A 144,179-nucleotide genomic window follows, 5' to 3' on the forward strand; every position below is an offset into this window, starting at 1 on the left:
CCCAGCAGGGTCACAGATCTGGGTCCCGGACTGCGGACAGCCTCAAGCACTGCCCCCCACCCGGCAGGGTCACAGATCTGGGTCCAGACCACAGACAGCCTTGCCCGCTGCCGCCCGCCTTCAGTATGCAAATTAGCCACCATCTTGTTGCTTCAGGGTGGGGGTCCCCACTGGGGTGCCTGGCCAGTCTGGATGAGGGGATGATGGCTGTTTGCAGCTGGTCACACCCCCTTCAGGGTGGGGGTCCCCACTGGGGTGTCTGGCCAATCTGGGTGAGGGGCTGAGGGCTGTTTTCAGGCTGGCAGGCGACTGAAGCTCCCAGTCTCTCCTTTTTTTCTTTTTTTTTTATTCTGGGATTTATTTACCCTCTATGGCTTTCACTGGAGCTGAGAGCCAGCTTTAGCTCTGAGGCTTGGCTCCAGCTCTGAGACCTCGGCTGCTGAAAGCAGGTACTGGGTTTGTTTGGGTTCTATAATTGAAACACTGTTGCAGTCCTGCTGGCTGAAGCCTGGGTGGCTGAAAGCAGGTTTCTGGAGTTTGTTTAGGTTCTATAATTGCAACATAGTTGCTTAGACTGAAGCTCAGAGGCCAGCAGCGGCAGGCTGGGAACCTTGGCTTCCTCCATCACTGGAGCAAGCAAACCTCCTGTTCGCTTCAGCTGCCTGGCTGCTGGCTGCTGGCCGCCATTTTGGTTGGCAGTTAATTTGCATATCCTGCTGATTAGCCAATGGGAAGGGTGTCGGGGTTATGGTCAATTTGCATGTTTCTCTTTTATTAGATAGGATACCAATTCCCACTGGACAAATATGGCCAGAATCGTACAAAGAAGGAGTGGGGAATGTTTCTTAATTATATCCCATTATGCTTCCGGAGAGTGGCTCAATATTCCATTGTTCTTCATGGCTCATAACTGTACTCTCTAAAATATTATTCTCTTTGTTATTCTGCTTGGTCATTTCTGAAGAAGGCATTGGAAAATATGATTTATGAGCAACGTTTTATCCTGAAGCCTGCTTAAAGAATATTGAAGGCCCAGTGCTTTTCTGAGTTTTATACAATCTCATTTTCTTTTAATCCAGGCTTATAGTACCATAAAACTTCCTTAAAACTATTTTGCTTGAAGATCTTTTAATGAGGCCAGCATTACCCTAATCCCAAAACCAAATAAAGACACTAAAATGAAAGAGAATTACAGACCAACATCCCTGATAAACATAGATGCTAAAATCCTCAACAAAATATTAGCAAATTGGATCCAGAATTATATTAGAAAGATCATACACCATGATCCAGTGGGATTTATTTCAGGAGGCAAGGCTGGCACAATATTTACAAATCGATAAGCATGATATACTATGTAAACAAACTGAAAAACAAAAATCACATGACCATATCAATAGACGTAGAAAAAGCATTCAACAAAATCCAACACTCATTTTTTGATAAAGACTCTGAGCAAAGTAGGAATAGAGGGATCATATCTCAACATAATAAAGACCATATATGACAAACCTGCAGTCAGCATCATAGTTAATGGGCAACAAATAAAACCATTTCCCCCGAAAATAGGAATAAGACAGAGATGTCCATTTTCACCACTCTTATTCAACATAGCACTGGAAGTCCTAACCACAGTGATCAGACAAAAGGAAACAATAAAAGGCAAACAGCCCAGTCTGTGTGGCTCAGTTGTTGAGGGTCGACCTATGAACCCGCATGTCATGATTTGATTCCTGGTCAGGGCACATGCCTGGGTTGCGGGCTCAATCTGAAGTCGGGGGTGTGCAGGAGGCAGCTGGTCAATGATTCTCTCTCATCTTTAATGTTTCTTTCTCTCCCTTCCCTTCCTCTCTGAAATCAATAAAAATATATTTTTTAAAACAAAACAAAAAATGACAAACAAACGTAAAGGCTTTAGTAGCTATCTCATACTTTGGTATGCTGAAGAAAGATACTTTACAAATCAGTGAGATTTGTTGGACTTGAACTAAAAGATAGTAATGTTCTTTTGGCAATCCTTTGGACATGTGTCTCAGATAATACTAACTTTTGTTCCATTTGTTCCATTTTAATGAGATAAATCTGATTAGTTTTAATAAAAAATGATAATCCCCTTTTCATTTCCAGAATTTGGTTTAGAGTGGTGATAGGTCCAAATTCTAGACACATAAACTGAGGAGATGTCTAACAGGCTATTTCTGGAAAAAGTTTCCTCAAAGATTCAAGCAATCATGCAGGATGAAGTGAAATTGTCTGTGGAACATTTTCTTATCTGGATATGATGCCTGGCTATGTTGTTCAACAATGAATTATAATTTAGCATGGCAGAGCAGAAAGATTAGAAGAACCTGTGACTTGGACAATGTTATTGAGCTACTGAACCAAACAGCTGTCACTCTACCTCTGGACTCTTTTTTTTGTGAAAGAGACTAAATTTATTTTTAAGCCAGTTGATCTGAGTTACTTAATGATAACAGAAGATAAAAAGCTATGCATTTGTAGTAGTTATGCAATTGAAAGGTGAATTTTAGGTAAATCATTTATATTGAGGTGTTGATATGTAGATTTATCTTATTTTCTGTAAATTTTGATATAAATAGTTGGAACATTAGAAATCAGCTTGAAACAATTAAGTGTGATATTTCCTTGAACTGTTATATCACTGACCTAAGGACCTTTGGAACCTAATATAATGTCAGGTATACCTTCCTTTTTATAATGCATGATATAAATTTTTTTTAGGTTAATTTATATTATTCATGGATCATTGTTATAATGTTAGTTGACAATATATGATATGAGGTAAGGCTCTACTTTTATTTGTTTTCCAATAATTATCCTGATAACCTAAATTATTTGAATAATTTACCCCTTACCACTGGAGATGAAATGACATATTTTTTAACACTGTTTCTCCATATTCTTCTAGATAGTTGTGAGTATGCTACATAACAGGAATTAAGAGTCTGGTAGATTACATAATTATAACCACTAAGATTCCCTATGTTAGTGTGTTACTATAGCTTAAATACATAGTATGCATTCTAAGTTAAATATTTTGAAAATTTTAAATGGTTTACCGTATTCTTTTTCTCTTACAGAATGCCTGCACATAAAAAGACCTGATGTATATATGTAGTCTTAAACTGCCTCTTTGATAATGTAGTGATATAATTTGTTCAGTTTCCAAGATGTCAACATTTTCATATTATTACGTCTCTAAATTAGGATCATAGCATGTCCTAATTTAGTTTGCATTGCTTTTCTTCTTTCTTAAAGATACTTAAAATAATACTTTGCATTATATTTTATGGAATACAATATTTGAAAATTTTTAACTATTTTTGGCAAGTGTTTAAGACACACAGGCCTAAGTTAGTGAAAGAAAGCCCTATAGGGGACTGGTTGTGTTCACCTATCCTGCATAAGAACTGAAAATGGAATTGGAAAGAACATGAGTACTTGTGGGAAGCCACCCATTGTCTTCACTAGCAGAGAGGTGTGGACAAGGAGCCCAGAATGCTGGTGAACCTTGAGCCCTGGCAAAGGTCAGAGCTATGCACCCACTGTTTAGTCCAGACAATGGTAGCTGAAGCAACTCTCCCACCAGATAGTCATGTAAATCTTTACTGGTAAGATAGTCTGTCTGTTACTGGAAATTGCCTGCCTAAGGGCTATAGGTGTATCCCAAACTGAATAAAAGGATGTCAAGGCCTGAGCAGAAGCAGAATCCTCCTGGGCTCCCACCTGCCTCCCCCCACCCCGCAATTTCCAAATTATTATTTCTTGTGTCATCTCTGTCATTTGCAGCCCTTCTTCCAGAGCCTGAACCCTGAACCATGTGGGACGTGGGTTTTCACAAGTACTTACTTTTTATACATAATCACCTCATAATGTGGGGTGTGAGATTAGGAACTCTGACCAGGGATTTTCAAGGGCACAGTAGGAAATGTATCCTTCCTGGCAGGTGAAGGTGGAATTCCCTCCATTAAAAAAAATCACCCTAGGGTTAGTGGTAGTTCAGTTGTTGCTTCCTTGGCCTCTCAAATAAGTCAAAACAAAGACATGATGTTAACACCAATGCCATATCCTAGTTGAAGCTTCAGAGTCACCCTCTCTTCTTTATTCCATCTCAATATGCCTGGCTGGGCTGTCTAGTCAAGCTCCCAAAAGAAGGTTGTATAATAAGCCACATGATTGCAGTCCAAATAACTGCCAGCTTTATAGAATGCCTCCAATTAAACAAAACAAGAACATACATTTAAAAAATTATGTTGCTTTTTTCCTCATCACAGAGACAACTACATTACAAATAAATTGCTTTTCCCTTCTTTGAAAAAAATTATTCTGTGGTGAGATGCATTATGTCTACTTCTGAGTATTGCATTAGAAAAGAGTAGCACTACATTAGATTATGTTCAGAGTGACTAGGGTAGAGAGAAAACTAAAGTGACCCATGTCCCCGTTTGCTGGAAATGGAGGGAGTTTCCAGGATGTGGGACTTTCAGTGCTAAAAGAGGAAAACCAACTAAGACAGGTTGGTCATCCTGGAAAAATCCAAATCTTTGTTGTTCAAAGAAATGCTAAAGGATTTCAGCACATTTATCCTGGTTAAGATTTTGGAGGAGGCATGATAAATTCATATATATATAAAGACTGCTGTCATTTTCTTTTGTATAGCCCCAAGAGGTTACAAGGATCCATAGGCAAAGTTACAAAGTTACATATTTTGGTTCAGTGTAAATAAAAACTAGTCACAATAGTACTAGCCTAAAGATGAAATGGGATATATCAAGAAGTAAACTTTGATGAAAATCCTTAAGTAATTGGAAGTATTCAGTGTAAAGACATATCAGGAATGTTATAGAGGAATTCACATTTTTGAAAGAGTGGGGTTTTGGATTATATGGCCTTTAGTAACCCTTCCAATTTTGTTTTTAAAGTCTGTGTTTCTATTAGGATCACAGGATATTTTGATTTAAGTAAGAAACCAATATAAGTTTGAAAATCTCCCAGTCATTATCAAAAAAGTAATAGAAGAATTTTTAAATAGCAAAATAAGGAGAACCATATGGCAGAAGAGAAACCTAAATTAATCTGAGGGTAGTGTAACAAGTGATGTAAGCTATAAAGTCACTTTTAAAGCAGCCTCGGATAAGAGATCAGCCATGGATGAAGAAAGACCATTTTAGGAGAGAATGAGAAATAGTCACTGAGGATGGTAAAGTAATTCAAGCATTAAATTAATTCTTACATGTTTACCAAAGGGATGTCAAAAAACATGCCTACTCTTCTGTCTCAAGAAAAGCATTTAAATCACCAAGGTAGCTGAAATGCCAAGTATCCAAATAAGAACAGTGCCAAATATTAACCTTAAGTTTGCCTGAACCAAATTTCTATATTACCCAAGAGAGAAACTTTAAGCCTGTCCTTGGCTCCTTGAATTTGGGTTAAATAGCACCAGGGACCAGCAAAAATGGAAGTCATGCCCAAAGTACTTCCATCTGTCTGGGACCAAACAGTTTTAGTGCCCACAGGGCAGAACAGCCCTTCAAAAGATTGAATGAAAAAGAGCTGGTCCAACTCCAGATCCTGAGACACTAATACAAACCTGAATTTCATTTTCAAAAACTTGTTTTCATAACACATTAATTATCAAAAAAGTAATAGAAGAAAGTTTTCTAATTTGCATATATATATAAAGTTTTGACTTTAAAATAATTGAGGCATGAAAATAAATTGCAGTCTGCTCCAAATGAAGTTACAAAGACAGAATAAAAGTTACACTTTCTGGATTTCTTTTAAATGCATAGTCATGTACTAATTATTGTGGGGCTACAAAGAAAAAAAAATAGGTGCATTCCCTAATTTCAATAAGCTTACAGATCCTGAAGCAAAACAAAACAAAAAAGTTTCAGTTTGACAAACACTAATTGAGCACTCATTAATGGCTTAGGTACTTTCACACAGTTGTCTTAAATTGGATAGTGTCTACATTTTACAGGCAAAGCGATGTGAATTGCCTACATAGTAACCACATGTGTCTTTTTGCTCTGGCCAGTCCAAGTTTACATATGTTGCCTTGGTGTAATTTTTAACAGTATCCTTTTCACTTTCTGAGTTCCTCAGTTTTAATTATAAATTATATGGTCACCTCAATTATCACAGTAGTAGATGGCACACCTGAGATTAAAATAATGGTCTTCTGGTTTCTTATGCTCTTTTGAAAATGGTCTTAAACTGGATGTCCCATACTAAGAATATGGCAGAAATCAATTGTTATCTTATGAAAGTCCAATGCTAATACTACCACTTCCAGATAATTAATTATTCATTTATCTTCATGTGAACATCCTTGTCCTTTTGTGGCCTATGATACCTACTCAGTCATCTCATCTACTCTTTCCTACCTGTATCACAGCCACTACCACACATTTCAATTTACGACTGTAGGACCTCAATATTTGCATTGTTCATGCATCCAAAACCCTAGCCTCAGGCTTTTTTGACTCTAAAACCACAATCAACCCAGATGGGACATTCATGTCCATGACCATTTTTTGAATACCAAATGATTAACTATTCCACCTCTTAAAAAACTAAAACCCCAATACCTCTTATATACTAAAAAAACAAAACAAAAAACAAAACAAACAAACAAACAAACAAAAAAACACCTTTAATTCCATTGTGCCTGCTGTTATTCCTTCCCAACCAATTTCTTTCCATCTCATTCATAGTTACTTTTTATTGGTTGATGCCCAGTTTTCTGCCAGATAATTAAACTATTTCTGCCCTCATTATCTTTTCTATTCAACCTGGATTTATCTATGAAAATCTCATCTGTTTCTATGATATTTTTATATATTAAATAACATGAAAATAGAGTCATATGTTTTAGCTATAGCATCTCGCATAAAAACCTGAGTTATACTGTGTACTTAATACGTACATGTTGAATAAGGGAATTATGACAAGGGGATTGTCTGTTACAGATTAAATTTTCCCCTTCTACTTCTCATAATGGAGTTATATATAGCATATCTGAAGGGCTAACTGCCATAGCACGGGTCTAATGAGGTTGTAGTAATTTGTCAGTTCCTCAGGTGAACCCACTTGATTCAAACTACAATATGAAAACAAAACAATATCCTAATATTTGATCAGCTATGCCACTTACTATTACTTTTATGATTGCCTTTTATAATATTAGTGCTTGTAAATGTGTTTATTCCCTCCTAGGTACTTAGCAAAGTATTTTAATTATCAGCCAGTAGGTATGCTGGGCTCCTGGCCTTTGAGCTCATACCTGAAACAGCAGGATGTCCTATAGGAATAGTTTATTGCCACAGTTAACATTATATGTTGCATATAAGAGATGCTCCATAATTTAGTGATGGATACACATATTTTCTCATGCACACATACACAGAAAACATAAAAATGTAAATATATAAAAAGAGCCCAATAGGAACATTTTAAAAATTGTGTTTTTCTTAAAATACATACCGTTCATCAACCAATATTTTCAAACTATAAATACCTTTATATAATGAATTACCTTATTTATAAATATTTGATTATTTTAAATAGTTCTATAATATATAAGTAGGCCTTTGTGAAATTTATTTTTTTTTACTCACCCTGAAATTTTCTTGAAGTCCAGGTTTCTTTATAAGTTCTGCAACCTCTATCCAGCTTTACTTCAATAGTTCTTGGTAGGCTTATGTTTCTGACAATGGTAGACTAGATATTTTCAGATCAATCCATCTATTGAAGATACTAAGATCTGGATAAAACATAAAAATAACACTTTGACAAAAAATAATGTAATATAAATTATACACACAGAGTATATAATTTATATATTATATGTGTGTATAGTAAGTCCTAAATTAGCATCATCGATAGGTTTTCAGAACTAAATACAACATAAAATGAAACAACATAAAACAAAACCAATTTTACAATATGTTAATTGATATAAACAAGAGTTAAGTTTCTATGGCATCTCACCAATCTATATATTTAAAAGTTTAAGTGACCAAACGACCGGTCGACCAGTCACTATGATGTGCACTGACCACCAGGGGGCAGACGCTCAATGAAGGAGCTGCCCTCTGGTGGTCAGTGAGCTCTCACAGTGAGAGTGCTGCTCAGCTGACCAACGCATCCCTGTGGCCCACCAGCCTGGTGGCAGCCACTCACTCCCTCAGTAGTCCTGTAGGTCCAATCTCCAGAGAATGGGCCAGGCACCAACAGACCAGCGCCACTGGCTCGATTCTGACAGCGCCACCAACCTCCTGGAAGTCGGCCTTGGGCACCGCCACTTCCCCTCCCTAGAAACTCTGAAAGGAAGAAACAATATAAAGGTGGCCGCCAGGTGGCTCCCGACAACCGGTGTGAACCTCAGTGGGATGGATCCAGATCCCAGGCCAGCAAGGGCATTCCACTGCCCACCTGGAGGGCTGATTCTGTTCTGGGTCCCCCACCTGCCTCAGGACAGGCACCAGATGCAGAGCTCACAGCTGTCCAGTGCTGCTGGGGCTGTGTAAGCCTTTCCTGATCAGGACTGACAGGGTGCAAGCCTGTGGCAGGCGCAGTGGGGCTGGGATGAGCAGGAGTGGCAGGCAGGAGCAGCAGGTGGTGTTGGGCTGCTGGTTTTGGCCCAATCTCTGCAGGCCACCCTGAGGGACCCCACCCATGCACGAATTCGTGCACCGGGCCTATAGTGTTATAATAAAATGGCATTGAGTTAAACAATATTATTTGAAGACCTGCTATGTGTATGTATGTAGTTACAGGTTTATAAAAGAAGAGAATTTCTATTAATTGTCTAGGGTTTTCAGTTGGAAATTTAAAGTGCTACACTCCAGAGTAAGGGCAGGCAAACCCTCACAAAGCCACTCATGGATTAAGGAAATCTGGGGTTGCTAACACTTTTACCTAGCTATTTGCCAGAATGAAAATTAAAACATCTCTTGAGAAAGATAACATCACCTAGAACCTCAAATTTATCTACAATTTTGTGCACAATTATTTGGATTTAAATAAAATGTAGCCAACTACACACAAATAAAGGATTTGACACATTAAAGAAAAATATATATGTATACCCCATGGACACAGACAATAGTGTGGTGAAGGCCTGGAGGTGTGGGTATGGGGTGGAGTGGGTCAATGGGGGGGAAAGGGGGACATCTGTAATACTTTCAATAATAAAGATAAATTTATATATATATATATATATATATATATATATATATATACATATATATATATATATATATATATATATATATATATACCACAAATAGACAAATAGGAGACATATATTGGAATTATCAGATAATAACATTAGAATAATTATGACTAACTATAGTTAAAGAATTAAAGAAAATTTGATAGAAAGCTAGAAACTAAAAATTACTTATAGATATAACAGTATGATGATTACCAGAGGGAAAGGGAGCTGGGGGATGTAGAAGAGGGTAAAGGAGGGATAAATGGTGATGGAAGAAGACTCGACTTGGGGTTGTGACCACACAATACAATACACAGATGATGTATTATAGAATTGTAAACTTGAAACCAATATACTTTTATTAACCAGTTTCACCCCAATTTAAAAGTAAAGAAAAATGAATCATATGGAAATTCTAAAATTTAGAAATTTACTATTTGAAAGTACGAACTAAAAAAATAGGTACAGCTCTAGCCAGATAACTCAGTTGGTTAGAGCTTACTTCAGATAAACCAAGGTTGCAGGTTCAATCTCTGATCTGGGCACATGCAAGAAGCAACCAATGAATGCATAAATAAGTGGAACAACAAGTCGATGTTTCTTCTCTCTCCCTCTCTTTTTCTCCTCTCTCCCTCTTTCCCTCTCTCCCTCTCTCCCTCTCTTTCTGTCTCAAAATCAATTTAAAAATTATAAAAAATAAGTAAAACTTTTGAAAATAAAAGATAAAAGATGATGTTGAAATCAAAGGCAGTTTTTAAAAAGTCCCATTACCTTCCAAAGAGCACCAATAAGATTAATAGCTGATTTTAAAAAACATATTTTATTGATTTCAGAGAGAGGAAAGGAGAGGGATAGAAACAGCAGTGATGAGAGAAATAATTGATTGGCTGCCTCCTGCACGCCCCACACTGGGTATCTAGCCTGAAACCCTGGCATGTGCTCTGACCAGGAATCAAACCATGATGTCCTGGTTCATGGATTGACACCGGACTACTGAGCAACACCAGCCAGGCTAATAGCTGATTTTTTTTTTTTTAAAGAAAAGACTAAAGGGAGAATAAAACAGGAGTTCTTTAGAGTACTGAGAGCAAAAATCTTCAAGGACAGCATATAATTTACAGTGGGGGAAAAGAGAACATATGTAATACTTTCAATAATAAATAATTAAAAACAACAACTACAAAAGAAAATATCTTAATACAGGAAAAATAAAACATCTTCAGATTTAAAAAAAAAAAAAAGTTGAAAGCCTTAATTACTAGCAGATCCGCACTAAAAAAGAAATATTTATGAAAGGGAAATGACCCAAGGTAGAGGTACAGTAAAATAGAATAATGAACTCCTTAAAGAGTAAACTTAAATAGATATTGACCACTTAAATGAATAATGATCCTAAATTGTGTGGCTTTAAATATGTATAGAATCAAAACTCTGGGCAATAATGTCACAAAATATAAGGGGAGCTTGAATAGACATCAGGTAGTAAACGGTTCTGCATGTTTGGGAAGTAATAAAAGCACTAACTTTTATATTAAACTTTAATGGGATAAGGATGCATGTTGTAATTTCTAGGTTAAACATTAAACAATATAAAATGATTAATTACTAACATGTTAATAAAATAAATAACAGAATAGAAAGGAAATAATAGAAAAAACTAACTTGGTCAATTAAAAAAACAAACAAACAAAAAAACCCCCAAAACAAAAAACTAAGGAAGGAGAAAGAGAAGAACATAGCCAAGATCAGCCAAAAAGAAAATACATATTCACCATCAAACCAGTGTTACAAGAAATGTTAAATGGTCTTCATTAAGAAGAAGAAAAGATTTAAAATATGAATAATAAAATGGAAATATATGTGTGTGTATATATATATGAACAATTATTTTAAATGCAAATTAATTAAATGCTCTAATCAAAAGACATATGGCGGCTGAATGGATTATAATACTAGTCCCTTACATAAGCTGTCTACAAGAGACTCACCAAATGGAAAGACACACACAGACTGAAAGTAAAGGGATGGAAAAATATATTTCCTGAAAACAGAAATAAATAGGATCTCTTACCATTTGAGACAGCATGGAGAGACCTGGAGAGTATTATGCTAAGTGAAATAAGCCACTCAGAGAAGGACAAATATGTGGAATTTAATGAACAAAATAAACTGATGAATAAAATAGAACCAGAGGCATAGAAACATAGAACAGACTGATGAATCTCTGGGGGAAGTGGGGAGAGGTGGCAGGAAGAGATTAACCAAAGAACTTATATGCATACTAGAGGTTTGGTGCACGAATTCATGCACCAGTGAAGTGCCTCGGCCTGGCCTGAGGGATTGGGCCAAAACCAGCTCTCCAACATCCCCTGAGGGGTCCTGGATTGCTAGAGAGTGCAGGCCAGGCTGAGGGACCCCACCAGTGCATAATTGGAGCCAGAGAGGGAAACAGAAGGTTGGCCAGTCGGGGAGGGGCTGTGGGAGGACTCCAGGGCATGTTTGGCCTGTTTCGCCCAGCAGCGAGCTAATTGGAGTGTCTGCCCCCTGATGGTCAGTGCACATCATAGCAAGCAGTTGAGCAGCTTTGGCATATCATAAGCATATTATGCTTTGATTGGTTGAATGGATAACCAGACTACTAGAGACTTAGCATATTAGGCTTTTATTATATAGGACTAGAGGCCCGGTGCATGAAATTTGTGCACGAGGGGGTCCTCTCAGCCCAGCCTGCACCCACTTTAATCCAGGACTCCTTGGGGGCTATCTGACTGCCCTAAGATCAGGTCTAAACCGGCAGTCGGACATCCCTCTCACAATCCGAGACCACTGGCTCCTAACTGCTCACCTGCCTACCTGCCTGATCGCCACTAACTGTCCCCTCTGCTGGCCTGGTCACCCCCAACTGCCTCCCACCGCCATCCTGGTTGCCCTGAACTTCCCCCCCTTGCTGGCCTGGTCGCCCCTTGCTGCCCCTCGTGCCAGACTGGTCACCCCCAACAGCCCTCCACACCAGCCTGGTCACCCCTAACTGCCATCCCACTGACCTGGTTGTCCCATACTGCCCCCATCCTGGCCTGGTCACCCCCAACTGCCCCGCCTGCCGGCCTGGTCACCCCTGACTGCCCCCCCCACCAGCCTGGTCACTCACAACTGCCCCCCCTATGGTCACCCCACACAGTCTGTTGCTCGGTTATTTGGTCATCCCTCACTAACCCACCACCACTGCTTGCATGGTCGCCCCATGCAGCCTGCTGCTCAGTCGTTTGGTCGCCCCTCAGTAACCCCCTGCTGGCCTAGTCGCCCCATACAGTCTGTTCGGTTGTCTGTTCAGTTGTGATGGTCACTTAGGCTTTTATATATATAAACTAGAGGCCCAGTGCACTTGGGAGGGTCCCTCAGCCTGGCCTGTACCCTCTCGCAGTCTGGGACCCCTCGGGGGATGTCCACCTGCTGGCTTAGGCCCATGTCCCGGGGGATTGGGACTAAGCTGGCAGTCAGAAATCCTTCTGCCAGCGTGGGAGCCCTCAGAGGATATCCACTTGCCAGTGGGAGCAGACCTAAGCTGCAGTCGGACATCCTTAGCGCTGCTGAGGAGGCAGGAGAGGCTCCCACCACCACCGCTGTGCTGGCAGCCATTAGCCTTGCTTGTGGCTGAGCAGAGCACCCCCTGTGGGAGTGCACTGAACACCAGGGGCCAGGTCCTGCATTGAGTGTCTGCCCCCTGGTGGTCAGTGTGTGTCATAGTGACCAGTCTTTCCCAGTTATTCTGCTTTTAGGGTCAATTTGCATATTACCCTTTTATTATATAGGATAGCAGCCTGATGCATGGGTGGGGGCCAGCTGGTTTTCCCTGAAGGGTGTCCTGGATCAGGGTGGGAGTGCTGCTGGGGTGCCTGGCCAGCCTGGGTGAGGGTCTGAGGGCTATTTTCAGGCTGGCCACACCCCCTTCAGGTTGGAGGTCCCTGCTGGGGTACCTGGACAGCCTGGGTGAGGGTCTGATGGCTATTTACAGGCTGGCCACCCCCCCTTCATGGTGGGGGTCCCCACTGGGGTACCTAGCCAGTCTGGGTGAGGGGCTGATGGCTGTTTTCAGGCTGACCACACCCAAAAGAGAGGGAGAGAGAAGAAACATCAACTTGTTGTTCCACTTATTTATGCATTCATTGGTTGCTTCTTGCATGTGCCCAGATCAGAGATTGAACCTGCAACCCAAGCTCTAAGCCTCTCCTATTTTTTTTCCCCTGGTATTTCCTTGAGTGGAGGCCACGGCAAGCTGGAAGCAGTTGTCTGGGATTTATTTATCTTCTATAATTGACACTTTGTAACCTTGAGCAGAGCTGAGGACCAGCCAGGGCAGGTGAGAAGCTTGGCTTCCTCCATCGCCGGGTCAACCCAAGCCTCCTGCTTGCTCCAGCTCAGCAGCCACTGCCATCTTAGTTGGGTTAATTTGCATACTTGCTTCTGATTGGCTTGTGGATGTGGCTTGTGGGTGTGGCTTGAATGTAGTGGGGGATGGTTCATTTGCATGTTTCTCTTTTATTATACAGGACTAGAGGCCCGGTGCACAAAAATTTGTGCACTCGTGGGGGGAAGGGGGGGTCCCTCAGCCCGGCCTGTGCCCTCTCGCAGTCTGGGACCCCTCGGGAGATAACGACCTGCTGTCTTAGGCCTGCTCCTGGGTGGCAGAGGACAGGCCCAATCCCTAGGTGCAGCCCCTGGTCGGGCTCAGAGCAGGGCCGATTGGGGAGTTGGGGCACCGCCCCCTGTCATACACAGAGAAGGGCAGATCTGGAGGTTGCGATGCCACCCTCAGTCACGCTCAGGGTAGGGCCGATTGGGGGGTTGGGGCCATGCCCCCTGTCACACTCAAGGCAGGGTCGATGGGGAGGTTGCAGTGCCACCCCCTGTCATGCACAGAGCAGGGCCCATCAAGGGGTTGGGGAGCTCCCAGCTGTCATGCACAGAGCAGGGCAGAACAGGGGGTTGGGGAACCGCCCTCTATCACCCACAGAGCAGGGCCGATCAGGGGGTTGGGGGGCCACCACTGTCACACTCAGGGCAGGGCCGATGGGGAGGTTATGGCTCTACCCCATCACACACAGAGCAGGGCCTGTGGAGGGGGGGTTGGGGCGCCAGCCTCTATCACCCACAGAGCAGGGCCGATCAGGGGGTTGGGGCACCGCCACTCTCACACTCAGGGCAGGGCCTATAGGGAGGTTATGGCTCTACCCAGTCACACACAGAGCAGGGCTGATTGGGGGGTTGGGGCGCCGCACCCTGTCACACACAGAGCTGCAGGGCAATCAGGGGGTTGGAGAGCTCCCCCATATCAGGCACAGAGCAGGGCTGATCAGGGGGTTGGGGCGCCTTCCCATGTCACAAACAGAGAAGGGCGGATAGGAAGGTTGTGGCCCTGCCCCCTGTCACACACAGAACCGCAGGGCAAACAAGGGGTTTGGGAGCTGCCCCCTGTCACACTGATCCTGGTGCCAGGAGGCCTCTCAGCTCCGCTGATCCCAGTGCTTGGAGGCATATTACTCATTTACTATAAAGGATAGAAGCCTGGTGGACGGGTCGGGGCCAGCTGGTTTGCCCTGAAGGGTGTCCTGGATCAGGGTGGGGGTCCCCACTGGGGTGCTTGGCCAGCCTGGGTGAGGGGATGATGACTGTTTGCAGCTGGTCACACACCCTTCAGGATGGGGGTCCCAACTGGGGTGCCTGGCCAGTCTGGGTGAGGGGCCGAGGGCTGTTTTCAGGCTGGCGGGTGACTGAAGCTCCCAACTGCTCCTTTTTTTCTTTTTTTTTTATTCTGGGCCAGCTTTAGCTCTGGCTCCATCTCTGAGGCCTCCGCTGCTGAAAGCAGGTATCTGGTTTGTTTCAGTTCTATAATCGAAACTCTATCAACTCCAGCTCTGAGATCCCGGCTCAATGAAAGCAGGTTTCTGGGGTTTTGTTTAGCTTCTATATTTGTAACAATGTCTCAAACTGCAAGCTCAGAGGCTGGCAAGGCAGGCGGGGAACGTTGGTTTCATCCGTCACTGAAGCAAGCAAGCCTCAAGTTAGTTTCAAGCTGCTTGGCTGCTGGCCGCCATCTTGGCAGGCAGTTAATTTGCATATCTCGCTGATTAGCCAATGGGAAGGGTAGCAGATGTACGCTAATTACCATGTTTCTCTTTTATTAGATAGGACTAGAGGCCCGGTGCACAAAAATTTGTGCACTCGGTGGGGGGGGTGGTCCTCAGCCCGGCCTGTGCCCTCTCGCAGTCTGGGACCCCTCGGGAGATAACGACCTGCTGGCTTAGGCCTGCTCCCAGGTGGCAGAGGGCAGGCCCAATCCCTAGATGCAGCCCCTGGTCAGGCCCAGAGCAGGGCCAATTGGGGAGTTGGGGTGCTGCCCCTGTCATGCACAGAGCAGGGCGGGTTGGGAGGTTGCAATGCCACCCTCAGTCACGCTCAGGGTAGGGCTGATTGGGGGTTTGGGGCACCGCCCCCTGTCACACTCAAGGCAGGGTCGATGGGCAGGTTGCGGCGCCACCCCCTGTCATCGACAGAGCAGCGACAACCGGTGTTGGGGTGCTGCCCCCTGTCACTCACAGAGCAGGGCCCATCAGGGGTGTTGGGGCTCTTTACCCTGTCACCCATAGAGCAGGGCCCATCAGGGGTTTGGGGAGCTCCACCCTGTCACTCCCAGAGTAGGTCCGATAGGGGAGTTGGGGCACCGCCCCATCACACACAGAGCAGGGCGGATAAGGGGGTTGGGGCGCCGCACCCTGTCACACTCAGGGCAGGGCCGATGGGGAGGTTATGGCTCTACCCCTTCACACACAGAGCAGGGCCCGTGGGGGCGGGGGGTTGGGGCGCCGCACCCTGTCACATACAGAGCAGAGCCGATCAGGGGGTTGGGGCACCGCAGCCTGTCACACACAGAGCCGCAGGGAGATCAGGGGGTTGGGGAGCTCCCCCATATCAGGCACAGAGCAGGGCTGATCAGGCGGTTGTGGCGCCTTCCCCTGTCATGAACAGAGCAGGGCGGATAGGGAGGTTGTGGCCCCGCCCCCTGTCACACACAGAGCCGCAGGGCGATCAGAGGTTTTGGGCACTGCCCCCTGTCAAGCTGATCCCGGTGATGGGAGGCATATTACCCTTTTACTATATAGAGGACTGGTGCACGGGTTGGGGCTGGCTGGTTTGCCCTGAAGTGTATCCTGGATCAGGGTGGGGGTCCCCACTGGGGTGCCTGGCCAGTCTGGGTGAGGGGCTGAGGGCTGTTTTCAGGCTGGCGGGTGACTGAAGCTCCCAACTGCTCCTTTTTTTCTTTTTTTTTTATTCTGGGCCAGCTTTAGCTCTGAGGCTCCAGCTCTTAGGCCTCCGCTGCTGAAAGCAGGTTTCTGGCCTTTGTTTACCTTCTGTATTTGAAACAATGTTGCGATCCTGCTAGCTGAAGCCCAGCGACTAATGCAGGTTTCTGGGGGGTTTTGTTTAGCTTCTATATTTTTAACAATGTTTCTTAGAGCACAGCTCAGAGCCCAGCAGGCAGGCGGGGAACCTGGCTTCCTCAGTCACTGGAGCAAGGAAGCCTCCATGTTCGCATCAGCTGCCTGGTTGCCGGCCGCCATCTTGGTTGGCAGTTAATGTGCATATCTCGCTGATTAGCCAATGGGAAGGGTAGTGAAGTTACAGCTAATTACCATGTTTCTCTTTTATTAGATAGGATATGCATTGTCTATGGACACAGACAATGGGTGTTGAAGACCAGAGGTGGGGCAGGAACTGGGTTGAGGGTTGCAATGGAGGATTAGAAGGGGGGACACCTGTAATATTCTCAAAAATAAAGATAGTAAAAGAAAATGGAAACAAACAAACAAACAAAAGCTGGGCTAGCAATACTTACACCAGACAAAATAGATCTAAAAAATGAAATAAACAAACAAATAGAACAGAAGTAGACTCATAGATACGGAGAACATTTTGATGGTTGCCAGATGAGGAGGGCATTGGAGGATTGGTGACAAAGGTGAAGGGATTAAGAAGTACAAATTGGTAGTTACAGCATAGGAAATACAGTCAATAATATTATAATACCTATGACTGGTGTCAGATGGGTACTAAATTTATTGAGGTGGTCACTTAGTAAGTAATATAATGTCTAATCACTGGGTTGTACACCTGAAACTAATATAATATTGTATGACAAATGTAATTGAAAAGTAAAAGATATTTAGAGTAAAAAAAAGGAAGTACATAGAAAATTCATAGCTATGAATCCACATACACCAGTAACTACATTTAAAGTAATGAGTGTAGACTAAAAATACAAGAAAAATATTTTCAGACTAAAATTGAAAATAAAACCCAAACATATTCTGTTCACAGGGCTCCTGGACTGTGATAGGGGGCAGGTCGGGCTGACGGACCCTCCCCCAGTGCACAAATTTTCGTGCACCGGGCCTCTAGTAAGAAAATATAATACCTGAAAGTAAAGGGTGAAAAATTAGATCATGCATACAACTAACCCAAAGGAAGCTACTGTAACTATATTAATATTAAAAATTTTAAGGTAGAAAATAGAGAGGGGAGGAGATGAAGAGGCAAATTTTATAATAATAAAATTTCAACTCAACAGGAAAGAATAATTCCAAATCTTCATGTACCCAATAATATAGTTTAAAACTATAAAAAGCACACATTAACAAAGGGGAAAATGTACAAACCCACAATCAGATTAACACACCTCTCTTGCTAAGTGACAAAGCAACCAGATTAAAAAAAAATTGTGAGGATATAGAAGATATTAAAAATTGGGCTTAGTTTGGGCTTCCCCAGAAGCAAATCTGGAGACAAAGATTTAAGTGCTAGTAATGGATTGGGATGGTCCAGGAAATATTGGTAGTAGACAAGGGAATTGTTGAAGAAAAGGAAAGCCGGCTACTGCTGAGGATAATGGAGCTTATTCTTCTGAGTTATCTCTGGGAAAAAGTGTTAAAAAAGATTTCTTTAGTATTTTCCCAAACAAGGGGTAATAGACCTGGATTATTTATGCACTTACTCCCAAGATTCTTCAGTGAATGGGTACTGTCTGGGGGTATAAATTTTCGAGCACTTCTGATCTACAACATGCCCATGGCAGCATGAACTTCCACTTTTCTGGAAAAAGCACTTGGTCACGGAGTAGTAAGTACCTGGCACTTTGAAGTAAGCCAGAGCACATGGTAGTGTCCTAAGGATATGAGTGAGGCACTGACAGCATCTGTTATAACAATTAACAAAAATGACCTAATTGACATTTATAGAATACTGAACTGAAAAACTGTAGCATACACATTATTTACAAGTGCACATGGAACACTTATCTAAATAGACCATATGCTGGGCCATAAAGAAAGTCTCAACAAATTTTAAATGATTAAAATCATACTGAATATGATCAATGACTACAGTAAAATTAAACTGGAATTTAATAACAGAATGATAGCTGGAGAAATCCACAAATGTTTGTATATTAAATATTATATTCTAAATAACCCATAGCTCCACTTTTAAGAAAAACTGATGTTGTTCATTGGAGCAGAAAAGGCCTTCCTGAGATAGAAAATGTATGCCAAGATATAAAAATTAGTCAGAGAGGAAGGGCAGTAAAAAACTATGTTCCATCTAGAGGGAATAATACTAGTATATGTAAAGGCTAGAGAAGTCAGGGAAGGCTTCTTGGAGAAAGCATCTTGAAATGGGCCTTAAAAGATTACTAAGCTTTGACTGGGCAGAAGGAAAGAAAATAAAGGATACTACAGGCAGAAAGATCAATATAAATAAAAATAGGAGTAAGCACAACATGGTGGTGTGAATGAACATTAATGAAATCTAGATTCATCATTGGGTAGCCATGGGGAATTAAATTGGAGAAGTAGGGTGGGATCAAATAATGGAATGTAGGGCCAAGATTTTATTTATGATCCAATACACAATAGATTCCTGTGTATGTACTTATGGAGGAAGCTTCTTTTTACAAGGGAAGCTTCAGTAGAACATTAAAAAACTAAATTTACCCACAGAGATATTAAAAGCCACTGAGTAAATATATCCTTTTAATAGCACATGTAAAAGTGTTCCACCTTCTGTTCCAGGGAAGGAATTCTTATGTTTAGTATGTATTGTAACAGCAGGTTTCTATCAAGACCAATATGATTTAGTAACAGATTGTTACAGTAGAACAATCTAAGTCAGCCCATTCTTGGTCTTTCAGCAGTCCAGCAGTTTTGGTTATTTGAATATTCTGTACATTTTCCACGCAAACACAAAAGGTTTAGCAACATTTACAAAATTTGAGCATAACTCAAGTCACTTAATGCAGATTAAGAACTCAAAATGTATGTGCTTAAATTCTCTTTCAGTTCCTATCAGATTATTTTTCTTTGATGATTCAGAAAAGTTCTTTAGGCTGTTACAGGTAGGGCCTCAGAGTCACCTATGAAAACACTAGATTGTTTTCAGAAATGCCAAGACTAGAAGTACCCAGTCAGGGGTTGCTGAAGAAAATGATATTTTATACTCTAAACCACTAAGGGAAAAGAGTATTGGGGTATTGGGAAAACCTTGAAGAAAATCCTGTCAAGAGTTGTACAGGTTTGGAAAAGGAGAATATCTCCTGTGATGGCCATGGATGGATATAGGACTGTGTATTCCCCCATTATAATCCCCACAGAAGATACTGTTTCAGTCCTAAATTATAGTGGATACATTCTATAGCTCTGTTTATTTACAATGATTCCCTTCTATGTCCTTAGTCTAGCCTCTAATTTCAATATGAGTGGATCACCATCCTTAGATTCTGTTCCCTTAAGTTCCAGGTCTCCAGAGTTCTGTAATGCAGACACTGTAAATGGAGAAATTAAGGTAGGGCATTATAGTAGGAATCCACAGGGACAAGGAGGCATTGTAATATGTGCAGGATGAATTAGAGAACTCATAAAAGAAGAAAATATATTCTACCATTTAAATTTTTTGAGGCCTAAAGAATGGTTTGGAGAGAATTAACATTTAGTAAGATTGAATATTCACAACAATTATTATTATTATTATTTATAATGTATTATATTTATGAAATTATGCCCATTTTTCAGACAAGGAAACTGAATTTCAGTGATATTAACTAAACTAACATATGTAATGTAACCTAATACTCATACAGCTAATAAGTTTTTGAATCAGTATTTAAACTCATTTGTCTGATTCCCTCACTGTTATTTTTAAATTCCACACACTCTCACATTCATTTTGGCAATAGCACAGAAAGGTAAAGAGGAAAATAATAATAGTTCTTATGGTGAGTGCTATTTGTGAGCACTTTTCACAGGTCATCTTATCTTTAAAAATTTGAGAAATCAAGGTCCAGAGAACTTAAATAACATATCCAAAGTCACATAGTAAGTGGGGGAACCAGGATTTAAACCTTGGCTCTGAGATTTCAGATTCTACTTTGTTAAGCACTGTTATATTTGATAAGAAGTGATACTAGGCTGATCTCTGGCACTCAAAATCAGGATTTCCAGATTTCTTCACCCAACTAGGATATAAATACCCAATTAGGAAGTTGTAGCAATGTTTTAAATTTGTTGTATTGTTTTGCTCCTAATATTCCATGAGAAGATACTGCAGTGCTTAACAAAGAGGAATAGAGAGGGTTTTATTTATGGATAATGCTGCTTGGCAAAAGGCTTTCTCCTGAAGCATCCAGTGCCTATTTTGAAAGGGAAACAACTATCTCTGAGCCCAAGTGATATTGTGGACTCAAATATATCAGCTTATGTCACATGGCCCCAGATAAACTCCCCAGATCCTTCTAAACTGGTTGTTCTTCTTTAATCTTCCCTAGCTTGCTTTTTCATTCCTCATAGAGCTCCCTCATAATTAAACAATGTCATATCCTTTCTTCTCATCTTGGATTCTTCAGGAAAGAAATGCAGTATTAAATTGCATATATTTGTTCTCAAACTTGTGATATGCCTGAGGGGTTTAAGTACTGTTTTGTTCTGTATAAATCCAATTCACACAAAATAGATATAGAAAAGATCACATCCCTTGCTATATTAATGGAGTACCATTTTACCATAAGTACATGATCTGTAGAAAAGTCAGGGTTTGGAATGATACAAATAGATTAAGCACTCCTCGTACTCATACATTATTCATTTATAATAGTGGTATCCTAAGAGAAGAAAGAACTGACAGCTGTGTTCTAAGTGTCCTTTGTTACATCAGAACTTTCCACTGAGGAATTCTTCCACCAGGAATACTCTCTTATCTGAGGAGTATCCAAATCAGGTACCAAGTGATGAGGGAAGGCCACTTCCTCCAGTTAAAAGCCCTCTGGATGCAGAAGTGGATAAACTACAGCCTGTGGGTCGGTTTTCATAAATAAAGTTTTATTGAAACACAGACACACCTACTTATTTAGCTATTAGCATGACTGCTTTGCTATTACAAAAGTAGAATTGAACAAACAACCCAATTAAAAAATGGACAGAGGATCTGACCAGACATTTCTCCCAAGAAGACACACAAACAGCCAATAGATATATGAAAAGACATCAACTTCTCACTGCAGGTGAGAATGTAGACTGGTACAGCCACTATGAAAAACAGTCTGGAGATTCCTCAAAAAATTAAGAATAGAGCTACCATATGACCCAGAAATACCTATCCTGGGTATATACCTGAAAAATTAAAAGAACAAAAACCAAAAAACATGTATTCACAAAGATATATGCACCCCTAGGTTCATTGCACATTATAAAGGGTGGCCATGACATGGAGACAACCAAAGTGACCTTCAATAGAGAATTGGATAAAGACGATATGGTACATGTACACCATGGAATACTAGTAACACAAAATACTGCCATTGGAGACGTGGATGGACCTTAAGAATATTATGCTAAGTGAAATAAGCCAGGCAGTAAAATCTAAGAAGATAAGAACTCATCCCATATGTGAGATATAAAAACTGAAAGTCGTGGACACAAACAGCAGTGTGGTGTTTGCCAAAGGAAAGGGGTAGGGGTGGGCGGTGAAAAGAGCCTAATATATGGTGATGAAAGATTATTTGATTTTGGGGTGGTGGAAACACAGTGCAATATACAGAATTTGTATCATAGAATCCACCCCTGAAACCTAAAAGATACTATTAACCAATGCCAACCCAATAGATTTAGTAAAAACATTTTTTTTAAAAAAGTAGAATTGAGTAGTTGTATCAGAGAATGCATAGTCCACCATGGTCAAAATGTTTACTATCTGGGTCTTTACAGAAATATTTTTCAACCCATGGTCTATGTTAATACTTGACATATGTTAATACTTGAAAACTACTGATGAACACAAAATCAACCCATACAAACAAATTCCCCTCAGGTATCTTCTGTTCCCCCTCTACCCTCCTATTTTGCTCTCTCCATCTTCACTGGGGATTCCCAAAAAAGGAAGTCTTAGACAAACTAATGAGCTTTTTAAGGACCTTATGATATCAGTAAGTAGAAAAAAAAGAGAACAGAATGAAAAAAATCATTCAGAATATAGAACACTTAAATGGTAGTGTTTAACTGCAAACAAGACAAATTTAGGAGGGTTTAAGTTAGCGTGAGGGTACTTAGGACATTGAGAGGGCTTTTTTGGAGTATGACAGGCTTCCTTGTGCCTAATTATTTGAAAAATTTTATTAGAAACTTCCTGACTCATACACAGAAAACAGGAAGTAAATAACTCTTCTCAAGTCCCTATATTAATTCATTCATTATAAGTTTTTGAGGTACTAGAATAGATTCTGAGCATGCAATGGTGAATTATCAGAGCTTGGTTAATCTTCTCATACAGCCCACAGAGTAGTAGGGAAAACAGGAATTAAAGGCACTCACAAGAAGTTATAATTCTGAGTACCACAAAGGAAACTGCAGGATTCTATATCCTATATAATAAAAGGCTAATATGCAAATAGACTGAAAGGTGGAACAATCGGGACAAGTGAACAACCGAACAACTGGTCGCTATGATGTGTGCCAACCACCAGGGGGCATGTGTGCAATATGGCGAGCTTCAGGCCGCAGCGGATGGTGGAGCAGGTAAGCGGGGGCGCCAGACCAAGTTGGGGTGCTGGTCACTGTCATCGGGGAAAGCCCCTGCTGGTTACTGAAAATTCTTTGCTCCCACATGCTGCAGTCCACCTGGCCAGTGCTGGCCCCACTCGCACCCACTGCTGGTGCCGGAGCCACTGCTCACACCCACTGCCAGTGCCTGATGCTGGCCCCAATCTTTTGGCACCGTCAGCAGGTGTGAGCAGTGGCTACTGGCCCCAATCACCCCTCAGGGCTTCTCCATCTCCCCCTGCTCCTGAGGGGTGATCAGGGCAGCAGTTGCTGCCCATACCCACTGAGGGCACCACCCTGCTCATACCCACTGCTGGTGCTGGCCCAAATCTCTCCACACCTTTAGCAGGTGGGAGGGGGGACGGCACCGTCAACATGTGGGAGCGAGGCTCCTGCTGCTGGCAAACAGGGGACTGGGGGCCATGGTGGGAGGGGCCAGGCGGGGAAGCGGAGGATGGGCTGAGACCCACCCCTGTGCCTACCAGCAACCTCACGGCCCACAGTTCCTTGAAAGGTGCATGAATTTGTGCACTGGTCCCCTAGTCCAGTGGTCGGCAAACTCAGTCAACAGAGCCAAATATCAACAGTACAATGATTGAAATTTCTTTTGAGAGGCAAATTTTTTAAACTTAAACTATATAGGTAGGTACATTGTTATTAACTTAATTAGGGTACTGCTAAGCTGGCCTTTGCTAAAAACGTCCTCAATCTGATTGAGGTACGTTTGCTGAGGTCGACCCCTTCCAACTCTCCCATCCACACTCGTCTTGTATACTTGTTTCAGATAGATGAGTGTGGATGGGAGAGTTGGAAGGGGTCGGCCTCAGCGAACATACCTCAAAACAATGTACCTCCCCCGCGTTGCGAATCCCGGGGCACAGGACCATGTCTCCTGCATCCCCCATCGCCTGGCCGAGCGACACCCCCCACTTCTTCTAAGGCCACTTCTTCAAAATAGACTCGCCCAGGCCGAAAACCGACTTCTGTGCATGGGCCAGGAAGTTTCAATCGCACTATACGTGCGCACCCGCACGTGGTATTTTGTGGAAGAGCCACATTCAAGGGGGCAAAGAGCTGTATGTGTCTCGTGAGCCACGGTTTGCCGGCCACTGTCCTAGTGTGTATATAATAATTCCTACTCTAGATTGGAATGGTCAGGAGTAGAGGATCAATAATGGCAACACTGATAAAGAACATTTAAGCTATGATCTGAAGAGTGGATAACAATTTGTATGAATACCTCTTTTTCCCATTCCTAATTTTGCCTGGAGTAGGAACTTGACTTTGCCTTTCTCTCTTCTATGCTAAATGGCCCACTGCTCTTGAATTTCAGCTCTCAAGCTTATACTATTAGTTTTACTACTTAGCAATCAAATCCATTCTTGCGGGCTGGCCTGAAAAGCCAGACACCACTTAAAATGTTGGAATATAGGTTGTGTTCCAGGTGGAGGTATGTCTGTAAAGGCAAATGCCTTGTGCTTGGAAGTTAGAAAACATTTTTACCATAGGTCTTGGCTCAGTGTATGCCCAAAGCTTATTTACTGATAGATTACAGTGAACTCTGTATAGACATACAAATGGAATAATAGCATATAAGTCAAGAGATGAAAATTGTACATGAGCATGTGTGTTTGTGCACATGCACACCCTAGGCCATGGTCTTCTTCCTAAATAACTTGTAATATTCAATCCCTTTTCTGTGAATGAACACCCACACCCTGGGTTCTCTGACTTTCACCTCCCCTACTTCTTTTCTTTCTTTCTTGTTAATTCATTTCATAGAGTGTATCTCATTAAGGAAGATGTTTTATCTCCAGCTAAAGGATTGTGTCATGAGCAGGCAAATGGAAAAAACATATTTTGGTACAAGTGTCTTTCCAAGCACAGCTGCAAGCTTGCCATATTTGTAACTGACTACTTAGGCTACATGGAAATCTGACCTTTTGCAGACTAAAAGACCAGAGCCTACTGTGATTCAATTATAGTTGCCCATATAACCCATACATCAATGCTGCCCATCACCATAAAGTGTAGCTATTAGAGCTCTTGTGTCACCGTAACCACAGCTTGACTAATATTGTGGTAGAAATGTCTTTTTTTAGTCTTACCTGAGGATATGCTTATTTATTTTAGAGTGAGAGGAAGGAGGGAGGGATAGAGAGAGGGGGAGAAAGGGGGAGAGGGAGAGGGGGAGGGGGAGGGGAAGGGGGGAGGGAGAGGGAGAAAAATCAACGTGAGAGAGAAACATCCATCCATTGTTTCCCATATGTGTCCTGACCAGGAATCAAATTGTACCCACAACCAACCAACTTTATTGGTGTACAAGATGATGCTCCAAGCAACTGAGCCAGAGTTGGAAATTTCTTTTTAACAAAGATTTCCAAGCCTTGAGTGATGGCCCACTATTTAAAGCAATTTATATTTATATAACTCATTTTCTGCCACCTAGAAACCAAAAGCCAGGGTATGAGGACTTATCTATCCATATTTCTGACCTGGTATTTCTTACATTATCAGACCTTTTTCCTCTTCTTTGCTCTGATGTCTGATGATAAGCCCCATTGTGACAGTGAGAAGGAAATGAATATACAATCACAGAACAACCTCTTCCTTGTCCTGGAGTTTCTGAGGGATGTACAGTTGAGGTAGTCAAATTTCAGTTGACATACCTAGGTGCCCCTCAAGGAAGAAGAGCCTGCACTTGCTCTGGGTAACTTTATATAGCTCTGTCCTTATCCTGCCTGTGTTCTGGTCTAACATGGACCTGGAGCTGATGATAATTCTACTTCTATAACCATGGCACTGCAGTTACCACTTTCAGAAATGAAGCCTACACTACTCTTCTCTGGTGTTGCTTCTCAATTTGTTTTGTTCCAGCTTCTTTCTCCATTACAGTGGGGCCTTGACTTATGATTGTCCCGACTAACGAGTTTTTCGAGATACAAGCCGTCTCTCGGCCGATTTTTTGCTTTGAGTTGCGAGCTAAAATTCGGGTTACAAGCCAGCTTCAGATACCCCACCGCTAGTTGGCACAGCAAATGTCACAGTGAACGCCACAACATCAGCCCAGCATCACGTGTCTCACTCGTTCACTTTTGATTTGACATAAGAGTAATTTGAGTTACGAGCTCTGTCACGGAACGAAACTCGTAAGTCAAGGCCCCACTGTATTACTTTCCTTCAGGTGTTGCTTATTTTATTAATCAGTCTCTTGCCCTTTTACTCTTCCATAGATTCAGTTTATTCCATTGAAGATTGGTGTCTCCTTAAAGGTTAAGACAACCTATCATAGGCATTGAGAACAGTGCTTATCAAACTTTAATGTGCATAAGTATCACCTGGGAACCTTCTTAGTATGCAGATTCTAATACAATACATCTGGGTCGGGGGATGAGTGTCTGCATTTCTAATATACTCCTAGATAATGCTGATGATCTTGGCCCACAGGCAGATTAATACATAACATACAGGACTGTATATAAAATAAACCCACCAAGTAAAAGTGCCTGGCAAGAAAATGAAGAGAATCAACACATTTTTGAGTCCTTACTTTGGGAACTGCTATGAGATTTCCATATATGATCTAATTTAAACCTCATAAGAACATTATTAGGAAGCTACTATTAGCTACTATTAGCACCATTTTCATGATACAGACACAAAATTAATAGAGTATAGGTCAGGGTCCTCAAACTTTTTAAGCAGGTGGCCAGTTCACTGTCCCTCAGACCATTGGAGGGCCGGTCTATAGTTAAAAAAAAAACAAACTATGAACAAATTCCTATGCACACTGCACATATCTTATTTTGAAGTAAAAAAACAAAATGGGAACAAATACAATATTTGTATTTGCATGTGGCCCGAGGGCCGTAGTTTGAGGACCCCTGGTATAGGTAATCTGTCTAAGGTTCCAAAGTTAGAAATGTGTCTAATACAATATTTAGGTTCTTAAACCTTACATTATACTACACCTACATTTATTAAGAAAGCAGGCCAAAGGAAGAAATACCTGGCAAGGTAAAACTAATCATTTAGATCAGCGGTTCTCAACCTGTGGGTCGCAACCCCTTTGGGGGTCAAATGACCCTTTCACAGGGGTCGCCTAAGACCATCGGAAAACACATATATAATTACATATTGTTTTTGTGATTAATCACTATGCTTTAATTATGTTCAATTTGTAACAATGAAATTGGGAATCACCACAACATGAGGAACTATATTAAAGGGTCGCGGCACTAGGAAGGTTGAGAACCACTGATTTAGGTCCAAGATATAGCAAATAATTAACATGTTCAAAGGTGGCTAGATAGTAACTTGTGTATGGTGTACAGACACTTGAGTATTAAATAACTAGAGGCCCGATGCATGAAATTCCTGCCAGGGGCTTGGCCCTCACAGCCCAGCCCATGTCCCTGCCCACTGGTCGTTCTGGAAGGTCATTCCAGAAGGTCATTCTAGAAGGTCATTCTGCCATCTGGTCTAATTAGCATATTAGCTCTTTATTATATAGGATTGGATCGATAAGACAAGAATAAGGATGCTTCTCAATAACTAAAACTTGATGATGCTGTATTAGATAATGGTGACATTTCAGATGACAAAATATTTATTATTCTTCTGGATTGAGAATGGGTGCAAGAAGCCAAATGGGATTCAAATCGTCAGCTTTATCTATGGTAAATCTAGACTTGAAAACTGGATTCAGTTCTAAAGCTAAAATTGGGCTTCCCACTCTCTTAACACCTCCAATTTTAAGATAATGGACCCCAATTAATGGCAGGCATGTTTTAGCAATCCAGGTGAATAAATTAGAAAAAAAGGGAGCAAAACAGTGGTTGGTAGCCACTAAAACTGTCTGCACATCCCATAAAGCAGTGGTTCTCAACCCTCCTAATGCGGTGACCCTTTAATACAGTTCCTCATGTTGTGGTGACCCCCAATTTCATTGTTACATATTGGACATAATTAAAGCATAGTGATTAATCACAAAAACAATATGTAATTATATATGTGTTTTCTGATGGTTAGGCGACCATCACAGGGTTAGGCGACCCCTGTGAAAGGGTCGTTCGATCCCCAAAGGGGTCGCGACCCACAGGTTGAGAACCTCTGCCATAAATACATGTAAATGGTTTAAACTCCCATCAAAAGATAAATATTAGGAAAATTAAAAAAAAAAAACATGATCCAATCATATACTGTTTATAAGAGATCCAAAGACATAAATATCTTAAAAGTGAAAGTGAAAAATGAAAAAATACTTTCCATGTAAATAGTAACCAAAGGAGAGCAAGGGTGCTACACTAATATCAGACAAATAGCTTCATGTCCAAAATTGTTACAATAGACAAAGGACATTATACATTTATAAAAGGATCAATTAATCTAGAATATATAACAATTATAACCATGTATATACCAAACAAAACCCTTCAAATATATGAAGCAAACATTGATAGATTAAAGAGAGAAATAGTTCTACAATAACACTTTAAGACTTCAATATACAACATACAATAATGGATAGAATGACTACAGAGAGATCATTAAGGAAAGAGAGGAAATTCAATGAGGTATTACCTCACACATGTCAATGAGGTATTTCTTCACACCTGTCAGTATGGCTACCATCAATAAATCAACAAACAACACATGTTGGCCAAGATGTGGAGAAAAGGGAACCCTAGTGCACTGCTGGTGCAAATGTAGACTGGTGCAACCACTGTGGAAAACAGTATGGAGTTTCCTCAAAAAAATTAAAAATGGAACTCCCATTTGACCCAGTGATCCCACTTCTAGGAATCAGAAACACCGACCAGAAAGAATATATGCACCGCTATGTTCATAGCTACACAATTTACAATAGCTAAGATTTGGAAACAGTCCAAGTGCGCATCAGCAGATGAGTGGATATAAAATCTGTAGCATATTTACACCATGGAATACTATGCAGCAATAAAAAAGAAGGATCTCTTACCCTTTGAGACAGCATGGATGGACCTGGAGAGTATTATGCTAAGTGAAATAAGCCAATCAGAGAAAGACAAGTATCACATGATGTCGCTCATATGTGGAATCTAAAGAACAAAATAAACTGAAGAAAGAAATAGACCCAGAGACATAGAAGTATGGAATAGTCTGATGAATCACAGAGGAAAGTTGGGGGCTGGTGAGAAGAGATTAACCAAAGGACTTATATGCATATATGCAAAAGCCATGGATACAGATAATAGTGTGGTGAATGCCTTGGGTAGAGGGTAGGGGCAGGCTAGAAAGGGTCAATGTAGAAAAAATTGGACATCTGTAATACTTTCAACAATAAAGATAAATTTTTTAAAAAGGACAATCTCAATAGGTAAACTAACTTTATACCTTAAGAAACTAACTGACTAACTAACTAAATAAATAAATAAAACCACACAAAGTAATTTAAAACTGTAAAGCTAGCAGAATAAAGGGAATAATAAAAATCAGAGCAGATATAAGATAGGTAAAATAGTGGTGGTTGGCAGTAGAGGGGGTCCTAATATAAGGTGACAAGAGAAGAATTGATTTTGGGTGGTGGGCACACAGTGCAATATACAGATCTTGTAACATAGAAACCCACACCTGAAACCTATATGATAATGTTGACCAATCTCAACCCAATAAATTTAATTTTAAAATAATGCAAGTTGAAAGGGGGGCTGAAATAGAGATAGGAGAATGACCTGACAAAATAAAAGTTAACCAACTTAAAAAAAAACAAAACACACACAAACAAAAAAAACTTATTCAGCTTTATCTAAAGATTCCATCTGGATAATATGTGGTTGTAAATTTGAATTTTTTTTCTGACAGGTTTTCATTATTATTTGAAAGAGGGTTAAAATGAAAACATACTGTCACTCAATCACTTTATACTAATTTGTTTCACTTCCCAATAAATTTTTTTGTTAAAAATAATAAATAAATAAAATAAGAAAACATCAGTTGGTTCTTTGAAAGATCAATTAAATTGACATAGAAAGAGAAAAGAGAGATGACACAAATAATCGAAATCAGAAATGAAAATAAATGGAATATTGTTTCCAACCATACAAAATAAAAATAATTGTAAGAGAATCCTATGAACATTGTACACTAAAATGAAATATCCTGGATGAAATGGATAAATATCTAAAAACACAAAAATTACCTAAGCTGATTCAAGAAGAAATAGAAAAATCAACAGTTCTTTAATAAGAGATTAAATCAGTATTCAAACATCTCCCAACAAAGAAAATAACTGGACCACATGGCCTATAGGTAATTTCCGCCAAATAAAGAAGAAATAACCCAAATTCTCCTCAAACCCTTCCAAAATAGAAAATAGAAGGGACCACTTGCTGGTTCATTTTATGATGCCAAAGCCAGAAAAAAAATCACACTAAAAAAAATTAGACCTTAGATTCCATATATGAGTGTGATCACATGATACTTGTCTTTCTCTGACAAACAAACTAAACTGATGAACAAAATTGATCCAGAGACATAGAAGCATGGAACAGACTGTTGAATCTCAGAGGGAAGGCAGGGGTGGATGGGTGGGTGGGAAAAGATCAACCAAAGAACTTGTATGCATAACCCATGGACACAGACAATAGGGTGGTGAAGACCTGGGGCGGGGGCGGGGGCGTGTAGCGGGGAGGGAGGGGAGAAGGCTAGAAGGGTCAATGGGGGAAAAAAGGGGACACATGTAATACTTTCAACAATAAAGATTTTTAAAAAATTTAAAGTTACAGATCAATCTTCTTTATGAGTATAGATGCATAAATCCTCAACAAAATTTTAGCAAACTGATTGCAACAGCATATTGAAAATATTACACACCATTAGCAAATAGATTTCTCACAGGACTACAAGAATGGTTTAACATTAGAAAATCAAGGTAATATACTACATTATATAACAAACCATAATTTTCTCAATTGATGATAAAAAGGCTTTTGACACAATTCAAAACTGTCATGATAAAAATCCACATAAAACTAGAACATGGATAGTGGTGTTTGTTACAAAGTATTGTGAATATAATGCCACTGTACACTAAAAATACTTAAAATTCTAAATCTTATGCGATGTACAAATGTTAATTAAAATTGCAAAAATATGACAATGGCTTAAAATCTATTAAATATGTTAAATACTTGAATACATAATGACCTTAAAAATAAATGAATTATTCACATTTGGAGATTTACTTTTCTTTATAAACAGGTAAATAGAATGAAAGATGAAGCACTTATTCCTTCTTCTTCTAGGTGAATTTTACCCCTCACTAATAAATTGGTAAATGAGAAGATACATCTATTTATAAGGAACTATCTATAGAATAGTTCTATATAGAACTAAAATTTTTACCATTTTCAGTCCCTAATTAGTCACTTGATCTAGGCAGTGAACATTAACAGCTACTAACACCACCAAGGAGTATATTGAACAAACATTTGTGTGCCCCATAATTAAAGAACACTGCCTATAGTTTTACTAAAGAGAACAAACTTTGGTCTTATGTAGGCTTCAGGTGCAAGTGCCAATTCCCAGAAAATAGTAAGGAGAGGGGAACATGCATTACACTATGCCTGTACAACATATTCTTTGGATTCTTTGTTGAGTAAATCTTAATAAAATAATGGGTAGAATGGGAAATCTATAGATAAAAAGAAATTTAAAAAACAACAAATTTCATAAAAGTGGACAGAACTGAAAATAAACACAAATAAGTGATTACTATAAAACTAAGATAGAAGTTATTTTAGAGGGGAAAGGGAGAGTTTTTTGACTAGCCAGGGAAAATGGAAGGGCTTCTGGAGTCGCTGGTGAAATATAATAACAACATTTTTTAAATGACAATAAAGTAGTACCATCTTAAGTAGGAGATTTTAAGAGTTAAGTGAAAGGTAGATGTAAAGCACTTAGATATGCCTGGCATGTCTTTAGTTATATTATTATTTTTATTATTATTGGAGATTTTTTATTTTTGGTTTTAAAACTAGTTTTTTAAATCTACATAGATATAATACCAATTTAAACACATTTGTTATCATTATCACAATCATAGCTAGAGGTGAAGTATTCATTCTTTGAGGGATGCAACTTGCCTTTGCTCTAATAAGTAGGGGTTAAAGTATCTGTTTTGCAATAATGATGGTGAGTTGGAAAATTAATTTAATTATGAAGCAATTGAATTTGAATAAGGTACAGATTGCCATTTACAAGCTGTGCTAAATTTTGTGTGCAAGAAATACTACTACACTACTGCCTGGCCAGGGTGGCTCAGTTGGGTGAGCATTGTCCTGTGAACCCAAAAGTTGACAGTTCAGTTCTGGGTCAGGGCACATACATGGGTTGAAGGTTTGATACCCAGTCCTAGGGTAAGGATTAAAAAAAAATACACTCCTGTTAAGTCTTGAGCTTTGGGGATACTTATTAATATTATAGCAGCTAGAATTGTCTTAATTAAGGCATTTGGGCACATTAGTTAACATCAGTTTACTCCTCTGTAAAACCTCATAGGGTTCTTGTGAGGATTAAAAAAAATCATTTTGATGAGTTTTGAACAATGCCTGGCATATAAGATTCTTACTAATATTAATGATTTTCTGGATGCTTCTGTCAGAACTGACTCAAGGACTAGGAACTGCTGATCCTGTTGTTGGAAAATTCTCAGGACTGCAGTTGACAGGGATAGAGGCAGCAAATACTGCTACATATGGGCCTTTGGCTATCTTTTTTATTCCTTAATTTACCTCTGTGCTGACCACACATTCAGAACACCTCAAACCTTTTCTTTCCCAGCTCCGCTCTTTAATCATGTGTGCTGCTTGGTAATTTATTGGTTTCTCTTTCCACTTAACCACAGGGGTCTTGTCATGTACAAAGTAGCTCCTCCTAGCAGCAATTCAGAAGTTAATAATTCCAATAATATTAACCTGAGAGAGCACACTGTTTGACTGAGGCTGCGTGGCTATTCCCTTAAGTGTCACTTGCTGCTTGCAATATGCTGGGAACAATGCCTTGTTATAACTTGGCCTGCTTTCTACTCTTTCTTTGTGGTCCCTCTGGTGATATAGGTAATACTCTCAAAGTAATTAATTATGGCTAAAATGAAGAGCAGTATTTTCCCAGCCTAAACTCCTAGAGAATGGGAATATGAGGACATTGTCCTCCCTGGATGAATTTGCTTATGTTTACACATTTTTAAAACTGCTTATCCCTGAAGAAGAGAAATTAAGTCTCACAGTTATGTATTAGAGAGTCATGAGGCATTTCTATTTTGAAAATAAACAAAGGTTAAGAAGAGTGGCTAGCAATAAATGCCCCAAATTATCTTACCACTGCAGTTTTCAGAGGACATGACTGATATTCACTTAAATAGCCATCTAGGGTTAAGCAGGCTTTTGCTGTATAGCATAATGTTCTAGGGATTCAAAATTTGACTTTTATGTGCTGCTAGAAACATAGGTTGCAGGCATAAAATGAGGATTCTAATCCAGTCTTCTCCATTACTACCTATGTATTCTTGAGGATGTCACTTACAATTCTCAGTATAAAATTGCTGCACAAACATGTATTGAACACCATGTGTTCAAGTGACAAAGATTAAGACACGGTCCTTTTTTTCTTATTGCACAAACTAGAGGCCCGGTGCATGAGATTTGTGCATTGGGGGGAGAGGTCCCCTCAGCCTGGCCTGCGCCCTCTCACAGTCCAGGAGCCCTCAGGGTATGTCAGTGGGACATCCTTAGCGCTGCTGTGGAGGTGAGAGAGGCTCCTGCCACAGCTGCTATGCTCACCAGGCCAGCCATGAGCCTGGCTTCTAGCTGAGTGGTGCTCCCCCTGTGGGAGCGCACTGACCACTAGGGGGCAGCTTCTGTGTTGAGCGCCTGCTCCGTGGTGGTCAGTGCGTGTCATAGCGAGTGGTCATTTTGTCATTCAGTCGATTTGCATATTAGCCTTTTATTATATAGCACAGTGGTTCTCAACCTTGGTTGCACATTAGAATCATCTGGGAATCTTTTTAAAATCCTGATTTCTGGGCCTCATCCTCAGGAAATTCTGTTTCTTTGTTACTAATGTTGTGGCCCCACCCCATAACAAAGAAACAGAATTTCCAGAGGATGAAGCCCAGAAATCAGGATTTTAAAACGATTCCCAGGTGATTCTAATGTGCAGCTAAGGTTGAGAACCACTGATATAGGATAAAGAAATTGGAGCCATTGTACTATGTGATCTCTAAGGGTCTTTTCAAAATAGAAAATCTTTATTCAACCAGGCCCTATGTTTCATATATTTTAATTATTATATGTTACAAAGGTATTGGTGTTGCAACAGTTTGGACCAGTTTTCTTATGATTGCCAATGATCTGTCACTTCTTAAATGTAATGGGAAAGGCAGCAGAGTTAGCCTTTTCCCAAATTTCAGCTCCTGTAGGCACCTCCCCAGTGCTGTACTATTTCAGCTGAGATACAGTATGAATAGTTTACCTCAGTTCCAAATCTGAAAGATCATCTTCTACCTTACTATGAGCATTGATGTTAGTAGGGTTCAACTACCTCCTTAAAAGCCATGAGAATTATCTAAGGAAGGGCTAATTGCTAAGATGACAGTTTGAGATGTGCCGGGTAGAAAAACAAGTTACTATACAGTGAAATATACCTTAACCTAGGTGCTTCAATGTGCAAAGATGTATGCTACACCAGCTGCACAGAAAAACAGGAGAGGACATCTTTTATATGTTCTACACTCTTGAAAGGAGAAAGAGGAAAGATAAATGGGCAGGTTCTATTCTATGTCACTAAAGTAGGATGTGGATGTTACTTTTGAGAACACTTGATGGGAATCAAATAGTACTTGTGAAAGGCAATAAGATAAGGTTTCCTAATGACTAGATTTACCCCATTTCTTTTGACTGGTAGGCCTCTTTACCAGGAAGACCCCACTGGGCATCTTTTTAAAAATATATATATATATATATTTATTGATTTCAGAGAGGAAGGATGAGGAGAGATAGAAACATCAATGATGAGAGAGAATCATTGATCAGCTGCCTCCTGCACACTCCCTACTTGGGATCAAGTCAGTAACCCAGGCATGTGCCCTTGACTGGAATTGAACCTGGGATCCTTCAGTATGCAGGCCAATGCTCTATCCACTGAGGCAAACCAGCTAAGGTAAACCCCAAAGAGCATCTTAAACAAGAATTACTATTACAGTAACTGAAGTATGAAGAAGACAGAAAAGAACCTCACTCAAAGATAAAAACAAAGATGCAATGATGTTTGTTCATCTCTTAAATGAAAAGTCATCATAATAGTATCTACTTCATAGAATTGATGTGAGGACTAAATGAGATCATTTATGAAAGTGTGCCTGGTACACAATAAGCGCTGTAATTCTTTGTGCACACACACACAAAAAGGTATCCCACCAGTTGACTGAATTAGACCTTTTTTAAAAAAATATATATTTTATTGATTTTTTACAGAGAGGAAGGGAGAGGGATAGAGAGTTAGAAACATCGATGAGAGAGAAACATCAATCAGCTGCCTCCTGCACACCCCCTACTGGGGATGTGCCCGCAACCAAAGTACATGATCTTAACTGGAATCGAACCTGGGACCCTTCAGTCCACAGGCCGACTCTCTATCCACTGAGCCAAACCAGTCAGGGCTAGACTTTTTTTTTAATGATTTTAGAGAGAGGAAGGGAAAGAGAGGGGGTGAGAGAGAAATATTGATCATTGTCTCTTGCATGTGTCCCGATAGGGGATCAAACCCACAACCTTTTGGTGTGTGAAATGACACTCCTACCAACTGAGTCATATTGGCCAGGTTTAAATTAGACTTTTTAAAATGAGTTTTCTTCTCAGAAGTGATTTCAAATATATTTGTCACACACACTTACCTATGCATGTATATATGCAGACTTTTTAGTATGGCTGAGTTGATGAGAGTGTAGGTGCACATGTGTATAAATGAGAAAGGAGGGAGCTAATGTATAAATATATGTATAAAAGGGAGTATGTGTGTATTTGGAACAAAGTCATGTTGTACTTGGCATAATTGAATATTACAATGCATAGTTTTCCTTAACATTCTCGCTCCAATAAAACTCTATTTTTTGTTTATTTTGTTTTGTTTTGCATTTTCTTTACCTGCACATCCACCTGAATCTATTCCAACACCTTAATTATTCCTAATACCCTTCCCAATATACTAATATCCTTATCATTTTCTGTAACTCTAAAGTATTTGCTAGAAAGAGACTGCCCTATTCCCTTTATATTCAATTTTATTTTATTTTAAATATAATTTTATTGATTTCATAGAGGAAGAGAGGGAGAGATAGAAATATCAATGATGAGAGAGAATCATTGATGGGCTGCCTCCTGCACTCCTCCTGACCGGGAATCGAACCGTGACTTCCTGGTTCATAGATGCTAAACCACTGAGCCATGCCGGCTGGGCAGTCTATGTACTAAATTTTAAAACTTTCTAAAAGTTGCTGGCTTCCTGGTTGATTTTTCTCACTAGCACAATGTCCTGAGATACCTCTTTCTACTATTCTGGCTGACACATAGCAAATAGGGACTTATAATAACTTCTTTTGACTGCTAATCTGGTTCTCCAACAGACTTAAAGTTACTTTCTCTGTCAGGATGTCAAATAGTATCAAGATAAAAATTTAATAAGCATTTATACAATCTTAAAATCTACACTAATAAAAGAGAAACATGGTAATTGGCGTACGACCGCTACCCTTTTCATTGGCTAATCAGAGAGATATGCAAATTAACTCTCAGCCAAGATGGCAGCCGGCAGCCAGGCAGCTTGAAACTAACATGAGGCTTGCTTGCCTCAGTGACCGAGGATCGTTGGAGGAAACCAACGTTCCCCACCTGCGGCTGCAGGCCTCTGAGTGGGCAGTTTAAGAAACATTGTAACAAATACTGCCGGACTTCAGCCAGCAGATTCGCAACATTGTAAGCAAAGGCCAGAAACCTACTTTCAGCCCTGGAGGCCTAAGAGCTGGAGCCAAGCCTCAAGATAAAGCTGGCCCAGAATAAAAAAAAAAAAAAAATGAAAAAAAGGAGCGGTTGGGAACTTCAGTCACCCCCAGCCTGAAAACAGCCCTCAGACCCTCACCCAGACTGGCCAGGCACCCCAGTGGGGACCCCAGCCTGATCCAGGACACCCTTCAGGGCAAACCAGCCAGCCCCACCCATGCACCAGGCCTCTACCCTATATAGTAAAAGGGTAATATGCCTCCTGGCACCGGGATCAGCGTGACAGGGGGCAGCGCCCAAACCCCCTGATCGCCGTGCGGTTCTGTGTGTGACAGGGTGCGGGGCCCCAACCCCCTGAGCAGCCCTGCTCTGTGCCTGATATGGGGGAGCTCCCCAACCCCCCCCCCACAGGCCCTGCTCTGTGTGTGATGGGGTAGAGCCATAACCTCCCCATCGGCCCTGCCCTGAGTGTGAGAGTGGCGACGCCCCAACCCCCTGATTGGCCCTGCTCTGTGGGTGATAGAGGGCAGTGCCCCAACCCCCTGATGGGCCCTGCTCTGTGTGTGATGGGGGCAGCGCCCCAACCCCCTGATGGGCCCTGCTCTGTGCGTGACAGGAGGTGGCGCCGCAACCTCCCCATCAACTCTGCCTTGAGTGTGACAGGGGGCGGTGCCCCAACCCCTCAATCGTCCCTACCCTGAGCGTGACTGAGGGTGGCATAACAACTTCTCAATCTGCCCTGCTCTGTGCATGACGGGGTGGCGCCCCAACTCCCCAATCGGCCCTGCTCTGAGCCCAACCAGGGGCTGCACCTAGGGATTGGGCTTGCCCTCTGCCACCCAGGAGCAGGCCTAAGCCAGCAGGTCGTTATCTCCCAAGGGGTCCCAGACTGCGAGAGGGCACAGGCCGGGCTGAGGGACCCCCCCTCCCCTCCGAGTGCACAAATTTTTGTGCACCCGGCCTCTAGTTTATATATAACAATGAATTCCAATCAAAATGAAAATCAAGGCAGCCGTGATAATTATGTAAGGGTTAACTTTCTTACCCTCCTTATCAAGTCTCCATCTGTGCAAAGATATGTCAGAGTTCCACCACCCAACTAAAGTTTCCCCATATTCCTTCAGATCATTTTTTGGAAACTGAAAATAAGGAACTATATTTTAGCTTGTTCATTACTCATTGATTACATCTTCATGCTTCAGTTTCTAAATAATGCAGCTATACTGTAACAGAGGGCTTTGATGTTTTTGTGTTTGCTTGTTTATTTGTTTGTATGATTCTTTTTATAACATCAGAGTAATCCCTTAAAGGTTCATAGCAATGATGGGATGTTAAGGCTTCTTACAACGCCCTCCTGTCATTACATTTAGGATTAGATGTGTTTAGGTAGAATGATGGCAATATGATTCAGTGTTAGGACCCCAACAGTGAGTTTGAGGCATTTCAAGAGAGTCTTTTATTAACACGAAGTCCTGTCATTCAAAGAAAAATACAACTCTGCATACAAAATATTTAGATAAGTTTAGATTAAAAATCTTATATGAATAATTCCAGTAAATTTATAAAATGTATATATGCATAATATACATATATACATTTTATAAATATGTACAGTGTGTCAACCAAGACACATTGCACTCAATTAATATTAAACATCACAATTGGCAAAAATAATATGAATCACTCTCCTATATATTTCTTTTTTCCTCCTCTCCTTTCTTCCTTCTTTCATTAAACATTTACTATGCCCTAGCACCTTTGGCTCAGTGAATAGAGCATAGACCCACAAACTGAAGGGTCCCAGGTTCGATTCTGATACCATGGCTACAGGCTTGATCCCTGGCCTTGGTCGGGGTGTATGCAGGAAGCAAACAGTGAATGTGTCTCTCTCACATTGATATTTCTCTCTCTGTGCCTCTCCCCCTCCCTTCCACTCTCTTTTTAAAAAACAAATCAATGGAAAAATATCCTTGGGTGAGGATTAACAAAAAACAAACAAAACAACAATAACAACAAAAAAAACATTTACTGAGCACTTTGCTATGTGCCAGACACTGTACTAGCTGCTATCTATGGGGTGACAATGAGTAGTAACTTGTAATCCCTGCACTCAAAGAGTTCGCAGTCTACTGTCCATGCACCTCCTCACCATCCCTATTAACTGATTGTTAGGCGAGTCTATTATAGCAGTAAGCATTTATTGGTAAGAGGGCACAGATAAGTGACAAACCAAATTAATGACAACTGAAAAAGCACAAAACTGTAATACTTTTTGTCTCTCTGTAAGGTTAAGCCATCACTCATAACTCATAGTACTGATTTCAGCTCAATATAGTCAAGAATTTTATCCTGCTTAGTCTTCTGAAAATAGAGTGGGTTAACTTGTAGAACTGTAATTCTCTATCACTTTGAATAATAATTTTACACACACACACACACACACACACACACACACACACACACACACAGTGGGGCCTTGACTTACAAGTGTCCCGACTAACGAGTTTTTTGAGATACCAGCCGTCTCTCTGCCGATTTTTTTGCATTGAGTTGACAGAGTAATTTGCGTTAAGGAGCTCCTTAATGAGCTCCTTAACGAGCTTGGTCTCAGAATGAATTAAACTTGTAAGTCAAGGCCCCACTGTATATTCTATATATATATGCGAATTAACCAGGACGCCATAATGGAGGTTGCCCTTGCAGCATCAGGCTGGGCGGCATGCCTGCACTGGGGGAGGGCCTGATAGGCAGTGGCCCCAGCTGCTTCAAGGGCCTGAGAGGGAGGCAGAGCCAGACAGGAGGGTGGGCGGCGCAGCGTGATTTTGAATCACGCGCTGGTCTCCTAGTCAAATATAACTTTGCGTATGTTTGCTTAGAACATATACAATGTAGAGATTGAAATACATGATGTCTAGTGCCTCTTCAATTTCTAAATAATGATTATATTTAAATAAAATAACACAGAGCCCATTCTATCTCTTCCTCCCTCCTCCAGTTCAAGCACTGCATATCATTTTGGGTTAGGGCCCAGTGAACAAAGAGCAGCATCAAACTCCATATCAAGAAGCTGCAGTGCTATAAAGCTATTTTTCCTCCGATGAGTTTAGTCCCAAAGCTTAGAGTAAATAAAATCTGTCTGTGATTTTTTTTTAAGGGGGAGGTTTATATACCCTGAATTTGATATATGTCAGGGATTCTGGGGATTTGAAATATAATTAAACTGTGATGAAAATGAATAAGAATCAAACCAAAATCACTTTAGTTTCTTATCTTAGTCCCTGGTAAGAACCATTTAGGGAAAATAAACCCCTTGATATAACACTACTATTGCATTTGCTTCATTTGAAATGCAGAAAAAATTTTCAGTTGAATCAAAACTACATTTTTCTGCTGAGGCAAGCATACACATATATTTTTATTTGCTATGGTTTGTTGTTGTTTGTTTTTGGCAGCCTCTTCTGAATGTAACATCCAGTCAAGTGAATGCTTTTCCTGCAGACATTATGCCATTATTTACAATAGAATAATAAAATTTAAAAAATAAGTAAACTTTTATACTCACTAAGAAAATGCATATATAAGCTTTCAGCTGCAGATACCACAAAATACACACACATAGACATGCATATGCATGCATGCACATATATGCACAGAGATAAAAAGTTAACATATGTTCTGATCTCATCCACTTTTACCATTTCAACCATTACTCTTAGTAACTAAAGCTGTAATTTTTACCTCTATACCTTCTTAAACAAATCATCTCCACCTGACTTTTGCACATCACCCTAAAATATCAAATAGCATATCAAACATAAACTCAAATGTGACTCCCCCTTCTCCTCTCTGTCTTTGTGATTTATATTACTGTAAAGAAAAATTATTTTTCTAATCACTCGAACTGTAAACATTTCATCTGACTCTTGCCCTTCATTTTGTATGTTCACATGTAGCCTATCATCACATTATGTTGACTCCTCCTTCACAGTGGCTATCACCTTTCTTCTTTGCCCATGGTTTCTCCCCTATTTTAGAGATTTTTATCATCATTAGTCTTAAGTATGGCAATAATTTTCTACATGGGTTATATTCGGTCTTAACCTTTCCAATCTACTTCACAAAACCCTACCAAACAAAACCTTCTTGAAAACAACATTTGTACACATCATCTTTTCTAAAAACCTTCAGTGGTACTCCCAGTTATTTAAAGGACAATCTCTGAAATATGTAGCCCAGAATTCAAGTTCCCACATATTCAGGCTGAGCTATAATTCTTTTATATTATTATTTTACATTAATCAAAGAGGCGTATTGTTTACCCTTGCCATATTATAAAAGGGGCCTGAACTAGGAGAAATACTGTGCAATAAAGAAGAATATAGGGTTTTAGGTGAGGTCTATGCTTCTCTGCCTGTCTTTGCTTATACCAGTGGTTCTCAACCTTCTGGCCCTTTAAATACAGTTCCTCATGTTGTGACCCAACCATAAAATTATTTTCGTTGCTACTTCATAACTGTAATGTTGCTACTGTTATGAATCATAATGTAAATATCTGATATGCAGGATGGTCTTAGGCGACCACTGTGAAAGGGTCGTTCGACCGCCAAAGGGGTGGCGACCCACAGGTTGAGAACCGCTGCTCTATGTAGTATTTCAGTCCCCAATTAGATTGTCAGCTAACTAAGGTGTAGACAAGGCCTGGTACTTCTTTTGTAGCTCTCTTGAGTACTAGCCAAGTGCTCAACACATACTGGTGATTGATTATTGAGTATTTACTAAAATTTTGCCTTTGTTCAGTTTAGGGTAAAAATACTTGGCTAGATTCAATTCTATATTTTATTGATGCCAGTTTGTGCCTGTGTATAGACCTAGCTGAAATTAGCCTGCTTTTCCTATAAACTGTAACCTGCAGAGCCATACCTAGCATCTCTATGCAGCTTATTTCAAACTGTGACTGTCTCTTTTAAGCACATCAGCCAAAATTTTGGTTCAAAGTTATTTAAAGTGGCTTGTATTTTATGATCCTATGAAGGCTTCACATTGCAACTGCTGAGCTTTAAAAACACAGAAACTAGAAAGAGTGTACAAAGAACTGCCATCTGTCCCTATAAACAATTATCGGCCGGCCATCTGCCCATATACTGGGTAATGATTTTAATGCTGGTGATATCTGACTGTAATACTCTTTCTCCATAGAGCCAAAGAAGGGAACCCATTAAAAAGTGCTGATCCTTCTAGTTGTTGACTGTGATTGTTTTCTCCCATACAAGAACCTTTCATTTAATTTGTATCTCTATACTTTTCACTATGTATTTAAATTATTCTTTATGCCCCATTTGCAGATACCCAAATATTTGCAAATAGCTACCTCTATCTACAAATTACCAAAAGGAGTTAGTGCAAATGTGGAATATCATTTAGACATATTCAAAATTAACCAAAGTGTCCAATACGTTATAAAAGAGAGCTAATTGTAAAGGGATTAACAATTAACCTCAGGCTCAAGCCAAGCATAGTACAGAAACCCACAGCCAAATGAAAAACAGTTCACCTGCCTTTTAAAATCAACTCCACATGTTTCACAATCCAATGTAATCCTCCTAATGCATTCATCACTTTATTTTCTGCTATCAAAACTGAGGTAAATTAGCATTTGAGTGACAGTGAGTTATTCTTTGAATTTGGGCAGACTCCATCTAGTCATTTAAAGCAGGGCATGGCTATTGGACAATGCATATATTTTTATGTGTGATTTAATGTAGGAAATCAAGGCCTTGCTTATGATATTAAGTCTGAGTCATAGTTCATTTGGTCCATATTCCTTTTTATACACAGCTGTTCCAAAAGATATGATGTGTTGTTCATTCATAGCCTTTATCAGTACCATAAATCTAAATATTGGAAATATTAACAAAATGGGCTATGTGGATTTTCAGCCAGTGCCATTTCTTGAGAGCCTTGTATTAACTAAGTTTCAAATCATAATGCTCTATACTGACTTATTTGTCCTGAAATAATTTATTATTCAAGTATAGATTCATTTAAAAAAATAGGTTTCAGTATATTTGCTGTTCTATAAATTTCACGAGATAGAGATCTTGCCAATATGTTTCACATTTAAACTAGTTCCAACAATTTATACATTAAAAATTCAGTTATGTTTACCTAAACATTTTTTTGTTTGCCTTTAGTTATCTATATTATTTTGTTTGTTTTTAATTGAATTTATTGGGGCAATGTTGGTTAATAAAATTATATAGGTTTCAGGTGAATAATATATCAACTCTATATTGCACTCTGTATTCACTACCCCAAATCAAGTCTCCTTCCATCACCATTCATCTTTGCTTTACCCTCTTCTGCCTCCCCGCATCCTCTCTTCCCTTCTGGTAATCATGGTACTGTTGTCTGTGATTATTTTTTCTTTGCTTAATCCCTTCACCTTTTTCACCTTCCTGCACTGTTGATGTGAATGCAGATGGCTGATGGGAAGCAGTATGGAGTTTACCTCAAAAGTTAAAAAATGGAATTGAGTTATACCCAGCTCTTCCACTTCTGGGAATACACCTGAAGAAATCTGAAGCACTAGTTTGAAAGAATATATACATCCTTATATTCATTGCAGCATTATTTACAATAGCAAAAGTGTGGAAGCAGCCCAAGTGTCGATCAATGAATGAGTGCATACAAAAGCTATAGTATATTTCCTCAATGGAACGCTACTGGGCTGTGAAAAAGAAAGAAATCTTACTTTTTGAGACAATAGGGTTGGACCTGGAGAGTATTATGGTAAGTGAAAAAAGCCAGTTATTTATCTGATTTTCCTTTGTTTTTCTACACAGCATGGCTTCACAGATATCTTGTTTAAGTAATGGGCTCCTAGAATATAGCCCACTAAAACTACCTTGGAAATTTTCAGATTGCTGATAAAAGATAACAAAAAAAACCTATTTCTCAGACATTCTGCATAATATGAACATTGGTTATTCTAGGATGTAAGAACTGATGCTGCAAATTTTGGATCTATAAATAAGCATCATCCCCATAGAAACTTCAGGGGCTGGCGTTTCAATGGCTGTTAAAACCCAAAAAAGAATGCATGTTCATATATAAAAAGGCCAGCTTCTTTGACTTGGCAAGTGATGTTAAATGATGTATAAAATAAAAATACAATTTAGAGCTAATATCTATTCCTGAAGCAAAATTTTATTAATAATTTTAATTAAATAAAATTTATAAGTTCAATGTCTTACAGAAAAAAAATTAAATGAGAGATATTTTTATTATTGTTGCTTTAAAACATATATAAGAATTTTTTTCCTGCACCTGTCAATTTTAAATACATTGGTAGTGCTACTTATATTTTAATAATCATATTACTATTGTTTAAGATTAAAAGTATAAAATCTCCATGCCATTCAGACATTCATTTGAAATCTTTGCTTTCTATTTTTTCTACATTTTTTCTGGGAATAACAGAAATTTATTTGTGATGATCTTGACACTTCAGGTGTGAAAAAAACATTAATAAAGCAGATATGCCTGTCACTGCACCATTATGGTTATGAAAAGATAATGAGTGAATCTACTAAAAATGAAAAAAAAAAGGAAAAGATAAAAGAAAATCTATCTGTGCCAATTACTTTTTACACCAACGTCTATTGATGACTCATTCCCACTAGCTAATTCTGTAGCCTGCCAAAGAACTTTGCTGGAGAAAGGACTCTTTCTGGGCTCTGTTACTGTAGTAGTTTTTTGCTTGCTGGTGTTAGATTTCCGCAGCTGTTGCTCTTTCATACAGAGTGGCCCTCTCTATAAAAGCTCAAATGCTACTGAAATAGCAATATCTATTGGATATTCAGAAAGTCCTTGGTCAATCAGTGAAGAAAGTGCAGTAAATGCTTGAGAGTCAAAAAGACCTGCATTCTTGTACTATATTTTTGTAAATTAGATGTTTGAGCCATGTCTGTTAATAGTTTATACACCTAAAAAAAATGCCTAATGGAGTTGATAGATATTATCACTAAGATTAAGTTATGGAAACCACTCCATGTCATCCATCATGAATTCTAAATATCAGCAATTTACATTCATTAAAATGGAGGATTCCTCTTAAGGTATGTAAAGATGTCTACCTACTTTTTTCTTGGGCTCAGGTACTCTGCTTAATAACTTGTGCCTGAAGTCTTTAACATACTGGTATACCCATACCAATATAAATACTATGCTGACTCCAGTCCTTTCTTTAAAAATAGAAACAATGGGCCCTAGCCAGTGTTTCTCAGTGGTTAGAGTGTTGCCCCCTCTTCACCAAAGGGTCTGGGGTTTGATTCCAGTCAAGAGCACATACCGGGGTTGCAGATTCCATCCCTGGCTCAGGTCATGGTGCATGTGGGAGGCAATGAATTAATGTTTCTCCCTCACATCTCTCTCTCTCTCTCTCTCTCCCCCTCCTTCCCTCCCTCCCTCCCTTCCACTCTCTCTAAAATCTATGGGGAGAAATATCCTCGGGTGAAGATTAACAAAACAAAACAAAAAAATTAAAACCAATAGCTACACAATACATCTGAAAATATAACACAACTTGCAATCACATGCACTACTAGTTATCCTATTGTTTTCCTACTCAGTAACCATTCTCTCCTAATTCCTTGCTACCCATATCCTAATTTTTTCAGCTATTTATTGTCTGATCCAATGCTTCAGGGATCTGCTCTCTCCATTCTCATGGAACACACAGTGATTAGTCTAAGCCAATCAAGGCAATCCCATTTTTCTTCCCAGAGAAATGTGAGAGTAGACTTTGTGTAGTTTTACTTTCTCACAAAAGAAAAAGGATTTGTGAAAATAAATATATAAAAATGCGATGCCTGGATCACAAAATTTTGCAACCATTTTGCAAACACAAGTAACCAAATTGCTAAGACTGGCAGAATAGAAGAAACCAACTTGGATCCTTGATGACATTATACAATCTCTTAATTAACCAACCCTTGGCATTTAAAACTTTTTTCTTTATTTTTTTCCATCACAATTGCCCCCCCCATATCCACTTCCACCTTCACCTAACCCTCTTGTTCCCCTACAATCACCAAACTGTTGTCAATGTCCATGAGCTCTCTCTCTCTTTTTTCTCAATCCCTCCATCCTCCAACATTCCCCACACCAGAGTTATCTGCTTTCTCTCTATCTAGAAATCTGTCCCTATTTAGTTCAGTGTGTTCATTAAATTCCACATATTAGTGAGATCATATGTTATTTATCTTTCTCTGACTGGCTCATTTCACTTAACATAATATTCTCTTGGTTCTCAACCTTCCTAATGCCGCGACCATTTAATACAGTTCCTCATGTTGTGGTGACCCCCAACCATAAAATTATTTTCATTGCTACTTCATAACTGTAATTTTGCTACTGTTTTGAATCATAATGTAAATATCTGATGTGCAGGATGTATTTTCATTGTTACAAATTGAACATAATTAAAGCATAGTGATTAATCACAAAAACAATATGTAATTATATTGTGTTTTCTGATGGTCTTAGGCGACCCCTGTGAAAGGGTCTTTCAACCCTCAAAGGCGTCGCGACCCACAGGTTGAGAACTGCTGCTCTAGATCCATCCATGCTGTTACAAAGGGTACAATTGTCTTCCTTTTTAAGGCTTAATAGTAATCCATAGTGTAAATGTACCACAGATGTTTTATCTACTCATCTACTGATGGACACGTGGGCTGCTTCCAAATCCTGGCTATTGTAAATAATGCTGTATTGAACATAGGGATGCATATAATCTTTTGAATTAGTGTTCTAGAGTTCTTCAGATTTATTCCCCAAAGTGGAATTGCTGGGTCATAAGGCAGTTCCATTTTTAAATTTTTGAGGTAACTAAATACTGTTTTCCTCAGTGATTACACCAATCTGTATCCCTACCAACAGTGCACAAGGGTTCCCTTTTCTCCACATCCTTGTCAACATGTGTTGCTTGTTGATTTATTGATGATAGCCATTCTATCACATATGAGGTGATATCACATTGTGGTTTTAATTTGCATTTATCTGATTATTAGTGACTTGGAGCATCTAATCATATGTCTATTGGCCATCTATATGTCCTCTTTGGAGAAGTGCCTATTCAGGTCCTTTGCCCATTTTTAAATTGGAGTGTTAATTTTTTGGGTGTTGGGTTTTATAAGTTCTTTATAATTTTTAGATATTAACCCTTTATCAGATGTGTCATCAAATATGTTCTCCCATTCAGTGGGTTGTCTTTTCATTTTGTTGATGGTTTCCTTTGCTGTGCAAAAACTTTTTAGTTTGATATAGTTCCATTTGTTTATTTTTTTCTTTTCTTTCCTTTGCCCAAGGAGATGAATTAGAAAAAAAAAAGTATTGCTACAAGAAATATCTGAGACTTTACTGCCTATGTGTTGAGAAGCATGAGACTTGGTTGGAAAGTTTGTAAGGAAGAAATTCCAAGAAAAGGGAAGTGTGTGGAAGGCCACCCACCCCGTTTATCAAAATTCCAACTTAGGGGAGTGCCAAAGGTGGAGCCCCTAATTATTTCTTGACCTTTCCAAATAAGTCCGTGCACGTGCAGACCCCTGGGTGTTTACTGGAATCCTTATGCTTAATTTTTGGGTGCCCTTGCTTAAAGGACTTTACAAACACATGTGTCCTCCCAATATTACTTACCCTACTGATTGTATCTAAAAGATAACGTTTATCTCAAACTGCTACTACAATAAAAGCCTAATGAAGCAGGCAATCGAAGCTGTCTGGTTCCTTTAGCCAGGGAGTCTCTTAGTCCTCTCTTTCACAGCAAATGTTGTGTTGGAGTAACCCATTCATCCATCGCTCAGGGTCTGCTGGTCAGCCCCAGCACCTATGTTTTCTTTTAAGATTTTTATGGTTTAGAGTCTAACATTTAAGTCTTTAATCCATTTTAAGTTTATTCTTATTTGTGTATCTGTCCAATTTTCCCAACACCATTTATTGAATAGACTATCTTTACCCCATTGTATGCTTTTGCCTCCTTTGTCAAATAGAAATTGTCAATAAAGGCATGGGTTTATTTCTAGGCTCTCTATTCTGTTCCATTGATCTATATGTCTTTTTTTATGCTAGTACCACGCTGTCTTGATTATGATGACCTTGTAGTATAATTTGATATCAGGTACAATGATTCATCCAAATTTGTTCTTCTTTCTCAATATTGTTGTGCTTTTTCAGGGTCTTTTGTAGTTCCATATAAACTTTGAAATATTTGTTCTAGTTCTGTGAAATACACAATTGGTAACTTGATAGGAATTGTGCTGGATCTGTAGATTGCTTTGGGTAGTATGTACATTTTAATGATGTTAATTCTTCCTATCCATATACACAGTATGTTTCCACTTACTTATATTTTCTTTAATTTCTTTCTTCAGTGTCTAATAATTTTCTGAGTACAGGTCTTTTACATCCTTGTTTAAATTTATTCCTAAGTATTTTACACTTTTTGAAGCAATTGTGAATGTTTTTTGGTGTTTTTTGTTGTTGTTGTTGTTGTTGTTGTTGTTGTTGTTGTTTCCCTTTCTGATGGTTCATTATTGGTATAGAAAAATGCAACTGATTTCTGGGTATTTATTTTATGTCCTGCTACTTTACTGAATATAATTATCAGTTCCAGTAGTTTTTTGGTATAATCTTTAGGGTTTTCTATACACACTATCATGTCTTCTGCAAATAATGAGTTTTACTTCACCCTTTCCAATTTGGATGACTTTTACTTCTGATTTCCTGATTGTTATGACTAGAGCTTTCAGTACTATGTTGAATACTAGTGGTGAAAGCAAACATCCTGTCTTACTCCCAATCTTAAGGGGAATGCTTGTAGTTTTTTTAGTATGATGTTGGGTGTAGGTGTGTCATATATGGCCTTTATTACATTGAGGTATAGTTTCTCTATTCCAACATTGCTGAGAGCTTTTATCATAAATAGGTGCTGGATTTTTTCAAATGCTTTTTCTGTATCTATTTATATTATCTCTAGAGGCCCAGTGCACGAATTCATGCATGGATGGGGTCCTTTGGCCTGGCTGGCTATTGGGGCAGATTAGGGCCGGCTGGCCAGGAGGAGGGACTATAAGAGGTTGGCTGTGGGAGTACACTGACCACCAGGGGGAAGCTCCTGCATTGAGTGTCTGTCTCCTGGTGGTCAGTGTGCATCAGGGCTACTGGTTGGTCTCCTGGTTGTCCGGTCATCTGGTCGTAACAGTCACTTAGGCATATATATATATATATATATATATATATATATATATATATATACTAGAGGCCCGGTCATCTGGTCGTAACAGTCACTTAGGCATATATATATATATATATATATATATATATATATATATATATATATACTAGAGGCCCGGTGCACAAAAATTTATGTACTCGGGGGGGAGGAGGGGTCCCTCAGCCCGGCCTGTGCCCTCTCACAGTCTGGGACCCCTCGGGAGATAACGACCTGATGGCTTAGGCCTGCTCCCAGGTGGCAGAGGGCATGCCCAATCCCTAGGTGCAGCCCTTGTCGGGCTCAGAGCAGGGCCGATTGGGGAGTTGGGGCACCGCCCCCTGTCATGCACGGAGCAGGGCAGATCGGGAGGTTGCGATGCCACCCTCAGTCATGCTCAGGGTAGGGCCGATTGGAGGGTTGGGGCACCGCCCCCTGTCACACTCAAGGCAGGGTCGATGGGGAGGTTGCGGTGCCACCCCTTGTCATGCACAGAGCAGGGCCAATCAGGCAGTTGGGACACTGCCCCCTGTCACATACAGAGCAGGGCCCATCAGGGGTGTTGGGGCTCCGTACCATGTCATGCACAGAGCAGGGCCAATCAGGGGGTTGGGGCACTGCCACCTGTCACACACAGAGCAGGGCCCATCAGGGGTTTGGGGCACCATACCCTGTCACACACAGAGCCGCAGGGCGATCAGGGGGTTGGGGAGCTCCCCCCTATCAGGCACAGAGCAGGGCTGATAGGGAGGTTGTGGCCCCGCCCCCTGTCACACACAGAGCCACAGGGCGATCAGGGGGTTTGGGCGCTGCCCCCTGTCACACTGATCCCGGTGCCGGGAGGCCTCGTGGCTCTGCTGATCCTGGTGCTGGGAGGCATATTACCCTTTTACTATATAGGATAGAGGCCTGGTGCACGGGTGGGGGCCGGCTGGTTTGCCCTGAAGGGTGTCCCGGATCAGGGTGGGGGTCCCCACTGGGGTGCCTGGCCAGCCTGGGTGAGGGGCTGATGGCTGTTTGCAGCTGGTCACACATCCTTCAGGTTGGGGGTCCCCACTGGGTTTCCTGGACAGTCTGGGTGAGGAGCTGAGGGCTGTTTTCAGGCTGGTGGGTGACTGAAGCTCCCAACCACTCCTTTTTTTATTTTTTTTTATTTTGGGCCAGCTTTAGCTTTGAGGCTTGGCTCCAGCTCTTAGGCCTCCGCTGCTGAAAGCAGGTTTCTGGCCTTTGTTTACCTTCTGTATTTGAAACAATGTTGCAATCCTGCTGGCTGAAGCCCGGCCGACTAAAGCAGGTTTCTGGGGTTTTGTTTAGCTTCTATATTTGTAACATAGTTGCTTAGAGTTGCAGCTCAGAGGCTTGCCACGGCAGGTGGGGAACGTTGGAGTCTTCCGTCACTGCACCAAGCAAGCCTCATGCTTGTTTTAAGCTGCCTGGTTGCCGGCCGCCATCTTGGCTGGCAGTTAATTTGCATATTGCCCTGATTAGCCAATGGGAAGGGTAGCAGTTGTACGCTAATTACCATGTTTCTCGTTTATTAGATAGGATATACATATACATATATATATATATATATCTTTTTAATTGTTCATTTTGTTTGACATCTCAGAGTTTCATATTTCTTTTCTTTTAAAATGTTTATTAAAGTATAGCTGGCATACATTATGTTAGTTTCAGTTGTACAACATAGTGATTTGACATTTTTGTATCTTATGATGTGATCACCACAATAAGTCTAGTAGTCATCTGTCATTGTGCAACATTATTACAATATTATTGACTATATTCCTGTGTTGTATACTACATCTTCTTAGCTTATTCATGAAGTTTGTACCTCTATTTTCCTTTCCCCTTTCAATCATCCAAAGTTGAATTGCTGGGTTGCATGGTAGTTCTGTTTTTAATTTTTTAAAGAATCTCTATACTGTTTTCCATAGTGGCTACCAATATATGGTATAATTCCAATGACAGTGCATGAGAGTTCTTCACATCCTTGCCAACACTTGTTATTTGTTGACTTTTTGATAATAGCCATTCTAACAAGTATGAAGTGATATCTCACTGTGATTTTACTTGCATTTCCCTTATGATTAGTGATGTTGAGCATCTTTTCATATATTTGTTGGCCATCTGAATATCTTCTCTGGATAAATGTCAAGTTATGTACTCTGCCCATTTTTAATTGGGTTGGTTTTTTTTTTTTTGATGCTGAGTTGCACACGTTTCTCTTATATTTTAGATATTAAGTTTCATATTTCTTAAGTGAGATAGTAAAATGTCCTAACTGTTCTAACAACTTAGAATATTTTTTTTGCATTTGCAGCTACAAAAATATAAGATATATAAATGTTTATAAGCATATTTAATTAAGTAAAATAAAAGAAGATATCAGAGACACAAATTGAATATTTTATAGATTCTACCATTAAAAATATGTTCCACTTGAAAGTTTGGGAATCTTATTTTCTTTCCTATTATAGCACAAAAAGGACAATAAAACTTTCTCATTTGCTTATTTATGTGAATAGTTCCACATAGAGATATCTGCATTGTGTATAATGCTGTAGCACCTGTTAATTTTTAACCAAATTTTAATGATCTGCTTGAATGTTTGGTCTATCCCATCCTACATATTCCACATTATTGAATTTTATGTGCAATTTATTAAAATAACCAGCTAATTTGAAGTTCTGTATATATTATCATAGAGACACAGCTCTAAACTACTTTATATAATCTTATATTTGTTTTACAGAAACAAAAACAGTAATGTATTATGTCAGTATATGAGAATACCAAGAGTTATGAAGAGAGTGCCAGGTTCCCCAAATGACAGCTCAATATGATAACCTAATTTTTTTCATTGGGGTTAGTTGTGGGTATCACTCTCAACCAAGGACCACAGTTAGATCATTTTATATTCCCTAGTAGGAGGCATCCTCAGAAATGAGACCCAAATTGCCAACTGAATCAAAGTCATTCTGGCTTAAAACTTTTTAATCCTCTCTTCACCTCTTCATTGGACAAGTCTCAAATCAAATCAGTCCTCAAGTTCATTTTTGCATAGATTATTTTCTGAACACTGTACTGGGTACTGGGTTTTGGTAGTGAAATGATGCACAAAATCCTGGTCTGAAGTTTATAGTCTAGTGTTATCATTCTGTCTCTGATGTCATACTCTCTGCCATCATTCTAGTCCAGATATTTCTGTGCCCTTCATGCAGTCTCTCACTTATTTATCCAATATATTTGGAAGATATGCACAGTTGTTCCCTGTTGTTTACAGAAATCTGAAGAATGTTTTTGACAAATAAAGTTTGGATTTTTGTTTAGAAGATGAATTCATGAGCAAATCTCTTGGTCTAAGCTTTAAGACTCTCCATAATTTCACCCAATTCTATATGTCCAGTTTTTTTCTAACACTGCCTTACAGAAAACATGACACTAGTCTGGCTGAGCTATTTGTTATCCTCAGAATTGGCCACAAGCATTTATGATATCCTAAATTGCAATGTAGACTGGCTTTACCCATAGAAATAAATCACACTAACCTTTAGATATTCTTGAAATATTGCTATAAATAGAAATTGCTACAAGTATATTGTTGGTTACAGCTTAGAAACCTAAGCATCAAACAATTATAACATTGGAACCAAAACCCAAAACTCATTTTGCCATAGAAACTAACTATTGTACTACAAACACATTTTTTGGAACACAGGTCATTTGGAGGTTCAGTATTAAATGATTACTTATATAAAATATCACAGTTTTGATTTTTCAAAATATTAAATATCACTATTTCTATTTTGACTACAGTTTTGCAAAAGTGCATGTTAGCAGTAAGCCTGGGCAAATGCTCAGTAGTGTTTAGAAACTATCTATAATGAGCTTTTTTATATGCTTTGCCTCCTCCCTTCAAAGTTTAAAATCACCTCAAATTTGGTTAACTAGAAAGTCCTATTAATTGCTCTCTGGATATTTCAAAACTTACTATCTTTGCAAGGCCAAACTAAACTGATTTATTCAGAAGGAAAATTGTGTTGCTATCAATGTAATGTATAATTATTTCTTACCCAGCTATTTTGATAAAATGTTTCCATATTGGTTCATTTATGCTGCATTTATTTGCTTAGTTTAATTTCTGACCAGAGAATAGTTGAGGATATTTGAAGAAAGAAGAAGCACTGATTCTTAGCTGATAGAAAAGGGGAAATAGTTTTTAAGCTCTTCCTAACCTTAGTGAAATTCAAAGCCAAGGAAAACTCCAAAGGATATCAAACACAATTCAATATTCAATTTGAATCTTTAAATATGAAAGTTATTAAATGGAAAAGTAGGAATCTTCTTAGCCATCTCTACTCACTAACCCCCCCAGAAAGACATACAAAATCTCCAACCTGGTTTTGTTTGATAAAAGTAGCAGATTCATTCATACTGAGTAGTCCCATCTGGAAACTACCTTTGCCTCAGTCCTAATCCTTCTGCTAGCCTCATGCAGACTAGCTTCTAACTCTCATGCACTTGGAGTTTGTCCTTAAATTCCCACCCTTCTCCAAGTAAAGACTCAAATAAGCACCAGGAAGCACTTATGTAAATAGCATCTCATCAGATTCCATCTTGAGACAGAATTTTTATGAGTCCAAATCCATTCTCCTGCCCACCTTCTAACATATGTCTTTAAATTCACTTATCTGAGAACACCATGAGTAAGCATGCAGTTTCACAGATAAACTTGCATAAGAGGATTAGGAAATCTTCACATTTTGTCTCACAGTATTTAAAAGTCACAGGGACGATTTGAGTCACATTTTCAAATAAATTTATTTATTCTTTTTGCTCTTTTATCAATTTATTTCAACAATGGTTAAGTATTTGTTTATTTTTAAAAGATTTTTTAAAATTGATTTTTAGAGAGAGAGAGGAAGGCAGAGGGAGAGACAGAAACATTGATGTCAGAGGAAAACATTGACCGGCTGCCTCCTGCACGCCCTCTACCAGGGATTGAGGCTGAAATCCAGGCATGTGCCCTGACCTGGAATTGAACTAGCAACCTCTCAGTACCTGGGATGATGCCCAACCAACTCAGCCACACTGGGCAGGGCTAAATATTTATTTTATTTATATTTATTTTAACCTTATTTGTACTCATAATGTTCTTAATGTATAGCTCAGAATAAGGAAATTTTACTAAGTTCAGTCTCATTCCTTAAAGGAGAGCCTGATTATACATTTCCAATTTCTTCCTGCACCAAAAACATTTGTTAAAGTCAGAGATGGACTGTAAGCTATTTTCATGTGATACCACTTCAATTGGCCAAAAACAGAAAAAAATCAGTAAATTCAGTGATTATTTTATATATTCAATGCCATTATTTTCTATCTATTCATTAGTAAATAATGAGTGACAGAATCTCTGTGTTTTAGGAAACAAATATGTGAGAAATCTGAGATGACTAATTGGAAACAGTTGAAATGTTACAAAAATGGTTTGAATAAAGCAAAAGAAATACCTTCTTTTCCGACCAATTAGCTTAGTTACTGATTCTAAAACAACAATAAAAAAACACACACACACACACACACACACAAAAACTATTGTATAGTAGTAAGGACACTTAACATTTGATCTATCCTCTTAACAGATGTTTTAGTTTACAGTATAGTATTATTATCTAACTGGGATTCTTAATTGGAGAAACAGTATAGTGACTGAGGAGAACTGTGAACACATCATCCATCTATGTCACAAGATGGAGTGGGTATTTAATCTACACAGAGACTTTTGAAATTGTCTAATAGTTGTGGTGGGTCATTGTCTAAATGATGAAAATTCCTGTTTTTTCAAAAAATAAAATAGCTTTATTGTTTCCTCTAACTGTAAACATTTATAAATGCTTCTATTAATAACAATTAAACAATCAAAATATTACAAAGAGAAACAAATTCCCCAAATCTCTCAACCCAAAGATATTTGTGATTAATATTTTGAAAATTTCCTTCAAAACATTATCTAATTATTTATGCCAATATGTGTACATAAAAATTCTAGAAATGTGACCATGCTATAATACAGATTTATACCAAATTTTTTCACTCCATAGTAGAAAATATATTCTTAAACTGTATTATGTCTCATCTATCACTGGAGTCAAAAGCGTTGGATTTTAGTTACAGATTTGCTAGTAGCTAAAAAATTATGTATTACTTGTTAGAGTTGTAACAAAAATATTTAATAGTAAATTCAATATTCATAATAAAAAGTGTTTGTGTAAGAACATTGTATTAATCTGACCATCAACACAGTTTCATTTTATGTTCATTATTATGTTATCTCACCAATTAAACTAAAATCAATAAGAATGTAATAAGTTCCTATTATGTACAAATATATACTGAGTACTGAGAGTGAGTGAAACAAAAGGAACAGAGATGGTAAAACAGCTCCTGTTTTCCAAAAGCTCATAGTCTATTGGAAGAGACAATCAACTCATTATGATAAGAAGCAGAATTAAAGAAAAGCTATAAAAGAAAAAAAATGACATGGGATTAACTTTTCTTTTGTGGTAGAGTACTTTATGTACATCTTATTTATCCCACACAGAATTATAGTTTACACCCTTCATGGGTATTGTATTTATTTTGGATTTTCTTTTTTTTAATATATTTTGTTGATTTTTTTACACAGAGGAAGGGAGAGGGATAGAGAGTTAGAAACATCGATGAGAGAGAAACATCGATCAGCTGCCACCTACACACCCCCTACTGAGGATATGCCCACAACCAAGGTACATGCCCTTGACCGGAATCGAACCCGGGACCCTTCAGTCCGCAGGCCGACACTCTATCCACCGAGCCAAACTGGTCAGGGCTTATTTTGGAGTTTCAACAGTGCTTTTCACATAGTTGGTTGCTAATAAATATTTATTGGATTATAAACTGCACTCTAATTGTGTGCTCATAAGAGAAGTTCATGGAAGGCTGTTTTGCTCTTTAAAATGATACGAGTAACTGTGGTGTAGCCTGAATCTTCTGAGTTTATTTGAATGTGCAAAAAAACCTAAACAATTAAATATATTACCTTTTCCAATTTTTTTAAAAAAATAATTAGGAATAAAATCAATAGTAAAGTCAACTACTACCATCCAATTTTGAGCCAGTCATTTTCCCTACCTTGACCTCAGTTGGTACACATGGGTCTATCCGCTTCAAGCATCCTGTGATCCTTTCTTTGACTGCAAGTTCTCCTCCAGGTAGTTCCTCATTTCCCTGCAATTTTCCAAAACCAGGTTAATATTCCCTATTTTCATAAAATTGTAGCTAATATCACTTAACTCCCAGTCTTTCACTAACCCACTTCCATTGAGGTTTTCTTCCCACCACTCCACTGATTCTACTCTTGTCAAGATCAACAATGACTTTCATATTATTAAATCTAATGGCAACCTCTCTATCCTCATCTTCTAAAGCATTAAAAAGTTGATCAAAATTCAGTCAGTTGTTTCCCATGACACTGTGCCCTTTGGCTTTCTTCCTGGTTTTCTGGCTTCTCCTCCCCAGATTCCTTGCCCTGCCTCCTCTGAGTGCCCTGTATGCATTCCTAGAATACCTGCTCATGAATGTCTATCCTATATTATAAAAACCTAATATGCTAAGTGTCCGGTCATCCAGTGGGCCATTCAACCAATCAAAGCATAATATGCTAATGATATGCTAAGGCCACTCAACTGCTCACTATGACATGCACTGACCACCAGGGGGCAGACAGTCGACCAGTCAACCAGTCACTATTATTTGCACTGACCACCAGGGGGCAGATGCTCTGACCTGTAGGTTAGCTTGCTGCTGGGGTCTGGCTGATAGGGACTGAGTGAGATGGGCCAGACATGCCCTGGAGCCCTCCCGCATTTCCTCCCCAGCTGGCCAACCTCCTGTGTCCCTCCCGGCCCTGATCCTGCACTGGCGGGGTCCCTTGGCCTGGCCTGTGCCCTCTCAGAATCTGGGCTGAGGACCCCCCCCCCCGCCATTGCATGAATTTTGTGCACTGGGCCTCTAGTACTTACATAACATGTGAGTTCATTAAATCCAATGGCTCTAAATACCACTATATACCAAAGACACTTCCTTTTATATCTTTATCCCTGAACACCATAGGTTTACATGAAATTTCATGCTTGACATCTCTAGTCCAATGCTTAATAGACCACTATAAGTTAATTTGTCTAAAACTGAAGCCTAATGTAAAGCAGTTCTCTCAAATCTGCCTTATCTTTCTTCTCACTGTTCACCTCTACCATGTTGATGGCTAAATAACTATAGTGTTCTTCTATAAACACTGAAAATTTTGAAAATGGGATTTATATGAAATTATTTTTTCTAAGGATGCTGCCAAGAAACTCATTTTCATTGTAGTAAGTAGCAGATCTGTTTTCAGTTGTGAAATTTCTAATTTTTCATAGTTTATATTTCTTTGATGAGAACTACTCTCTTTCCATTCATTCAAAGAGTATTCACTTTTACTTCATTGATCATGGTTATAATAGCTGCTCTCAGGGCTTTATAATTCTATCATCTGGGTCACTTTAGGGTTAGCATCTGTTGATTTTATTTTCCTTTGAGAACTCAACACATTTTCCTGGCTCTTTGAAAAAATATTCGAACTATCTCTTGGGTTTTGAATCTTATTTTGTAAGATTCTGTGTCATTTAACTAGTAAAATTCATGGCAGAATATTGATTTTTCTTTTGTTTTAGCAAGCAATCAACCTGGCTATGTTAAGACTTCAAGTTGTTTCTCACTTTATGTATGCAATGATTTCAATGTCTGTTCAGTTTTCAAAGCCTTGCTATACTCTTCAGATCTATCCTGCACATGAATCTCTCAGCAGTCAGTCTGGGACTTCAGTGGCATTGTGTACTTCAGTTCCATTCCTTTTAAAATTAATTAATTAACCCAGCCAGTGTTGCTCAGTGGTTGAGCATTGACCCATGAACCAAGAGGTCACTGGTTAGATTCTAGGTCAGGGCACATGCCTGGGTTGCAGGCTCTGTCTCCAGTAGGGGGCATGCAGGAGACAGCCAATTGATGTATCACTCTCACAGATGTTTCTATCTCTCTATCCCTCAATCTGTAAAACCAATAAAAACATTAAAGTTAATTAATTAGTTTTATTAAATGTATTTGGATACCATTGGTTAATATGATTATGTAAGTTTCAAGTTTACAATATTATAACGCATCATCTGTTTATTTCATTGTTTGTTCATCACCCAAAGTTTCATTTCCTGCCATCACCATATATTCCCTTTTACCCTCTTGCAGTTAATTTTTAAAGCCTGTGTTATGTTTCTTTGGTTCTGTTCTATGTAGGCATAGTTTAAGGATAAGCCTGGGGCTTAATTGATTCATATACAGTATTAGGAGAGCACTTATTTAGTTCCATTTTCTATCCATATCCCCTCCTACTTCTTTAGATCACAGGGGCTCCTTTTCCAGTTTCCTTTAGTCAGAGACAGGTTTTCTATCAGGACTTTAGGTGTCCATATTGCCTCCTCTACTGTCACAGCAGCTATGTCACTTCTTGTTTGGAACTTATCTCAGGGCAAGGCCAAGGGAGAAATAAGAGGGGAAAATGGAAAGAAAATCAACTCAGGGATTCTTCACAGACTGACTTACAGGGTCCCCTTTTATTAGTTATCTTGCTAGAAAGTGATGGTTTCTCTCAGAGGTTTTGCTCTCTGTACTTAAAGTGCAGTTCTGTGCCTTGGTTCACGCTTGGATGGAAACCAGGCAATAAAGAAGAAAATTTATTTTAAAAAGAAAACAGTAAAAAACAAAACAAAAACAAAAAACCCCCACAAAACCTTATTGCCATTGTTTACTTATCAGTATCTTTAGGCAGTTGATTTTTGTATTCTGCCCAGTAGTTTTAGCAGTAATCAATTGGGGAAATAAACTGTAGTGAAGTAATCTTAGCCAGCACCAGAAGTCTTACTATCTTCTTTAATCATTCAGTTTTACTTATTTCTTATCTTCTCCTATTAAAATGGAATTTTCATGTGTATGCTCATATTTATTGCTGAATTTCCAGTGCCAAAAACAGTGCTTAGCAAATAGTGAATTATCAATATATATTTGCTGAATTCATTAATTAGCTAATTAATATCTATTTTTACTTCTATTGACTTTCTTTTAAAAAGATTCCAATTATGGGAATACCATTTTATATCGTCTTAAGATATTAGCTCATTTCATTATGCTATTTCCCTTTTCATGACACTGAAAAGTAAGCCCTCCATGTATGATGGAGGTTGCATTAGGGTCACTTGAAAAAACTCTTTATGGAAGGAGTACAAAAATGTAAGAAAACTGAGCTATTTTTACTAGGCCTTAAATCTTCTATTAACATTGCCATATATCAAAAATATCTGACAGTAACTCAACATCCCTAGAGAATTTCAAAAATTCTAAACATTTTTAAATCAGTTCTCAGAAGCCAGCATCTTAGTAAAATATTCCTTAACAATTTAAACATTATGTAAGTTGCTGTTTACCACTTCTGAACTTTCTTCCTTTCTGGAGATAAGGTATTAAAATGTCCTATAATTTAAAGAAAAGAACACTGTGCCTATCTTTGCCCTTGTTATGCACTGAGGCAATTGAATTGACTTTCAACAGGCACACACTGATTTTTATGATAGCAGTAGAGCAAGAACAAAATGAACTACACTTAATGAGTAGCTGGGCATTTGAAAAATGCAGCACATTGAATAGCACGAATCAGAGATACAGTATCAACAAATCTTTTCCTGTATCTGATGAATAACTATTGAAGCAGACCTAATATTGTTTGAGTCCAGAGGCTGAAAGGATCCCAGAGACCCTACCTGGAAAAACAATGTAGGGGTTTCTACCATTCCCTCTTTAGCTGTCTATTTTAGAGTTTGTCTAATATATATGAACTATTTCTGGAGTTCTATTGGAGAACTTTAAGATATAGAACTAAAGGAGTGCTGACCATTATAAAAAGTGACCATATAGTTCAAATAAGGATATACTTAAGAAAAATGAAGGTGCTATAGATAATAAAGTTTGAAAAACTAAAATTTTCCTAGATAAGCCAGGTTGTATGCTTTTATGTATGATATAATATAGACATTATGATATACCATCTGTAATATCCAATGCAGTTAAACACACTGAGCATATTCAAACTCATTAAGAGTAAAAAAATTCTATTGTATATATTTAAAAGAAATCATAATCTTAATGATACTCAAAAAAGGGAAATAAATTATCATTGCAGGTAGAGGTCTAAAACTTTACTTTTGAGATAAGCAATAAAAAAAAATCAGACATAACAGTATAAACTGTCTTTCAAGTCAACTAAATAGCCCCCATTTATGAGTAAAAGTTTTTCTCACTAGATTTCTGGCTAATATGTGGAAGAAATGATACAATTAGAAAAATCATTATGTTGCAATTCCCAATGAATTCATTTATTCAAGCAATAATAATAAATGAATGAAATCATTAGATGAAAAATTTGGAGGTGGGGGGGGGAGAAACCAAGATGGCGGCATAGGTAAACACCGGAGTTTGCTGCCTCGAACAACCACTTCAAAAATACAACTAAAAGACGGAACGGACATCATCCAGAACAACAGGAAGGCTGGCTGAGTGGAAGTTCTACAACTAGAAGGAAAGAGAAAAGCATACCGAGACTCAGAGGAGGCGCAGTGTGGAAGTAAAATACTAAGGTACAGAGGCACACATGGAGCAGGCCGGGGGCTGAGGGCGCGGTTGTTGTTTACAATCGGGAGAGAGTCTCAGGCTCTGAGCTCTAGTTCCGCGTGAGTCTCTAGGGACCTAGATTTATACGGGAGAAGCGGGACTGTCTGGCATCGGTCGGAACTCGAGGGCAGCTTTCTCTCAGAAGGGCTTGCAGCGATTACTAGGACACTTAGAAGCAGAGCCTCTGAGGGTAGGACTTAGGGCAGGCATAACTGCTCACTCCGCCTTGTTGATCCCGTGAGACCTGCCCCGCCCAAGCCCTGCAGGGAGGCTTTTTCTGGATAGCCTAAGGCAGAGGCTAGATTAGCACCTCCCTAGAGATCCAGGATCCAGTGTACCCAGAGGTCAGAGTGGGACCATCCAGTTTGCAGCTCTGTGGAACCATAAAGGACACACTAAGGGGGCAAACTCAGTGAGTACCAAAGCCCCACTGAAGCAAGTCTTGCCCTGGAGGGGTGTCTCCAGCACAGAAGTTCTCCCACTGTAGACACAGCTGATTCTCATAGCCAATTGGCCTGGAGGTCAATTCCTCCCAGTGATACCTACAACAATCAAGGCTTAACTACAACAAGACTAGGCACAAAGACCACAAGGGGGTGCACCAAGAGTGTCCTCCTCAGGTAATTGGGGAGGCTGAACCACTGGGACCTAGAGGACACATAGCACAGAAAACCTCTTTATCAACTCAGGGAAGCATAAAAAATGCAGACACAAAGAAACAAGTCACAAATGACAGAAATGGAGGAAAGCAAACTACTAGATATAGAGTTCAAAACCACACTTTTAAGGTTTTTCAATAATTTTCTAGAAACTGCTGATAAACTTAATGAGTGCTACAAGAAATCTAATGAGACCCTAGAGGTTGTGATAAAGGACCAACTAGAAATTAAGCATACACTGACTGAAATAAAGAATATTATACAGAATCCCAACAGCAGACTAGAGGATCGCAAGGATCAAGTCAATGATTTGAAATACAAAGAAGCAAAAAACACCCAACTGGAAAAGCAAAATGAAAAAAGAATCCAAAAATATGAAAATAGTATAAGGAGCCTCTGGGACAGCTTCAAGCCTACCAACATCCGAATTACAGGGGTGACAGAAGAAGAGAGAGAGCAAGATATTGAAAACCTATTTGAAGAAATAATGACAGAAAACTTCCCCTACCTGGTGAAAGAAATAGACTTACAAGTCCAAGAAGCGCAGAGAACCCCAAACAAAAGGAATCCAAAGAGGGCCACACCAAGACACTTCATAATTAAAATGCCAAGAGCAAAAGACAAAGAGAAAATCTTAAAAGCAGCAAGAGAAAAACAGTCAGTTACCTATAAGGAAGTACCCATATGTCTGTCAGCTGATTTCTCAATGGAAACTTTGTAGGCCAGAGGGGAGTGGCAAGAAATATTCAAAGTGATGAATGCCAAGAACCTACAACCAAGATTACTTTATCCAGCAAAGCTATCATTAAGAATTGAAGGTCAGATAAAGAGCTTCACAGATAAGAAAAAGCTAAAGGAGTTCATCACCACCAAACCAGTATTATATGAAATTCTGAAACGTATCGTTTAAGAGGATGAAGAAGAAAAAGATAAAGATACAAATTATGAACAAGAAATACACATCTATCAACAAGTGAATCATCTGATGAACAGAATGAACTCGTGATTATAATAGAATCAGGTGCATAGAAAGGGAGTGGACTGACTATTCTTGGGGGGGAAAGGGGTGAGGCAGATGTGGGAAGAGACTGGACAAAAATCGTGCACCTATGGATGAGGACAGTGGGTGGGGAGTGAGGGAGGAGGGCGGGGTGGGAGCTGGGTGGAGGGGAGTTATGGGGGGAAAAAAGAGGAACAACTGTATTAATCTGAACAATAAAGATATAATTAACAAAAAAAATGGGGGGGGGAATTCCAAAATAGAGGAATTGTATTGATTGATATCTTTATCATCTAAACCTAGTAAACAGGATATCTCTAAGTGTAGGAAAACAACATATAATGTGTCTCTTGATGTGATGCAATACGAATTGTAAACCACCCCCTGTGACATATTCTTACCAAAATAAGTTGAATCTAGAGCTAATCAATCCTTAATAGATGATTTATTATTTATAGAAAATTATAGGGCAGAGGTAAAAGTTTAAAAATATCATGTGGTTATTTCACTTAGCATAATACTCTCCAGTTCCATCCATGCTGTTGCAAATGGTAAGAATTCATTCTTTTTTATAGCAGCGTAGTATTCCACTGTGTACATGTACCACGGTTTTCTAATCCACTCATCTGTTGATGGGAAAATAGGCTGTTTCCAAATCTTAGTTAATGCAAATTGTGCTTCTAGGAACATAGAAGTGCATATATTCTTTCTGACTGGTGTTTCTGTTTTCTTGGGATATATTCCTAGAAGTGAGATTACTTGGTCAAGTGGGAGTTCCATTTTTAATTTTGTTTCCTTTATTGATTAAGGTATTACAAATGTGTCCTTATCCCCCGATTGTCCCCTCATCCCCCCACTCATGCCCTCACCCCCTGGTGTCTGTATCCATTGGTTATGCTTATATGCATGCATACAAGTCCTTTGGTTGATCTCTCCCCTTTAGACCCACCCTCCCCTGCCTTTCCTCTGAGGTTTGAGCATCTGATCAATGCTTCTCTGTCTCTAGATCTATTTTTGTTTATCGGTTTATGTTGTTCATTATAATCCACAAATGAGTGAGATCATGTGATATTTATCTTTCTCTGACTGACTTATTTCACTTAGCATAATGCTCTTCAGCTCCATCCATGCTGTTTCAAATGGTAGGAGTTCCTTCCTATTTACAGCAGCATAGTAATCCATTGTGTAGATGTGCCAAAGTTTTTGTTTGTTTGTTTTTATTTTTTTTAATTTTTGTTTGTTTTATTGCTTAAAACAGTGGTTCTCAACCTTCCGGTCCTTTAAATACAGTTCCTCATGTTGTGACCCAACCATAAGATTATTTTCATTGCTACTTCATAACTGTAATGTTGCTACTGTAATGAATTGTAATGTAAATATCTGATATGCAGGATGGTCTTAGGCGACCCCTGTGAAAGGGTCGTTTGACCGCCAAAGGGGCTGCGACCCACAGGTTGAAAACATCTGGCTTAAAATATTACAAAGAGTGGTGCATATGTCTCCTTTTCCCCCCCCTTGACCTTCCCCTGGCTCCCCTACCACCAGTGTCTTGTATCCATCGGTTATGCTTATATGCATGCATACAAGTCCTTTGGTTGATCTCTTACTACCCCCGCAACCCTCTCCGGCCTTCCTGCTGTAGTTTGAGAGTCTGTTCGAGGTTGCTCTGCCTCTGTATCTATTTTTGTTCATTAGTTTATAATGGTCTTTATTATCCATAAATGAGTGAGATTATGTGGTATTTTTCTTTCATTGACTGGCTTATTTCACTTAGCATAATGCTCTCCAGTTCCATCCATGCTGTTGCAAATGGTAAGAGTTCCTTCTTTTTTACAGCAGCGTAGTATTCCATTGTGTAGATGTACCACAGTTTTCTAATCCATTCATCTGCTGATGGGCACTTAGACTGTTTCCAAATCTTAGCTATGGTAAATTGTGCTGCTATGAACATAGGGATAGATATATCCTTTCTGATTTCTTGGGATATATTCCTAGAATTGGTATTATTGGGTCAAATGGAAGTTCCATTATTAGTTTTTTTGAGGAAACTCCATACTGTTCTCCACAGTGGCTGCACCAGTCTGCAATCCCACCAGCAGTGCACAAGGGTTCCTTTTTCTCTGCATCCTCGCCAGCATTTGTCATATATTGATTTGTTGATGATAGCCATTCTGACAGGTGTGAGATGGTACTGCATTGTCATTTTGATTTGAATCTCTCAGATAATTAGTGACTTTGAGCATGTTTTCATATGTTTCTTGGCCTTCCTTATGTCTTCTTTCGAAAAGTGTCTATTAGGTCAATTGCCCATTTTTTTGATTGAATTGTTTATCTTTCTTTTGTTAAGTTGTATGAGTTCCCTGTAAATGTTGGAGATTAAACCCTTATCTGTGATAACATTGGCAAATAGGTTCTCCCATGCAGTGGGTTTTCTTGGTGGTTTCTTTTGCTGTGCAGAAGCTTTTAATTTTGATGTAGTCCCATTTGTTTGTTTTCCTTTAGTTTTCATTGCTTTAGGAGTGGTATCGGTGAAGGAATTGCTTCGGCATATGTCTGAAATTTTGCTGCCTTTGGATTCCCCTAATATTTTTATGGTTTCCTGTCTTACGTTTAAGTCCTTTATCCATTTTGAGTTTATTTCTCTGTATGGTGTAAGTTGGTGGTCTAGTTTCATATTTTTGCATGTGTCTGGCCAAATTTCTCAGCACCATTTATCACAGAGACTGTCTTGACTCCATTGTATGTTCTTGACTCCTTTGTCAAATATTAATTGAGCATAGTTTGAGTTTATTTCTGGGTTCACTATTCAATTCCATTGATCTATGTATCTGTTCTTGTGCCATTACCATTCAGTTTTGAGAACAGTGGCTTTGTAATACATCTTGATACTGATATTGAGATCCCTCCAACTTTGTTCTTCTTTCTCATGATTGCTGCAGCTATTCAGGTTTTTTGTTTGTTTGTTTTTCTATTTAAATTTTTGGATTGTTCTTTCTAGATCTGTGAATTATGCTGTTGGTATTTTAATGGGGAGTGCATTGAATCTTTGGGTAATATGGCCATTTGAATGATTTTGATTCTACCAATCCATGAACACGGTATGTTCTGACATGTGTTTATGTTTTCCTCTATCTCTTTTTTCAACATCCTATAGTTCTCTGAGTAGAGGTCGTTTACCTCCTCAGTTAAGCTTATTCCTAGGTATTTTAATTTTTTTTTTGGTATGACGGTAAATGGGATTGCTTTTTTAGTATCTCTTTCTGTAAATTCACTATTGGTGTATAGAAATGCCCTAGATTTCTTGGCATTAATTTTGTATCCTGCTACATTGCCAAATTCATTTATTAAGTCTAATAATTTTTTGATGGGTTTTCTATGTACAGTATCATGTCATCTGCAAATAAGGACAGTTTTACTTCTTCTTTTCCAATTTGGATGCCTTTTATTTCTTCTTGTCTGATCGCAATGGCTAGTACTTCCAGTACTATATCAAACAGGAGTGGTGAGAGTGGGCATCCCTATCTTGCTCCTTTTCTTAGGGGAAATGGTTTTAGTTTTTGCCCATTGAGTAAGATGTTGGCTATGGGTTTGTCATATATGGCTCTTATTATGTTGAGGTATGATACTTTTATTCCCCCCTTGCTGAGAGTTTTTATCAAGAAAGGGTGCTGGATTTTGTTGAATGCTTTTTCTCCATCAATATATATGATTATGTGATTTTTATCTCTCAATTTGTTTATGTGATGTATCATGTTTATTGATTTGTGGATATTGTACCATCCTTGCATCCCCGGGATAAAACCTACTTGGTCATGGTGTATGATCTTTCTGATGTACTTCTGAATCTGATTTCCTAGAATGTGTTGAGGATTTTGTCATCTATGTTCATGAGGGATATTGGCCTGCAATTCTTTTTCATTGTGTTGCCTTCATCTGGTTTTGTTATTACGGTGATGCTGGCTTCATACAATGAGCTTAGAAGTGTTCCTCATCTAGAATTTTTGGAATAGTCTGAGGAGAATAGGTTTTAGTTCTTCCTTGAATGTTTGTTAAAATTCCCCTGTGAAGCCGTCTGTCCCTGGGTTTTTGTTTCCGGGAAGCTTTTTGATGACTGCTTCAATTTCTTCCATAGTTATTGGCCTATTCAGGTTTTTAGAATTTTACTGATTGAGTTTTGGAAGGTTCTATTTTTCTAGGAATATGTCCATTTCTTTCAGGTTGTCTAGTTTGTGGGAATAGAGTTGTTCACAGTATTTTTTAACAATCCTTTGTATTTCTGTGAGGTCTGTTGTTATTTTCCCTCTTTCATTTCTGATTTTGTTTACTTGGGTCCTCTCTGCTTCTTGGTGAGCCTGGCTAGAGGTTCATCAATCTTGTTTATCCTTTCATAGAACCAGCTCTTGGTTTCATTGATCTTTTGTATTATCTTTTTGGTCTCTATGTCATCTATTTCTGCTCTGATCTTTATTATTTCCTTCCTTATACTGTGGGCTTTTATTGTTCCTCTCTTTCTAATTCTTTAAGTTGCAAGGTTAGATAATTTATTACTAGTTTTTCTTGTTTGTCTGAGGTAGGCCTGTAGAGCTATTAATTTCTGTCTCAGGACTTCTTTCATTGTGTCCCATAGATTTTGGATTTTTGTGTTTTCATTGTCATTTGTTTCCAGGATTCTTTTTATTTCTTCTTTAATCTCTTTGGTAACCCTATCATTGCTTAATAGATGCTATTTAGCTTCCAAGTGTTTGATTTTTTTCATTGTTTTTATTGTAGTTGATTTCTAGTTTTATGCCATTGTGATCTGAGAAGATGCTTGTTATGATTTCTATCCTCTTGTATTTGAAGAGACTTTGCCTGTGTCCTAATATGTGGTCTATCTTTGTAAATGTCCCGTGTGCACTGGAGAAGAATGTATATTCTGTAGCTTTGGGGTGAAATATTCTGAAGATGTCGATTAAGTCCATCTGATCTACTGAGTCATTTAGATTGCTGTTTCTTTGCTGGTTTTTTGTTTAGATGATTTATCCAGGGGTGTCAGTGGGGTATTAAAGTCCCCTACTATGACTGTATTGCTATCAATCTGTCCCTTGATATCTTCCAGAAGTTTTTTTTTTTTATGTATTTGGATGCTCCTGTATTGGGTGCATATATGTTTACCAAAGTTTTATCTTTTTGTTGAATTGCTCCCTTTAGTATTATGTAGTGGCCTTCCTTATCTCTTGTTATGGCCTTTACTTTGAGGTCTAAGTATTGCAACCCCAGCTTTTTTCTTATTTGCATTTGCCTGAAAAATTTTTTCCATTCCTTCACTCTGTCTGTATGAATCCTTTGTTCTGAGGTGGGTCTCTTACAGACAGCAAATATATGGTTCATATTTTCTTATCCATTCATCTACTCTATGTCTTTTGATTGGAACATTTAATCCATTTATGTTTAATGTTATTATTGATAAGTACTTGTTTGTCATCATTTTTATTCTTAATGTTTGTGTTTCTTCTTGCCTTTCTGTTTCTTCTTTTAACAGCAGTCCCTTTAGCATTTCTTGCATTGCTGGCTTGGTGGTAATAAATTCTTTTAGCCCTTTTTTTGTCTGTTAAGATCCTGATTCCACCTTCAGTTTTGAATGATAGTCTTGCTGGGTATGGTATTCTTGGGTTCAGTCCCTTGCTTTGCATCACTTTGTATATTTCATTCCATTCCCTTTTGGCCAGGTGTGTTTCTTTTGAGAAATCAGCTGATATTCTAATGGGAGATCCCTTGTAGGTAACTTTCTGTCTCTCTCTGGCAGCCTTTAAGATTCTTACTTTGAAGTTGGTGTTTGCCACTTTAATTATGATGTGTCTTGGTTTTGATCTTTTTGGGTTCACCTTGTTTAGCACTCTATGTGCTTCTTGGACTTGCGTAGTTTTTTTCTTGCCAGTAACAGGGAAGTTTTCTGTCATTATTTCTTCAAACAGGTTTTCTATTCCTTGCTTCTGCTCCTCCTCTTCTGGTACCCCTATTAAGTGAATGTTGTTTCGTTTTGCATTGTCCCAAAGCTCCCTTAGGCTTTCCTCTTGCTTTTTAAGTTTTTTTTTCCAGTTGCTCCTGTGTTTGTGTGTTTTTTCCTAGCTTGTCTTCTGCTTTGCTGATGCGGTCCTCAGCCTCTTCTAGTCTGCTATTTAAGCCTTCCATTGTGTTCTTTATTGAAGCTATGTAGTTCTTCATTTCCTCTGGGTTCCTTTTCATATTGGTGACATTCTCATTCAGCTCCTTATAATTCTCATTGAGTTGTGTGTATTTGTCATCCAGCCATTTGAGCATCCTTATAACCATTACTCTGAATTCTTTCTCTGATAAGTTAGTAGCCTCAATTTTATTTAATTCCCTTTCTGGTGATCCTCTTTTTCTTTCCTTTGGGGATTGCTTTTTTGTCTTCCCATGTTTTGCTGCAATGTTTTAATTGTAGATCCGTTTGCTTTTTTACCCAGGTTCTTTTGGGGATGGTGCTACTTGTGTGATCTCTCAAGTCTCCTGAGCTTGGTAATGTAGTGTAACTCCCTACTTGTGCTATTTGGGTTCTTTCAATGTAGGCTTGCAAGCTGGAAAGGTGCAACTGCGGTGTCTAGAAGTCAGCAGCCATGGAGTGGGGTGTCCCAATTTTTGCTGTTTTATGCCCTTGGTTGAAATCACGTGTGCCCAGCAGGGATTCATAGTGGCACCCAGGAACCATCTGTTGAAGTGGTGGGGCTAAGGAGGCCTGCCCTCTGAAAGGTGTGACTGTGGTGTCCAGAGTTCTGTAGTTTTGGGGTGTTCAGACTCAGCTTTTGCTGCTGCCTTTAGTGGTTGGATATATGCTCCCCCAGTGGTGGCTCACAGAGGCACCCAAGGTGCCTTTGCCAGCAGGGTGTACTGACGCACTCAGAAGGGCCCTGGCACTTAAGCCACGGGATTGCAGTGTCTTTGGTATCTCAGAAGAGGGAATTCAGCGTGTCTACAGCCCAGCAGTGTGTCCCTGTTTATATAAGTGCATGCCCAGCAGGGGCTCACAGCGGAGCCCAAGGACTGCCTGTGGAGGAGTGGGCTTGGGAGACCTGTGTGCCAGAAAAGCATGTGCCTGTAGTGTCCAGAGTTCTGCAGCTGTGGTGTGGGAAGACTCAGTTTTTGCTGCCGCACCTGTGGTAGATAGGTGCGCGTTCCCAGTGGTGGCTCACAGGGGCACCCAGGGTGCCTTTGCCAGTGCAGTGGTGCACTAAAGCACTCTGAAGGGCCCTGGCACTGAAGCCGCATAATCAAGGCCTCTGTGGGCAGGTGTCCAGGATGAGTGAATTCAGAATTTCTACTGCCGGGGTAGTGCGTCCCTGTTTGTCCAAGATCACACCCAGCCGGGGCTCACAGCGGCTCCCCAGAGTGCCCTGTAGATAGATCGGCTCAGGGTACTTGCTCATTGTAAATGTGCGACTGTGGCAGTGCCTTTGCTGGTGCAGAGCTCTGATTCACTCTGAGGGGCCCACGCGCTGAAGTTGTGCTGCTGGGTTGTCTGTGGGCAGTTATTCAGGAAGAGGGAATTCAGAATTTCTACTGTGGGACAGCACACCCCTATCTGTACAAAATCACACCCAGCAGGGGCTCACAGTAACTCCCAAAAGCTGCCTATGGAGTGGTGTGCCCTGGAAGTCTGTGCGCTGGAAACGCGCAGATGTTGTAAACTTACAAATGTGGTGTCCAGAGGTCTGCCGCTAGGGAGGGGGGAAGTTGCATTTACTGCTATGGGAGCGGTGCACCTTTGGAGGTGGAGGTCCCAGGGTCCATGGGTGGGCAGCAGGATTTTGGCTGGAGTGGCTGCTGGTCACAGGCAGTGTCCAAAGCCTGTCTGGGTGGTGGTGCTGCTGAGTTCCTAGAAGAGGCTGCTCTCCCCTTCAAGATGGCATGGGCTCTGACAATTTTTAGTTTTTTGAGGAAACTCTATACTGTTTTCCACAGTGGCTGTACCAGTGTGCATGCCAGGGAGAAGTCACTGGGGGGGGGGGGGGAGAATTATGTAATACATTAAAAATTAAAGATCTTAAAAATATATCACAGGGAAGCAAACCATCTAGATTATGAAATATATTACAAGACCACTGAACTTGATTCTTCAAGTAACTAGGTAGAAGAAAGAAAAATGGGACTACATCAAAATAAAAAGCTTCTGCACAGCAAAAGAAACCATCAACAAAACAACGAGAAAACCCACTGCGTGGGAAAACATATTTGCCAATGTCATATCTGATAAGGGCCTAATCTCCAAAATCTATAGGGAACTCATACAACTTAACAAAAGGAAGATAAACAATCCAATCAAAAAATGGGCAAAGGACCTAAATAGACACCTTTCAAAAGAGGACATTCAGAAAGCCAAGAGACATATGAATACATGCTCAAAGTCACTAATCATCGGAGAGATGCAAATCAAAACAACAATGAGGTACCATCTCACACCTGTCAGACTGGCTATCATCAACAAATCAACAAACGACAAGTGCTGGAGAGGATGTGGAAAAAAAGGAACACTCGTGCACTGCTGGTGGGAATGAAGACTGGTGCAGCCACTGTGGAAGACAGTATGGAGTTTCCTCAAAAAACTAAAAATGGAACTCCCATTTGACCCTGTGATCCCCCTTCTAGGAATATATCCCAAGAAACCAGAAACACCAATCAGAAAGGATATATGCACCCCTATGTTCATAGCAGCACAATTCACCATAGCTAAGACCTGGAAACAGCCTAAGTGCCCATAAGTAGATGAATGGATTAGAAAACTGTGGTACATCTACATGATGGAATACTATGCTGCTGTAAAAAGAAGGAACTCTTACCATTTGCAACGGCATGGATGGAACTGGAGAGCATTATGCTAAGTGAAATAATCCAGTCAATGAAGGAAAAATACCACATGATCTCACTCATTCATAAACAATAAACAATAAAGACCATTATAAACTTATGAACAATAATAGATACAGAGGCAGAGCTGCCTCAAACAGATTGTCAAACTGCAGCAGGAAGGCCGGGGAGGGTTGGGGGGCAGAAAGGAGGGGGGTAAGAGATCAACCGAAGGACTTGTATGCATGCATATAAGCATAACCAATGGACTTAAGACACTGGGGGGGTAGGGGAGGCCAGGGGATTGTCAAGAGCGGGGGGAAAAAAAAGGGACACATATGTAATACCCTTTGTAATACTTTAAGCAATAAAAAAAAAACAAAAAACAAAAACCAACAAATGAGAAGAATGTTCTGCCTTAAAAATGAAAAAGACAATCAATCAAATATAATGTGTGGGGTTTTGATTCCCTTAAAAATGAAAAAGACAATCAATCAAATATAATGTGTGGGGTTTTGATTCAACAAAACAAATTCAAATAGGTATTATTTTAGGCAGTCAGCTATATTTGAGTAATGTAAAGTGAATACAATTAGGCTGATTTATTTTATTTTCTTCTCCTAATCCAATCTTTACTCATTCTCTGACCTGGATCTTGACCTCTGTGGCTTACATAAAAGGGCAACATTGCTCTCAGATTCCACTTTGGATTGTCCAATGGAATGTGATAATAGGAGACCTGAGGATTGGCCATGTTGGTTGCATCCATCTATCAAAAATAGCTTCTATTTGGTGAACCCAGGAGGAAAAGACCATTTCAGTTTCCCTAAAACTTTCCTAGTTTTAACACTGAGAGTCCCACATGCCAAGAAACTCCTCAGTCCTAGAAAAATAGAGATTTAGCTAGATTCTCAAGATTATGAAAATTGCTTCTCTTTCCTTGGTCATTTAGGGATAGTATTGGCAATGGGTCCCTCAGGATGTCAGCCCCAGAATTCTGCTCTATTCCTTGCTGGTTTTCCTAATTTTTCCCACACCTTCATAAATAGTCATTCTATTACAGTTTGCTTAAGCCTTTTGAAGTTGCAATTTGTTTTCTGCCAGTACCCTGGGTATGAAATTAGGAAGTTTGTCAGTCTTAAAATGTGTGATAGCATTGTGCTTTTGTAAAAATAAATAAATAAATAAAAATCCATGGTTTTAAAGATGTATACTAAAGTATATTGGAGTGAAATTACAAGATACCTGAAATTTTCTTTAAAATAATTCTCTAGAATAAGACAGGGGGGTTATAGCTAAAGCATGAGTATCAAAATTTGATAATTCTATAATGTGGATGTTGGGTATCTGGAGGTGCATTTTAGTGGTCTTTATATTTGTGTATGCTTGAAATCTCTTTAAATTTAAAAATAAGTATTTTATGTAATGTGCAATTCATGAGAACAGTTACTAAATAAGCATATAGTTATACATTAAGAAAAATATGTCTAAAGTGATCATCAACATGTGAACTGTTTTCTTTTTTTTTTGAAGTTATATCTAAACTTAAAAAAAAAGATTATGCTGAATCAATCAAATTTTCTCCAAGTATTCCTGATTACCAGTGAAAATCATGTGCAGAAACATTAGTCAGGAATAGAAATTTAGAACTGAATAGAATGAAAGTCTATAGGCCATATATCAATGCCAAGTAATGAGTCTGATTGGACCTGCTTGTGTAATGTATTCCTTAAGCTAATCAGTGTTGCCAAGGGGATGAGTGCCTTTTATATTTTGGTCCCTGTTCTTAAAAACAGAAATAATAGATATTGAGTCATAGATATTTTTTGTATAAATCAGGGGGGGAAACCATTTAAAAGTAATGGATGTTCACTGTTAAAAATTTGGAAATTACAAAGTACTGTAGGCAAAAATACACCCCCATCCCAAGTCTGTTGCTATTAATTTCTGTGTATTGCCATTTAGTCTTGTTTAAGTTTTGTATGTGGATATATACAACACCCACATATATATTAAACTTACACAAGGTATCATAGTGTAGATACAGTTTTACTTTCAAAGTCCAATTTTTCATGCAATATGGATAAATTAAAAATGATTAAATACAAATACTTTCAAATTGCATTTTTCAATTACAGTTTAAATTGTAAATCTATTTAATGATATATTCTACTAGAGGTCCAGTGCATGAATTTGTGCACAGGTGGGGTCCTTTGGCCTGGCCGGTCATCAAGGCTTATCAGGGGGCCAGCTGGCTGGGGGAAAGGATCCCAGGAGGTTTACTGGCCAGTCCCCCATCAAGGCCAATTGGGGGGGCCGGGCGGGTGGAGGGGGGGGCCATGGAAGGTTGATTGTGGGAGCACCCTGACCACCAGGGGGCCGTTCCTGTGTTGAGTGTCTTCCCCCTGGTGGTCAGTGTGCGTCATAGTGACTAGTCAACTGGTTGTTGCAGTCGTTCTGGTCGTTTGGTCATAACGGTTGGTTAGGCTTTTATATATATAGATTCCATACCTTATTTAGACATTGTCCTAATCTTAGGCAATAAGATTGCTAACAATTTTTCTTTGTTAGCTGTTATACTGTACTAAACATACTTTTACAAAAACCTTTGTTTACCTGTCTGATTATTTCTTTAAGATGAATAGCCAGAAATATAATTTCTAGGTCATAAATATAAACACATAAGGTTCTTGATACTTATTGAAAAATTGCTTTCAAGAAAGGTTATAACTTAATTATCTCCCAGTAATGGGTAAGCATATTCATCTTACTCTGATGTAGTACATTTGAAAAACTATTGTTTTGTTTTTTCTGTTATGTTATTTACTCCGTACTATTTCCTATCCCACTTCTTGTCATTAGGTCAGGCCAAACATTTCATTTTTAGCAACAATTGGTTCAAATAATGGTTACATGTCTTACAAAGGCAAATCAGAATCCTTCTTATGGTTGATATAAATACACTGGGTGAAAATAGGTTTCTATTTTTTTTTAAATATATTTTATTGATTTTTTACAGAGAGGAAGGGAGAGAGATAGAGAGTTAGAAACATCGATGAGAGAGAAACATCGATCAGCTGTCTCTTGCACATCTCCCACTGAGGATGTGCACACAACCAAGGTACATGCCCTTGACCTGAATCGAACCCGGGACCCCTCAGTCCGCTGGCCAACGCTCTGTCCACTGAGCCAAACCAGTTTTGGTAGGTTTCCATTTTAATTGGAGTTACTAAGTTAGAGTTTCTGGCATTCATAATTAATACAGCATCAAGAAGTCCCATGTATGGTATGAAAAAATGTGATAAGTACACAAAGCAAAGCAGAGCTATCACCTGTAACTGTGAAGACAATAAGAAATAAAAATACAAGAAACAAAGAAAAAAGAATCAATATCATGAGGACAGAGGCCTTAGTTCCTGCAGTTCTCAAAATAATCAAACTTTATGCAAGTTTTTGTTCTACAAAAAACTTTAATGATAGTTAAAGAAATGCAATAATATTCAGCATGCAATAAGCTGAGAGTCACAGTGCCTGGCATCCAATATTACAATGTATTTAAAAAAGCCAGAAAATATGGCATATAATAACAGAAAAATTAATCAACTTATTAAAATAAACATAGAAATGAAAAAAATGAAATAATAGTAAATAGGGACATTAAACCAACTATTATAATTATATTCCTATGTTTAAGAATTCAGAGAGAACACAAAAAGGTAAAGTTATAGAAATTGTATTGCAAAAACCTCAACTGAATTTTTAGACATGAAAAGTATAAAATATGAGAAGAAAAATTATTAAAATGGGATTAATACCTGATTATATACTTCAGAATAAAAAATACTGAAATTTAAGGTAAGGTAATAGAAATGAGTAAAAATAAAACAATATAAAAACAGGTGAAAAAAATGATCTGAGCATCAGTGACCTATGGAACAATTTCAAGTGACCAAATGTATATGTCAGTGAAGCTACTGAATGAGAATAGAGAAATAATAGAAATAAAAAATTAAGTAAAAATAACATTTGGATCAATAAACAATAAATGTATCAAATTTAATTATAGTTATAAACCCACAGATCAAACAAGTTCAAAGAATCCAAGCAACACAAATTTGAACAAAACTACACCAAGTCAAATAAAAAAATTGTTTATGTGATAAAAAAAAAAAAAAATCTTGCCCTAACCGGTTTGGCTCAGTGGATAGAGCGTTGGCCTGTGGACTGAAGGGTCCCAGGTTCGATTCTGGTCAGGGGCATGGACCTTGATTGCGGGCACATCCCCAGTAGGGAGTGTGCAGGAGGCAGCTGATCAATGTTTCTTTCTCATCGATGTTTCTATCTCTCTGTCCCTCCCCCTTCTGTTCTGTAAAAAATCAACAAAATATATTAAAAAAAGAAAAAAAATCTTAAAAGCAGGCAGTGAAAAACACATATATATTTACACAATAGATTACTATGTGGCTGTATAAAAGAAGGAATTTTTATCCTTTGCAACAGTATGGATGGACCTGGAGAGTATTATCTAAGTGAAATAAGTCAATCAAAGGGAGAGAGATACCATATAATCGCACTAATATGTAGAATCTAATGAACAAATTTAACTGATGGGCAAAATTGAACCAGGATAAGGGATCCCACTGTATAGGAGAAGATATTTGCCAATGATACATCTGAAAAGGGTTAATTTCCAAAATACATAAAGAACTTGTACAACTTAACAAAAGGAAGACAAACAATTCCATTTGAAAAATGGGCAAAGGGTGTAATAGACACTTTTCCAAAGAGAACATATAGTTGGCCAAGAGACATATGAAAAAAAATATGCTCAAAGTCATTAATCATCAAGGAGATGCAAATGAAAATGAAAATGAGGTATTGTCTCACACCTCCCAGAATGGCTACTATTAGCAAGTCAACAAATGACAAGTGCTAGTGAAGATGTGGAGAAAAGGGAACCCTAGTGCACTGCTGGTGGGAATGCAGACTGGTACAGCCACTATGGAAACAGTGTGGAGTTTCCTTGAAAAATTAAAAATGGAACTCCCATTTGATCCAGTGTTCTCACGTCTAGGAATATATCCTAAGAATTCAAAAACACCAATCAGAAAGAATATATGCACTCTTATGTTCATAGTGGCACTATTTACAATAGCTAAGATCTGGAAACAGGCCAAGTGCCCATCAGTACATGAGTGGATAAAAAGATGTGGTACATTTACATGATGGAATAGTATGAAGCTATAAAAATGAAGGATAACCCTAGCTGGTTTGGCTCAGTGGATAGAGCATCAGCCTGTGGACTGAAGGATCTTAGGTTCGATTCAGGTCAAGGGCACATGCTCAGGTTGTGGGTTTGATCCCCAGTGTGGGTTGTGCAGGAGGCAGTTAATCAATGATTCTCTCTCATCATTGATGTTTCTATATCCCCCTCTCTCTCCTTTCCTCTCTGAAATCAATAAAAATATATTTTTTAAAAAGAGGAGGATCTATTACCCTTTGAGACGGCATGGAGGACCTGGGAAGTATTATGCTAAGTGAAATAAGGCAGTCAGAGAAATATGAATATCACATGATCTCACCTATACGTGGAATCTAATAAACAAAATAAACTGATGAACAAAATAGAACCAAAGACGTGGAAGCACAGAGCAGGGAAGGTGGGGGAATAAATTTGTATTCATATATGCATAACCCATGGACAGACAATAGTACAGTGAAGGCCTGTGGAAGGGGCAGGAGTAGAGCAGAGGATGTCAATGGGGCAAAATAAAGAGACATATTTAATACTTTCAACAATAAAGTTGTTTTTTTTTAATGGAGCCATAAGCATGGATACATGGGACAGACTGGCCAGTGCCCAGGGGGATAGGGGTGTGAGTGACTGGATAAAGAAGGTGAAGGGATTAGCTAAAGAACATATATGCATACCCCATGGACAGGGACTATAGTTTGTTGAAGGACAAGGGAAGGGGAGGCAGGAGTGAGGGGAGGAGGGTAAAGGGCGGGGAAAAGGAGATACCTGCAATCATGTTATCTAACCATAACAAATTTACATTGGGAACCTATATCCAAATATCCAGAAAATTCCTAAATATTTAGAGACCAAGGAGACACTTCTAAATAACATTTCTAAGTAATCCATGAGCCAAAGAAGTAACCACAAAGAGTTTTAAAATACATTTTAATAGAATGAAAATGAAAACATAGCATATCGAATTTATGCAATGCAGCTAAAACATTGTTGAAAAGAAAGATTATAGTACTACTATGTACAGGTACTCCCACTTTTTTGAAAGTTTGTGTACTATCCCTTCATTTTTAGGAAAGACCTACATTAGTATCCATTTTTGCTAACTGAAGGAAATCTAAAGAGGATTTTCACTTTTACAAAAAAAAAAAAAAGGCAAAAAGTGACATTAGCATTCAACATATATTTTGCAGCAAGCTGTTACACAGGCAGTATGCTCCCTAATCAGTGACAGGGGCACTGCCAAGTTCCTTCCCTGGGACTACACTCATGAGGCATCAGGCCACCATAGCTTTGAATTGTGTCTGTCAGCATCCAGTACTTATCTCGATTTATTTTCTGAATTTCTGATTTTAGTATATATTAATGTTATTTTATGTTTTATGTGTTAGTATGATTTGGTAGGTTGCTTTGGGGGTTTGGAAACATTCAAAATCTTTTCATATAAATTAATAGTAATTGTTTCTTTGTTTTACACCACTTTGGCTTACAAAAGGTTTCATAGGAATGCTCTACTTTTGGATAGTGGGAAAAACCTGTACCTATATTAGTAGGAAAGTAAGTTTTCAAAACTAGAAATAAAAAAACTAAAATAGAAAGGCAAATGAAACTCAGAAGGATATAGCAAAGATAAGAGTGAAAAACAGTAAAATAGAAAACACAAAACCAATAGATGAAATCAAGAAAACCAACAACTAGTAATTTGAGAAGATCAATAAAATTGATAAAGCCTTTCTAGGCTAATTAGTTAAAAAAATCACAAATTATGAATATCAATAATGAGAAAGGGGATATCACTATAGATTCTAAATACAAATGTTATAAGTGAATATAATATCAAGTTTATGATAAAAATATTGTAAAAAGTATGCAATTGTAGTTAAATATGGTAAAATTGACATTCTTTAAAAAGCAAAAGCAATCAAATAACATGCATTATACTATATCTATAGAAAAATTCAATTTTTGGTTTAAAATTAACACACACACCTCAAAGTCAAGATGGTTTCATGTGGAGTTCTATCACTCATCAAAAAAATTCTATGAATTCTCAAAATTGAAGAAGCTACTCTCCCAGACTCCAGTGAAGCCAGCATTAGCAATCAAATGTATTACAAGAAAATATAACTACAGATCATTATTCCCAAATAAACATTAATGCAAATATTTAAAATAATATTTTAGCATATGTAATCCAACAGTATATAAAATCAATAATACATCATGATCAATAGGGGGTTTCCTATGAATGCAAGGCTCCCTTGACACTTCAGAAATCAATCAATGTAATTTACCATATCAATAGGCTAGAGAAGAAAAAAATGCAATTGTCTTAAAGAGAGGAGAAAAAACATTGCACAAAATTCAACATGCATTAATATTACAAATTCTCAGCATATCAGAAATAGAAAAGGCCCTAGCTGGTTTGGCTCAGTGGATAGAGGGTCCCTGGTTCAATTCCTGTCAAGGGCAGATGCCCAGGCTGTGGGCTTGATCCCCAGTAGCAGGTGGGCAGGAGGCAGCCGATCAATGGTTCTTTCTCATTATTGATGTTCTATCTTTCTCTCTCACTTCCTCTCTGAAATCAATAAAAATATATTAAGAGAAATAGAAGGGGAGTTCAACTTGATAAAGTAATTTGTAATAAAACATTTTACATCACACTTAATAGTGAAAGACTGACTGCCTTTTTTCTAATATTATAATACAGGTAATGTCTGCTCTCTCTACCCAGTTCAACATTATACTAAAGGTCCTACCCAGTGCCATAATGGAGGAAAAAGAAATACGTTTCTTTAAAAAGATACACGTTTTAGACACAAAATAAAAACAAAGAAAATATTCATGTAGCTCACGCTCCTAAATAAAACAGTAAAAAATGATTGTATTGGAAATCCACAAACCATAAGGTTAGAATTTCTCTTCTCAGGTGATGTACTAAGTTTGCTGGTAGAGGAAAGCATCTATCCAAATACCAATGGCCTCTTCAACATAAAGGACAACAAGGCACTTAATAGTCTTCTCACATAGTCTGGGCAGGTAATCAGGAAAAACACACTCTTGACAGAAACATAAATTAAATGAGTCATTTTGCACTGATTTGCATTTCAACAAAGGTGAAGTTACAAAGTACATCTTGGTTTAGAATACTTATAAGAGTTCCAATGTTTAATACTTTTTAGACTAGAACATAGAAGTGACTGAAAGGCCAGCATAACATGGAAAGGGATATGGGAAGTATCTGTGTAGAATAGGGTAATTTCACCATCTTGAAGTCAATATTCAGAATGGGTACACAGTCTGTAGAGGTTTTCTTATTTGTCATGTCACCTTCTCAAAATAAAATATATTGGCCAAAAAAGAAGTGAAGTAAATGCATGCATATAAGCCTAACCAATGGACACAGACGACAGGGGGGTGAGGGCATGAGTGGGGGGTGAGGGGGGCAATACACATATGTAATACATTAATCAATAAAGAAATAAAAAAATGGTACCAAAAAAGGCTATTAAATTCGACTCAATTCTTGGCTGTACTACCAAATAACTGTATGTCTTAGGCAAGTAATTTTCTTTCTCTGGGCCTTGATTCCCTCATCTCCAAAATGAAGGTATACGAATACTTAACCTCTAAATTTCTTCCCATATCTAATAACATTCTACAATCTGATTAAGGAAAAGGACTTACGTGTGTGTTACTAATTCTTTCTATCTAGCTATCTCCAAACAAATACAAATTTGTCAAGAACCAAAGCCTGACTGTAAAAGAATTTTCTGCATGTGTTAAATGGACAATTACTCTTAGCTTCTGTCTAAGGGAAAACAGCTCACTGTGGACAAAACCATAGACCAAATTTTGTGCTGTTATCACAGCTCAGAGCCAATCATATATAAGTGTTTGATCAGTAGCCAACCCTGATTCCTGCTATTTTCCTCCCTATATTCATTCAATATTCCAAAAATCTGCGACAGGAAGGAGAAATGTATGTTTAACAGTTCAAAAATATATCTGTACAAAATACAAATCTTCAGAGCTTTTGTTCAAGTTTTCTCTCAGCCCAGACCCACCTCAATATGATCTGATGGTCGAAGAAGCCTTTGGCAAACTTTAAAGTGCCAATCATTCTGGTCAATTCTTCACAAATGATGTTTTAACCAACTTTTAATTTGTCTAAATTTTCCATAAAATTGGGAAATAGAAAAGCTATATCACTTTCACTTAGATAACATATTATTCTTCTTTAAAAAATAGCATTTTTTTCCTTACCCCCCCCCCAAAAAAAAACAACAACAACAACAACTTACATGCAAGGAGAAGATACTTCTAAATTCTTTTTTTAAATGTATCTTTATTGTTGAAATTATTACAAATATCCCCTCCCCCCCCTTGCCCCCCTCCACCCCACTCAGGTACCCTCCCAGTCCTTCACAGCACTACTGTCTGTGTCCATGGGTTATGCATATATGCATATAAGTTCTTTGGTTAATAAGGATGTTTAGAAATACTGTTAGCTTGAAACACAGCTAAATGATAAGGAGAACAAAGCCACTAATCTGAATCTCTTTACCAGGGTACCAGACAACTAAATACATAAGAAAGTCAAAGAGATTATACTTACCTTAGTGAAGTTACTTTCCACACTGAGGAAACATCATTGATTCAAGTGCTGCTAACAGCAGGGAAAATAATTATAGTGTCAGATTTGACATGATGGTATTCACCTATATAGTTTTCTACAATGGGATGATGGGGCAAACACACTGGTTTTTAGATCAACTCTTTTGATTTGAGGGTACTGGAGATATTGTTTATTTCTGATAAACGCAATATTGTCTACCATGGAAACTATATAATCAGCTCATTGTTAGAAGCTCTACTAAATTACATATATGTTTCATCACAGAATTACTAACATGTTTGACATAAAAATCTCTTCATAAAACTCAAATCATGCTTTGAATTATAAGCTTTGGAGCTTCTGTTTATTTTAATTGAGGGACTCAGATTTGTTATTGGTTATTCCCATGCAATAAGTATCAAGTTTCATCCCTAGGAATAAGGAGGGGAAGGATGGAGTGTAGAAATTGATACTCATCTATAAATAGTCCAAAGAAGAATACTAGCTCCTACATATGACTAACTAGCTCCTACGGTAATCATACCCCTGTTTTTAGATCTCAAATTTTATATATATTATGAAATATATATATTTTAGAGAGGAGGAGAGAGGAAGAAAGAGATAGAAACATCAATGGTGAGAGGGAATCATTGATTGGCCGCTTCTTGGATGCAGCCCACAACCCAGGCATGCAATTTCCCTTGACCAGAATTGAACCCAGGACCCTTCAGTCTGCAGGCCAACACTTTATCCACTGAGCCAAACCGGCTAGGGCTAGATCTTAAATTTTAAAATATATTTTATTTATTTACAAGAAGGAGAGGGAAAAAGAGATAGAAACATCAATGATGAGAGAATCATTGGTCAGCTGCCTCCTGCATACCCTTGACTAGGGATTGAGCCCAAAACCTGAGCATGTGCCCTGACCAGGAATCAAACTGTGACTTCTTGGTTCATAGGTCAATGCTCAAACATTGAGCCACACCAGCTGGGCTAGATCTCAATTTTAACTGGATTTTTTAAGGCACATGGAGAGTCACTAGAGTACCAACTCAAAGAGAAATTTATCTAAAATAATTTCAATTTTTTCTGCTCTCTTCAAGAAAGGACTAGGTAGAGTGGCCCAGAGAAATTTGAACAAAGGTGCCTTCAGTTGGAATGAACAGACCAGAAGGATACAGTGCTTGGAAATAGATCTATTTCTTGAGACATGCAGGACACTGAATAGTGTGGTCTGAGAGGATAGAATGGACACAGATTAAGTGTATGGGAAGAAGCCTAATTCTACAGGAAGAACTCATTTTAATGTTAGTGTAAAATGCAGATGGTGTCCCAGACAAGCAGTGAGCATGGTAAGAGGGAAACGAACATAAGTTGATGAGGTGCCCTGCATATGGCAGGGACAATACAGTTAGTAATGGAATATATAATACTTATAAGTTATAGCAGGCAAACCAGCATACAGACAGACATAAGGGGAAATCTCTTTTTGGGCTGCCATATCCCAGCCACTATGCTAGCTTAAGCTAAGACTAAAATACCACCCTCATGTCAGAGATAAATGGTGATGGAAGGAGCTTGACTTGAGGTGATGAACACACAGTATAGTGTACAGATGATGTGTTGTGAATTGTTCACCTGAAACCTGTATAAATTTGTTAACCACTGTCACCCCAATAAATTCCATGGAGAAAAAGACTTAAGTACAGAGAATGTAAACTGGAAAAGCAAAGCATGAGTACGATCCTAGGGCAGGGGTCTGCAAACATCCTATATAATAAAAGGCTAATATGCAAATTATCTCCTTGACCCAGAGTTCAACTGGGAGTTCGATCAGGGGGTGGGGCCAGCCAGCCAACTGCCTGTGGTCCCGCCTCCTGGCCGGCCCCATCCCTGATCAGCTCCCCCACCCCGATCGGGGGCGGGGCTGGCCAGCCAACCTCCTGCATCCCCTCTCCCTGGCTGGCCTGGCCCCATCAGCTGTGATCGACCCTGATTGGGGTGGGCCAGTCAGACCCCACCCATGCACGAATTCATGCACCAGGCCTCTAGTTTTCTATAAAGGGCGAGACAGTAAATACTTTAAGCTCTCTAGGTCATGTTTTCTGTTGCAACTACTGAAATCTGCTTTTGTGCCACAAAAGCAGTTATAGGCAATACATAAAGAACAGGCATAGCTATATTCCCAAAAACTTTGTTCATGAAAGTAAGCTACCTATTGTCCTAGAGATATTAATAATGCATGACAACTTACACAATAGTAACTTAAAAATAAGAGGATAAGGATGTGGTAATCTAAACTGGAGAATGATGGGAGTAGCTGAGTCTGAGGAACAAGGCCCAGTTATCATAAATGTGGCATGAGATAAAGGCTGACACAGCAACAAGGGCAACATGATAGTCCCAAAATGTTGGTCTGTAGCTATGGAAACGCCTTTGTCCTGTCATCAGATAGATTCCAGAGTTTGGGGCAATGCTGAGCTTGCAGTTTTGCAAAGTCAGGACTCACAGCAGTTGGAGGGAGAAAGCAAACACTTTGAACCAGACAAGTTCTACTAGAAAGAGCTATCATAGCTATCTGGATTCTTAAATTTATTTTTTGTCCAGATTTTGCTTAGTGCCAGTATAGCCACATATATAAATTTGTTCTTTAGGAAAGTATAGTGTAACTGCTGGAAATGCTAAAGAGAAAAAAATCATAGAAATACTGATTTCAAAACTTTTATCTTTAAAAATCACTATGCTGCACTCTAAATTGAGGATAATAGTAATCTCTGAGCCCAATCTATACTAATAAAAGGGTAACATGCTAATTAGACCGGATAGACCAGACATCTTCCAGACATCCTTTTAGATGTACTTCTGGACAAAGCCACAGTGGTGGGGGCTGAGGTGGTTAGGGATAATCAGGCCAGCAGGGGAGAGAGGTTAGGAGTGATCAGGCTGGCAGGGGAGAGTGGTTAAGGGCGATCAGACCAGCAGGGGAGCAGGTAGGGGCATCAGGCAGGCAGGCAGAGGCAGTTAGGGGTGATCATGCAGGCAGGCAGAGGAATTAGGGGTGATCGGGCAGGCAGGCAGAGGGGTTAGGGGCAATCAGGCAGGCAGGAAGGTGAGCAGTTAGGAGCCAGTGGTCCCAGATTGCGAGAGGGATGTCTGACTGCCTAAACTGGGATCGAGCCTAAACTGGCAGTCAGACATCCCTCAAGGGGTCCTGGATTGGAAAGCGTGCAGGCCAGGCTGAGGGACCCCTGCCCCCCATGCACGAATTTCATGCACCGGGCCTCTAGTCTTTCTTATAATGTTCTTATGAGAATTCAATAAAATCATAGATGTGTACAGTCTTTGTAAGCTAGAAAGTACTCTACATAGCCTGGTTATGATTATCAAATTTATGGTAAGCAATGGTTTAGTCATGAATTTCTTTCATGGCCACACTCTTCTTAAATACAAAAAAAAAAGTTTAATCTGTTGCAAAGCTAAATTTTATCACCCAATTAGACAGAAAGAAGTAGTTTAATAAATTCCCCTGAAAGAAATATCCCTCTTAACTATTATGATCACTTTAGTACAAACTGAGGGATTGGAAGTGTACTGTTCAATATTACACTGGTTATAGTCAATTGTTCACTTTTCTGGCATCTTTGTGTGCAGCAATGAGTATGTGTAGCAATAAATAATGTAACACAAGTAAGTAAAATTAATTAATAAAGGGAAATGAGAAGAAAGACTTTAAACTAGTCACAGAATAGTAAAAGATTATATATATATATACATATATATATATATATATATATATATATATATATATATATATATCTGAGATTTCTTTCAAGGAGATATCCTAAAGTAAATATATAAACAAATTAATTGTTTTCGTAAATTTAAATTTGGAAAAGAGTTATCTATATTTTCTGTTTGATGTCATTCTTGTGACAAGGAGGTAAAACCTATTTCATCCTGAGCTTGAAATGATAACACATGGGAGACTATGGATGTTGTGATATAACATTAAGACAATCTAATGCTCTGCCAGCCCCTAGCATTGTGAAAATCATGAGAAATATCCCTTTCTGTATCTCCTTCTTGGCACCAATTTCCATGCACTCAGATTGTTGAAGCAGGTGTTGAAACATAGAGGCAGTGATTGCTGCCTTGGGTGGCCAGCTCTTTCCAGGACCTGAGCAATTGTAAAGGCAGTCTGGAACTAGCGAATTAAAGCCATCCATCAGGCTTGTTGCACCACACCGAGCAACTGCTTCTGCTGACAACAGTGAGAATTGAGCTCTCCCAAGGGGAATGGAAATGCAAGAATTGGAGATTTCAAATTAGGAACCATTTCAGGAAACAGACTGGTAAGATGGTGAACCATTATTCTATCAGATTTTAAAGCCACACTCAGGCTCTATCTAGAGACACAGTCTCATTTATCAGGACCTATACGATTACAGGGAGAAAAAAAGTTAAGAGCTTTTAATGTTTTAGGCAAACATGAAAGAACTAAGCAGGCCATCTTTGTTACCTCCCAGTACTAAGCAGACCAGCTTTAATTACCAAAAGCAGTTACCTTGTCTACATACTTGCTGTGTTGCTTAATCTAAGTCCCACGTGTCCCAGACTCTCCATTTGTCAGCCTGTTCTACTTTTATGGAGAGGCAAAAGATGTCACTGGGACTAAGCTTGTGATCACTCTATTTCCCAACTCAGTTGGTCTCTGTACATTTATTATTTCATAATGAGAATCAAAATGATCATCCTGAGAAATTAATTAACAAAAAGCAATGTGGATGCTTAGCCACAATGGATTGGATAATGCCTTCCCCCCTCTAGAAGCTAAATCAGTTGCACTTCTTCACTTCTGTACTTGTCTGTCAGACTTCCAGAAAAGCTTCATCTCTAGTATGACTCCACTCAAACCTAATTATGAAGGCACTTCAGAAAAGAAATCTTTGGTATAAGAATTTGTTCATGAAATATGTTGATATTTGAGAACAGACTTAACAGACTACCTTAATCAAAAATATCTTATGTCATGCCCCTGGTAATGACCTAATAGGATGCTGCTTTGATACTTCACTCATTCATTCACAAAAATTAACTAATCAACTTCTCTGTAAGTTCCTTTGTGTAACTCATTGTGTTAGATGCTGGAGATACAATATATGGATGAGAAAGACAATGAAATCAATGTATCAACTGTGTCATAAGTGCTCCAATAGAGATAGGCACAAAATTCTGTAGTAACACAGGGTAGAGGGACATGTAGCATGAGAGAATGAGTAAAAAAAAATGAGCACTGAATTGGCAGAAAGTGTAGGCAAAGACACTAAATACCAGATTTTCCTGCGTCAGAATTCCATGATGGCCAGTGCTGGCAGAAACTGTGCTGTCCATAATAACTCATTTCAGGCTGCAACATTCCTGCATTGGATTTATAGCCTAGATCAGTATTTCCCAACAGAACTGTCTCCAAATACAGAAATAGTTACCATCTGCACTGTCCAATATGGTAGCCACTTGCCACATGTGGATATCCGAGCACTTGAAATATGCCTAGTGCCATTGAGGAACAGAATTTCTAATTTTCTTAATTTTAATTGAAATGTAAATTGTCACATGTGGCTACTAGTTACCATATTATATAGCACAGGTCTAGATAGTGTGTGTGCCAAGATGGGGAAATTGAATGTTATATGAACCTCTCAATAGGCAATTATTACAAAAGCTAAAGCTAAACCATTCTTTCCTTGTCTACAGCCACAATAAAAGTTGGGGCCCTTACCATGTTAACACCTAAACTTCTGAGTTTATTGAATTGGTCATTCTGTCATCATTTTCTTCTTTCCCCAGTTATCATACTACTAGATTGATTTATAAAATGGGAAGTTACATAGAAAAAGGGAGACCACTGGATGGCTATGAATGGATAAATGGAATGGTCAAAATCCAAAATATTTATTGGACTCAAAGTCTTTTTAATTTTATTCCAACCTAATTTTTCAACATTATTTCTCATTATATCACTCATATGTCCTAACCTCAAACCTAATGGAATCTCTCAGCATACTTTAAACATGCCTGGCATTTTACTGTTCCTATGCATTTAAGTCATCTACTTTTGATGGAATGCTCTTTCTTTATCATCTGTGACTTTTGAAATCATCAAAGACAAACATAAATTTTACCTTCTATAACTAGGCCTTCCAATATAGTTCTCATCCAGCTGAAATTAATTTCCAACTAATCTGTTTTATGTACTCTACTAGAGGCCCGGTGCACAAAAATTTGTGCACTTGGGGGCGGGGTGCCTCAGCCCGGCCTGTGCCCTCTCGCAGTCTGGGGCCCCTCGGGGGATGACCACCTGCTGGCTTAGGCCTGCTCCCCGGGGGATTGGGCCTAAGATGGCAATCAGACATCCCTCTGGCAGCCCGGCAGCCCTCGGGGGATGTCCACTTGCCAGCGGGGAGCAGACTTAAGCTGCAGTCTGACATCCTTAGTGCTGCTGAGGAGGTGGGAGAGGCTCCCACCTCCACTGCTGTACTGGCAGCCATCAGCCTAGCTTGTGGCTGAGCAGAGCTCTCCCATGTGGGAGCGCACTGACCACCAGAGGGCAGCTCCTGCATTGAGTGTCTTCCCCCGGTGGTCAGTGTGTGTCATAGTGACCAGTCATTCCCAGTCTTTCTGCTGTTAGGGTCAGTTTGCATATTACCCTTTTACTATACAGAATAGAGGCCTGGTGCACGGGTGGGGGCCAGCTGGTTTTCCCTGAAGGGTGTCCCGGATCAGGGTGGGGGTCCCGCTTGGGTGCCTGGCCAGCCTGGGTGAGGGGCTGATGGCTGTTTGCAGCTGGTCACACCCCCTTCAGGGTGGGGGTCCCCACTAGGGTGCCTGGCCAGTCTGGGTGAGGGGCTGAGGGCCATTTTTAGGCTGGCCACACCCCCTTTAGGGTGGAGGTCCCTGCTGGGGTGCCTGGCCAGTCTGGGTGAGGGGCTGAGGGCCGTTTTCAGGCTGGCCGGGGACTGAAGCTCCCAGTCTCTCCTTTCTTTCTTTCTTTTTTTCATTCTGGGATTTATTTACCTTCTATAATTGAAACTTTGTTGCGGTTACTGAAGCTGAGAGCCAGCTCCTGCTCGCTGCAGCTCTGAGGCCACAGCCTGCTGAAAGCAGGTATCTGGGATTTGTTTAGCTTCTATAATTGAAACTTTGTTGCTTTCGGAGCTCACAGCCAGGCCACGGCTGGCAGGGAACCTTGGCTTCCTCCGTCACTGGAGCAAGCAAGCCTCCTGCTCGCTTCAGCTGCATGGCTGCCGGCTGCCATCTTTGTTGGCGGTTAATTTGCATATCTCCCTGATTAGCCAATGGAAAGCGTAGGGAAAGTACAGTCAATTACCCTTTTTGTCTTTTATTGGATAGGATTGGAGTACAAACACACACACAAAAAAAAACAATGACCAATAATTCAAGTTTCAGTACAGAAATATAGATATGAACATTGATCCCCTGAAGCCTATGCATGGACTTTGCACTATAACTGTCTAAACTAAGCTTTTTTAGTTCAGATATTGAATTTCATTTGCTTTTAGAACATTTTTGCCCTAATCGGTTTGGCTCATTGGATAGAGCATCAGCCTGCGGACTCAAGGGTCCTAGGTTCGATTCTGGTCAAGGGCATGTACCTTGGTTGCGGGCACATCCCCAGCAGGGAGTGTGCAGGGGGCAGCTGATCGACGTTTTTCTCTCATCAATGTTTCTAACTCTCGATCCTTCTCCCTTCCTCTCTGTAAAAAATCAATAAAATATATTTAAAAAACCATTTTGGAGGTCTATTCCATTAATGCATCATGTATATAAAAAAGTAAAATAAATTTAAGCAATCTTTCATGGAAAAAAAAATCCCTCTGAAAGTCCCAATGTGTAGAATTACAGGACTTCTCAGAACTTGAACAAATTAATGGGATCAATTTAACCTTGACATTCTAAAACTTGATTAACCATGGAGCTTTATTTTTTTGTAATCTATTAAGATTTTATGGCACAGTATATTATTATGGAATGCAGTTTAGAAAACAGTCATTTACAAATGGAGATTTATTTGCAAATATTTTTAAAGATAATTGACATTTAGGCTTAGAATTACTATTTTAAGCATTGCCATATTTTAATGAGTGATGGAAACACTTGAAAGGTGAAGCAATTATTGTGTATGTACTCTAGCCCATGTTCTGTGCTAAAAGTTAGGGGAGGGGTGGAATAGGAAGAGTTGGGAACACATAGAAAAATGAGATATGGCCAAAGCCTGCCAAAATACTGATCACTCTAGATCAGGGGTGGGCAAACTTTTTGACTCGAGGGCCACAATGGGTTCTTAAACTGGACCGGAGGGCCGGAACAAAAGCATGGATGGAGTGTTTGTGTGAACTAATATAAATTCAAAGTATACATCATTACATAAAAGGGTACAGTCTTTTTTTTTTTTAGTTTTATTCATTTCAAACAGGCCGGATCCGGCCCGCGGGCTGTAGTTTGCCCATGGCTGCTCTAGATTCTGGATGTTTAGTTCTGTGAAAACAAAAAGGTACAGTGAAATAACATGAAGAAGAGCAGGAATGAGATAATCATACCTCTGAGAATTATGAAGCCTCAGTGTGTATAAAGCATCTAATGCCCTGAAATGTGATTATCTCCTGGTAACCACACCACCTGGAATTTTCTAATTGCTATTCTCCAAGTATCAAAGAAAAAAAATTGTATATGCAAAGACAAATAAGTTGGCAGGGCTGTTTGGAAAGCATGATGGTTCTGCTTGAACAGCAGTCAGAGCTGAGCCATGCAATTTGGAAAGGAAGCTTCATTGTTGAATAAACACACAGTTTATTTATTGTTTCAATGTTTCATAAATATTATTTATTTTGGAAGGGGAGCATAATGGCAGAGTAATAGTGAGCAATTAGCACTGCTAGCAAAATAAAATGGAGCTTTCCTGAGAATGGCTAGTAAGGATGAATATGGCTACATTCCTTTGTAGCATATAATTATAAATTTCAGTCAAAGGAAATGGGGAATCAGTTGGGTGAGAGAAACTCATCAGTAATATCCAGCCACCTCTTGGACACTACACATTTTAAAAGATAAGAAGACTTTATGTTTCCAGAAATTTTCCTTTGGTACAAATTTCACTAACTATGAAATACAAACAAATCTTCCATGCAGAAGTAGCAACAAAGGCAGATGTTTCTACAGAAATGAGTAGGGATTAAAACTATTTTAGACAAAGCTAATGGCTCAAAAATGCTTTATTGATGGCAACTTATTTTAGAAACACAATATTTTACCTTTTCTCCCTCAATGTATAAGTTAGCTAAGCAAATGGGTACCATAAAACTAGGACTGCACTTATAGCACTAAAAATGGAGTATCTGGTCTTTGAACAAACAACTATGTATTATAATTTGCTAGAGACTGTCACTTAGTTTATCAGTCCACCAATTTGTTCAATTTCCAAACTTTTTGGGGGGATTTTCATGTAGCAATTTGTGAAATTGAGCAGGCTGTCCTCCCTGGGACAGAGAGTTATTTGATGAGTGTTGAGACTAAAGAATAACTGTCAAAGTGAAGATGAAAGAAATGTTGCATGATGAAAGAAGCTAAACTACCCTATGGATTTGGCATAATATTAAAAGTTGGTAATGCCTAAAGAAAATATACACATGTTGAGGGAGAAAAAACTATTCTAGTTACAAGGACGGATAGCTTTCTTATATACACATTTACTTATATCTCTATGTATATAAATTGAACATAATGAAATCCCATAATATTATCATACTAGAGGCCCAGTGCATGACGGTGGTGTCCCTCAGCCCGGCCTTCACCCTCTCACAGTCCAGGACCCCTCAGGGGATGTCCGCCTGCTGGCTTAGGCCTGCAGGACCCCTCGCTCCTTACCACCTACCTGCAGTGGAGGTGGAAGAGGCTCCCACCACCGCCGCTGCACTTGCCAGCTGTAAGCCTGGCTTCTGGCTGAGTGGCACTCCCCCTGTGGGAGCACACTGACCACCAGGGGCAGCTCCTGGATTGAGTGCCTGCCCTCTGGTGGTCAGTGTGCATCATAGCAACCAGTCGTTCTGCCGTTCAGTCGATTTGCATATTAGGGTTTTATTATAAAGGATATAGATTAAAAATTGAGAGTTTTTAAGGTTAAATCAAGATTATAAGGTCTGTATAATAAAAAACTAAATGTAGCACCATTTTAATATTACCATTGAGATTATATCAAGAACTCTAAAGCTATTTTTACAGATTTCTCTTCAAATCTCACCTTTGAAGAAAACTTTAGCAATGTCATAATTGTTGACCAAAACTATACTTAAAAACTTACAAGAACATGGCTATATCTACTCTTTCTCAAAAGGAGCTTAGATTTTGTCACAATAACAAGGTAATATAATTAAATTGATCTTAAGTTTTAAAAAATATATAATTACACAGGACTAGCTTAGCTTAAAACTTCAGCATTCGACTACAGCAATAAAATATGACTGACCTCCTAGATTCCATGGAAATAACATCAAAGAAAATAAATTTAGCTATTTTGATAGACTTCTGATTCTAGGAGGCTATTGAAAACTATAAAACTAGATAATAAATTTAATGACCAAAGAGGAAAAATTGTATTGCTTTCTCTAGAGTAGCAGTTTCCAGAAGAAAGGGGTTATTTTATGAACTCCCTATAAGGACATTTAACACTGTCTGGAGACATTTTTGGTTGTCACAACTAGGAATGGGTAGGATTTGCTAATGGCATATAAAAGTTAGAACCAGGGATACTGCTTAACATATTACCATACATACGATAGTCCTAATCTAATGATGTCCCCAAAAATTATCTAGCCAAAAATATCAAGAGTTACTAGGTCAAGAAACCCTGGTTTAGAGCTTTCTGTAGTCTGTTTACTTCTTCATAATTAATGGTACATTTAAAATACTGTAATTTGGTTGGGATGGATTTTTATAATGAATAAAATAGTGGTAAATATTCATACTTAAAAATTCAAATAATAGGTTCACATAATTGTTTTGCCTTGTACTAGATATATGACTTTAATTAGGTTATAGAACCGCTGTATATCTTAGTTACTTCTTTTTTTTAAAAAAAAAAGAGCTTTGTGAGAATTAGGAAATGATAAATGTGAAAGGATTTAGAAAGTGCTTAACAAATATAAAACATTCAGTGCATATTATAAATAACTGAAATAAATATTTATTAATTTAGTTTTAAAACAAACACTATTCTACTTAAAGGTTATGTCATAGAAGCTGAGAAATAAAGCATCTTAGTCAATTTAATGCTAATGTCTTTGACGCCCTTAGAAGAGACTTTTGAAGATATATAATAAGGATGTAGCAAAGGTCAAATGCTTTCAATGCTTTCTAAATAGTCATCAGTTGTATGAACTGTGACATTTCTTATAACAGTGAAGAAAATGCCTCCTTTCAGAGTAAGAAGCGGTCTATATACAGACAATTCAAACAAAGGAATTCAAACAAAATTTTGCCTCCATCTATAATGTAACAAGAAAGGTAAGTGAAAGAACAACACATCATTTGATAAATGGGTTCATTTGTGGTTTGAAAACTAGTTGTTTAAGATCAAAGCACAAATGGAACATTCTCAGGCAGAGACGCTTTTTTCTTCTTATTATTCAGGTTTCAGGTGTATAATTAAATAATACATCATCTGTATAGTGTGTTATGTGTTCACCATCCCAAACCAAATCACCTTCCATCACCATTTATACCCCCTTTACCTCTTTTAATCCTCTAACTCCCTTTCCCTCTGGTAATCACCATACTGTTGTCTGTGTCTATCAGGTGGGTTTTTCTTTGCTTAATTCTTTCACCTTTTTCAGGCAGAAATGCTTTTAGTTACATAAAAAGTTCCTGAGATTTGTCATCATAATCCCATAATTCATTGATTTTAGAGTATAGCAGAAAGTGATCACCAGCTGTGGGCAAATTCATTGTGGTAGCATCTCTAAACAGAAGATCAAACTCTTTTTACAGTTGCATTGCCTATCCTTTGTACTGCCATTGTGACATAGAACCCTTTATCTTCAGTGAAAGTGTTTTTGGCTTCCTGTCCATCACCAAAGTACAAATTCCATCAAGATTTCAATTGCAAAGTATTTTCCCACTATCATGTAAACAATGCTTTGGGTAATTGTGGCCCATGTCTTCTAGCTTGTTTTGAGTAATATCACTAATATACCTTAACAAGTAATAGAAAAACAAAAAACCTAAATCAGCCAGGCAATCTGATAATTTTTATACAACAGAGTGGTATTTATAATTTTATTACTTGAGGGAAATGGTTATGTTTTACTTTGAGCCTAGCTGAAAAGGACATATGCTGTTCCAGCTTAGTTAGAGGGTGATATAATGACACTAACAAACTGTTCTATAAAGTATCTTCAGAGAAAATTATTTTCTATCCCCAATCTGCCCTCCTTTATTTGAAGACATCTATGAGGTAAATAACTCCAAAACATATTGGGAGATAAAGAAAAGCAATGTCAATAATTCTTTGGTCATTGAAACAGAATATGCTTTAATAAAATCTTCATTTACACAGGGTAAAAAGTCACTGCTCATATATTTACTCTTTTGTTTAAACTCTTATGACTATAACATAATTGGTTACCTGGAATTAACCCAAACTGCACTAGATCGACTTTGTGCCATAGAAATTGATTGCTATGCATATTTTATGGTTAAACTGGATCATCTCTATAATTCTACAAAACTTTAGACCACAGAGTGAAAGGATCATTACATTGGCAACTCCAACCTTGAAAAAAAAATTGGGGGGGGGGACTTCTTAATAGTAGCAGTTATATTTAACTAAAGCATTGGAGCAAGTAATCAAGCTCCACTGACACAAAATATTCTTTCTGTTTGTTTTTACAACTACCTGATACTATAAACCCTTTATATTTTCCAATGCATTTTAAGGTGATACTGTAGATTTGGATATATTGGTCTATGGTCATTTTGTGATCAATATCTTGTTAGTTTTAAGTTATATAGATAGGATTTTTAAGAGATTTCAGAATAAATAATAGAATATTTTTCTAGCACTCTCTAATCAAGCCATATGCTTTCTCATGTTTAAGAGCAAATTGCTTTACACTAAAGCACTGCCTGCAATTACAGCTTAGAAAATGATTGCATTGTATGCTCCTTTGACATGCTGCTAAAGTACCATGTATTATTATTTTTAAATCAGTGAATAAATGGAAAATTTCTATGCATCAATAATTTTTAGTTGAGAGAGAATACACCTAAAAATAAAGCTTGTGCCAATGGGTAAATTTTGGAAAACTCTGAATCAAAAGAATGATGACAGTAGTGATTAGATAATGGAAAGGAATAATTAAAGTTATTTTTAGGCATATGTGTATTTTGCATGTATTATATATATATTATATAAGTCAATTTATATTGTATAAACTTTGAAATCAAGATTAAAAACCTTGCTGAAACCGGTTTGGCTCGGTGGATGGAGCGTCGGCCTGTGGACTGAAGGGTCCCAGGTTCGATTCCGGTCAAGGGCGTGTACCTGGGTTGAGGGCACATCCCCGGTGGGGGATGTGCAAGAGGCGGCTGGTCGATGTTTCTCTCTCATCGATGTTTCTGACTCTCTATCTCTCTCCCTTCCTCTCTGTAAAAAAATCAATAAAATATATTTTTTAAAAAAAAGATTAAAAACCTCAACTAGGCCCTATAGTAAGTATCTATGCTTGTATGTTATCTTTTTTTTCTATTGTAATGTCTAATTACCTGGGAAACTAAAAATAGTACATAACCAAGCTTTACATATTCAATGGATGATCGATCACATCTGATTCAAATCCAGCTCAGAAGTCATTTCCTCCTGTTATTTATAGGAAGACTGTGAGTATTATAGGAGGGAGAACTTTGCTTTTTCCTATAAGTTGTTGAGAAATTCATATAACAGGTGGGAAGTGTCTATTTTTAAAATCAAACAATCTTGTATTTCAACCAACAATATATAAATTAACCTTGTAACCCCCCCACTATGAGCAATTAGTATTTTGGCATGATCAGACACAAATTCTTAAAATATATAGCAAACTTTATTAAACCTTCTTGTTCATTGAAAATTACACTGGGATATATTTTTAGTTATTTAAGAATGATTAATATGAGAGGTGATATAATACCAGTGCTATTGGATTCCAGTAATGATACAAAAATTTTAAAAAAGGTCACTCCTATGTTAAGAAAGATTGTGTAATTTGACCAGAAGATTAACCCCATTTAGTTAAGTTGCAGAACCCAGGAACCATTTAAATTCTTAGAAAGGAGAGACAAAGCCATGATTAGGAAGAAATGACAGAACCATTACACACACGCACACACACACAATAAATAAATAAAAACTAAAAATATAAAGATGGGATCATGTATCAGTGCCCTATCTGAAGTAACTTTCTTTAGAATGGAAATGCTGAGGTCAAGGGTCACAGTTTTGCTTGGATAGCATGATGTAATTCAAAGTTTAGATAATGAACCTTTAAATGGGTTTAAACTCAGAGGTATGCTACAACTAGTTCAAATTAGTTTATGAGAACTGAAGGGTAAATTTTCAGGAAACTTGTGAACATGTTCCCGTAATTTCTTAATTATGTAGGAGTGACATAAGCAAAGTGGCAGAGTAGACAGCCAACCAGCTCCAAACTCTCATCCCCCTACAAGCAACTCCAAAAAATAAGCACTTCCAGAACCAACTGTGTTGTTCTAGAAAACAGTCAAAGGTTCACAGCAACCAAACAGTGAATCAAAAAAGGCAACTTAAGTCCTGGCTGGGTGACTCAATTGGTTGGAGTGTCGTTCCTTATACCAAAAAAAAGGGTGTGGGTTCAACTCTTTGTCAGAGCACATACCTGGGTTGGGGATTTTATCCCCTTTGGATGAGTTTGGGAGGTAACAGACCAATGTTTCTCTCTCAATTGATGTATCTCTCTCTCAAATATCCTGGGGTGAGGAATAAAAAAAAGAAGAAAGAAAAGGCAAAACAGAACTGGAAGCATCACACTTATTGTGTTTTTCCTGACTTGGGATAAATTATTAACATTTTGCTATGAATTATGATTTTTGTTTTGGGTTTATAATTTTGATACATTATCAAATCAATGATGTTCTATCTTAATTTGTTATGAATTTTAATATTCATAAGGATATATACTGGATATGAATTTTAATAGCAGGGTAAATTTGGATTACAATGAGAAAATATTTTAATTTTTAATTACTATACAAAATAATAAAAAGGGAAGCTAGTACAGATCTACTAGTTGATAGATCTAAAATACTTTTATTAAACTGAAAGTTCTAGTCATAAGTCAGCTAAAATTATTTGATATCATACAATATATTACACTCCAATCCAGACCTTTTTATTTGCTATTTACAAAAGTATAGGCTGAAATTAACTGAAAGCTGTACAGCACTCTGTCAAGAAAATCTAGAGTTTGCAAATTCAGAATTTATTAATTTTAAGCAATTATGCATAAGAAACTCTAAGTTGTAGCCACATTGTTTCAGCACCCTGAATCCATGTAAACTACTGTTTCTACTTTGTATACAGTTTTCCACAATATCCTTCCCCAATATACACTGAGTGTTCAAATTGTTATGACCACCTGACGTTTGTCGGTAAATTAGCTATAATTTCGCACTGAAGTTGCTAGAGGGCCAGACCATTATAAATAGTGAAGCAGGTTGTTTACCACGACAGTAGAAGTGATTTTTTTCTGAAGATATGGGTAAACAACACAATTTAACAGACTTTCAACATGGGATATATATATTGAGTGGCCAGATTATTATAACCACCCCATCAGTACTTCCTTGGGCTGCCTTTTGCCTTCAATACTGCGGTGATTCTTGGCATTGAATCCATGAGATGTTGAAAGGTGATGCGAGGAATCTGACACCATGCCTGGTGAATAGCACTGTCCAGTTCCATGAGATTTGATGGTTGTGGAACCAGGTGCCTGGTGGCTCTTTTAACTTCGTCCCACAAATGCTCAATTGGATTGAGCTCTGGTGATTGTGGGGGCCACCTAAGCAAGGTAAAGTCTCCCTCAAGTTCTTAAAAGCACTCCTGCACAATATGAGCACCATGGCATGGCGCATTGTCTTGTTGGAAGAAGCCATCTCCATTGGGATATGCCATCAATATGATAGGATGAAATTGATCAGCAATGATACTTAGGTATGTTGTGCTATTCAGACATTGTTCCACATGAATTAAAGGGCCCAAATCATGCCAGGAAAACATGCCCCAAACCATAACTGCCTCCACCAGCTTGAAGGGTTGTACTCACGCATGTGGGGTGCATGCTTTCATGCTGTTTCCGCCAAATTCTCACCCTGTCATCTGCATGATGCAACTAGAAACGTGATTCATCGGACCACATGACTTTTTTCCAATGCTCGACTGTCCAATCTGTGTGTTCCTGTGCGAATTGGAGACGTTTTATCTTGGTAACTGCAGACAGCAAAGGTGTTCGAACAGGCCTTCGGCTTCCATATCCCATATGATGCAGTGTACGGCTAATTTTCTTACAAACGTCATGTGGTCATAATAATCGGGCCACTCACATTCAAATATATCCCACGTTCAAAGGCTGTTAAATCGCGTTGTTTACCCATATGTTCAGAAAAAAATCACTGTCGTGGTAAACAACCTGCTTCCCTATTTATAATGGTCTGGCCCTCTAGCAACTTCAGTGCGAAATTATAGCTAATTTGCCTACGAACGTCAAGTGGTCATAATAATCTGGCCACTCAGTGTATATGTCTCATGATGTCTAGAAAGTTGTTTGTCTTATCTGCTAATTAAATATGTAATTTTTAAGTGATAAAAAAGGTAAGTAAATTCCCCCTCAGCCCCTGATTTGGGAAGAGAAAGTCCAGAAACAGATTAGGCAGGAAATCAGAATCAGCTTTGCTACCAGTGATTCTCATAATCTTTAAAAGCCGTTTGCATTTTTTTTATTTTCCATACATATTTCCTTTTTAAAAAAATATGTTTATTGATTTCAAAGAGGAAGGAGAGGGAGAGAGAGAATCATTGGCCCGCTGCCTCATGCACGCCCCCTACTGGGGACAGAGCCGGCAACCCTGTCATGTGCCCTGACCAGGAATCAAACTGTGATGTCCTGGTTCATAGGTCGATGCTCAACCACTGAGCAACACTGGCCAGGCATATTTCTTTCTTTCTTTTTTTTTTTTTTTTTTTTTTGGTTAAAGAGTAAATGGTTGTTGACTATGCAGTTTATGCAGAACTTCAGCTAAATGTTACTACATCAGGAAGACTGTGGATCTAAGGGGCCTACTAAGTTATCAGAAATGATGATATTTACATAGGTAGTTTATATAAAAGTGTAGAAAGCATGAGTGAAAGTAAAATTTTAAGAGAACCTTCTGAAAGAAAAATTAGAATAATTTATGATGTCAATTTTCTTTTCAAGGTTTGTCATAAAGTCTAAATTTATATTTGCTGCATGCTCCTTTCAAGAAGATGAATAAGTTATGCAAAACAAAGTACGCCAATATTTAAATTACATAGAAAAGCTTAGGTTTGAAAATAATTTGACAGTGAGATAAGCAGGAGGATCCAATTCAGCAAGCCCTTGAGCATATTACTATTTCTTTTACCAACTCCTTTTTTTCATAATCTATAGAAAAAATCCTTGACCAGATAGATGTTTCTTAGTCTTTTAATTAAAAAAGCAATATTTATTAACAACACTCTATAGCTAAAAATTTTAATGCTCCTATCAAACTCAGGCAAGAAATTATTAAATTCATAAAAGTACTTTCATTGCATCTTAATGGAAATAAAATTAGATCTGTTTTATCAGAAGTGGGACTAGTCAACACTAAAAGAAGCAGAAGTACTGCAAAATAGTCAATTTACATAAATAAATTTGCCTCCTTTTCAAATCAGGAAGGCTTTTCAAGAGAGCCTAAAAGGCAACATCACTCCCCAAGCTGACTTTGAATTGATGGACTAGTGGTGAGTGTGATAAGATTTAACTAAAACCTTTCTTCTTTTTCTCTCCACACTAGGTAAATTTTAAGCTATGCCTTTCCCATGATACCTATCTAAATGTTAATATTCCACATCCTTTCCATACTATTATTGCATTCCTAGGGAAGAAATGCATATCCTGTACACAGCAATTCTGTTCAATCTAAAATAATAGATATTTTGAAATACTTATTGCTGAATATTTCATTTATACAGCCTACAAAATGATGATTGCAAAGCTGGCTTAAAGGATTTTACTAACTTTCATTGAAAGATACAAATAAAATGACTAGATGATGTAGCAAATCTTATTGTCTGGCAATGTACACTAAGGGGACCACTGTTTTGTTGTTTTGGTTATTTTTTGGTAGTAGAAATACTAACTCTCTCTGAATCATACAAAGAATTGTTCTTCAAGTTAGTATACATTTTTGAAGGTCACCTTGACCAAATTCCCACCATATTAAAAATAACAAATTTCTTCTATAGCATACCTAACAAGAAGCTATTTATTATCTACTGGAATGCCTCTAATAACAGAGTACATATCCCTATGTGGTGTTGGATCCTGATTAGCTGTTCATAATTGCCCACTTCTGTACCCTCTGCTTTGTCTGAGTCAGGTTTCTTTCTTCCCTAAAGGTCCCTGAACTCTGCTTGCCCTCATACCTGAGCAAGCACTGAAAAGCCCTTATCAGCTTATCCTGAGAATCAGCTGACTACAGTGAGACACATATTCGATCAGGCCCCTCTGATCATTTTCTCTCATTTGCCTGACTTCCCCATACTTACTGTTTTTCCCTTCCTATTTTTTTTAAAAGGCTGTTTTGTTTGCTTTTGAGACACTTGCAGATTTCTGAGATGAGAGTACACTCCATATTGCAATAGTCTTTCTTCTCTATAAAGCCTCTCCTTATCTAAGTCTGGATTTGTTTTTATATGACACTCCCATTATCTGAAAGCCCAAAACTCAGAACTTTAGTTTATATGCCTCTGAACTGGTTTTCTTTCCCTGTGCTATCTCTACTTTCTTTCTACTTTCTCTCCTCCTTATCCCTATTTCCCTCCCATTATACAAAGTCATGGAATTAAACTGTAATATTATTAGATATAAAGTTCTAATTCACTGATCCCCTGGGCCAACCTCATGGCTATGTGTGACATTTCCGCCTGAAATATCGCTTTTCACATCTTTGCCATTATGTGTACTTCTAAAAGAATTAGTTTCCTAAAGTATGTTTCATCCAGCAGCATTACTCTGCTGAGTAGTCACTAATATCTATTCATTATCTACTGAGTGCCTATATTCTTTAACCTGAAATTTAAGTTCTTCCACAGTGGAAATATGCAGGGACACTTTAGATGTGTTTATATGCAAAGATAAAGTTGTTTAAGAACAAAACAATTATGATTCTGTTAGCTTGAATCAACCATAAAAGTAAGTTAAGTTATGTCTCTGCCATGTAGGTTAAGTAGAACTGATGATGTTGGTTCAAACACCTTGCCATAATGACTTTATAGCTATGACTATAGAAAGTAGTTTAGTTAAATATCATCTAGTAATTATTTACTGCTTTCTTACAACATATTCAGTTCCATACTAGGCATAATGGGGAAGAAAAAGAGAATTCTGGAACCTAGATTTTAAGCAGTCATAAAATATCTATGATCTCAGAGTCAGAAAGAGTCCTAATGTAAATACAGGATGGGGTAAAAGTCGGCTTACAGTTGCTCATATGGAAAATAATACAATCCTATCTAATAAAAGAGAAACATGGTAATTGGCGTACGACCGCTACCCTTCCCATTGGCTAATCAGGACGACATGCAAATTAACTGCCAGCCAAGATGGCTGCCGGCAGCCAGGCACCTTCAAGCTAACATGGGGCTTGCTTGCTTCAGTGAAGGAGGACTCCAACGTTCCCCTCCTGCCTTGCCGGCCTCTGAGCTTGCAGTTTGCAACATTGTAACAAATATAGAAGCTAAACAAAACCCCAGAAACCTGCTTTCAGCCCGCTGGGGTCTCAGAGCTGGAGTTATACATTGTTTCGATTATAGAACCCAAACAAACCAGATACCTGCTTTCAGCAGCAGAGGCCTCAGAGCTGGAGCCAGAGCTAAAGCTGGCCCAGAATAAAAAAGAAAAAGAAAAAAAGGAGCAGTTGGGAGCCTCAGTCACCCGACAGCCTGAAAACAGCCCTCAGCCCCTCACCCAGACTGTCCAGACACCCCAGTGGGGACCCCCACCCTGAAGGGTGTGTGACCAGCTGCAAACAGCCATCATCCCCTCACCCACCCTGGCCAGGCACCCCAGTGGGGACCCCCAACCTGATCCAGGACACCATTCAGGGCAGCCCCAAACACGTGCACCAGGACTCTATGCTATATAGTAAAAGGGTAATATGCCTCCCAGCACTGGGATCAGCGGAGCTGTGAGGCCTCCCAGCACCTGGATCAGCAGAGCCGAGAGGCCTCCTGGCACCCAGATCAGCGTGACAGGGGGCAGCGCCCAAACCACCTGATCACCCTATGGCTCTGTGTGTGACAGGGGATGGGGCAACAACCTCCCTATCCGCCCTACTCTGTTCGTGACAGGGGAAGGCACCCCAACCCCCTGATCAGCCCTGCTCTGTGCCTGATAGGGGGGAGCTCCCCAACCCCCTGATCGCCCTGCGGCTCTGTGTGTGACAGGGTGCGGCGCCCCAACCCCCCCGCCCCCCGCACGGGGCCCTGATCTGTGTGTGACGGGGTAGAGACATAAACTCCCCATCAGCCCTGCCCTGAGTGTGAGAGTGGTGGTGCCCCAACCCCCTGATGGGCCCTGCTCTGTGGGTGATAGAGAGCGGCGCCCCAATGGCCCCCCACAGGCCCTGCTCTGTGTGTAAATGGGGTAGAGCCATAACCTCCCCATCGGGCCTGCCCTGAGTGTGACAGTGGCGGCGCCCCAACCCCCTGATCGGCCCTGCTATGTGAGTGATAGAGGGTGGCGCCCCAACCCCCTGATCCGCCCTGCTCTGTGTGTGACAGGGGGCAGTGCCCCAACTCCCCTATTGGCCCTACTCTGTGAGTGACAGGGGGGAGCTCCTCAAACCCCTGATGGGCCCTGCTCTGTGCATGACAGGGGGGAGCTTCCCAACCCCCTGATCGACCCTGCTCTATGCGTGACAGGGTACGGAGCCCCACCCCCCCTGATGGGCCCTGTTCTGTGCGTGACACGGGGCAGCGCCCGAACCCCCTGATGCGCCCTGCTCTGTGCATGACAGGGGGTGGCGCCGTAACCTCCCCATCAACCCTGCCTTGAGTGTGACAGGGGGCGGTGACCCAACCCCCCAATTGGCCCTACCCTGAGTGTGACTGAGGGTGGCATCACAACCTCCCAATCCGCCCTGCCCTGTGCATGACGGGGGCAGCACCCCAACTCCCCAATCGGCCCTGCTCTGAGCTTGACCAGGGGCTGCACCTAGGGATTGGGCCTGCCCTCTGCCACCCAGAAGCAGACCTAAGCCAGCAGGTCGTTATCTCCCAAGGGCTCCCAGACTGCGAGAGGGCACAGGCCAGGCTGAGGGACCCCCCCTTCCCCCTGAGTGCACAAATTTTTGTGAACCAGGCCTCTAGTCCTATCTAATAAAAGAGAAACATGGTAATTAGCGTACGACCGCTACCCTTCCCAATGGCTAATCAGGGAGATATGCAAATTAACTGCCAGCCAAAATGGCGTCCGGCAGCCAGGCAGCTGGAAGCTAACATGAGGCTTGCTTGCTTCAGTGACGGAGGACTCCAACGTTCCCTGCCTGCCTTGCCGACCTCTGAGCTTGCATTTTTAAAACATTGTAACAAATATAGAAGCTAAACAAAACCCCAGAAACCTGCTTTCCTCCCGCCAGGATCTCAGAGCTGGAGTTATACATTGTTTTGATTATAGAACCCAAACAAACCGGATACCTGCTTTCAGCAGCAGAGGCCTCAGAGCTGGAGCCAGAGCTAAAGCTGGCCCAGAATAAAAAAAAAAGAAAAAAAGGAGCAGTTGGGAGTTTCAGTTACCCGACAGCCTGAAAACAGCCCTCAGCCCCTCACCCAGACTGGCCAAGCACCCAAGGGGACCCCCAACCTGAAAGGTATGTGACCAGCTGTAAACAGCCATCATCGCCTCACCCAGGCTGGCCAGGCACCCCAGTGGGGACCCCCACCCTGATCCAGGACACCCTTCAGGGAAAACCAGCCAGCCCCACCCATGCACCAGGCCTCTACCCTATATAGTAAAAGGGTAATATGCCTCCCAGTACCAGGATCAGTGGAGCTGAGAGGCCTCCCAGCACTGGGATCAGCATGACAGGGGGCAGCGCCCAAACACCCTGATCACCCTTCAGCTCTGTGTGTGACATGGGGCGGGGCCACAACCTCCCTATCCACTGTGCTCTGTGCCTGATAGGGGGGAGCTCCCCAACCCCCTGATCGCCCTGCGGCTCTGTGAGTGACAGGGGGCGGTGCCCCAACCCCCTGATCGCCCCTGCTGTGTGTGTGACAGGATGAGGCGCCCCAACCACCCCCCCCATGGCCCTGCTTTGTGTGTGATGGGGTAGAGCCATAACCTCCCCATTGGCCCTGCCCTGAGTGTGACAGTGGCGGCGCCCCAACCCCATGATCGGCCCTGCTCTGTGGGTGATAGAGGGAGGCGCCCCAACCCCCTGATGGGTCCTGCTCCGTGGGTGACAGGGCGCGGTGCCCCATCTCCCCTATTGGCCCTACTCTGTGAGTGACGGGGGGAGCTCCCCAACCCTGATGGGCCCTGCTCTGTGCATGACAGGGGGGAGCTCCCAACCCCCTGATGGGCCCTGCTCTGTGGGTGACAGGGGGCAGCGCCCCAACCTCGCTGATGGGCCCTGCTCTGTGGGTGACAGGGGGCAGCGCGCCAACTCCCTGATCCGCCCTGCTCTGTGCGTGACATGGGGTGTCGCCGCAACCTCTCTATGGACCCTGCCTTGAGTGTGACAGGGGGCGGTGCCCCAACTCCCTAATCGGCCCTGCTCTGAGCCCAACCAGGGGCTGCACCTAGGGATTGGGCCTGCCCTCTGCCACCCGGGAGCAGGCCTAAGCCAGCAGGGCGTTATCTCCCAAGGGGTTCCTGACAGCGAGAAAGCACAGGCCAGGCTGAGGGACCCCCCCTTCCCCCCCCCAGTGCACAAATTTTTGTGCACTGGGCCTCTAGTAATTAATAAATAACAATACAAGTATAAACTCTGTGTTTCACATACTCACAATTGTAAACCTATTTCCCCCCACTCTGTATAAAAATAAATATTATAAAGCTAATTTTAGGACATATGCTTCTGGCCATGATAGACTAACTGGGGTAGACCAAACTTACTTGCAGGAATTGATAGGAAAGCTGGATAGTCCTAGCCAGTGTGGATCAGTTGTTTCAAGCATCCTTCCTACACCTAAACATGGTTGGTTCCATTCCAAGTCAGGGCATATTCTCAGATTTCAGATTCGATCCCCAGTTGGGGTGTGTATGGGAGGCACCCGATCGATATTTTTCTCTTCTCTCTCTCCCTCTCTCTCCCTCCCCCTTCCTCTCTTTAAAATCAATAATAGAAAAATATCTCCTTGGGTGAGGATAAAAAGAAAGAAAAGCTGGACATAATATTTTAAGAATATTGTTTTAAATATGAATGCTATATCTTGATTGCAGTGATAATTACAAGCATCTACATTTATGATAAAATGGCACAGAAGTATGCACACAACTAGATGAAATAAGGGGAAAAAACACAGTCATTTTCAAGACTCTACCCTCAAGCTAAAGATGGAAAAACTGCAATGGAATCAACTTCACTTAGTAGGGTTTCTTTTGATAGTGGTAAGGTGAAAGCAATTTTCTACCTACTTTTTTGAGAGGGAGCAGGGTTTGATTGGAAAAGAAGGACATGGTTTTTTGGATTAATTCACATTCAATGTTATTTTATAGTAGTTTCATGTTTACAGCAAAGTGGTTAGATAATCGTATACTTTATAAAGTATTCCCCTTGATATTTCCAATATTCCCTGGCACCATACATAGTTATTATAATATCGTTAACTATATTTCTTATGCTTTACTTTACATCCCCATGACTATGTTGTAACTACAAATCTGTACTTCTCAATCCCTTCATTTTTTTTTTATCAGTACCCCAATCCAACTCCACTCTGGCAACCATCAATCTGTTCTCTGTATCTATGAATCTGTTTCAGTTTTTTTTTGTTTATATTGTTCTTTAGATTTCACATATAAGTGAAATTATATGGTATTTGTCTTTATCTAACTTATTTCACTTAGCAGAATACCCTCCAGGACAGGGGTGGGCAAACTTTTTGACTCAAGGGCCACAATGGGTTCTTAAACTGGACCGGAGGGCCGGAACAAAAGCATGGATGGAGTGTTTGTGTGAACTAATATAAATTCAAAGTAAACATCATTACATAAAAGGGTATGGTCTTTTTTTTTTTTTTTTTTTTTTTTAGTTTTATTCATTTCAAACAGGCTGGAACTGGCCCGCGGACCGTAGTTTGCCCACGGCTGCTCTAGGACCATCCATGCTGCCACAAATAGTAAGATTTTGTACTTTGTACTTTTTAATGGCTCAGTAATATTCTATTGTGTATATTTGTGTGTGTGTGAGTGTGTGTGTGTGTGTGTGTGTATAAACAGTATATATCTGCTTTTTATCCTCTCATCTATTGATGGGCTACTGGGCTGCTTCCATATCTTGGTTATCTAATCTAATAAAAGAGAAACATGGAAATTGACCATACCTTTGCTATGCTCCAAGCCATGCCCACCAGCCAATCAGAGCGACTATATGCAAATTAACCCAACCAAGATGGCAGCCAGCAGCCATGGAACTGGAACAAGCAGGAGGCTTGGTTGGCCTGGCGATGGAGGAAGCCAAGCTTCCCGCCTTCCCTGGCTGGCTGTGGCCTCCACTAAAGGCAACAAAGTTTCAATTATAGAAGACAAATACATCCCAGATACCTGCTTCCAGCCAGCCTCTGCCGGGAGTTTGGGTGGCTGGGGGCCATGGCCAGCTTGCAAACAGTCATCATCCCCTCACCCAGGATGGCAAGGCACTCCAGCAGGGACCCCCCACCCTGAAGGGGGTGTGGCCAGTCTGAAAACAGCCCTCAGCCCCTCACCCAGGCTAGCCAGGCACCCCAGCGGGACCCCCACCCTGATCCGGGACACCCTTCAGGGCAAACCAGCCAGCCCCCACCCATGCACCAGGCATATAATAAAAGGGTACTATGCAAATTGACCCTAACAGCAGAATGACTGGGAATGACTGGCCACTATAACACACACTGACCACCAGGGGGCAGACGCTCAATGCAGGAGCTGCCCCCTGGTGGTCAGTGCACTCCCACAGGGGTAGCTCTGCTCAGCCACAAGCCAGGCTGACGGCTGCCAGCACAGCAGTGACGGCGGGAGCCTTCCCTGCCTCCTCAGCAGCGCTAAGGATGTCCGGCTGCAGCTTAGGCCTGGTCCCCGCTGGCAAGTGGACATCCCTCGAGGGCTCCTGGGCTGCCAGAGGGATGTCTGACTGCCAGCATAAGCCCAATCCCTCTGGGAGCAGGCCTAAGCCAGCAGGTGGACATCCCCCAAGGGGTCCCAGACTGCGAGAGGGCACAGGCCGGGCTGAGCAATCTCCCGAGTGCACAAATTTTTGTGCACTGAGCCTCTAGTTGTAAATAATACTGCAATGAACATAGAGGTGCATATATTCTTTCAAAGTAGTGCTTCAGTTTTTTTTTGTTTTTTGTTTCAAATATATACCCATATGTGTCTGATTAGGTCCTTTGCCCATTTTTCACTTGGATTGTTTGTGTTTTTAGTTTTAAGTTGTATGAGTTATTTATAAATGTTGGATATTAACCCTTCATCTGATGTATCATTAGGGGATTTGTTCTTCCATTCAGTGGGTTGTCTTTTCATTTCGTTGATGATTTATGTTGCTGTGTAAAAACTTTTTAGTTTGATGTAGTACCATTTACTTTTTTCTTTTGTTTCCCTTGCCCAAGGAGATATATCAGAAAAAATATTTCTAAAAGAAATGTCTTAGATTTTACTACCTATGTTTTCTTCTAGGAGTTTTACATTTAAGTCTTTAATTCATTTTGAATTTATTTTTGTATATGGTGTGAAAAGATGGTCTAGTTTCATTTTTTGCATGTAGTCATCCAATTTTTCCAGCACTATTTATTGAATAGAGTGTCTTTACCTCATTGTATGTTCTTGCCTCCTTTGTCAAACATTAATTCACCATATACATGTGGGTTTATTTCTCATTCCTCCTCTGTTCCATTGACCATTATGTCTTTTTTTTCTATGCAAGTACCATGCTGTTTTGATTACTGTGGCCTTATGGTAAATTTTGATATTAGATAGTGTTATTTCTCCAACTTTGTTCTTCTTTCTCAAGATTGTGTTTCTTCTAGTTCTGTGAAATATGTCATTGGTATTTTCGTAGGAATTGTATTGCATCTATAGATTGCTTTGGGTCTTATGGACATTTTCATGATGTTAATTCTTTCTATCTATGAGCAAAGTACATGCTTCCATTTATTTGTATCTTTTTCAATTTCTTTCTTCAGTGCTTTAATCTGAGTATATGGAAAGACACAAATAAATATAATAAAAACAAAAATTAAAAATGCCAGTAATGGATTATAATGTACCTAAAAAATTCATGAATCCATACATTGAAAAATCTAAATAAAAAACAGACAAATGAAGGAGGGTGGGATGCAGAGAAACAAAGAGAGAAAGAGAGGGACAGAAATCAGATACAGAGAAAAATAGAAAGAGATTAAGACCAGAATGGGAAAAAAAGAAGGAATGGAGAAAATGAAATGATAAGAGGAGGCTAATTTTTTGTTTGCTATAGAAGAAAACTAATAAATATGCAAGATATAGCTAGAAAATCATCATTTTGCAATCATGGTAATAACTGATCAAGGCTATACTTATCAATGGATAATAAAACTATTGAGTGAAAATTTGTTGGTTAACAAGATATTTACACCGTTCTCAAGTATCTCCAGACTATTTACTGATTAAAAGGGGAATAACTTTTGAATAGAGAAATATGGATGGCATCACCTTAACTAAGTAATCCATATTAACACTACCAATCATAGGAAGGCCTAATATTATGACATCATGATGGGAGGCACTGAGAAACACCAGCATCATTCATCTAGTATTTCTTCTAAGATATAACTGAAACTAGAAATGAGGACACAATCAGACAAACTGATTAAGGGACATTCTGCAAACAAACAAACAAACAAATGAACAAACAAAAAACACACAAAAAAACCAAAACAAAACCCTTCATTCTTAAAATAAAAATGTTTTTAAAAACAAAAGCTGAGATCCTATCTTATATTCACATAGCCTAAAGAGATGTAAGTGCAATGTGATTCTGGTTTGGATCTTGGATTGAAGAAAAATAAATTCAGTGAGTCATAATATTGAGGCAAATGGAAAAAATAGATAAGGCCTGTATATTAGATAATAGCATTATATCAAAGCTAAATGATCACTGTACAGCACATCTAAAAGAATATCCTTGTTCTTATGATACACATGGTGAAATATTTACAGGTTGTTGTGTGAGTTTGCTAGAGCTGCTACAACAAATTCATAAAACTTTGGTCGCTTAGAACAACAGAAATGTATTCTCTCACACTTCTAGACACCAGAGGCCTGAAATCAAGTTGCCAGCATGGTCATGATCCTTCCAAAGGCTCTATGGGAGAACCTTTCCTTGCTCCTTCTACCTTCTGGCAACTCGTGGTGTTCCTTAGTTTGTTGCAGCATAACTTATACATCTTTACATGGCCTTTACCCCAGTGTCTCTTGCGTTTTCTCTTTTCCTATGTCTTATAAGTATATCCTTCATTGAATTTAGGGACCATTCTAATCAAGGATAATTTTATTTCAAGATTTTTGTCTTAATTGTATCTGCAAAGATATTTATTCTAAATAAAGTAATAATGTAGCAATGAGCAAATGTAGCAATGTATGAAATGACAAGTCTATGCAAAGGATATAAGAATATTTAGTGTAATATTCTTGTGATTTCCTATATTTTGGATTTTTATAGTACAACATCAATTAAATATCTGATATAATGTATTTAAAAATATGAAGAATTTAAACACAAAATTTCAATACATAAAAAAGCAAATACAATTATAGAATTAAAGAAGAAACAACTCAATAAAAACTCCCTAGATGTGTAAAATAGCTGAAGCAAGGATTATTAAAGTGATAAATTAGTAAAATACAGCCTCACTAAGGGACAAAGAGGACAAAATGGATGAAAAATGTAGAAAATAGTATTGGAGAAATATTTCCAACATATATGTAATTGGCAAACAAAAAATGACAGGTGAGAGAAGAAAGAGCAGAAGCAATATTTATTTTTTATTAAACTGGGGCAAAATTGGTCAATATGAACATAAAGGTTTCAGTGTGGGTTTCTATGTTATAAGATCTGTATATTGTACTATGTGCTCATGACCCAAAGTCAAATCTTATCCTGTCAGCTTATATTAGGACCCTCTTCTCTCCCCTCCCCCTTCCCTCTGGCAATCACCACATTACAAAACTTCTAGAAGAAAACGAAGTAGAATACCATCATGACTAGGATAAAAAAAAATGGTTTCTAAAAAAGGACACAAAGAATAATAATAATTAAAGCAAAATTTAAAACACTGTGCCTTATCAAAATTGAAACCTTCTGCTCTGTGGAAGGTATTATTATGAAGATAAAATGCAATGGACTTGGAGATAAAATTCATTAATACATAAACTCGACAAAGAAGTTGTATTCATAATAAAGAATGCCTACAATTCATCAATTAAAAGACTTTTATTTAAAAGTAGGCAATACATCTTATTAGAAATTCAACAGAAGATAGAGCAATGAACAAATAAATCATGAAAAGTTGCTCTGCATTATTAGTCATTAGGGAATTGCAAATTAATCCACAAAAAAGTAATACTTTGCACTCATTAGAATAGCAAACATTTAAAAGAATAGCAATTTCTAGTGTGTGTAAAGATGCAAAATAGCTTGAGGTCTTGTACAGTGCTTGTGATTAATGTAAAATGCTATAAATCACTTTGGAGGAAAAAAAAATTGCATTTTTTTAAATCCAACTTAAACATATACCTAACCTAATAGCCAGTAATTCCATCCTTAATTTTTCCCTATGAGAAATAAAAACCTATGTCTACAGAAAAATGTATGTAGGAATTTCATAGCTTCTCTATTTAGAAGTTCTCTATTTAGAACTAAAATCTGAAAAAAATACAGGTATCCATCAAGAAGAGAATATATGAACTCTGATATATCCATACAATGGAAGACTACTTGCTAATGTAAATTATAAACGATTTGAACATGTAACTGCATGGATGATAACAAGAGAATATTTTGAGAATATTTTGTGTTAAAGAAGCCAGACGCAAAAGAGTGCTTACTGCATGGATCCATGATATGAATTTCTACAATAGACAAAATTAAGCTGCAATGATACATATCAGAATAGTGGTTAATTTGGCAGTGAGGTAGGGAGGTTACTGCAAAGGAGCATGAACTGACTTCCTTGAGTGATGGAAATGTTCTACATATTGATTGACTAGTGGTCACATGAGTATATATATTTGTTAAAGCCCATCAGCTACGCATTGATTTTTTTTTGCATTTTATTATATGTCAACTATTCTTAAAATGATCATTTCTAAAATGAGGTATAAACAACTTTCTAAGATAAAAATTTGAAAAAATTCACTAAAAGGAATATTAATGGAGACGTTTCCCCAGGATAAAACTGATCTCCGATGAAAACAAGAAATTGCAGGAAAACATGAACAAGAAAAAGAGTAAATATGAAGTTAAAATTTTACTTCATATCAGATACATGAAAAAATAAAAATGATAGTCTAAAGGGTATAAAATATTTGTAGATTACACAGAATGGGAATAAAGCAAAGATATCAAAAAATGCAAGAAGGTGCTAAATGGAGTAAACCTATTTAAGTTTTTTATTGTCCAGAAAATGAAAATATTCTAATTTATTTTAGGCTTATTCAACTAAGGATGCATTTTGTAATATTTAGAGTAGCACTTATGCGGGGTAAAATAATTGTTCCTCATGGTCTAGTGACAGAAACTACAAGACAAATCATCTGTTCACTACCACCACCCCAGTTGCATATCCCACACACCAACATGATGCTGGACAGTGGTGAGAAAACCATAATAATGTTCCCATTTGGAAAGGGAAGATGGGGATGATTAAAAAGTTCTAGAGATTGATAATGTCGTTGGTTGTACAACAATGTGTATGTACTTAATGTTACTGACTTGTAAACATAAAAATGGTTAAAATGGAAAGTTTTATGTTATGCTTATTTTACCACAAATGAAAACTTCAATCCATGTAATAATGTAATTTTTCACATTAATAGAACAAAGAGAAAGTCGTATGATCCTTCAATTGGATGCAGCAAATATTTAATAAAATCTGACATCCCCACATGATAATAATAAAAACTGTTAGGAAACTAGAAAAGAAGGTATATTGCTAAATTTGACAGTTTATTTCTAGAAAAAAGTAGTAATGGAGAGCAGTAGAAAATTAAAAATAAATGGTGCTAATTCACTTGGATATCCATATGTTTTTGTTTGTTTGCTTGTTTTAAACAAATTTTATTGATGTTTTACAGAGAGGAAGGGAGAGGGATAGAGAGTTAGAAACATTGATGAGAGAAAAGCATCGATCAGCTGCCTCCTGCACACCCCCTACTGGGGATGTGCCCGCAACCAAGGTACATGCCCTTGACCGGAATCGAACCTGGGACTCTTCAGTCCCCAGGCCGACGCTCTAGCTACTGAGCCAAACCGGCTAGGGCCATAAGTTCTTAAAAAATAATCTTGACTTAGACCTCACATAACACTGAAAATCAGATTCCAAGTGGACTACAGATATAAACATAAAGAGGTAAAACAATAAGCCTCCTAAAAGAGAAATTTGTCTTCTAAAATATAATCATAAAAATATCTTCATGATCTTGAGGTTAGCAAAGATGTCATAAGCACAAACCCTAAAGAACACAACTGACAAATTGAGTATAAAAAATTTTCAACGACTTCATAACACAATCTCCATGAAAAAAAAATGTGAAAAGGCAAGCTTTTTTAGAGTTGGAAGAGAATATTTTCAACCATTATAGGTAACAATGTGCATTAATTTAAAATATAATATTAAACAAATGAAATCATGTAGAAAAGAATATATTATGTGATACCATTTATATCAAACTAGAGGCCCGGTACATGAAATTCGTGCATGAGGGGGAGGGTGTCCCTCAGCCTAGCCTGCACCCTCTCCAATCTGGGACCTCTCGGGGGATCAGGCCTAACCGGCAGTCGGACATCCCTCTCACAATCCGGGACTGCTGGCTCCCAACCACTCACCTGCCTGCCTGCCTGATCACCCCCTAACCACTCCCCTGCCAGCCCGATCGCTCCCAACTGCCCTCCCCTGCCGGCCCGATCGCCCCTAACTGCCCTCCCTTGATGGCCCAATCACTCCCAATTGCCCTCCCCTGATGGCCTGGTCACTCCCAACTGCCCTCCCCTGCCAGGCTGGTCACCCCTAACTGCCATCCCCTGCTGGTCATCTTGTGGTGGCCATCTTTGACCACATGGGGGCGGCCATCTTGTGCAAGGGTGCGAGGGCCAATTTGCATATTATCTCTTTATTATATAGGATTAAAAAACATAAAAATCTTAAGGTTTTAAAAGTCTGGTTCAACATTTAAAAATTGATCAATATGATATACCATATCAAGAGGTTAAAAAAGACTACCAAATAGAATGAGGACAAAGGAAAAGAAGATAGAAATTATCTTTCAAATGACAGGGAAGAAACAGAAATATTGAAGAATGGAAAACCACTATTTTACCTTTGATATTTTTGAGTGAAAATATTTTGCATTTTTTATCCTGCTGATTTATTTTTAATATCTACTACTCAATGACTATGAAAAAAGTAATGACCATATTTAAATACCTAGAATAAACAGTTTTCAAAGGTTCAGAATTTACCTTTCAAAGAATAAATGTTGACTTTCACACATTTGTATTTCCTAGTTTACTTGCTCCTGAGGAAAGGTAATAAATTGAATGAAAGTAGTGCCTGCTGATTCTAGTAAATAGATTTATTTGTTTTCCCACTAACTCCAAAGTTACTTGCATATTTGGACCTGAACTGTGTTTACATAAATCTCACTCTTTTATATGTTTGTGTGTGTTTGTGTATGTATACATATACTGAAATATAGGGTGTTCCAAAAATAATTATAAAGGCAGTGTTTATTAAAATACATTTTATTTTCAAAATTGAGTTATCATCTATTAAAGTATGTATACATTTTTTGGGGATAATATATATATACCCTAAATAATACAGAGCTAATATGCAAATGGTCATCATGCCATCATGCCATCATGCAATAATGGCTTATACACTCAACACTGGGGAGAGAGGAATGGGGTCCAGCCAGGCGCAAATGAGCTCATGAGAGAGGAATGGGGACCAGCCAGGCTGTGGCCCAGGAGAGGGACAAGCCATCTGCCCTGTGGTCCCAGGCGTCAGCAGAAGCACCTGCAGCCCAGAAGAGGGTCAAGCTGCCCGCTCCGCAGTCCTGGGTGCCAGTGGCTGTGACTGCACCTGCAGCCTGGGAGAGGGACAAGCCACCCACCCCATGGTCCCAGGCACCAGTGGCTGCACCTGTGGCCCAAGTGAAGCTGCCCACCCATGGTCCCCTGTGGCTGCAGCCTGCCTGGGTGAAGCTGGCCTGGGTCTTAGGTGCCTGTGGCCAGCCAGAGGGAGGGAAGCGTGGGTCCCAGGTGCCTGCACCCACCTGGAGGAGGGAATCTTGGGTCCTGGGTGCAGGGTGAGGCAGAGGTGGTTAGGGGCGATCAGGCAGGCAGGCACAAGGGTTAGGGGCGATCAGGCAGGCAGGCAGGCGAGCGCTTAGGAGCCAGTGGTCCTGGATTGTGAGAGATAGTCAGACATCCCTTGAGGGGTCCTGGATTGAAGAGGGTGCAGGCTGGGCCTCTAGTGTATTTATACTTGTTATGCATAAAGAATTTATGAAAAGGAATTATAACCAGATAATATAATAGCAGATTTTCCTGGGAGGTGGTGTTGACTATAATATCCATGGATAATTTTCTTTAACATTCATCTAATAACTAGAGGCCCAGTGCATGAAATTTGTGCACTGGAGGGGAGGTCCCTCAGCCTGGCCTGTGCCCTCTCACAGTCTGGGACCCCTCAGGGGATGTCCGCCTGCTGGCTTAGGCCCAACAGTTGGACATCCCTCTAGCAATCACTGAGCCTGGCTTCTGGCTGAGTGACCGCTCCCCCTGTAGGAGCATGCTGACCATCAGGGGAAAGCTCCTGTGTGGAGATGACATTGGTTAATAAAATTATATAGGTTTTAAGTATACAATTCTACAAAGCACCATGTGTATATTCCATTGTGTCTTTGCCACAGCAAGTCACTCCTGATTTAATGTTTACTTGTATGACTACAATATGAATCCTTGACTTAAAATCCAATATTAATGATTAGTTTTATCAAATCCCAAATGATGCAAATACTTTAGGCTATCTTAACCTCACTTACCACTATCTTAGATTTGTATGTTTTATGTTTATACATATCTAAGGAAATATAATTGTTGTTGATGATGCTCTGTGGTTTTATATTGAAAACACTCATTTAGATTTACCTTTTTCTATCTTGCATCTCTAAGCTGCAATCTGGAATAATTTCCCAACAGCCTAAATACCAATTTTAAATTTAGTGCAGGTCTGGTGATGATAAATTCTCATATTTTAGTTTAAAAAAATGTATTTAAATCATATAAATACATGAAGGGTAAGTTTGAAATATTATAGCCTTTAAATTTACATTTATTTTATTTTATTCTCTTATTTCATACTTCTTTTTGTTGTTGTTGAGAGGTAAGTTGTCAGTCATATATTGTTCTTTTTTTATATGTTTTTTATTGATTTTTAGAGAGAGAGAAAGGGAGAGGGATAGAAAAATAGAAACATTGTTCAGAGAGGAACATCATTGATTGGCTGCCTTCTGAAAACCCCCTAATGAGGATCAAGCATGCAACCCAGGCATGTGCCTTGACTGGAATCAAATTGGCAACCTCTTGGTTCTTGGGTCAACCAAAACTCAACCACTGAGCCACACTGGCTGGGCATATTGTTCTTAATTATATTGTGTCATTTTCTTCTTGAGCTCCTTTAAAGATTTTTCTCCTATCAATTTTAGCATTCTTACTGTGATGTGCCTTGGTTTGAATTTATTTGTATTTATCCTTCTTGGGATTTATAGTGTTTTTTGATGTTTATGGATTAAGGCCCCTTGATAGTTTTGGAAAATAATCAACATCAATCATTCTTTGTAGATTTCTTCTGCCTCATAATTTCAGGTGTTTTCTTATGAGACATCAATTACACTTGCAAGAAAATAGTGTAAAAAGAATATATATATATATATATATATATATATATATATATATATATATATATATATATATATGAAAGGCTAATTGCTAAGTGTCCGACCATCCAACCAGTCACTATGATGTGCACTGACCACCAGGGGGCAGATGCTCAACGCAGGGGCTGCCGTGATGTGCACTCGCCATTTACAGAGAAACAGCACTGTAGAACTGGCACCCACAAAGCAACACACAGCTTCCCCCAAGTGGGACACAGGCCCTGCCACCACCCCGGGGCAACAGTCCACCAAATCACAGCCAACGCTGCCAAGACACCAGGGTGAAAAATGCAGCCCACAGCCCAGCCCTCCCCAAAAATAGTGGCTGTGGGTGCCAGGTAATGACATCATGTATCAACCCCTAGCTTCCTCTCTCTAGCAACTAGCCTCCTTGGAGTTTCTTCAGCCCAAGAACACAACTTGCTTTATAGCCAGGTAAAACATTTTACAATTTAACCAAATATCTATGAAGTGTTTTCCCATGCCTCATGTCATTTGATCTTCATAGAAGTCCTGGAGTAGGTAGATAGGAGACTTGGTGGAATCCTATTACCTTTTAATTAGCTGGAAAAAGGAAATTTCAAAAGCTTAGGAACTTGACCCGACTGAACAGAAGAAATGGTAGACCTTGAAAATGATTTCAGGTTTTCTCACTGCGTAGAGTACAAACACTGCTGCAGATAAATATTTTACCCTTTGTTCTCCCTGCATGACCTACAATAATAATCTGCTTTGTGTTGATATTTACTGCTGTGTTGCTGACAATTACCTGAAAGAGAAGTTGGGGTGCTTCACTGGTTTGGAAAAAGTTTAGCTAAATCAGAAAGCAGATCTCATTAAGCAAGTTTATTCTATATCTATAAAAGGCTAAGTTGCACAATACATATAAAGCTCTCGCTGGCACCATCACACAGGTGTGTTTTGATCTGTCATTGTCAATCATGAATTTTGTTGACACTTCTATTATAGAGAAAGGGTGAATAGTGATATTAAAATATTTCTTCTAATTAATTTCCTTTCAATGTGTACAAATTTGTGCACCAGGCCATTAGTTTTATTTATAATAGAAACAATACCTCAGTCAGTTATTCCAGGTATGTAGGAACTCTTGATTTTTGTTCCTCTGCCAAGACTTCTATTTTTATTTTGTAAAATATATTTTTATTGATTTGAGAGAGAGGGAAGGAGAGAGATAGAGAGATGGAAACACCGATGAGAAAAAAACATCTATTGGCTGCCTCCTGTATGCCCCCTACTGGGGATTGATCCCACAAACCTGCCCAGACTGGGAACTGAACCATGACCTGATTCATTGGTTGACAATCACTGAGGCATACTTGCTGGGTAACACTTTTATTAGTTCTAATAATCTACATGTTGATTTCGTAGTGGTGCCGATATAAAAAGAATCACATCATATGTATAAAATGAAAGTTATTTTTCTTTTCTTCTAATCCATGTACTTCTTATTTATTTTTCATATTGTAATATTTGTGGAATGATTACATGACTATGTTAACCAGTATTGGCAATAACAAGCATTTTGCCTTGTACCTGATCTTAAAGGAAAAGTATATAAATTCTCCTCCATTAAATTTGACATTTACCTTAGGCTTTTGGTAGATAATCTTTATCAAATAATGTTCTCATTCTACTTATATTTGCATGCATATTTTAATAATAAACATTTATTGAACTTTCTGAAAAAAATGTTATCTGCTTATACAGAGAAAATGTCATTTTTTATCCTTTACTCAAAATATGAATCATATTGTTAATTTTTAATATTAAGTTATACTTGCATTATTGGGATGAAAATTTTAGCCAATAAAGTAACCAGGTATCAGAATAACAAACTAAAATTGTGTACCATATGATCCAGGTATTCCACTTCTGGGAATCTAGAACATGAGAACACTAATTCAAAAAGATACATGCACCCCTATGTTTATCACATTATTTAAAATAGCCTTAAAAATGAACTTTTGTCATTTGCAATAACATGGATGAACTTTTAAAGTATTATGCTACATGAACTAAGTCAGTCAGAGAAAGATGAAATACCATATGATTTCACCAATATGTGAATCTAAAAGAAGCAAAACAAAATTAAAACTCATAAAGAACAGATTACTGGTTACCAAAGGGGAAGAGGGTTGGAGGGTAGGTGAAATGGGTGAAAGAGGTCAACTGTATAGTGATGAATGGTAACTAGATTTGTAATGGTTATCACTCAATCATATATACAGATGTTGAATTATAATGCTGCATACCTGAAACTTATACAATAAAAGACTTTAAGTAAAAAAAAAAAAAAATATATATATATATATATATATATATATAACCCTAATATGCAAATAGACCCAACAGTGGAACAACCGGTCGCTACAACGTACACTGACCATCAGGGGGCATGCGCAGAACATGGCAGGCGTAGGATGTGGCAGGATGGTGGAGCAGGTGAACAGGGGTGCCAGACCAAGGTGGTGCACTGGTCGCTGTCATCTAGGCGAGCCTCTGGTGGTTACTGAGAATTCTCTGCTCCCACTCACCACAGTTCCGCCTGGTGCTCACACCTGCTGCTGATGCTAGAGCCGCCGCTCACACCTACAGTCAGTGCCAGCCCCGCTTGCACCCACTGCCGGTGCTCGGTGCAGGACCTGATCGCTCTACACCATCGGTGGGTGCAAGCAGTGGCTGATGCTCCCAATCACCCCTGAGGGCTTCTCCACCTTTCCCTGCTTCTGACGGGCGATCAGGGCAGCAGCCGCTGCTCACACCTGCTGATGACACCAGCCCCACTCACACCCGCTGCTGGCACTGGTCCCAATTGCTCTGTGCCATCAGTGCCTGGGAGTGGTGGTGGTGGGAGTGGGGCTGCCAGCAGACAGAGGACTGGGGGCCACAGTGGGAGTGACCAGGCCGGGCATGCTGGATGGGCCAAGACCCGCCCCTGTGCCCACCGCAGCCTCGCAGCCTACAGTTCCTTTCAAGGTGCACAAATTCATGCACTGGGCCCCTAGTAGAAAAATAAAATTGTGTGCCTGGGTGAATGTGTGTATGTGATTAAGAAAGAGTAACAAAGGAGGGAGATTATTGGTTCTTCATGTGCAACCTCATGCATTTTCTGATCATTTATAATATAACAACTTTTATTTCCCCATTACATAAAATCAACTAAACATATTTTCTAGAGTAATCCACAGAGTGCTGTATTGCCTTTCGGAGAGCTATATGAATGCCATTTTCAGACTTTTTCCACTTGTGATGGAGTTGTTAAATAGATGTGCCTTTTAGCTAGTTGTTAGGAAAAATAAAGTCCCTGTAGCATTCAGATGAAGTGTGAAGAGTCACGGGATATGTATATCCCCAAACAGGGAAGTCTCTGTTAGTTGAAAGCAGATTTATACTTCAAAATGTTTCCCTTCTGAAAATAACACTAGCAAAATATTTTCTTTGCATAAAAAGGACATTTCTTCTATTTATTTCTTGTCTTTCTACCTTTGTTCCATTTTTCTCAATCACTCTGCATTTTAATAGCCCAAGATGTCTTAGATTATATTCAAGAAATAAAGATTGTACAGTGTTACCACTATGCCCTACAGGTATTACAAACTACAAAAATTCCAGCAGAAATAATTGTGAGTGGTCCCACAATCATATTGCTTAATCTCATGGTAAAGTAGTGTATCAAATTGTATCTAGCTTAGTTCATAACAGGCACATTTCTAGGGCTTCTAATAACTGAACTAAATAAGAATACCTCTTTAAAAGGGCAGAAGATAGAAAGACAACACTAGAAAGAAAACAGGTGAAAGCATGAAAAATGCCCAATATTTAATAGGATTGCAGTCAGGAGAAAAAGAATAATTGAGACTTTCTGATATATAATGAAGCTGAAGAGGCAGCCACCTACAGTAGAAAAAATTAAGAATAGTTTCAAGGACTTGTCTGCCTCCAAATTTTGGATAGAATGATCTGTTACAATGTTTAAAACCTATAATGGTAATGTTACAGACTTTAAGACACTTACTTTCAAAAAAGGCTTAAGAGAATATATATTTCTTTGTAGAATGGATCAACTTGTTGGCACAGATTCATGCTTCAGGTCAACTATCTGTTACCACCTAAGTAGAGTTGATACTTGGTAAACTTAGAATTGAGTTACAAAAATTCCTTTTATGTACTGTTTTGACCCTTCTGTGCTGTGTGATCACAAGCAGTTTTCTCACCCTCAGCTCATAAAAGCTGGCAAACTTTCTTGTAGTCAAATATTGATAGACCATGCCCTATTTAAAGATTACCTGTCAGCCTGGCTGGCATGACTCAGTGGTTGAACATCGACCTATGAACCAAGAGGTCATTGTTCGATTCCCTATTGGGGCACATGCCCAGGTTGTAGTCTTGGATCCCCAGTGTGGGGCATGCAGGAGGCAGCTAATCAATTATTCTCTCTCATCACTGATGTTTGTGTCTCTCCATTTCTCTTCCTCTTTGAAATAACAAGTATATATATGAATATATTTAAATAAAACTATAGACCTTATTAGATTTCATCATTTTTTCCCAGTCATATCCTTTTTCTGTCCCAGGATACAACCCAGTATTTTACATGGCATTTGTATAATTTCTCCTTAGTATCTTTCAATTTGTAACAAGTCCTCAGTGTTTCCTTGTTTTTAATGACTTGAGAGTATTGAAAATCACTAATTAGTTACTTTATAGAAAGCTATCAATTTGGATTTGTCTGGCATTTTCCCATGATTGGAGTGAATTTACAGATTCCAGGAGAAAAAAATACACAGAAATGATATATCCTTTTCAGTGTGTTGTATCAACAATACCAGCCACTAATTATTCTGCAGGGTTGGCTGTTTAACTCAATAGAAGACCCATAATCCAATAGAGGAGATAAAGCCTTTAAATTTGAATCATCACACAGATACATGCTCTTCCTTATCTTGTTCTTTTTATATTGGTTTGAAAAATTACTATTTGTATTTTTAATAACTCTAATTCTGCCCCATATGATTGATTATACTTGGGGCCTCTCAGATAAGCCAAAATAGTCTCCCTATTACAAGGTTAATTGATTGGTACCCTTAATTACATCTCCAAATTGCTTTTGTCATGAAATGTAACATATTCATAGGAGTAACACCAGGGGAAACAGATCATAAGAACCACAATCATGTTTACAATGGACAACTCAATATTTTATGGTGTCAACTCTCCCCAATTGATTTGAGATCTAATATAACCCTAAATAAAATCCTTGCAGGCTTACTTTTTTAAGAAATTGACAAGCTGATTTTAAACTTTACTTGGTAATACAAAGGACCTAGAATAGCTCTTATAATTTTGAAATAGGAAAAAAAATCAAACAGTTACAGTACCTGACTTCAAGACTTAACTATAAAGCTACACTAACTAGAAAGTGAGGCACTGGCATAAGACTAGACATAGATTTACAGAAAAAAATTAGAATTCAAAAATAAGTACACACACAACACCCCTTCCCAACCCAACTAGATTAGCCTGGATACTTAAAATTCCATTAAAACCAATTCCTGGATTTGGTTGGAGAGGTTGGGGAATGCATTGCAGCCCCTCTCCCACCCCAGAAATAAGGCATGTAATGTGCTGACACCATTGGGAATATTAAAGAAGTGCTGGCTGTGGTGTGAATTTGTTCAGTAACACCAGCAAGAATCAAAGTACAGACGTTTAGTATCTCCCCTCTAATGGTTAAATCTATGAGACCCCACAAGTGTGGCTCTCAGATTGAGAATTCTCCATATTTACCAGAAACTTCCACTTAGAGACTTATCCATAATAATCATTCCTCTGTAAAAAAGATAGTATTCTAAAAAATAAAAAGTACACAGAGACCTAGTTCAGTTGGTTGAGCATCGTCCCCTATATCGTCCCCTATATGGAAAGGTTGCAGGTTTGATTCAACATCAGGGCATATACCTGGGTTTTGGGCTTGATCCCTGGTTAGGGTGTGTGTGGGAGGCAGCCAGCCATCTCTCTCTCTCTCTCTCTCTCTCTCTCTCTCTCTCTCTCTCTCCAATAAAAACATATTTAAAAAATATTAAAAATAGTCCGGCTAGCATGGCTCAGTGGTTGAGTGTCTACCTATGAACCAGGAGGTCATGGTTCAATTCCCGGTCAGGGCATATGCCCAGGTTGTAGGCTCAATCACCAGTGTGAGCAAGGCAGCCAATCAATGATTCTCTCTAATCATTGATGTTTATATCTCTCCCTCCCTCTTCCTTCCTCTCTGAAATCAATAAATTACATATTAAAAATAAACAAATAATGAATGAATACACAGATATATGGTTAACTAATTTTTTAAAAAGATGATCAGGTGATTCATGGGGAAATAAAGATTTTTCCAACAAATGGTGCTTTAAAAAATGGATATCCATATGTAAACAATGAAAATAAAATAACCATATTCTACACTACACATGATCTGAAATGGAACATAGACCTCAGGAGTGGGGGGGATAGGGAGTAATGTGGGGATAAGAACACATATGTAATAACTTAATCAATAAAGAAATTTTTAAAAATAAAGGTAAAGCTAATATAAAAATCCTAAAGAAAATAGAAAATTTGTGTGGCCTTAGGCTAAGCAAAAATTGTAAAACAAATAATATATAAATTGGAACATATAAAAATTACAAACTTCTGATCTTTAAAAACTTTCAAGAATAAAAAGGTAAACAATAGATTAAGAAAAAATGTGAATTGGTCCAAGATGGTGGAGTAGGAGGAAGCTGCATGCAATACCTTCCATGACCACATTAAAATTACAAATAAATGATAGAACACTCAACCTGGATAACCCTAGGGGCAGTATTTGAAACTTGATGATTAGGCTTACTCGTTATCAGGACATTTCTCAGTTTTCCAAATACACTAACTAGGAGCTTGAGATGTTTCCACAGATGGAAAACTGAAAATGTACATAGAGATCATTTCTGTTTAGCCTAAGTACAGAAATAAGTAATATGAATTACAGATGGTTCTCATTTGGCAAGGGAAAATATCAAAGCTATCCAAGAGACGAGTATGTGACTGAGAAATAATAGCAATCTCTTACATGTTTGCTGTACTTAAAGTGTACAAAGTTATTTCCTTAATTTCATCTTGTTTCATAATCTGAATGACTGTACAGTGAAGAAATTAAAGCTAAAAGTGACATTCACAGGTTTAAATACTTTGCAAATGGCAGAGTTTTTTTCCACCTCTTTAGCTGTTCAAATTAAATAGAATTTGGACCTTAAGAGTTGTTCCATAGAAATTTTAAGTGCTTTGGTCTTTTTTTTTTTCTCTATTAGAAAGTCCAATTTATTCCTTCATCACATAATTTCTTTAATTTAAATTATTTTTATTTAAATTATTGTTTAATGTATCACATAAGTCTCCTTTTCCCCCCACTGACCTCTCTCACCAGCCACTTGCACCCTCCAACACATGCCCTCACCCCCCAACTGTTTGTGTCCATTGGTTATTCTCATATGCATGCACACAAGTCCTTTGGTTGATCTCTTATCCCCCTTCCACCCCCTACCCCACCTTCCCTCTTAGGTTGGATGGTCTGTTCAATGCTTCTATGAATCTACCTCTATTTTTGTTCATTATTTTATGTTGTTCATTATATTCCACAAATTAGTGAGATCATGTGATATTTATCTTTCTCTGACTGGCTTATTTGGCTTAGCATAATGCTCTCTATGATCATCCATGCTGTTGCAAATGGTGAGTTCCTTCTTTTTTACATCTATTGTTTACATGTACCACTGGTTTTTGATCCACTCATCTGCAGATGGGCACTTAGGTTGTTTTTGAATCTTAGCTATTGTACATTGTGCTCCTATGAACATAGGGGTGCATATGTCCTTTCTGATTGGTGTTTCTGGTTTCTTGGGATATATTCCTAGAAGTGGGATTACTGGGTCAAATGAAAGTTCCATTTTTAATTTTTGGAGGAAACTCCATAACGTTTCCCACAGTGGCTGCACCAGTCTGCATTTCCACCAGCAGTGCACAAAGATTATTTTTTCTACACATCCTTGACAGCACTTGTCATTTGTTGATGATAGCCATTCTGACAGGTGTGAGATGGTACCTCATTGTCGTTTTGATTTGCATCTCTCTGATGATTTGTGACTTTGAGCATGTTTTCATGTTTCTTGGCCTTATATAGGTCCTCTTTCAAAAAATATCTATTTATGTGTTTTGCCCATTTTTTAATTGGATTGTCTATCTTCCTTTTGTGAAGTTGTATGAGTTCCCTCTAAATTTTGAAGATTAAACCCTTATCAAAGATAACATTGGTAAACATGTTCTCACATGCAGTAGGCTTTCTTGTAGATGGTTCTCACATGCAGATGGTTTCTTTTGCTGTGCAGAAGCTTTTTATTTTGATGTAATCCCATTTGTTTATTTTCTGCTTAGTTTACATTGTCCTAGGAGCTGTATCAGTAAAGATATTGCTAGGACATATGTTTGATATTTTGCTGCCTATGAAGTCTTCTAAGATTTTTATATTCTAAAATATAAGAGAGAAGGCTGCAAACTCCTTTTAGATGGTTAGCAGCATAATCTTCAAACTGAAACTGAACAAGAAGTGCAATAGATAGAATTATTATTATTTTAATCCTCACTTGAGGACATATATATATATATATATATATATATATATATATATATAGAGAGAGAGAGAGAGAGAGAGAGAGAGAGAGAGAAATATCAATGTCAGAAACATCAAACATCAATCTGCTGCCTTCTATACACACCCCAACTGGGAATCAAACCTGCAGCCCTGGAATGTACCCTGACCAGAAATCAAACTGGCAACCCTGCAGTACACAGGACAATGCTCAACCAACTGAACCACTCCAGTTGAGCGATACAATTATTAATCAAACTCATATATAAGCAAAAACAAAATCCTAAACAAAATATTAGCAAATTGAATTCAAGAAGTTTTTAAAATAATAACAAATCACCCAGCCTGCATGTTTGATCATTCACCTATGAACCAGAAGGTCACAGTTTGATTCCTGGTCAGGGCACATGCCTGGGTTGTGGGTTCTATCCCCAGTGTGTGGTATACAGAAGGCAGCGGATCAATGATTCTCATCATTGATGTTTCTATCTCTCCCTTCCTCTCTGAAATCAATAAACATATATTTAAAAATATTAATAAAGTCAGTGTATCATAGAATGGCAAATATATTTGATAATCTATCTCTGTAGTTCACTTATTTAATAGATTAGGAGGAAAATATTATCATATCACTGATATAAAAAAGGACCTGATAGAAAGAACCTGAAGAAATTCAATGCATCATCATTATAAAAATGTTCAGCAAACTATAGATAAAAGTTTCTTGCTGAAACCGGTTTGGATCAGTGGATAGAGCATTGGCCTGGGGACTGAAAGGTCCCAGGTTCAATTCCGGTCAAGGGCATGTACCTTGGTTGGGGCACATCCCCAGTGGGAGATGTGCAGGAGGCAGCTGATCGATGTTTCTCTCTCATCGATGTTTCTAACTCTCTATCTCTCTCCCTTCCTCTCTGTAAAATATCAATAAAATATATTTTTTTAAAAAGTTTCTTAATTTAATTAAGGGTAACTACAAAAGTTATTATATTTGTGGTAAAACTTTGAAACTATTTTAAATAAATTTATGAATAAATTAATGATATTATTACGGCTACTAATAAGCATTTCAATAATGGCCCTAGCCCAGCCGTGGGCAAACTACAGCACGCGGGCCGGATCTGGCCCGTTTGAAATGAATAAAAGTAAAAAAAAAAAAGACCGTACCCTTTTATGTAATGATGTTTACTTTGAATTTATATTATTTCACACAAACACTCCATCCATGCTTTTGTTCCGGCCCTCCGGTCCAGTTTAAGAACCCATTGTGGCCCTCGAGTCAAAAAGTTTGCCCACCCCTGTCCTAGCCAATACAAAAAGTAAACAGAAATAAATAGGAAATATAATGATTGGAAAAGAATAGATAAAATCTCTCAACTTGAAAAAATATATATTTTTATTTTTCTGGGAAAACATGTTATTATAAACAAAGAGTGGCCAAATAACAGAAATAAAGCCTTAGTGAATAGGTTCAATAACAGGGTGAGGATGACAGATGATAAAATTGGTGAACTTGAGTACAGATCAATGAAATTCACTCAATCCAAAATAATAGAGAGGAAAATATGATGAAAATAAAATGAACATAACCTCAGTGACCTGTGGAACAAAGATCTGTATCATCAGAGTGCCAAAAGGAGAAAAAGAATGTGGCTAAAGGAGCATTCAAATATATAACAGCTGAAAACTTTCCAATAGAAGACACAAACTTACATATTCATAAAATTGGGATATTAAATACGATACATCCAACGAAATTCATGCCAAGACACATCATAATTAGAATTGAGAAAACTAAAATAAAGATTGGAAAGCAGCTAGAGAGAAACAATACATTAACTATAGGAAAACATGAATTCAAATGATACCACATTTCTCATATGAGATCATGGAGGCCAGAAGAAAGCTGCAAAATATTTTAACTGCTGATAGAAAAGAACTATCCACCACCTTTAGGAAAGAAGGGAATATAAAAAGCATTCCCACATAAAGGAAAACAAAAAGATTGTGTTACTAGTAGATCTACCTTTTCAAATTACTCGCTTTATTAAGATACTAGAGGCATCTTAAATTCATGCACGGGCAGGTGGTCCCTTAGCCCAGCCTGCACCCTCTCCAATCCGGGCCCCTCAGGGGATGTCCGACCGTCTCTCGCAATCTGGGACCGCTGGCTCCTAACTGCTTACTTGCCTGCCTGTCTTATTACCCCTAACCCCTCTGCCTGCCTGCCTGATTGGCCCTAACTGCTCCTCTGCTGACCTGATTTCCCCTAACTGCCTCTGCCTCGCCCCACACCCTAGACTCAGGATTCCCTCCTCTGGCCGGTCACAGGCACCTAGGACCCATGCTTCCTTCCTTTTGGCCAGCCGCAGGCACCGAGCACCTGGGCCGGCTTTGCCTAGGCTGGCTGCAGCCACAGGGGACCATGAGTGGGCGGCTTTGTCCGGACCGCAACTGCAGGCACCCAGGACCTCAGGATGGGTGGCTTCTCCGTCTCTTGGGCCACAGCCCCAAGCACTGGTGCCCAAGACCGCAGGGTGGGCAGCTTGTCCCTTTCCCAGGCTACAGGCGCAGCTGCTGGCGCCTGGGACCACAGGGCAGGTGGCTTGTCCCTCTTCCGGGCTGCAACCTGGCTGGTGCCAATTCCTCTCTCAAGAACTCATTTCTGTCTGGCTAGTCCCCATTCCTTTCTCATGAGCTCATTTGTGCCTGGCTGGTTCTCATTCCTCTCTCGCAAGCTCATTTGTGCGTGGCTGGCCCCCATTTCTCTCTTGCAAGCTCATTTGTGCCTGGCTGGTCCCCATTCCTCTCTCCCCAGTGTTGAGTGTATGAGCAGTTATGGCATGACAGCATGAGGGCATGACAATGTGAGGGCATGACGACTATTTGCATATGAGCTCTTTATTATATAGGATAATCCTATCTAATAAAAGAGAAACATGGTAATTGGTGTATGACTGCTACCCTTCCCATTGGCTAATCAGGGCAATATGCAAATTAACTGCCAGCCAAGATGGCTGGCCGGCAGCCAGGCAGCTTGAAACTAACATGAAGCTTGCTTGCTTCAGTGACGGAGGACTCCAACGATCCCCACCAGCCGCTGCAGGCCTCTGAGCTGCAACTCTAAGCAACTATGTAACAAATATAGAAGCTAAACAAAACCCCAGAAACCTGCTTTAGTCTGCCGGGCTTCAGCCAGCAGGATCGAAACATTGTAAGCAAAAGCCAGAAACCTACTTTCAGCAGCGGAGGCCTAAGAGCTGGAGCCAAGTCTCAAAGCTAAAGCTGGCCCAGAATAAAAAAAAAAAAAAAGGGAAAAAAAGGAGCGGTTGGGAGCTTCAGTCAACCCCAGCCTGAAAACAGCCCTCAGACCCTCACCCAGACTGGCCAGGCACCCCAGTGGGGACACCCACCCTGAAGGGTATGTGACCAGCTGCAAACAGCCATCATCCCCTCACCCAGGCTGGCCAGGCACCCCACTGGGGACCCCCACCCTGATCCAGGACACCCTTCAGGGCAAACCAGCCGGCACCCACCCATGCACCAGGCCTCTACCCTATATAGTGAAAGGGTAATATGCCTCCCAGCACCGGGATCAGCGGAGTTGCGAGGCCTCCCGGCACCGGGATCAGCGTGACAGGGGGCAGCACCCAAACCAACTGATCACCCTACGGCTCTGTGTGTGACAGGGGACGGGGCCACAACCTCCCTATCCACCCTGCTCTGTTCCTGACAGGGGAAGGCGCCCCAAACCCCTGATCAGCCCTGCTCTGTGCCTGATAGGGGGGATCTCCCCAACCCCCGGATTGGCCCTGCTCTGTGTGTGACAGGGTGCGGCGCCCCAACCCCCCCCCCCCAACAGGCCCTGCTCTGTGTGTGACGGGGTAGAGCCATAACCTCCCCATCGGCCCAGCCCTGAGTGTGAGAGTGGCAGCGCCCCAACCCCCTGATCGGCCCTGCTCTGTGGGTGATAGAGGGTGGCGCCCCAACCCCCTGATGGGCCCTGTTCTGTGCGTGACAGGGGGCAGCGCCCCAACCCCATGATTGGCCCTGCTCCATGTGTGACAGGGTACAGAGCCCCAACCCCCCTGATGGGCCCTACTCTGTGAGTGATAGGGGGCAGTGCCCCAACCCCCCTGATTGGCCCTGCTCTGTGCGTGACAGGGGGTGGCGCCACAACCTCCCCATCGACCCTGCCTTGAGTGTGACAGGGGGCGGTGCCCCAACGCCCCAATCGGCCCTACCCTGAGCGTGACTGAGGGTGGCATCACAACTTCCTGATTTTCCTGCTCTGTGCATGACAGGGGGCGGCGCCCCACTCCCCAATCGGCCCTGCTCTGAGCCCGACCAGGGGCTGCACCTAGGGATTGGGCCTGCCCTCTGCCACCCGGGAGCGGGCCTAAGCCAGCAGGTCGTTATCTCCCAATGGGTCCCAGACTGCGAGAGGGCACAGGCCGGGCTGATGGACGCCCCTCCACCCTGAGTGCACAAATTTTTGTGCACCGGGCCTCTAGTCCTATATAATAAAACCCTAATATGCAAATCAACTGAATGGTAAATTGGCCTGTCGCTATGATGCACACTGACCACCAGGGGCCAGTTGCTCAACGCAGGAGTTTCCCCCTGATGGTCAGTGTGCTCCCACGGCGGAGCGCTGCTCAGCCAGAAGCTGGGCTCACGGTTGGTGTGCACAGTGGCAGTGGCAGGAACCTCTCATGCTTCCACAGCACTAAGGACCTCTCTGGGGATGTCGGGGGGGAGCAGGCGTAAGCTGACAGGCAGACATCCCCCGAGGGGTCCCGGACTGTGAGAGCACAGGCCGGGCTGAGGGAGCCCCCCCAGTGCACTAATGTCATGCCCAGTGCACTAATGTCATGCACTGGGCATCTAGTTGACAAATCAAATTGTATATATTTAAAGTACACAACATGATAATTTGACATACACATACTTTGTGAAATGTTTACTATAATCAGGTATTGATGTTGACTGTAGAAAAATTTTGTATGAATTTTTTTGATCCAAACAGAGGATATGCCTAGAAACAAGTTCTCAACAGACTGAGAAACACTCTGGAGAATGAAAGTTAGCCATTTCCTTTATGCATTTAAAATTAAGAAGGGAATTTAAGGAAGATTACTAGGAGGTGGGAGAAAGCAAGGCAGGATCAGGTTAAAGAATAGTTAACAATATTATGTGCTCTCTGGTGCGTGATTACTTCACAGGTGTCTGTTAAAGAGGATTATTCTAGCATTTCAAAGGTGTGTTAACCTAGATGTACAAGAACAATGGACAGAGCTTGCCTGGGCTGTGACTAAGCCCCAGCTTAGTTAGAAATTTATGATCAGATCACCATATGAGTTTATTTTTGGTCACTGGACATGTCAGAATTTTTAAGTTGTATTTATTGGGATGACATTTGGTAATAAAATTATATAGGTTTCAGGTATACAATTCTATAATGCACCAGCTGTATATTGTATTGTGTGGTCACCATGCCAAGTCAAGTCTCCTTCTATCAACATTTATTCCCCCTACACCCTCTTCTACTTCTCCCCACTCCCCTAACACTCTGGCAATCACCATACTGTTGTTTTCTGTGTACAGGAGTCTTTCTTTCTTTTTCTTTTTTTTCTTTTCTTTGCTTAATCCCTTCACCCTTGTCACCTGGCCCTCAACCCCCACCCATCTGACAGCTGTTAGTCTGTTCTCTATATCCATGAGTCTGTCTCCACTTTGTTAGTTTAGTTTTTCAGTAGATTCCATATATAATACAACCATATGGTACATATCTTTATCTGACTTGCTTATTTCACTTAGCAAGTCCACTGTGCTTATCAGATTTATTACAGCATCCCGTTTTCATCCACACAGGTTAATTAAGACATCCATCACCTTACATAGTTATCACTTATGTGTGTGTGTAGTGCAAATACATAATGTCTATCTACTCTCCTAGCAAATTTGAATACACAACACAGTATTAACTATAGTCATCATGTTGTACATTATATCCCCAGAACGTATTTATCTTTTAGCTGAAGGCTTGTAACCTGTGACTAGCATCTGACCATTCTCCTCACTCCCCTAGTAGCCACCATTCTACTCTCTGTTTAATAGATATATCATTAGAGAGATGGCTAAAGGAAGTTCTTTAAACAAAAACATAATGATAAAAGAAAGACATCTGGAGCATCAGGAAAAAAAGAAGGAACAACAGAAAGAGTAGAAATATGAATACATGTAATAGATTTTCTTTTTGATCATGAGCCTTATAAACTATATTTGATAATTAAAAATATATATAACATCATCTGATACTCAAGAAAATAGTATTTTAAAATAGAAAAGGCTAAGCAACCTAAATGAAAGTGAATATTTTACCGTCACTTGATACCAGAAGTCTATGATAATATAAATGTATGTTATAATACCCAGAGAAATTATTACAGAAAGTATACAAAGAGATATTTAAAATACCATAAATAAGTTAGCATGGAATTTAAAAGTGTCCAAGTAACCCACTCAAGGGCAAGAAAAGAGAAATGGAATTATGAGAAAGAGAGGAATACTGAAATAACAAAATGACAGACTTAAACATTAGCCTATCAATAATTACCTTAAATGCAAATCGTCTAAATGAACCCATCAAAAACCATAGTTTGGTAGAATTGGTCAATACAACATGACCAGACTTTATGCCATTCACAAGAAAATCACTCCAATTAAAACACTACAGGCAGATGAACAGCAATAGAATGACAAAATACATACCATGCAAACATTAATTTTAAAAAGGCAGAAGTAACTATATTAACATTCTGATAAAAGACTTAAAACAAAGAAAATTATTACAGCCAAAGAGTGATTTTTACATAATGATAAAAAGAATCAATCCCCTCTTACCACTCTTATTCAGCATAATACTAGAACGTTTAGCTATTGCAATAGAAAGGAAAAAAATATAGATATACAGATTGGAAAGGAAAAAAATAAAACTGTCTCTATTTTTATATGACATAATTGGGTATAAGTAAAAATCCCAAGAAATTTACCAAAAAATATCCTAGAATGAATAAATGAGTTCAGCAAAAACCAGGACACAAGATCAATATGCAAAAATCAAATGCATTTATATAGACTATCAGTATGTATCACACTAATGTAAGGTGCTAATAATAGGGAATATTGTGGGGTTTTTTTGTAGGGGCTATGTCGGAACTCTGTACTTTTTACTCAATTTCTCTCTAAACTAAACATTTTCAAAAATTAAAGTACAGCCCTAACTAGTTTGGCTCAGTGGATAGAGCATTGGCCCAAGGACTGAAGGGTTCCAGGTTTGATTCTGGTCAAGGGCATGTACATTGGTTGTGGGCTCAATCCCCAGTGTGGGGTGGTGGCATGCAGGAAGCCGATGATTGGTGGTTCTCTCTCTCATTGATGCTTCTAACTCTCTATCCCTCTCCCTTCCTCTCTGTAAAATGAATAAAATATATTTAAAAATAAAAAAATAGAGTACATTAATTTAAAAAACAAAAACAAATCAATGTATATATCTAGAACAAAGATAAAATAAACAGAAGTATTATAACAATGTATGATGAACTATTGTATTAAAGGAAATAAAATACACAAAGAATATAACTTAGTCTAAGAATCAGGTAAGAATTTCTCAAAGAGCAGTGAAGTGGCAATTATCAGGATAGTAGATTATGTAATACTGTGTAATTAGTTAATTTAAAAGGAAGATATTTACTATGTAATAACTTAAAGAATTCTAGAGTAAATATGACAAGAAATGAGACTGGAAAGAAAGACAGCATTTGTTTAACAGTTGAGGTATTTGTGAGCAATGTGGATTAGTCAGGTGCCTCCAAAAAACAGAACTAGTATGCAAATTAACCCTCATGCTCTCACAAGATGGCTGCCTATGACCAGGCTGGCAGGGGGATTAGTGAGGGATGACCAAATGATTGAACAAGCAGGCTGCATGGGGTGACCAGGCCAACAGGGGGGTGTGAGGGGCAACCAGGCTGGCAGGGGGGCAGTTGGGGGTGACCAGGCCAGCGGGGGGGGCACTTAAGATGCAATCAGGCCAGTGGGGATGGCAGTAAGAGGCAATCAGGCTGGGGGGGGGGGCAGTTAGGTTCAACCAGGCCAGCGGGGGGAGGGAGGGTGGTGCAGTTGAGGGCAACCAGGCCAGCAGGGGGGCAGTTAGGGGCAACCAGGCAGGCAGGCAGGTGAGTGATTAGGAGCCAGTGGTCCAGGATTGTGAGAGGGATGTCTGAGGGATCCTGGATTGGAGAGGGTGCAGGCTGGGCTGAGGGGACCCCCACACACACACTCTGTGCATGAATTTCATGCACCAGACCTCTGGTATGGAGATAAAGATGGAGGTAGAGGTGGAGATAGAGAAGAGGTAGAGAGAGAAGAGAGAGGAAGAGAGAGAGAGGAAAATAGAGAGAGTTATTTTGAGGAAATGGCTCATGTGATTATGAAGTCTAAGAAATCCCATAATCTAACATCTGCAAACTAGAGACCCAGAAAAGCTGGTGGTTTAATTCAGTCTGAATCTGAAGGCCTGAGAACCAAGATATAATGGTTTAAATCCCGGTCTGAAAACTAGAGAAGTTAAGATGAGTTGTCCCCACTCAGGCAAGCAAGCAGGAAATGAAAAGGGGTGAATTCTTTTTTTCCCCTGCCTTTTATTCTATTCAGGCTCCCAGTGGATTGGATAAAATCCAGGCACATTAGGAAAGGCAATCTCTGTTACTAAATCCACTGATTCAAATGGTAATCTCATCTGGGAAAACCCTCACAGAAATCCTGTTTAATCTAGGTACCCCTTGGCCAGTTAAGTTGACAAATAAAATTAACCATCACACAATGTTTAGGGTTTCACACTTTATCCTAAGGGTAATAAGAAGGAAATGAAAGATTTTTTAAGTATTTTTATTAGACTTTATTTATTCATTAAAATTCTTTTAAATCCCTGAAATGTTTTATATAGAGAAGTGCCATAAACATATTTGCATTTATAAAGAACTACAGTGTGGAAAAATGGATTGGAAGGGAGCAAAAGTGGATACTGGGAAACAGGTCAGTAGGCTAAGGCAAAAGTCAAGTTCTTTTTCCTGGAATAAACCCTACTCCTTGTGGCTGATGTCATATACAGTTGTAAATTCTCATACTGACTCAGAGACCTGAAAAGCCATCAGGTCTATCTGATAACATGTTGGTTTTTCTCCTTTTGTGTGTGTGTAAATATCTTGGTAAGCTTCTGCACCCTTTGTCTTTAAATGTACTCTATACCTTTAATATCTGTTAACATTTGTTCTTCGATCATATCACTCACACTGAAAGCTAGCTACGTAATGGAAATCTAAATAAATCCTTTCACAAGCAAAATTCATACATGCTATATTATTCAACTACAATGCAATAAAATTTTGGAAGTGGGAGTTATTTTAAATTTTAAAAATGAATAGGAAATAGGACTAAATAATTTATTATTATGTTAATTTCATTTTTATATTAATAGCTGTTTAAAAAGTGAAAAAAGGAATTCTTGTTTTCTGTTCCCCCATCTAAGAACTTAGTCAGGCCTGAGCTGCCTTAACTCAGACATGTTTGAAAAATCCCACTTAAAGACAACTTCGAGTTATTCAGAATAATTTTCTAAATGTTCCTTAGGAGGAGAGAGAGGTAAAAAGATATGGCAAGTGCTATGGAGTGTGACAATATTCCTAGATGCTGTGGATGAAAAGTGGCCACATACTAACCTGACAACCTCAGGAGTGGTCTACTTTATGGCCTTGCAAACTCAGAGACCTAAAGTAACCACAAAGGATGATCTGAAATTAAAATGTTTCAACTAAAAGCAATTTATGGTGGGTAGTCATATACTAGGCCAGTATCTTCCTTGACAAAGGTCAATCTTTACCTTAACTGAGCCTATTGTCTTTTTGCATCTATAACATATCTTTGGAATGTCAAAGTAATTTTCCTTTTTTCTGGACCCCTCAAAGCACAGACACTGCTCTTCAGAGATCACAGATCCCCTCGTTATTGATTTAATTGTTGACTGTTAACTATCCTGCACCCACCTAAGTAAAAGAAGTGTGTGTCTATCAATTTACTTTTATCTAATCCCAAAGGTTTTTCCTCCCTACCCCACCCCCACTTTGCTTTCTCCCCCCCCTCCCCCGATCTCTCACCAGTGGACTTCATGTAACCCACTTACATCTCCTCTTTTGATTGTAATGTATAAAACAAGGTGAAAAACTGCCCTTCTCCTGAGCATTATCTCAATTCTTTGAAATTCTGCTTCCTGGTATTTGTTGACAGGTTAGCTCAAATAAACTCACACAAAAATTCTTCATAGATTTGAATGTTTCTTATATTAACAATGCAGAAGAATTAAGAAGTTTGTGGTTTTTACAAATAAAGGGCAAACATAAAGATTGCAAAATCTCTAAAGAATTTGTTTTAACTTTTGGAAAATAATCCTGTTTTTAAAAGAGCACTGAATCAAGAAAGCAACCAGATGTAATGGAATTATAGAGATTTAAACAATTAAGCGGTAAGTGTGGGCTAAACTCTAGAGGGCCTTTTACAAATATTTTATTTGATATATCTCTGGCACCTTTGTATAACTTGGGGTATATTTGAGAACTTTAACTCTGAGAATGACTGAAAATTTAATCTCTCTTAAATTCAATAAAATGGAAGCTATAATTTTACACTAGTTTTCTAGGGCTGTTATAATAAGGTACTAGAGGCCCATTGCACAAAGATTCGTGCAATAGGCCTTTTTTCCCCTGGCTGCCAGCACCAGTTTTCCTCTGGCACCCGGAAGGTCTAGCAGACCTTCACTCTGGCCATCGCCTTCCATCTTCGCTCTGGACAGAGTCTTTGCTGCGGCTGGAGCCTTCAGTCTTTGTTCCTTGCTCCAGCGGGAGTCTTCAGTCTCCGGCCAGAGCTGCTCCTGTAGCTCCTTCTGCCCCCCACCCTCCCCCTCATAGCTTGATCGCTGCTTCGTCTGCAGACCTCGCCAACGGGCTCCTGGGTTCCAGGGGGCCGCCTTGCCTGCGGCCCGGCTTTCCGATCATGATCACAATCACGGGCCATAGGCAAGCCGGCTCCTGGGTCCCAAGGGTTAGCCTTGCCTGTGGCCTGGCTTTCCGGCAGCTCCTGGGGTTGAACACGGGGGCCTGGATGGTGGCTCCCAGTGTCCCACCCTGCCTGCAGTATGCAAAGTAGATGCAATCTTTGTTGGTGGTTAATTTGCATATCATGCTGATTAGCCAATGGGAGGCATAGCGAAGGTATGGTCAATTACCATGTTTGTCTATTATTAGATAGGATCACAAACTTGGTGACTTAAAACAACATAAATTCAGTCTTTCATGTTTCTAGAGTCCAGAAATCTTAAATCAAGATATTAATAAGGCCATATTCTTTCCACAGGCTCTATGGAACATTCCTTCCTTGCTTGTTCTAGCTTCTGGTAGTTACTAGCAATACTTGGCTTGTGGTAGCATAACTCCATTCTCTGCCTCTGTCTTCCCACAGCAACTTTGCTGCATCTCAATGAATAATTCTCCCTCTCTTTTATCTTATAACTAGAGGCCCAGTACATTAAATTCTTGCATTCAGGAGGGGGAATGAGTCAGTCCTTCAGCCTGGCTTGAACCCTCTCGCAGTCTGGGAGCCCTTGAGGGCCTAAGCCGTCAGTCAGACATCCTTAGTGCTGCCACAGAGGCTTCTGGCTGAGCGGTGCTCCCATCGTGGGAGCACACTGACCACCAGGGGGCAGCTCCTTCATTGAGCATCTGCCCCCTAATGGTCAGTGCGCATCCTAGCAACTGGTCGTTCTGCTATTGGGCCGATGCTGGCTCTCTGACACCCCCTGAGGGGTCCCAGATTGTGAGAGGATGCAGGCCAGGCCGAGGGATCTCACCAGTGCACACTTGGGGCCAGGGAGGGAAATGTGAGTTTGGCCAGCTGGGGAGGGACAGTGGGATGGCTCCAGGGTGTGTCCAGCCCATCTCCCTCAGTCCCAAATGGCCTGACCCCAGCAGAAAACTAATCTACCAGTCGGAGCATCTGCCCTTTGGTGGTCAATGCACATCATAGCTACTGGTTGACCGGTCAACTGCCTGCCCCCTGGTGAGCAGTTGAGTGGCCTTAGCATATCATTATCATATTATGCTTTGATTAGTTGAACAGCTGACCAGATGACTGGATGACTGGATGACCAGACACTTAGCATGTTAGGCTTTTATTATATAGGATGATACCTATCACTGTAAGAGTCCCCACCCTAATTTACTGTGGTTTCATTTTAATTTCATTATATCTGCAAAGATCCTATATATGATAAGGTCAAATTCACACATATTATGGGCTTGGAATTCAACATATCATTTTGGGGGACACAATTCAATCCACAAAAAATTTGGCTATAAATTTTTTAATGGAAATGATGTGACATTTTCAAAAACACCTGTGTTTGTATAATAAGACATATCATAGGAATTAAAAGTTATGCTAAGTAACTCTCATGTAAAATAGGAAACAAAATTATGAGTATTTAGAAAAATTAGACCATTAAACATCAAAATTTAAGGGGTTTGGATACAGTTATCATGGAGTAAAATCCATAGCCTCAAATATATTTATTAAATAAATAAGAATAACCTGGTCAGTGTGGTTCAGTGATTGAGCACCAACCTATGAACTGGTCATGGTTCAATTCCCAGTCAGAGCACATGCCCAGGTTACGGTCTCTATTCCCAGTAGGGGAATGCAAGAGGCAGCCAATCAATGATTCTCTCTCATCATTGATGTTTCCATCTCTCACTTTCCCTTCTTCTCTGAAATCAATAAAAATAAATAAACAAAGAGTGAAAATAATTAAACAAAACAGTCAATTGGAGAATTTAGGAAGAGCACAAGAAAAAGTATAAGGAAAACAGGAGAAAGAAAATTATAGAAAGAAAAACAGAAATTGATGAATTATAAAACAAAAAGAATTCTCTGAGTTATATACTTGAAAAGACCAATGCAATCAGTTTTGGCTTAATGGTCTGTGTGACCTTGTTCTCAAAATAACTCCACTTTTGGTTGAAAGTTCTGATGTAAATATAGACATAGACATACAACCTTCCCTATGATTAAGTCGCCCTTCCCAGCAGCAAAACAAAACAAAAACATAGAAAGCCAAATCTTCACAAAAAAATAAGTTCTGATGCTGCTGTGTTAAAGTTTTTAATAATTATGTATTTGAACTTGGTTTCTATAAGTGAAACCCCATGGGACAATGGAGCATGTGCATGAGCAGAAAAGATAGATACAATGTGCATGTTCCCTGCTCTTCCTTGCCACACCATCTGCATATAGCATTTGTGGGTGATCCATGAACATTGAATTCTAGTGGTCTCATAAGATGAGACAGTTTAGCAAGACTCCCAGTGAGCACAGGGTAAGCATGTTACACCTGTACCTAAGTATGGGAGCTGAAAGCACTGAAAACCTATGCTTTCTGTTTGAACCACAATTTACTTCAAATGTAGAAAAAATGACAATGGCATTATAAGAAAAAGAGAAACCAATAAATACTACTTTATACTTTCTTACTCATGTTATTTTCCTACATTAGCCAACTAGTTACATTGAAAACGATTTTTTTAAAGTAAATGGAAAGATAAAAGCAACCATAATTTCTTTTCCATTTAGTCCTTCCCACTTATCAGTAAATCTTAGAGAATATCTATAGACTGTGTACATATCAATAAGTGAAACAAAAACAGTTTTGTTAGTTCTATGCAGTATTTTCAGTATTGTGGTAAGTACAAAATACATATTCATGCCTGAACTACAAAAGGCAAATTGTGTAATTTCAGGTATTTCATATATGATTTGAATACTATAATAGTTGCATTTAAAACTGGCATTGCACAATACAAAAATGAACAGTAAAAATCATGCTAGTAGTTTAAAATTTTAATTATCTACACAGAATGACATAAAATTACAAATTCAGAACATTATGACAAGTGAGAAAGAGACTTAGCTCTCCATGTATGCATGATCAGGCAGAAGAGAGGGTGGATGAAATACAAAGTTCCACATGTAACAAATAAATGAAAATATGCATACTGACCTTGGCTGGTGTTGCCCAGTGGTTAAGTGTCGATCCATGAACCAGGAGGTCACAGTTCAATTCCAGATCAGGGCACATACCTGGTTGTGGGCTCCACCCCCCCGTAGGGGGCATGCAGGAAGCAGCCCATCAGTGATTCTTTCTAATTATTGATGTTTCTATCCCTCTATCCCTCTTCCCCCTCATATATACATCGTACTGAACCTTATGAATTATAGACTCCTTTTGTTATCCTGCTTCTAGAATTTCTGCAGCCAGGCTGATACATGCTAGTCAGGTAATTAGATAATTTATCTACAAAAAACGGAAAGATTCTATAGAAAAGTCATTTGAGAGTTTTCCTAATGAAAGATTACTGTACAATCACTGTAATTTAAACTTTGCTGTTTAAAATCCATGTTCAGTCACACACACACACACACACACACACACACACACACACACACACATACACACACATACACACACACAGTTTGTAAGTAGTTCTTTAATGTTTCATTCCTAAGTGTAAACCAACAGTGAAAGGTAATGAGATGTTCAGGAAGTTTTCCAATATGAACTGCCTCCCTGCCCCACCAATGGAAGCAAGGTGAAAATATAAAATACAAGAAACAGATAAAACTTCAAAAACATCAATAATTAATATCTTCAAATAATATACTTTATCATTTAAATAATAACAAAATGTTACAAAAAAAGGGAAAGAATTGGGAAAAAGGAAGTTATTGGAATTTAAAAATAAGCTCACGATTTTTAAAAGTAGAGACAGTGGAAGTTAAAAAAATCAAGGAAATTTCCTAGAAATTTCAATAACACTTATAAAAGTGACATAAATTGAATAACGAGAGAGAGGTTATTTTAATTGAAGGGTTGTTTTGAAAAGTACACCAGTTTTTTTAGTAAGTAACATAAAATTAAAAACTAAGTAAATAGGATAAAATTATCAACAAAATAAAATGGAAAATTCCACAGACTTAAGGTATGAGTCTCTTAATGGGAAGAACCAAGGACATTTCAACAAAATGATAGTAAAAACAAACAAAAGAAACCTACACCTACAATATTGTGTAATTCCAGAACATTAGATATAAAATAAATGATTCTAAAAGGATTAGGAAACAGAATAGGATCAAAATTTTCAAGTGTAACTAGAAGCCAGAAGAAAATGAAACAATGCCTTTTAAAATTCTGAGCAGTCACAGAGGAAAGGGAGGAAGGGGAATGGGAAGAAATTAACCAAAGAACATATACTTACTAGAGGCCCGGTGCACAAAAATTCGTACACTTGGGGGGGTCCCTCAGCCTGGCCTGTGCCCTCTCGCAGTTTGATACCCCTTGGGGGATGTCCACCTGCTGGCGTAGGCCTGCTCCCCTGCTGATCAGGCCTAAGATGGCAGTCAGACATCCCTCTGGCAGCCTGGGAGCCCTCGGGGGATGTCCACCTGCCAGCTTAGGCCCACAGTCAGACATCCTTAGCACTGCTGAGGAGGTGAGAGAAGTTCCTGCCACTGCTGCTGCACTCGTAGCTGTCAGCCTGGCTTGTGGCTGAGCAGGACTCCCCCTGTAGGCTCCCGCATTGAATGTCTGCCCCTTGGTGGTCAGTGCATGTCATAGCAACTGGTCATTCCTGGTCATTCTGCTGTTAGGGTTAATATGCATATTACCTTTTTTTTTTATATATAGGATATGCCTATATGTATAACCCATGGACACAGACAATAGTGCTATGAAGGCCTGGGGAGGCGGACAGGAACTGGTTGGAGGAGGTTAATGAGGGAATAAAAGGCAGACATATGTAATACTTTCAACAATAAAGATAAATTTAAAAATAATAAAAAAAAAAATTCTGAGCAGATATTTTCCCTCTAAATCAAGTTTCTAAATAATATGATTTTCAAACATGCAATGGCTCAAAACTTTACCTTTCCCATGTTTTTTTTTCACAGATAGCTACTGGTAAATTTTCTCTAACAAAATGGGTGAGTAAACAGGATACTCATGAGACTCAGAAAACTTGCAGTACAACATAGGGGATAAACAAGAGTACTTCTAGGATAACAAATCTTCAGTATACCGAGAAAGAAAGCAATCATTGTGGGATGGAGAAGAATGGAAGGATTAAGCGGAAAAGGTCACCAAGGAAACAATAGAAATGCTAGATTCAACAATGTTTTTGGTTGTTTAGAAAATAATATTGATGGGTATTTCACATATGTGTTGGAACACTTAGTAAGAATTAGCTAATGAGGAAACAAAATAATTAACTATATGAAAATTAAAAAGCATAATAAAAGAATATTCATAGTACACTGGCTGGCTTAGCAGTTAATAATGTTAAGGTCAGCAATAATATAAACACTGAAATTTTATTAAAATTAAAACTAAATTTGGAAGATGAAAATATTTGAGTTGTATTATAGAGTTAAATGTTTCTATGCTGTAACTAGAAATAAATACATAATTTATAGAATCATTGAAAATATAAAGGAATGAGAATATTCCTTTGAAATATGGAGGCCATAATATGAGAAATAGCATAAATAGTTTAAAATTATTCTATCTGGGGAATAGGGCTAAGAAATGGGGACATTTTTGTCAGAATACTGTTTTACTTCACTAAAAGCCATTAGTACAATCTGACTTAAAAGACTTACATGCATGGATTATCCTGTTCAAATAAATGTTAATTCAAAAAATTAAAAAGAATAAAAATTATCAACACTTTTAAAAAATGAAAATTGATACAATGCACTATTTTATCAGGAAATATATGACCAAGTTAACAACAGAAAATGTACAAAAATATATCAATAGCCATGAAAAAAGTTGAAAGGTTCTCAAAGAATGTCCCCCAAGAGTGACAATAGATTCCATTGGTGTTATTATTCAGCCTCTTCAAACTTCAACGTAAGAGACACTCTTATTTTGTATAAAATGTTTCAGAGTAAAGGACAAAAAAAGATAGGAAGCTCAGAATTATTTTTATGAAGCTGTTTTTTATGATATATATACTATCACAAAAAGAATGAAAATACTAATACTTTTCACTAATAAATATAACATGAAAATCCCTAATATCTAACAAATAAATCAAGTCATATGTTAATAAAAAATAATATATCACGACTGAACTCATTTTATCACATGAAATGACAGATGCTTTATAATTAGAAATTATTTTTTAAATTTATCTTTCTAGTTTAACCTACTTTGTATATTGTTTTATTCTAATACTAAAGAACCATATGATTTTTGACAGTTGCTAGAGGGCATTTATTGGATAAATTTCAACACCAATTTCTGATTAAAACACATTTTTAGTTAAGTGAAATTGGAGATAACTTCTTTAACTTGTTAAGAATGTATAAGTGATGCTCTGGCTGAATAGCTTAGTTGGTTAGGGCATCATTCTGATATGTCAAGGTTGAGGTTCTGATCTCTGGTCAGGGCACATAGAAGAAGAAACCAATGAATGCATAAATACATGGAATAACAAATTGATGTTTCTCTCTCCCCTTTCCATCTATCTTTAAAATCAATTTAAAAATGTATAAGTTTTATTAGTAGATATGTGTCATGCTTAATGATGACATAGAAGAGCAGGTATGTAAAATTAAGACATGTGCAGCCATTCCCTACTTCACATTAATGAAATTAATTCAACTATAAAAATCCTCTTTACACCTGAGTCACAATGGACTTACAATTCTTCCTAAATCCAGTATTCCAGGTAGACATAAACAGTATATAACATTTGCCACAAAAGATAAATTTATTTAATCTATTAGAGCACTAAGAGCATTCCTATCAATGTCTAGGACTAAAAATGATACCTGTATACCACAAGACTTATTTAACTTATTTAATGAATTACTCTACACAAAATAATAATCCTATATAATAAAAACCTAATATGCTAAGTGTCTGGTCATCTGGTCCTCCATTCAGCCAGTCAGAGTGTAATATGCTAATGATATGCTAAGGCTGCTCAACTGCTCACTATGATGTGCACTGACCATCAGGTGGCAGATGCTCTGACCGGTAGGTTAGCTTACTGCTGGGGTCCAGCCAACCAGAACTGAGTAAGATGGGCCAGACATGCCCTGGAGCCCTCTTGTGGTCCCTCCCCTGCTGGCCAACCTCCCACGTCTCTCCCCGGCCCCGATTGTGCACCGGTGAAGTCCCACGGCCTGGCCTGTGCCCTCTTACAATACGGGACCCCTTGGGGGATGTCAGAGAGCCAGTTTCATCCCATTCCTGCAGGCCAGGCCTAGGGACCCTACTGGTGCATGAATTCATGCACCGGGCCTCTAGTCAAATATAATATTCTCAGTTAATCAGAACTAATATTCCAGTTTAGTATAAATAAATGAAAAGAAATTGCATACATGTACAAACTTTCTTCAAAAGTAAACTCAATATTGCAAAAATTACATATTATATATTATTGAGATTTTCAAAAGGATTGCAGGGAGTTCAAGAAGCCTGTCAAAATAATTTTAATATCCATCTATAGTAGATAAGCAAGTACAGCAAAAAATATTTAAAACAACAGTAAGAACATAAGACTTACATTGATCAACATTACCTATAAAAGTGAAATAATTAAAAGAAAATAGAACTCTTGCTAGAACAGAGAGCTATTGAGCACAAAAGCTACTTTATGGTTTAAGAACATGAATCTGTATTTGATTAAGATTAAACTGGAATTT

Source organism: Myotis myotis, unplaced genomic scaffold (assembly GCF_014108235.1).
Source record: "Myotis myotis isolate mMyoMyo1 unplaced genomic scaffold, mMyoMyo1.p scaffold_m19_p_4, whole genome shotgun sequence".
Lineage (NCBI taxonomy): Eukaryota > Metazoa > Chordata > Mammalia > Chiroptera > Vespertilionidae > Myotis > Myotis myotis.